Source organism: Loxodonta africana, chromosome 15 (assembly GCF_030014295.1).
Source record: "Loxodonta africana isolate mLoxAfr1 chromosome 15, mLoxAfr1.hap2, whole genome shotgun sequence".
NCBI lineage: Eukaryota > Metazoa > Chordata > Mammalia > Proboscidea > Elephantidae > Loxodonta > Loxodonta africana.
In genome coordinates this window covers 47262641-47384536 of record NC_087356.1, presented here as the reverse complement: position 1 = coordinate 47384536, position 121896 = coordinate 47262641, and the positions used below count along the sequence as shown (strand labels likewise).

At 40.8% G+C, this 121896-nt stretch overlaps 1 protein-coding gene across 1 annotated transcript; it reads left to right on the top strand.

Moving 5' to 3' along the window:
* Positions 1-3087: 3087 nt before the first annotated feature.
* ZC3H6 (zinc finger CCCH-type containing 6) lies at positions 3088-76383 on the top strand. Its single transcript, XM_064268834.1, has 12 exons — positions 3088-3791; positions 30142-30322; positions 46240-46362; positions 51364-51616; positions 54972-55105; positions 58256-58372; positions 59010-59123; positions 63977-64084; positions 67404-67657; positions 69278-69783; positions 70298-70528; positions 73105-76383. The coding sequence occupies exons 1-12, from the start codon at positions 3760-3762 to the stop codon at positions 74583-74585; spliced, it is 3534 nt and encodes a 1177-aa protein (XP_064124904.1). The 5' UTR covers positions 3088-3759; the 3' UTR covers positions 74586-76383.
* Positions 76384-121896: the final 45513 nt, after the last annotated feature.

Genomic DNA, 121896 nt, shown 5'->3' with positions numbered 1-121896 from the left:
ATTCCAGGTTCTGATTATTAATGGATGTTTGCAGCTGTTTCTTCTCATTTTGAGTCGTGCCACATCAGCAAATTAAGGTCCTGAAAGCTTTACTCCATCCACGTCATTAGGGCCACTCTACTTTGAGGAGGCAGCTCTTCCCCAGTCATCTTTTGAATGCCTTCCAACCTGGGGGGCTCATCTTCCAGCACTATATCAGACAATGTTCTGCTGCTATTCATAAGGTTTTCACTGGCTAATGCTTTTCAGAAGTAGACTGCTGGGTCCTGCTTCCTAGAGTGTCTTATAATTTTGCAAGACCAACGACTTCTTCATTGCAAATACCTTTTTTCACCAACATAAACAGCAACTATACACAGGGACCTCACCAGATGGAACACACAGAAATCAAATTGACTACATCTGTGGAAAGAGATGATGGAAAAGCTCAATATCTTCAGTCAGAACAAGGCCAGGGGCCGACTGTGGAACAGACCATCAATTGCTCATATGCAAGTTCAAGCTGAAACTGAAGAAAATCAGAGCAAGTCCATGAGAGCCAAAATATGACCTTGAGTATATTCCACCTGAATTTAGAGACCATCTGAAGAATAGATTTGACGCATTGAACACTAGTGACCGAAGTCCAGATGAGTTGTGGAATGACATCAAGGATATCATACATGAAGAAAGCAAGAGGTCACTGAGAAGACAGGAAAGAAAGAAAAGACCGGAAAGAAAGAAAAGACCAAGATGGATGTCAGAGGAGACTCTGGAACTTGCTCTGGAGCACTGAGCAGCTAAAGCAAAAGGAAGAATTGATGAAGTAGAAGAACCGAACAGAATATTTCAAAGGGCCTCTTGAGAAGACAAAGTAAAATATTATAATGACATGTGCAAGGAGCTGGAGATGGAAAACCAAAAGGGAAGAACCCACTTGGCGTTTCTCAAGCTGAAAGAGCTGAAGAAAAAATTCAAGCCTCGAGTTGCAATAGTGAAGGATTCCATGGGGAAAATATTAAACAACTCAGGAAGCATCAAAAGAAGATGGAAGGAATACAGAGAGTCATTATACCAAAAAGAATTAGTCGATATTCAACCATTTCAAGAGGTGGCATATGATTCGGAACTGATGGTACTGGAGGAAGAACTCCAAGCTGCTCTGAAGGCATTGGCGAAAAACAAGGCTCCAGAAATTGATGGAATATCAATTGAGATGTTTCAACAAACAGATGCAGTGATGGAGGTGCTCACTTGTCTATGCCAAGAAATATGGAAGACAGCTTCCTGGCCAGCTGACTGGAAGAGATCCATATTTATGCCTATTCCCAAGAAAGGTGATCCAACTAAATGTGGAAATTATAGAACAATATCATTAACATCACACACAAGCAAAATTTTGCTGAAGATCATTCAAAAACGGCTGCAGCAGTATATCAACAGGGAACTGCCAGAAATTCAGGCTGGTTTCAGAAGAGGACATGGAACCAGGGATATCATTGCTGATGTCAGACGGATCCTGGCTAAAAGCAGAGAATACCAGAAGGATGTTTACCTGTGTTTCATTGACTATGCAAAGGCATTCGACTGTGTGGATCATAACAAACTATGGATAACATTGCGAAGAATGGGAATTCCATTACACAGATTAACAGGTAGTTGTTCGGACAGAACAAGGGGATACTGATTGGTTTAAAGTCATGAAAGGTGTGCGTCAGGGTTGTATTGTTTCACCATACCTATTTAATCTGTATGCTGAACAAATAATCCAAGAAGCTGGACTATATGAAGAAGAACGGGGCATCAGGATTAGAGGAAGACTCATTAACAACCTGCGTTATGCAGATGACACAACTTTGCTTGCTGAAAGTGAAGAGGACTCCAGGCACTTACTAATGAAGATCAAAGACCACAGCCTTCAGTATGGGCAGCACCTCAACATGAAAACAAAAATCCTCACAACTGGACCAATGAGCAACATCATGATAAATGGAGAAAAGACTGAAATTGTCAAGGATTTCATTTTACTTGGATCCACAATCAACAGCCATGGAAGCAGCAGCCAAGAAATCAAAAGATGCATTGCATTGGGTAAATCTGCAAAGGACCTCTTCAAAGTGTTGAAGAGTAAAGATGTCACCCTGAAGGCTGAGGTGCGCCTGACCCAAGCCATGGTATTTTCAATAGCATCATATGCATGCAAAAGCTGGACAATAAGGAAGACTGAAGAAGAGTTGATGCCTTTGAATTGTGGTGTTAGCAGAGAATATTGAATATACCATGGACTGCCAAAGGACAAACAAACCTGTCTTGGAAGAAGTGCAGCCAGAATGCTCCTCAGAGGCAAGGATGGCGAGACTGCGTCTTACATACTTTGGACATGTTGTCAGGAGGGGTCAGTCCCTGGAGGACATCATGCTTGGCAGAGTACAGCGTCAGCGGAAAAGAGGAAGACCCTCAACGAGGTGGATTGACACAGTGGCTGCAACAATGAGCTCAAGCATAACAACGATTTTTAGGATGGCACAGGACCAGGCAGTGTTTCCTTCTGTTGTCCATAGGGTCCTGTGAGTTGGAACCCACAAACAACATACAGCCAGAGTGTTCCTCAGAAGCAATGATGGCAGGTCTTTTCTCACATGCTTTTGGACATGTTATCAGGAGGGACCACTCCCTGGAGGACAAGTTCCTCAAGGAGTCAACACAGTGGCTTCAACAATGGGCTCACAACATAACAATTGTCAGGATGGTGCAGGACGGCGCAGTGTTTCCTCTTTTGGACAACTCTATGGCACCTGACTACAATGCGAGCGTTTTTACAAAATGATTTAAATAGTTAATGTATGTATTACTGTTTTTATTAACTAATACTTGTGTACACAAATTTAATACTAAAATATCAGGAAGTTGTATGTAAATTTATCGTTTTCCATAAAAAGCAACACTGAGCACTAAACAACACAGAGATACTCGCCAACCTAAAATTTCCCGATTTAAAAAACAAAAGATTTTTTTGAAAAAATGATAACTCAACAGCTGTGTGTTCTTTACTATCCCACTCTCCAGTGTTTTAGGGGGCTTTTGTTTCTGTGGGTCTCGGGCCCCTAGCAGCGAAAACTCCTGGACCCGGGGGTGCTGACGACCGGCGTTGAGTCCGGTGGGCCCCCTTCCCCGCATGAGGCCACCAAGGCACCCCTGCCCGCCATCGGGAAGCCACCTCCGCCGCTTCACAAAGAAGGGTGAAGACCCGCCCCTTGAGGTGATTGACGGACAGTCTCCTCCAATGTGTAGCGCGCTCGGCCCCAGCGGGCTGAGCAAGGGCCGCGGGACGCGGAGGAATCTCTTCTGCCCTTTAGTCCCGGGCGAAGTGTTGCGGCCGGCGCCATTTTACTGAGTCGCTTGTCTCGGGTGCCGCCATGTTGGTGAGGAGAAATCACCGTTACGGCCACTGTCCAAATCCCCGCGTCGCTGCATGCCGCCCGCCCGCTCGCTCCCAAGCCTCAGCCACCGGCGGCGAATAGAGACTAAAGCGGCAGCGCCGGCAGCGCGGGGCCGTTGCCCAGTGTTTGCAGTTAGAGTCCCATCTCTCTGGCGTGGTTGTTAATAGACTGGAAAGTCTGTGTCTGTGTCGCTCACTAGTAACCGTGAGTTTTTACCACTTCGTCACCTCTCGGCGGCGGCCGGGAGCAGGTGCCCGCAGGCGGCGCAGGGTCCTCCCCGCGCCCGCCGCCGCCGGCCTCGCAGACCTGCCCTCCAGCCCCGCCCCGTTCTTGACCAAACATGACAGACTCTGAACATGCAGGGCACGACAGGTCGGGAACCCTTCTTGTCTGTCTTTCTGTCGGATGAGAGGAGGGGTCTGGGGCGGCGGGAGTGGGCCGGGGCCGGGCGCCTCCTGCATGACTTAGACGTCTGTGTGTGGCTCCATCTCTTCAGGACGTGCACCCTCCCGTAAACCCCGATCGCGGCCGCGGGGGAGGGCAGCCTGGCCGCGCCCGCCTCCCCGATCGGGGTCGTTCCCTGTCGGCCCCGCCCCCGGCCGGGCACGTGCGAGCCCCCCGCCCCCGCCGGCTGCGTCTGCGCGCGGACGGCCGCGCGTCCTCCGCTGGCTGCGGTCCGGCCCGGGCTTAAAGGGAAAGGTCTCCTGGCGGAGGGGCCGGGCTCGCCGTCAGCTCCGTGCAGCCGGAAGTGTCAGTCAGTGCTGTTGTAGTATCTGTCTGCTGCCCTGGTGCACTACTGAAAATAAATGTGTGCTTTTTAGGGACAGTTTAAGTAACCCCAAAGGCCATGTCTTATACAGTCTTGACGCTTGGAATTTGAAATTGCAAGTTTCAAGTTAAAAATCTCAACACAAAATACTTAAATGCGTTGCAAACCTTTGTGCAGCAGTTTTTCCTAAAGTAAAAACCATGGGATTAGTTAATGTAGCCCGGTTTTCAAAATAGTGTATATCACTTGAATATTTAACTGAGATTTTTATTATTTTGTTTATTTTTTGGTGTGTCTTAAGAGGCACACTTATTTAAGCCATATTTTAGTGTGAATAGCGCACTCAAGTTTTGTTAGATGTCTGCTTCACATTCATATCTAACTTAATCAGTAAAATGGCAGGGCTTTCATCCGTTAAGGGAGCTCTGGGTGCCGAAAACAGGTTTGCGATCGAACTCACGCAGTGGCATCTTGAAGTACAGACCAGGCTATCTACTTCTCAGAGGTCACAGCCTTGAAAGCCCTTTGGAGCAGTTCTAGTCTGCACACGTGGGGTTGCCATGACTTGGAATCGACTACACGAAAACTTTTTGTTGTTGTTGTTCATTAAAATTACCGGAAAAAAAATGCATTGTACCGTATTCTCACTTAAATATTAATCTCAAAATCTAGAACCTTAAAATTGCTTGTTCATGAAGTAATCAAAATCGTACACTGCACTCGAGTCTAGACTGTGTACAAATTGCTAAAGTTTTATTTCTGGAGTACAGGCAATGCCTGGATTACTAAGGAGTTCCATTCCTAAATCTGTCTTAAATCGAATTTGTACGTATGGGAACAGTAGGTACAGTTCATATCTAAGGTCAGTTAGTCAGACGTTCATCTCAGTATGTAGTACACGGTGTACCTTTCTCTGCATAAATAACGTTAAAGAAACACTTCCAGATACACTGAAACATCTTTAACATGGTAATACAGTAATGATAGTTATGATGTTTTGTACACCACAAAGAAGCGCCAGTTTGTTATTGTGAACCATTGAATGTACCTTGAATTTTTATTGTAATAGGTTTTATGGGGTTGGTTTATAACTATGGGTGGTAAGTGTGACGTTTGTAACCCAAGGACTGCCTGTAATGTGACCTGTTTTTGATACAGCGGTCCACTTTTTTTTTTTTTAAACCCAGAAGCAGAAATCACAAACATCACTGAAGTTTGAAATATTTAAGTGTCTGGCAACCTTCAAAAGGATGGAAATGATATTTCAACACCTTCAGCACTGAAATAATAAAAGTAGACCCTCAAAAGGCTGGTCATAATTTTTAGAAAGTAAAATCCACTCTTAAAGAATTATGGATACATAAGATTGTACTTCACACATTTTTCATGATTTTTAAAAAATATCTTGTTATTAAAATAAGAATATTCTTGGAATGGGTTAACTAATAGTACCTCAAGAAGTTTCCCACTCAGAGTATCTGTGGAAAAACCAGATGTGAGTTTTGGCAATGCAGCCTAAAATGCATTCTTTTGTGTGGAAGAAGAGAATCAGTTCTCCCCTGTTAGCTCACAGAGCACCAGTATTCTACACGAGGAAGAAAGCGTTGTCACCAATTTTTAGGTATCAAAATAATTGTACTAGTAAGAGACTGATGCCAGCCTTTAAGAGAATGAGAATTTTAACATACGGATTTGGAGCTTAAAAAGAAAACTTATCTTTTAAAAAAAAATCGTAAAATAGATTAGTAGCTTAGTAGCAGGGACTTTAAAGGAGTAGCAATATTTAGTCTTTTGTGTCTTTTGTGTTATATTAGGACTAAAAATATTTTCTACCTATTTCTGAAACACAAAAGGTTAGCTCAGTTTTAATTTATCCAATTGTTAATTGGCAGTGTTATTGTGAGGCAGAAAGATGGTTTATCTTTATCACACTTTATTGTCAACCCACATGAGAAAGAAACAACTGTACTAGGAGTCAGGAGAAATGGTTCTACCTCCAACTTTGCAACCACTTTTTTTTTTTTATGTGTGCAATCCTAGTTTCTTAATTGTTAACAGGGTTCTACAAGAAATTTTCAAGTTCTACAAGAGTTCCCAAATGGTTCTCAACCTTCTCTGTGGAGCATTAAAAAAAAAATACTGATGTCATTTCCATTCATCTGGGCTGAAGCTTGGGCTTTAAGATTTTTAAAAGCTTCCCTGGTAATTCTAATATGTGCCTAATTGAGAACCGCTGTACTAGATTCGGTGTTTCCCATTCCCAGTCTTCGCTAATCATCAGAATCGCTTTGAGGAATAAAGATTTTGTCCATCCCAGAGCAACTGAATGGGAATCTCTAGGGGAGAGTCCCGGTGGTTTGTGTATTTTAGCAGACTCTCTGCGCAAATCTTTTTTAAAAAATTTGGGGGAAAATGGAGCAATCTGTGGAATCCTCAAGTATACTTGGCTTCCATATTATATTACTTTGTACTGTAATAAAAGTTTCTGTGAATTAGGTAGAGAGGAATATATGAATTCCGGTATTTAGAGCTAGGCATTGTCTGAAGGATATTCTTTTTCTGAGAATTTTGAAAATTAAGGTATCTTGTGAGTATAGGAAGAAAGTGAAATCTGTGATTTATATTTACAACCTGCTTTAATTTTTTATAAATTAAAATATTACCATTATAATTTATATGAGAATGCAATTCCAAATATAAATGGGAATTCACAGAATGTGTATTTTTTTCTCCTTTTAAAAAATGTTTTCTCGTACGTTTTATATGGTGAACATTTTGCACTGAATTTGTTTGCCCAATGAAATTAGCTTTAAAAAAAAAAAAACCCATTGGATATACTTTAAATATTTTCATGCCTGGACCTAAAACATGTTATTATTATAAAATATTATTAATATAGAAATACCTGTAGGTAAATGGATATGTAGAAGGTTAGTAGAGGACTTTTGCATAGGCTTGGAGCATAGTTTGTAAAGGGCTTTAGAAATCAATGAGATGGAGAGGAAGGAGCTGGGGGAAAGTCAAGAAGACTGTTTTAGTCATCTAGTGCTGCTGTAACAGAAGTACAAGTGGATGGCTTTAACAAAGAGAAATTTATTTCCTCACAGTAAAGTAGGCTAAAAGTCCAAATTCAAGGCATCAGCTCCAGGGGATGGCTTTCTCTGTCAGCTCTGGAGGAAGGTCCTTGTCCTCAAGTCGAGGAGCTTCTCAGGCTCAGGGACCCCAGGGCCAAAGGACATGCTCTGCTCCTGGTGCTTTCTTGGTGGTATGAGGTCCCCAACCTCTCTGCTTGGTTCCCTTTCATCTCTTGAGAGAGAAACGGTGGTGCAGGCCACACCCCAGGGAAACTCTCTTTACCTTGGATCAGGAAGGTGACCTGAGTGAGGGTCGTGTTACAATCCCACCCTCTAATCCACTTAACATAAAATTACAATCACAAAATGGAGGACAGCCACTCGATACTGGGAATCATGACCTAAGCAAGTTGATACACACATTTTTTGAGGGACATAATTCAAGCCATGACAGAGAGATAGAACTCTTGTCTCTCTTCTTTCTCTTCCCAATCTCTGAGGCACAACTACAGCCACCTAGCTTTATATTTCAGCTGGGTGTTGATCCAGTTAAAACAATCCATAAACAACTCTTGAAGGCTAAGTACTATGAGCCCCTGCTTTGGACACTTTTATAGTAGAGTAAGAGAAAAAAAAAAAAAGAAGGATAAATACATATCCAAGTGTCTATTACAGAATTTTTGAAATACACTAAAGTTAGAAAATTTTACAGGCCTGCACTGTGGGGTGGGTGCTGGGAGGAATCGTTTTCACATGAACTACAGAAGAGGTGTCTCTGTCTCTCCAAGTATTTAATCCGTAGGCAGTGTGGATAGTACTTTCCTTTGGGAGTAGATTATGTTGTTTTCCTGTTAGAAACAACTTTCCACCTTCTTTCTTTCTCTGCCTCCTTTCCTTTCTCTCCCTTCTTTCCTTCCTACTGTAAAAGAATACAACAAAATTCCAAGTAGTCAGAATTGTACTGGTTTACACCCCGCCCCCCGTCTGAAGGGATGAGGTTGGAGGAGATGATTATATTTTCCATTGTAACAGAGCTTTCGTTTGATTCTCACATAAATCCCACGAGGTAGATAGTCAAGGTAGTATTATAAGGCTCAGTGATTTGTTTGAGATCCCACAGATAGAGCCTAGATAAGAACCCAGGTGTGTAAACTGTTGGAACCCCCGGGTGGTGCAAATGGTTGACTCTGTTGCTAACCAAAAGGTTGGAGGCTCGAGTCCACCCAGAGGTGCCTTGAAAGAAAGGCCTGGCAACCCCCTTCCCAAAACTCAACCCCTGAAAACCCTATGAAGCTTAGTTCTACTCTTGACAGACATGAGATTTCCATGAGTTGGAATCAGCTCCATGGCAACTGGTTATACAAATTCCCACTTGGAATATTATTTTCCTTCTTCATTAAGTTTGTGCAATGAAGTAATGGAATAAGTTCTAGCCTTGAGTAGTTTGGAATTTAATGTGGTGTTTTTGGAATTTAATGTGGTATTGTGAATAAGACTTGGCTTCTGATCCTGGCCTTCCCTCTAACTTGAACATTGTGTAAAATAAGGTGGTTGAACTAAATCATCTCCAATCTCTCTTCCTACTTTAAGAAAATCAATAATTTTAATTAAAATCTCATGTCAGAGTATACTTTATGCTTTACACAATATCTGGCTTGTAAATTAGTGTGTTTAGTGTAGTAAATGCCTTCCCTCGTTAGACCATTTATTTTTGATTCCTAAATACACTAACTGTTGTTAAAACTATCAAAACGAGTTTTTCTTTAGCAAATGCGAAACTCAAGTTACACATTGTGTTCAAATTTGATGTGGAACGTACTTTGACTCTTCGGAAGACATTTTCTTTCCCCAACCCTCGTGAACATATTATCTCATTCATGGAGGTAGGAACTGAGTGCAGTGCTGGCATAGCCGTGGGTTTGTAACCAAACACCTCTCGAGTTCTTGTCCTGCCCCTGTTAGGCGACTGAAATAAGATAGATGGACACCAGTTGCAAGGGAAACAGAAAGTGGCAAGTTTATTGTCTGTGCAGATAAAGAGCAACACAGGATCTAGTGACCAGAAGACCACGAGCTCCCTGAGCTGGGGACTTGGGGATCTTTTACAGGAGACTGGTTCTGGGCCTTACACCTCAGCACCCCCCTAGCCTGCCCATTCTTGGAATTCCCCTCCAGTGTCCAACTTTGGGAGTCCAGTTGTCGAGTCATCTTAGGCTAGATGTACTGGTGAATGGACCTCACTCCAGAATGGGCTCCAGGTACAACAGTGGGCTGTTAATTGTGCTCCCCTCTGGAGGTCGGAAACGACTCGATGGCACTAGTTTTTTTTTTTCTGGAGGAAGGAGGAAACCCTGGTGGAGTAGTGGGTAAGTGCTATGGCTGCTAACCAAAAGGTCAGCAGTTCAAATCCACCAAGTGCACCTTGGAAACTCTATGGGGCAGTTGTACTCTGACCTATAGGGTTGCTGTGAGTCAGAATTGACTCGATGGCATCAGGTTTGGTTTTTTTTTTTCTGGAGGAGGGAGGTTCTAAGGTCAGGTTCTGTGTAAGCGTGGGTGGCCGGTTGGAGCTGGTTCTCAAGGTGCAGCCTTCTGGCCTGAAAAATTTTACCGAGAAAATGTTAACGTACAGCATATCAATGGTTAGTCATGAAGAAAAGGGAATTAACGGATCTTGTATAACAATTCTATCTTGGGGTGCCTCTCAGGAGCCGTTGGTCTTGGGTGCCTCCCAGGAGCCTCTAGCTAGAGTTTCAATCCCTCCTGTAATAAAAAAAAAAAAACTGTTGTTGAGTTGATCTCATGGTGACCCTATAGGACAGTAGAACTGCCCCATGGAGTTTTCAGGGAGCACCTGGTAGGTTCAAACCGCAGCATTTTGGTTAGCAGCCATAGCACTTAACCACTATGTCACCAAGGTTTCCTTCCTCTAATAGGTTCCTTTTAATCCTAAAAGGGGAGAGGGCTGAAGGTCTCATCTTCTGTAACTTCTGGCTAGGGGCGAGGTCAGGGGCCTCTATGGAACCTTTGGACAGCTTCTTCCCAGGGGATTGGCTGAATCCTTGGGCCACCACCATTTGGAAATGGAACTTCATGAGCCTAGAAGATACAAATCTTCCGAAGAGTTTGAAAAGACAGGGACCAAAAAGTAGCAAAAGAAGAATATATACTAGAGGCCCCAGTAGGGGTAGGAACCTTGTCACAGAAGAATATTCTTGACAGTTTCCCAGATGCCCTCTGCTGTGCTGCTCTCTCCAAGGGTATGTAGCCACTCAGCTTCTTTATAAACCTTTTATAAATCTTTCTGACATTGAGTATAATTACAAAAGCTGATGTTGTTCATTCTAAATGTTACATTCCAGTTGTCACTCGGAATGTGTCTCTGTGTTATGAGGGAGGAGGCATTTCACTGGACGTCGGGATACCCGGGTCTAATAGTCTGATAATAGGCTTGAGTGATATTGAGCCCCATTAGAGCTACTTGACCCAATTCGATTTTAAAAACGTAAGAACACTCTCAGGTGTGAAGGGCTGGATCAAAGCCTGGGGAACACCTGAAGCGTTCCCTACGGGTAAGGCTGTTAAGGGGCTGTTACTGTTTTTTTTTCCCTGGTGGGCTGTGGCAGATCCAGCAGAGGAGAGATTTTCTCCTTGAGTAATGATTTGAGAGAAGTGTATGAGGGAGTTAGTATCCCAGTTACCTGCAACACTTTCTTGTGGTCTCTTTGGGTCCTGGGCAACCCTGAATGAGCATGGTGAGACGCACAGTAAGGACTACATAATGCCTGGCTAAGGCTCGCTTGAGTGAGAATGGATTATATGGAGCAAAGAAAATGGTTAAACCCCGCAGGGAGTAAACGCCAAGTCATACAAAACCAAAGAGTAATTATTAGCAAAGCCAGAATAATATACACAGCCACTGAAGGGTGACAGTTGACTGGCATGTTAAATCACTTATCTCTTAGGGGTTATTTCTCTTGAACAACCACTGGAGGTCTGGCTGTTCAGCTTTTCAGGGGGGGTCACTGAAGACTGCTTCTCTGTCTCCAGAAGTTTCAGCCTTGGCGACAGGTGAAGCCTTCTTTATCCGGGTGTAGTAGACCCAGGCCCTCACTCTTTTTAGTTTTGCAGAAGGGTGGGGGGTTAATAAAACAAGATAGGGCCCCCCCGCCATGTTTCCTGTAGGCGTGACCCATCTCTCAGTGTTTCAGCTGGACTTGGTCACCTGCTGGGGAGGGGGTTGTCAGAAGCGAAAGACAGGCCATCCTCAGTGTATTGGATTATTGATGACCAGGCTGTCTGCAAGGCTGTAGATAGGCACGGATCAAGGCCATTCGTTTTAAATGAGGGTCTTAACCTACACACCTGAGGAAGGGTCTCCCATGTAATATTGTGAAGGGCTCAGATGAAGCCTGCTTCTAGGAGCAGCCCTTATCCTCAGGAGACTCAGTGGTAGGGCCTTTACCCAGGGTAAGTGGATTCCTTGGCACAGTTTAGCGCTGGTGCTCTTCAAGGTATGATTCATCTTTTCTGCTTTTCCTGAAGACTGGGGCCTCCAGATAGCATGTAATCTCCACCCAATTCTTAGTGAAGAGGAGATGGACTGAGTTACTTCAGCTCCGAAGGCCACCCCATTATCTGATTGGACAGAAGCGGCGAGTCCAAACCTTGGGATGATTTGTTCTAACAAGGCTTTTGTCACCTCGCCAGCTTTCTCTGTCTTGCAGGGGAATGCTTTAATCCAGTCATCAGCATATTGGAACAAGACCCCGTCCTCTAATTGTAACTGTTGGAGATCTCTCCCCAGGATTTCTCCAAAAATGGTAGAGCTATTTTTGAACCCTTGGGGGAGCACTGTCCAACAATATTGGGATTTTTGTCCAGTTTTGTCTTGCCATTCAAATGTGAAGATCTTTTGTGAGCCTTTTTCATGGAGAATGTAGTAAAAGGCATCCTTTAAGTCTAAAACAGTGAACCATTTGCTGTTCTCAGGGAGCACAGACAGTAGGGTGTACGGGTTGGGGACCACGGGGTTGGATATCACTTACGATTTGGTTGATGGCTCTCAGGTCCTGCATGAACCGGTACTTTCCAGTCCACTTCTTTGCCGAAAGGATTGTGGTGTTACAGGGAGATTGTGTGGTCGGATCAATCCAAGCTGTAGAAGCTTGTTTACCACCCCTTGGAGCCTGTCTTTAGCTTCCTGCCTCAGAGGATACTGGTGTAGGTGGGGGAGTGGGAGCTCCATCTTTGAGCAAGGTCTTACTGGCTGGGGAGAGACTGCTAGTCCTGGTAGTCCATCGGCTCACACTCGGGGATCCACCAACTTTTCCCAGTCTCCCCTGGGGGGTGTTGGCTCCCATTTTGGGATTCTTGGGCACCAGCAAGGAGTGTTTGTAAAGCCAATGCTTGTTCTGGGGGTATGCTCACCTCAACTATTGGGGAGGCACATGTCAACTGGGCCCACAATTGAGTTAGGATATTTCGCCCAAGCAAGGGAATAGGGCATTCTGGGATATAGAGGAAGCTGTGCACTAAGTGGTGAGCCCCGGCTTTGCAGGTGAGGGGCTTCAGAAAGTTCCTTTTTTCTGGTCACCCTGTGCACCCCTACAACTTGAGTTGTTTCTCGAGATAAAGGAGCAGGGGCCTGATTCAGGACCGAGTGGGTGGCACCGGTGTCCAGTAAGAGCTCAGCTGTTTCTCCCCCCACTTGCAGGGTTCCCTGGGATTCTTTGGGGGAGATGTTTATTGACCCCTGAAGGGGTCAGCTGTATTTTCCAGGCCCTGTCGCTGCTGATATGGGTCTTGACTTACCATCTGGCGTTCCCCCTTCACATTCCCTTCATACCCTCTTTGCTGGGGGCATTTGCGTTTCAAGTGCCCTCCTGCTTATAGTATGCATACTGATTTGGGCCCAAAGGGGGTGGCCTTTCTACACCCTGGGCCTCCCTGGCCAAGCTCTCGGCTCTCTTCCTCAGCATCAGGAGGGTTGGGGCTGGCCTGCAGGCGAGGGCTGGGGTAGGGCAGCTTCCGAGAGTGTAGCCTGCCATCTCATTTTCCTGTCCTTCTGCTCGTGGCCCTGATCTCTGTTATTAAAAACCTGGAACTCAATTTCCACCAGTTGGAATATTGGCATGCCCAGCCCCCCTTCTACCTTTCGGAGCTTCTTCTTGATACCTGGAGCACTCTGCATGGTGAAAATCACATTAACCATCTGCTGATTCTCTTGTGCTTCCTGGTTTATATCTGTGTGCTGCCAGAAAGCCTGGAAAATTCTTTCAAGAAACTCAGAAGAATTTTCCTTAGGATTTTGTGCTACTTCATGTATCTTAGGTTTTGTTTTGTTTTGGAGCCCCTTCTTTCACACCTTTTAGCAGGCAGTGCTGGTAGTGCCTCAGCCTGTTCTGTCCTAGTTCCTGATTGGGATCCCAGTTGCCTCTTGCTTAACAGAGTCTTGCAGGATTTCGGTATGCTCTTGCTCTGCCTGTTGCCTGGCTTTCTCTAGTACCATCCTCTTCTCCTTGGCTGTGCAGAGATCCTCCATTAGGGCCTGACAGCCTGCCCAGGTGGGCTGATGAGTATTGAAAATGGAGGAGAACATGTGATGCCTCTTTTGAGAGTCCGTTCTGTGAGTGGGCAAGTCGTTCTTCCAATTAAACAGATCTGAGGTGGTGAAGGCTATGTGGATAAGTGTCCTCATGGCAGTCCATCTACTGTGCTCTTGACTGGTGTTTGCCTTAATGGAAATTGGTCCCCACTAGTCGAGGATATGGGTAGCCCCTCACCAAAAGATACCCCACAGCTAGTGTGAGAAGAGGAGACCATTCCCATGGCCTGAGCTCTACCCCTTGACTCTGGCCCCTGAACCCGAATCAGCAGGGGCTGTCTGGAGAACCTGGCAGTATATGGGTTGATATGCAGGAGGGGCTGAGAGTCTGAGACCAGGATTGTCTTCTGGCTGTGTTAAGATGAGGGGTCCCTTCCTTTCTTCATGTTTCTGCTTTCCCCCCCTTCTGAACCATAATCTTGTACTGCTTTTGTAGACCCTTGTTGCTGCAGAGAGCCATAGAGGTACACCCTTGTTGCTGTAGAGAGCCATAGAGGTCTGCACGTAGGGGATCTAATCTCACATTTTTTCCCTTTTGCAAAATAGGTCAGCAGTAAGATGGTACTGTAATCTTTAGATCCGTTTGCTGGGCCTTTTTTTTTTTTAATATGGAAACCCTGGTGGCATAGTGGTTAAGTGCTATGGCTGCTAATCAAAGGGTTGGCAGTTGAAATCTGCCAGGTGCTCCTTGGAAACTCTATGGGGCAGCTCTACTCTGTCCTATAGGGTCACTATGAGTCAGAATCGACTCAACGGCACTGGGTTTGGTTTTGGTTTTTGATTTGTTGGTACCGGGACCAGGCTGCATTACAAAAGAAAACTTCTTTGTTTCCTCAGATTTGAAGAAATCCCAGTTCTTTCTGACACACCCCACAGAGGAGTCATAAAGTGTTGAACTTTCATTCTCCATTTCCCCTAGCTATTTACCACTACTAGGTTTTAGTCTCTGGTGCCAATCAGGGGTTCAATGCCACAACCCCTGACCCAGATGAGGTTGGATTCTTTTTCGCACTGAAGCAGTGGCTCCCTAAAGTGTTGGTAGACTCTCCTGTATTTTGGAGGGCATTTCTTTTTCCCTTCTTGAAAGATCTTTAGGGCCTGGGAGAAACCCTCAAATCTGTCTTCTTGGTTTTCTCCCAATCGGAGGTTTACATTTATAGCCTGTTGCCAAGTCTGGTAACTCTTGGGATTACAGTCTACCCAGGGGTGAGAAGCCACCCTTTTATACTTAGAAAGAGAAAGAAAATAAAGGATGGAGTGCAGAAATAGAGCTGAGTGAATACCAAGGTGAGAAGAGTGTTCTGAAAGACTGTCACCGACAGGGCAACCATGGAGGGACTCGAACCCTCAAGTCACCAACAGAGTGAGGGCCCCTGAACTAGGCGAGAGTGGGTCCCAGAGGGCCATGACCCCTACTTCCGTTGTTATTATGGGGTCTGGTCTTAGGACTGCGCTTGCTCACCCTCTTTCTGCCTAGATACCTGCAACCAATGGAACAATCTGGTTGAACGTGCTTACCTGAATTTAGAGGCCTCTTGCATCTAGTTTCTGTTTCTGTGCTTGAATGGGGCCCGGTGGACCTCAGCCCAAGTGGGGACCACAGTGGCCACCTGAGACTCTTTAGTGATGGGACTGGGGCACACCTTAAGGGGTCACAGGGGTTCAGGTGCTCACCGCCCAGGTTTTAAAGTCCATGGGTCCTGGCAGAGTCACCAGAATTTGTAAACAGACACCTCTCAGGTTCTTATCCAGTCCTATTAGCTGAATGAAATAAGACAGACACCAGTTGCAAAGGAAACAAGTGGCAAGTTTATTATCTGTGCAGATAAAGTGCAACACAGGGTCTAGTGACCAGAAGATCGCGAGCTCCCTAAGCGGGGGACTTGGGGATCCTTTATGGGGAGACTGGTTCCGGTCTTACTCCTCAGTCCCCATTAGCCTGCCCATTCTTGGAATTCCCCTCCCCTGTCCAAGTTTGGGATTCCAGTTGTCAAGTCATGTACTGGTGGATGGACCTCTCTCCCCAGAATGGGCTCCGGGTACAATGGTGGGCTGTTAATTGTGCTCACCTCTGGAGGAGGGAAGTTCCGAGGTCAGGGTCTGTGCAAGTGTGGGTGATCGGTTGGAGCTGGTTTTCAAGGTGCAGCCTTCTGGTCTGAAAAATGGTACCAAGAAAATGTTGCCTAGAGCATATCAGTGGTTAGTGATGAAGAAAAGGGAGTTAATGGATCTTGTACAACAACTCTGTCTTATCTTGGGGTGCCTCACAGGAGCCTCTGGCTAGGGTTTCAGCTTCCAGGAGTCATCACAGACTAGTTAGGTCTGGAGGATCAATAAAGGTGGCCAAGCAGAGGCAGAAATATATGAAAAGCATGGAGAAGTAAAACAGTGCTTACCAGTAGGTTGAGAAATGATAAAAGTGTTAGTATGTGGAGAGTGTTCAGCATATTTTGGGAAATGAGGAAAAGGCTTAAATGAGATTGGGGCCAGACCCTGAAGGATTGGGAAGCCCATTACGGTTTTATAAGCAGGAGAATGACCAGATGCATTTTTTTTGTACATTACCTGGGGTCTAGAAGGAAGTGGACTACAGAAGGGGGAGATCAGTAGAAGGAAGACAAGTTAGGGGGCTTTTCGTTAAATATTAAGCACCTGATATTTAATAAGCATTGTTCTAGGCACGGGGAAAATAGCAGTAACGAAAGAAGTCCTTGTCCTAATGAAACATTTACTGAAAAACTAACATTTGAGTAAAGCCCTGAAGTAAGAGAGACATCCAGACCTAGGACGTTTGAGGGCAGAGCATTCTAGGTAAAGGCAACAGGAGGGACCTGGTGTAATTAAGGAAAAACAAGGAAGCAGTGTGGCTAGAGAAAAGAGGGAGCAAGGGGGAGAGCAGTAGGAGATGAAATTAGAGAGGTATCAGGGGTGGTTGTGTGGGGCCTTGTAAAGCATTGTAAGGACATAGGATTTTACTCCGAGTGAGATGAGAACCACCGGAAGGTTTGAACAGAAGAGGGACAGGACCATCCTGGCTCTTGTGCAAGGGTGGTAACCCAAACCAGACCAAATCCGTTTTGGTAGAGTCGATTCCAACTGATAAAGGGTGGTAAAGAGGAAGCTGCTGCAGTAATCTAACTGACACATAATGATGGTTAAGGTTGGGGGCAGGAGTGTAGGGGCTAAGAATGGTTAGATTTTGAATATGATTTGGGGGGTAGAACCAATAGGATTTGCTGATGGATGGATGTGGAGCATGAGAGAAAAGAATGAGGCAAAACTACTATTGTTGTGTGCTGTCGAGTTGATTCCAACTCATAGTGACCGTGTGTAAGAGTAGAACTGCTCCATAGGGGTTCCTAGGCTGAAATCTTTACAGAAGCAGATCACCAGGTCTTTTTTTCCATAGAGTGGCTGGTGGGTTCAAACCACAGACCTTTCGGTTAGCAGCCAAGTGCTTATCCGTTGTGCCATCAGGGCTCCTTAAAGCTACTATAAAACCCTACAGTTAGGATGATGAGAACCTAATCAAAGGCATTGACAACGAGGAAGCGGAAAAAAGGCAAAATTCATGAGATATTTGTTTAATAGAACTGGAGATGAAGCTCTGGAAATTTTTAGCAGAGGTGTTAGTTGATGAATTAGATCACTTGGGTGTCTATGTAGCAGACCATGAAAGAAGAGGATAGAAGATTTCTGGAAGCCAGAGAGAAAAAAGTTTTAAGAAAGTGGTGATCACAGAGCAAGTAAGGGGAAGTAAGTGTTGAAAATAGGCCATAAGATAATCATTCTGACTGAGAGCAACCTATAGGACAGAGTGGAACTGCCCCATAGGGTTTCCAAGGAGTAGATGGTAGATTTGAAATGCAGACGTTTTGGTTACCAGCCGAACGCTTAATCACTTTGCCCCCAGGGCTCTGAAAATAGGCCATAAAAAAAAATAGGATATACTAAATTAGGACATTTTAAAATGTGAATGAAAAGGTGCTGCAGTTTGCAAACTGGTGGCCCTCAGGCCTAAAATTTGCCCACACTCTTGTTTGCCCCACAGAATCTTTTATTATATTTGAATGCCATTAGGCTTGACTTGTGTTTTCCAGTTTCCACATCCCCCATCATCCATACTTCCTTGGCAAACTCAACACCTGAGGTCCTCTTCAGTCATTTAGATGGCTTGCCTGACCGCTGTAGGCATCTGAGTTTATGACCCCTTGTATGGTGACGCCAAGGAGAAAGGATAACCGTATAAGGCAGATAGATTCGAGTATCTGCTTGACAGGTGTCTTACGGAGATGGGAATATCACACAGAATTCAATGTCATTTAAATTTCTAGTCATTTATAACCAACTCCCTTGTTCTGATCCCACACTCCCCACGCTCTTGTTCATTAAACAACTCTTGATAATTTGGTTTTCCATATAGCATTTTACATGCAAGAATACATTCTTGAAGTAGACATCTAGTCGTCACTGTAGTGAATAGATTTGTATTCTGTGTATGTACGTTCGTGTGATGGGGATGTGTACCTCAGATGAAAGTGTGGGCTCTGGAGTCAGATTACTTGAGTTCACACTGCTTTACTCTGGGATGTTGGGAAATAATTCATGTATTTTGTTTAATCTTCACAACAACCCTAGTCCTCCTTTTTACAAATGAGGAAACAAACACTAAGAGGCTGGTAAGCGTCTCTGTAATACACCTGTGAAGCTGATGTTTGGCTCTGTCTGTATTACAGGATATTCTCTCGCCCGTGTACAGTGTCTGTGTTTGTCTCTCCACCTCTCCTGTCTCACTGCTTCCGTTGCTGACAGACCCCCCTTTATGATAGATAGTGTTCGTTTCATTGCATCTTAATGTCTGAAACTGTGTTACAGCCATCTTTTACTTAATTCTCTGTGCCCGATTTCCTAATCTCTGTTTTGGCTTATCTTTTGGTTTTGTAGTTGAACTTTTCGAGGACATTCTTATGTCCAGTATGTTTTTGGGGGTGAGTGAGTTCTGGGAGATGTTACTTGAATGCCAATGCCGGGTACAGTAGTCATTGGATGACTTCAGCAAGATCAGTTTCAGCAGATGATACTACTCCTGGCAAAGAGCAAGCTTTCTCTATTTTAGAATGATTTTATATTTATTTTCTTTTGCTTTGCTTTGTTTTTAGAGTTCATGGCTTAACACTAATACTTCAGATGAACTGTTTTAATACTTAAACTTTCATAAATTATACCCACATTCTTGAGTGGTGAATAAATGACCAAAGCAGTTCCCAAATGGTTTTTAAAGAGAGTTCTTATTATTAAAATTATCACATAACACCATATAAAAATCAATCACAATCAATTTGTAAAGTTGGTACCAAAATTTTAAAAACGTAGATTTGAAACTCTTATGTCACTCATTATTTTAAATTTATCACTGTTAATAATTCACATGTTATTTCATTTGGCCCATATAGACAGAGCAGGTATTAATATCTTCATTTTACAGATTAGGAAACAGATTCAGAGGGTAAAAGCTTGCCTAAGATGACTAAGCATCTGAATGAGAAGCGCAGCCTGTCCTTAGAGCATTCAGTTTCAGCACTCTTTCCATTGCCTCGTAATGATAGCTCATCTGGTATTAAGTGCTCATCTGGTTTTGGGGCACTTGCAAAGGGTCCTTTCTGGATATTACTGGATTACAGGCAGTTTTACCCTAGTTCATTATGAATTCATCTTATACAGCAAAGGTTTTTCTAGATCTTGAAATATCAAAAAGTGAGTTTATAAAAATACTTTTATATTTTTAGAGACTATGAAATCAGTTAAATCTAGCTAATATAGATATGTAAATTTTTAACTGTAGAAAACAGGGATTTTTCTTTGTGTGCAAATTTCAACCTGTTAAAGGAATTTCTTGAGAATGCATAGATACCAGAAGAATGGACACGTCTTTTGCTTGGATTTTTCTCGATCATTGGCATTTGACAATAAAATGTTAGATCACTGGTGCTTGTGTGTGGGGTTGAGTTCTTTATAGTCTCTCCTTTTAGACCCATAAAGGTGATCGTGGGCTCATTTCTACATCCTCAAAGTACCTAAGATTCTGTTTAAAATTATGTTTTGTGTTAGGAAATAAAAATGGAAACAAACGAGAAATACCTGTGTGTTCTGGCTATACATACATTGTACCAAATATACGTTTTTTTCCCCTAATGATCATACAATCTTGTTATTCTCCAAGTTATTACAATATTTTATTAGAAATGTTGATGGTCTCCTGTCATCACTGTAATACACATTATAACCATTACCAGTTGCCATGGAGTTAATTCTGACCCACGGCAAACCCTTGTGTGTCAGAGTAGAACAATGCTCCGTAGGGTTTTCAGTGGCCGAGTTTTTAGAAGTAGATCACCAGGTCTTTCTTCCAAGGTGCTTCTGAGTGGACCTGAGTCTCCAGCCTTTTGGTTAGCAGCCAAGAGTGTTAACCATTGTACTACCCAGGGACTCAAGTGCAAGTCATAGATCACTGTAGTATACATTATAGAGGGCTGCTTTCAGCTGAGCTTAGTGGAATAGGAAGACAGTTGAGGAGAACTTTTGTCTCAAACATTTTCTTTTTTATTTTCTCCTTTTATGTCTGGAGCAAAGGTAATTGATATGTTGTGTGTAACTTTGGGTTTTTTTTTTCCCTTGTGAAATTTTGAGGTGATAAGGTTAACATCCTATTTTTGATTCATCAATAAAATATGTGAAGAATTCCCAAATAGGATTTTTCCTTTAAAGATTCATAGGATTTAATAAATAAAAATTAAACATGGTCCTTAGAAGTTATTTTGTTTAATTCTATGAATAGTAGTCTGCCAAAGAATTGAATAAAGTTAGACTTATGATATATAATCTCTACTATTCTGCTTGGTATTTTTCATTTAAGTTTTATAATCATTTGTCAGCTCAAAGAGGATATAGTAGTCTCCCCAAGTCATAGTTAACGCCTCTCTCTTAATATTACTATTCTGTTGTTATATTTGTAAAGAACCCTGGTGGCACTGGTTAAAACACTGGGCTGCAAACCGAAAGGTCAGCAGTTAGAACGTACCAGCTGCTTTGCAGAAGAAAGATGTGGCAATCTGCTCCTGTAAAGATTACAGCCTTGGCTACAACCGAAGACTGCCCTCACAGGGAACACAGCAGAGAACCCCTGAAGGAGCAGGAGAGCAGTGGGATGCAGACCCCAAATTCTCATAAAAACATCAGACTTAATGGTCTGACTGAAACTAGAAGGACTCCAGAGGTCATGGTCCCCAGACCTTCTGTTAGCCCAAGACAGGAATCATTCCCAAAGCCAACTCTTCAGACCAGGATTGGACTGGACTATGGGATAGGAAATCATACTGGGGAAGAATGAACTTCTTGGACCAAGTAAACACATGAGACTATGTTGGCATCCCCTGTCTGATGGGGAGATGACAGGGTAGAGGGGGTCAGAAGCTGGCTGAATGGACACTAAAAGAGAGAGTGGAGGGAAGGAGTGTGCTGTTTCATTAGGGGGAGAGCAATTAGGAGTATATAGCAAGGTGTTTATAAATTTTTGTATGAGAGTCCGATTTAATTTGTAAACTTTCACTTAAAGCACAATAAAAATTAAAAAAAAAATTACAGCCTTGGAAACTTCATGGGGAGTTCTGTCCTGTCCTATAGGGTCACTATGAGTTGAAATTGACTCGATAACAGTGGGTTTTTGGGTTTTTTTTTAATTATCACGTTTGACTAAAAATTCTTAATTTCTTTTGTACATAAAAACAATAGCATTTGTAATCATCAATTGCAATATTCTTATCTTGCAATAATAAATGTACACGTATACTTCACGTAATTGATAACATTTTACCATCAAAGTGCAAAAGATTTTCATTCTAAATTGTACCTAAAACCCCTTAACTTGGAAAATGAATAGCAGATACTAACAATAAATCCAAATGACATAGTTGTTTTAAATACGACCTTGCTACACTTATTAGATATGATGGTAACCTAGTGATCATACAATCTCTCATCATGCCATGTTCAGGGATACCAGAAATGACTGGAAGGAGCCCAACACAGAATCAAGGAAGCATATTTTAGCTGAATACTTAGGCCAAAGCCTAACTTTGGAACATCTTGGAAAAAAAATTAGCTCCTACCAGATCCCGAAATCCTGGAGTGCCACTACCCTATAATGATAGTTAGAGTGGTGTCAGACGCTGGCCTGGAATATCCGACACTTACATAACAAGTGTCCTTTAAGTATATTGCTGGATCACAGGCGATTTTACCCCGTTTCATTGTTATTTCATCCAACAAACATTCCTAGAGAACTGCTATATTAATAGTATTATGGAAAGCATTGTGTATTTGAGTGCGGAGTGTCTACTAAACGAATTTCCATGTGTGTTCCATTCTTATTTTGGACTATTGATGGATTATTGCAGTGGTATCTTTACTGCTTTCCTTTTATCTGTTTTGTTTCCCTCTAGATGTTTTTCACTCTCAAACAAAGTTAAATTTCAGAATGCAAATCTAATCACATCACCTCTTTTCCTGAAAACACAATGCTTTCTCAGTTCTCTTAGGATAAAGTCAAACATGGTCTTCTAATCCCTGTATGATGTAGCACTACTCATTACGTAAGCATCATTTTCAGCCAGCCCCTTTTTTCTTTATGATCCGGTGACATTGGCCTTGACCCAGTTCTTGTAATGTGTTTTCTTCTACCACAGAAATTTTGTACATTCTGTTTCCTCTGTTTGCCAGAGGTCCCTCCCCCATTCCCTACCTCTCAGGCTGATTCTTCATCACAATTCAACCATGACTTCCTCAGGGAAAGCTTTCCAGACTTCTCTGACAAATGAATTTCCTCACTGGGTGTTCCCATAGCACTTTTTACCTCTTAGATATTCTAGGTATGGTTATTACATTTGTGTGGTTCTTTCATTGATGTCTGTATCACCCACCACTAAATTGAAAACTTAATGAGAGAAGAAACCAAGTCTCTTTTGTTGTTTTTCACCATCATATTTCCACTTAGAAGATGGTGAGTAAATATGTTGAATGAATGAATGAATGAATTTTGTTGCTGGGGGAACAGAAAATTATTGTATAACATATAGTTTTTGAGAATTGCTGCTCTAGATGTTTCACATTTCATCCTTGGGTCAAGTCAGAACATCAGATGGTTGTGTACTTGGACAATATTACCTTGTTTCCTGATATTTTACTCAATTGAACTTTGACATCATGCGCTTGGCTCAAATTGAGGAAACTGCAAGGAGTAAACTGTCATAATGGTTGTATGGATACTAATGAGGACAATGTTGTGTCAAGTAACATTCATTGTATCAGGTAATATTCTCTTTATCAGGACTCAGAAGAGAATTTCTCACTGGTCTCACTCCAAGAAAAAAAAAAAAGTGTGCTTAAGCAACTGGTCTATTTTTGTCTTGGAAGCATTATTTTGTACTTAATCCTTATTTCCTTCTTTGCTTTGGACACTTGGAAACTCAGAGCCAAATTTGAAGCTCACATCTAAAAATTAGGAATTTCTGGCATACCTGTATGCAAGCTAATCTCAGCCTTAGCTTCATCTTAATCTTTAGGACTTTGTGATTTATTTACTTATTTTATAGCTTGTCCAAAAAATGGAACCTATAGATAGCAATCAAAGAAAAATATAAACTTCACCAGAGTTAAAAAAAAAAATAAAAAGCTAAGTTTATCTGCTTGTTGTGTAAGAAACAAGTTGAATACATCTCTCCACTCTGAAAGTGGAAGAGATAGATGAAGAGGAAAAAAAAATAGATTGGGAGGGATTCTAGGTATTAAGTTCTTATTGGTTCATTTGGAGATTAGAAATTCCGCCTTTTGATTTCATTCTTCTTAGGCCACAAAAGCACAGGAATTGTTTACAAAAAGGTCTAAGGCAGGATATAAAAGGGTCTGTTAGACTCAGGGCCATACAGTCAGCACTGTCATATACATATACACATTTTGGCAACGTGGCAAAGTTTTAACAGAATTGCAGATTACATGTTCACTGTTCTATGTGTTATGATATTTTTCAAAGAGTTCTGACTAAAGGCCTTGGAATTTAGCCGGACTGATTATCAGAGTCACTTTTTTCAGTTACAAAATAAATTTTTGTACCATATAATGAAATACAGCTGTATTGCAGCAAATATAACTCTGGAGACCAGGCGCTGGAAGATTATCAGACAAACAAAAATAACCTTGACTATTTATAAGGAAGGCATTTTGGAGTTAGGACCAAAGATTTTCTCGCTTTAATCAGGAGATGAGATCACAGGGTCCTCCTAAGTTTACTTTTGAGAGCCAAATTACTTTTTCTTTTAGTTTGAATGTAGATTGGTCAGCATTTCCTGTGGTATTACTCCATGTGTAGCAAGAAATGTTAGCAGTATTTCACTCCCCCCCCCACCCAGAAATGTGGGCGATACGGTTATCCATAACCACTTGAATCAATGACATTAGAGTACTTCTAGGGTTTTGCTGTATTATCTTCTCAGTCAATCTTAGTAACAAATTTTTGATAACTTTTTTAAGTTATATGTTGAAAATAGGAGCTCTGCTGGTGCAGTGGGTAAGTATTTGGCTGCCAACCAAAAGGTTGGCAGTTGAAAATAGAGCCTTAATGATTCTAGCATAAAGGGACTATCAGTTTTTTTTTTTTTTCTTCCCCAAGGAGATCAGTGTCCCTTGAGGTACTCCGTGAAAGGAATGGTCCCCTGAAGGAGATGAGGAAACACCTAAAATTGTCTAATTATATACTATTACATATAGTTTTTACCTTTATGTGCAAATTAGGTTTTGAAGAGGAAAATATCAGTAAACAGGTTGTTAAGTAAGTATAGATCAGGAGGGCCACATATAGTTTCAAAAACAAAAGAGAAATTGCTTGTAACAGAAGTGAGTAGGAAAGGAATTCTCATTTATGGGAGACAGACACCTTACACAGAGTTAAATAGAATTTGCAAAGATCGTCGTAGAACTATGAAGCACATTAATTAAAATTCATAATATTGCCCATAAATTTTTACCAAGTCCTGTTTCTGAGGAATTTGTATTTGGATTAAGGCTTTGACAATTTCTAAGACTTTGTCAGGATTGATAGCTGGAAAATATGGCTGTGGTGATAGAAATTCCACTGGAGATTGCATGATAGAATTTTGTAAGACCAATGACTTGTTCACTGGAAGTATATTTTTTCAACAACTAACGATGACTATACACGTGCATCTTGCCAGATAGAATACACAGCAAATCAAATTGACTACATCCATGGAAAGATATGATGAAGAAGCTCTATATCATCAGTCAGAACAAGGCCAGGGGCCAACTGTGTAACAGACTATCCATTGCTCATGTGCAAATTCAAGTTGAAGCTGAAGAAAATTAAAACAAATCCCTGAAAGCCAAAGTACAACCTTGAGTGTATCCCACCTGAATTTAGAGACCATCTGAAGAATAGCATTGAACACTAATGACTGAAGACCAGATAAGTTGTGGGATGACATCAAGGACATTATATATGAAGAAAGCAAATGGTCATTAAAAAGACAGGTGTCATGGATTGAATTGTGTCCCCCAGAAATATGTGTCAACCTGGCTAGGCTATGATTCTCAGTGTTGTGTGGTTGTCCTCGATTTTGTGATCTGATGTAATTGTATGTTTTATAAATTGTTTCATATGCATGCAAAAGCTGGACAATGAATAAGGAAGACCAAGGAAGAATTGATGCCTTTGAATTACAGTGTTACAGAACAATATTGAATATATCATGGACTGCTAGAAGAAGGAACAAATCTGCCTTGGAAGAAGTAAAGCCAGCATGCTCATTAGAAGCAAGAATGGTGAGACTTAATCTCACATACTTTGGATATTTTATCAAGAGGGACCAGTCCCTGGAGAAGCACATCATGCTTGGTAAAGTAGAGGGTCAGTGAAAAAGAGGAAGAGCGTTAACGAGATGGATTGACACGATGGCTGCAACAATGGGCTCAAGCACAACAATGATTGTGAAGATGGTGTAGGACCAGGCAGTGTTTCATTCTGTTGTTCCAGGGTTGCTATGAGTTGGAACTGACATGATATGATACCTAACATCAATGACAACAACTGTCTGTAATATCATCCAATAGGAATGCTTGTATAGTCTTTTATTGAGGCTTTTGTATTTCTTCCAGAAGACTGTTTCTGATCTGTAGCTTGTAACATGAGTCTTTAGGCAGGCATAAAGAAAAAAACAAACTACCTGTGAATGTAAGACTGAATGGTTCAGGTTAATTTATTTTAACAGCCTGCAATATCAAATGGAGGAAAGCAGAAGCCTTTCTGGAGGTATAAAACAATCAGTTAATAAGGATTTAGTGAATAATTACCTCAGAATAAGAACAGATAAGAGACAATGTCTTAGTTTGGATTCTCTGGAGAAACAAAAGCAGTGAAGCATATATATGTATATATGTATATATATATGTATGTATGTAGAGATATTTATCTGAAGGAAATAGCTCTTGCAGTTATGGAGACTGACAAGTCCCAAATCTGTGGGTCAGGTGTCAGGCTGGAGGCTTCCCCTGACTCACATGTTTGCAGGGTCTGATGAACCCACAATCAGCAGGTCAGGCGGAAGTCTGCTGGCTCACAGGGTTGCAGGAACTGACGAATCCCAAGATGTGCAGGTCAGGGAGAAGGCTACTGACTCATGGGGTTGTGAGAGCTGATGAATCCCAAGATCTGTAGGTCAGGTGGCAGTCTGCTGACTCACATCCCAAAAACAGGAGGTCAGAGAATGACGAGTCAGATGGAGGATCCAGAGCACACGACCTTTGCCAACACACCCATATATATTGGATGCAGGTCACACCCTCAAGGAACTCTCTTTTCAATTGATTTAACTGCTCACATCAGATCACAAATGGAGGATCATTGTATAACTGCCAAATTACATCATTATATAACTGCCAAAACACTGAGACTCATGGCCCAGCCAAGTTGACACAGAACCTTAACCATCCCAGTGAGGGCACTAACCAATTTCAGAGCCTTTAATTTATGCCATAGTGTGTTCTGATTTTCTCCAGTTGACTCCAATGTAGATATTTAAAACTAGAGATAAACTCTTTTAACTTTGTTATTTTTTTAAATAATAGCTTTATTGAGATAAAATTCACTCCTTTAAAGTGTACAGTGCACTGGTTTTTAGTATATTCAGTTTTGCAATTATCACCCCTATCTAATTTCAGAACCAGGAATGGAGTACCCCAAAAGTGAGGTATGCACGGGTTTACTTGTGCATACTTAGTAATCTGTAGTGCACAATTTCACCTGTTTTTTACCACATCAAAGACTCGCCTGCTTTTCACCACATCAAAAATTGTGCACTACAGATTATTAAATAAGCCCAAGCAAACTCACGCGTACCTGGCTTAATGTAAGTCCGTGCGTGCGTATCTTGCTTATTGGTTAATCCACACCTGTTCAGGACGTTTCATCTCTCCAAAAAGAAACCCTGTGTCCATTCCCAGTCACTCCCCATTCCTCCGTCTAATCCACCCAGCAACCACTGATCTGCTTTCAGTCTCTGTGGATTTGTCTAAGACATAAAATATTTTAAAAAATAAATTTGCTTGTTAACTGGACAGTTACTGTACCAGTCTTTAGTGCATGAACATAAATAAATATCCTGAAAAGTACATAATCGTTCCGTTATTTTTGTATTAATAATAAGTCATGCCTATACAGTTAACTTAGAAGCTTCTCTTTTTGATTTATCAAGTTAAAAAAAATCTTAGTAAACAAAATAGCTTTCATAAATAGTGTTGAGCTAATCAAAAACCTAGAGAATGCTAAACTCTTAATTACTTCTGTTTTTTTTTCCTTAAGGTCACAGAGCTATATTCATATCTGATACGTTAGTAGGTGCTCACTCAAGAAAATTTTATTTTGGTGACAGCTTAAATTAAAATCCAGCTTTCCTCACCATTAAGTCATTTTTCTTTCCATTATGTCACGGATATGCTTTTCACATGTGCCTGAAGTTGATTTTTTTCAATATTTGGAAGCTATTCATAGACGTATGGATTGTTGCTCTTTATTTACTCTTTCTTGCCCTTCCATTTTTTGTAACCAAACATAAATTCATAAATTTAAGCCTGTTGTATAAATGCTGAAATGATAAATAAGGGCAAAGAAAGAAAAAACTTAGAGTTTTATGTCTAATAACAAATGTAAGTGCCCTGTATTTCACACTTAAAGAATTTATGTAAAGTAGGACATAAATTCATACACAGCATTTATGTATTTAAATAGCTGTTGTCAAAAATGATAAATATGAATTGGTGATATTCAGAACAAATTTTTTTATGCTCTAAGGAGCTCAGGTTGGGGAGGAAAGGAGGTAAAGGAGGATAAAGGTTCATAGGGTTTTTTGTTTGTATTTTAAATTTATTGTGGTATAAATTGTATAGACAGTAAAGTGCACAATTCTTAAATGTACATCTTGATGATTTTTTTACACAAGTATATGTAATAGATAGCATAACCACCACGCAGATCAATATATAGAATATGTGAACACCCTAAAAGACTTTTCAGTATTTCTTTTTAGTGAGTTACATCACTCTGAGAGGTAATCACTATTCTGATTTCTGTCACAATAGATGTGTTTTGCCTGTTCTTGAAATGCATATAAATGGAATGCTACAGTACTAGCATCTTCTGTCTGGCTTCTTTCACTCATCATTATGTCTAAAATTAGGCTCTATTGTGTGTAGTAGCAGTAGTTAATTCTTTTTTGTTTTCTTCAGTATTTCATTATGTGATATACCACAATTTATCAGTTCACCTGTTAATAGAGATTTGGGTTGTTTCCAATTTTTTACTTTTATGACTAAAGTTGCTACTCTTGTCTTTTTGTGAATATATGCACCATGTCTCTTGGGTCATACAGTTTTGTAGTTCTATAAAAGTTCAGAGCTTTTCACTAAGATAGTTGTTGAAACTGTGGTATGTGTATATGAGGATTTATTCTACTATTCTCTTTCCATGTGTTGGTTTTGACTCACAGCAACCCTATGTACAACAGAACGAAACACTGTCTGGTCCTACACCATCCTCACAGTGTTGCTATGTTTGATCTCATTGTTGCAGCCACTGTGTCAGTCCATTTTATTGAGGGTCTTCCTCTTTTTCGCTGACCCTCTACTAAGCATGATGTCCTTCTCCAGGGCCTGGTCATGATTTGGACATGATAACATGTCCAAAGTATGCAAGACAAATTCTCACCATCCACCCTTCTAAGGAGCATTATGGCTGTACTTCTTTCAAGACAGATTTGTTTATTCTTCTGGCAGTTCTTGGTGTATTCAGTATTCCTTTCCAACACCATAGTTCAAAGGCATCAGTTCGTCTTCAGTCTCCCTTGTTCATTGTCTGGTTTTTGCATACATACGAGGGGATTGAAAATATGGCTTGGGTCAGGTGCACTTTAGTCTTCAAAGTGACACCTTTGCATTTTAGCGCTTTAAAGGTCTTTTGCAGCACATTTGCTTAATGCAATATGTTGTTTGAGTTTTTGACTGCTGCTTCCATGGAAGAAGCCCTGGCGGTGCAGTGGTTTAGAGCTCAGCTGCTTACTGAAAGGTTGGAAGCTCGAATGCACCAGCCACTCCATGGGAGAAAGGTGTGGCAGTCTGCTTTTGTTAAGATTTATAGCCTTGGAAACCCTATGGAGCAGTTCTACTCTGTCCTGTAGCGTTGCTATGAGTCATAATCAACTCCATGCAATGGGGTTTTTTTTTTTTTGAGTGGGGCTTCCATGGACATTGATTGTGAATCCAAGTAAAATGAAATCCGTGACAACTTCAATATTTTCTCCGTTGATCATGATATTGCTTATTGGTCCTTTGGGATAACACTGTATTCATTCATTCATTCATTTTGTGAGAGTCAGTGATTTTAATGTAAATCAGAATTTGGCAAATTTTGGCTGTGAAGAATCGTTCTTGCATTTCCAGAGGGTTATAAAAAGAAAAGAAAGAGTTTCCAATAGAAGCTATATGTGGTCTACAAACAGAATATTTACCATCTGGCCCTTTACAGAAGTTTGCCAGCCCCTGGTTTAACTATATGTAACAAATTATTGGCACAAGCTTTTTCTTTTGAAAATATTTCTGTTAGGTTTGTTTTATAATTGGCATTTGAAAAATTAAAATTTTCATTTTCTTCTACAGAGAAGATGGTGAATTAGAAGATGGTGAAATAGATGATGCAGGATTTGAAGAAACACAAGAACAGGAAGCAAAAGAGGATGAAAAGCAGAAAAGTGAGAAAGGCTACAAAAAATCAAGAAAAAAACACAAGAAAGAAAGAGAGAAGAAAAAGTCCAAAAGGAGAAAACATGAGAAACACAAGGTTGGTTAGAATCTACTTTATATATTTTTTGTAAATTCTGTGAAATATACTGAAAATTACAAGTATAAATCATTGCCTAGTTTCTTAAAAATATTAATTATATCTTCTTATTTATGTGATTAGTACATCTTTGTGAACATGAAGATTAAATGAATTATCTTAAAATGAAGATTTAAAAAATAACCCAAAACCAAAAAAAAAAAAACCCATTACTGTCAAGTTGATTCCAACTCAGAGTGACCCTGTAGGACAGAGTAGACCTGCCCCACAGGGTTTCCAAAGAGCGGCTGGTGGAGTTAAACTGCCAGCCTTTTGGTTAGCGGCCATAGCCCTTAACCGCTGAGCAATTAGGGCTCCAAAAAAAAAATGTAACCTTTAATGCAAATTAAAATAAATCTTTTTATTTTATGAAATATTGTGTGCAAGGATATTGAGAAGTTAAGGAAAATTTTATTCTCTGTAGATCTGGATTAGCAGCATTCTCCATTCATGCATTCATTTATTCATCATTCATTCGTTTGTATTGTGAGTTCTTGCTGTGGAAGCCTCTGTGCTAGATGCTGGGAGTTATAGTGGTGAGTGAAACGACGTCTCTGCTTTAACAGAGATTACACTGAAATGCATTTATCTCACACAGTTTCTGTGAGTCAGATGAATTCGAACTGCCAGATTTCACAAACATTTTATAGGGTTCATACAAAAAAACAGAGCTTACGGTATTTTTTTTCTTTAATTGTGCTTTAAGTGAAATTTAGTTTCTCATATAAAAATTTATACACACATTGTTATGAGACCTTAATTGCTCTCCTTGTAAGGGTTTACAGTATTTTGCCTGGTTAGTCTTTGGTTGAGGTTACGAGAAGGATGGGCTAGGAGGCAGGGTAATAGACTTCTTTTGGGTACATGTATACAAAGGGACTACATGTTGGTACAGGGATAATTTACATAAATTGAGGAGGGTACAGAGATTACAAATCATAGTTACAGAATGCTTACTATACACTTTCCTAGAGTAAGATTTTATTTTATTTAGATGAAGGTTTACAGAGCAAATCAGTTTCTCATTAAACATATAATGCACGTATTGTTTTGTGACCTCGGTTGTCACCCCCTTGATGAGTCAGCACTCTCCCCTTCTTGACCTTGGGATCCCCATTTCCATTGTCCAGCTTTATGTCCACTCCTGCCTCCTCATCCTTACCCCTGGGCTGGTGTGCCCTTTTAGTCTTGTATACATGCTTGAGCTACGTGTATTATTGTTTGTTTTATGGGCCTGTCTAATCTTTGGCTGAAGGGTGAACCTCATGAGTAACTTCAGTGCTGAGATAAAAGGCTGTCTGGGGGCCATACTTTTGGGGTTTCTCCAGTCTTTCAGACCAGTAAGTCTGGTCTTCATTTGTGAGTTAGAATTTTATTGTACATTTTTCTCCAGCTCTGTCTGGACCCTCTATTGTGATCCCTGTCAGAGTAGTCAGTGGTGGTAGCCAGACATCATCTAGTTGTGCTGGACTCAGTCTGGTAGAGGCTGTGGTAGTTGTAATCTATTATTCCTTTGGACTAATCTTTCCCTTGTGTCTTTGGTTTTCTTCATTCTTCCTTGCTCCAGATGGAGTGGGACCAGTGGAGCATCTTAGATGGCTGCACACAAGCTTTTAAGACCCCAGACGCTACTCACCAAAGTAGGATGTAGAACATTTTCTTTATAAACTATGTTATGCCAATTGAGCTAGATATCCCTGAGACTGTGGTCCCCAGCTTTCAGCCCAGTAATTTGGTCTCTCAGGGAGTTTGGATGTGTCTATGAAGTTTCTATGATTTTGCCTTGGTCCAGCTGTGCTGACTACCCCAGTATTGTGTACTGTCTTATCCTTCACTACAGTTATCACTTACGTATTGTCTTGTTAGTGGTTTTCCCTCCCTATCCTTCCCCTCTCTTGTAACCATCAAAGAATATTTCTTTCTGCGTGTAAACTTTTTCATGAGTTTTCATAATAGTGGTCTTACACTTATCCTTTTGTGATTGATTTATTTCAGTCAGCATAATGCCCTCCAGATTCATCCAAGTTGTGAGATGTTTCACAGATTGATCATTGTTCTTTCTCTTTGCATAGTATTCCATTGTGTGTATGTACCGTAATTTATCCATTCATCTGCTGATGGTCACCTAGGTTGTTTCCATCTTTTGCTATTGTGAATAATGCTGTAGTGAACATGGGTGTGCATGTCTATTCATATGATGGATCTTATATCACTAAAAAAAAATATATTCCAAGGAGTGGGATTGCTGGATCATATGATATTTGTATTTCCAGCTTTTTGAGGAGGCACCATATTGCTTTCCATAGTGGTTGTACCATTTTGCATTCCCACCAGCAGTGCATAAGAGTTCCAATCTCCCTGCAGCCTCTCCAACATTTGTTATTTTCTGTATTTTTTGATTTGTGCCAGTAATGCATTTCTCTTATGGCTGGTGATTACGAGCATTTCCTCATGTGTCTGTTAGCCACTGGAATGTCTTCTTTGGTGAAGTGTCTGTTCATATCATTTGCCCAATAATTAATTGGATTGTTTACCTTTTAGTTCTAGAGGTATTGGATTTTCCTATAAACTTTAGAGATTAGACTTTTGTCAGATACATTACAGCCAAAAGTTTTTTTTTTCCCAGTCTGTAGGTTCTCTTTTTACTCTTCTGGTGAAGTCTTTTGATGAGCATAAGTATTTAATTTTTAGAAGATCCTAGTTATCTACTTTATCTTCTGGTGTTTGTGTATTGTTAGTTATGGTTTGTATTCTATTTATGCCGTGAATTAGGGTCTTTAGCATTGACCCTATTTTTTTTTTTTTTTTTATATAGTTTTTGGTTTTATATTTAGGTCCTTGATCCATCTTGAATTAGTTTTTGTGTGAGCTTTGGGTCCTGTTTCATTTTTTTTTTTTTACAGATGGACATCCAGTTTTGCCAAGCACCATTTGTTAAAAAGACTGTCTTTTCCCTTTCACTGGACTTTGGGGCTTTGTTGAAGATCAGGTGACTGTAGGTAGATGAATTTACACCTGGGTTCTTGATTCTGTTCCATTGGTCAGTGTGTCTGTCATTGTACCAGTGCCAGGCTGTTTTGACTACCATAGCGGTATAGTAGATTCTGAGCTCAGGTAGTGTGAGGCCTCCTACAGTATTCTTTTTCTTCAGTAGTCTTTGTTTACTCGAGGCCTCTTTCCTTTCCATATAAAGTTAATGATTAGTTTTTTCATCTCGTTAAAGAATGCCATTGTTATTTGTATAAGGATTGTATTTGTAGATTGCTCTGGGTTTTTTTTTTTTTTTTTGGGTAGAAGTGACAGTTTTGTAATGTTGAGTCTACTTATCCATGAGCATCGTATGTTTTTCCATTTATGCAGCTCTCTTTTGGTTTCTTGCAGTAGTATTTTGTAGCTTTCTTTGTATAGGACTTTTACATCCCTGGTTAGATTTATTCCTAAGTATTTTATTTTTTTAGGGGCTATTATGTGTGGTAGTATATAATACCTGAAAAAAATAGGGGCTGTTATACTGCCACATATAGTAGCCCCTAAAAAAAATAAAATATTTAGGAATAAATCTAACCAAGGACATAAAAGATCTATATATATTAGAATGCTGGTGGCCTGATGGTTAAGAGCTTGGCTGCCAGCCAAAAGGTTGGCAGTTTGGATCCACTAGCTTCTCCTTGGAAACTATGAGGCAGTTCTACTCCATCCTATAGGGCCGCTTTGAGTCGAAATCGAGAAGGGGTGAGGTCAGTGCATGGTGTTAGGTAGGTGAGAGAAAGGGAAAGAAGGAAAGGAGAGAGAAAGAGAAGAAACAGAAAAAAAAGAACAAAGCAAACAAATTTAAAAAATGTGACACTGAGGGAGCTGGTCAGCATGGGAAGTGCAGACATGGGGATTTCGTATGCCAGTGGCTCTCTAGCCAAGCAGTATAGTACAGCCCTTTGAGAAGGGACAGGGATGGCATATCAGGATAGGTTGGCAGGAGACAGGACAGGAAGGAAGGGAAAGAGGGAGAAGAAACAAACAAAAAACCCCAAAACAAACAAAAAATAATAATATGAAGCCGCCTGGTGGGGGTGGCATGGACCTAAGGAGGCCATGGGCCAGTAACTCTCAAGCTGAGCGGTGCAACATAGCCTGTCAAGAAGAGGGGGGCAGTGCGTAGGGCTAGGTGGTGGGAGAAAGGAAAGGACGGGAGAGAGAGAAGAAACAACAACAAAACAAAAAAGAAAGAAGAAAAATAATAAAAATAAAATAATATGGTGCTGAAGGAGCTGGCTGGTGGGGATGGCATGGACCCAGGGAGGCTGTGTGCCAGTGCCTCGCTAGCCAAGTGGTACAACACAGTCTGTCAAGAAGGGGTGAGGGCAGCACATGGGCTAGGTGGGTGGGAGAAAGGAAGGAAGGAATAGGGAAGAAACAAAAAACCAAAACACAATATGGTGCTGAAGGAGCTGACCAGTGGGGCAGTGTGGACCTGGGGAGGCTGTGTGCTGGAGGCTCTCTATCCAAGTGGTATGGCACAACCTGTTGAAGAGGGACGGGGATGGCAACGGGGCAAGGTAGGTGGGAGAAAGGAGAGAGAAAAGAAGGGAGCTAGAGAAAAGAAACAGAAAAGTAAAAAAGAAAAAAAAAATGGCACTGAGGGAGCCAGCAGTGGGGACAGCATGGAACTGGGGATGCCATGCCATTGGCTCCCTGGCCCAGCAGTGCAGCACAGCCCATGGAGAAGGAGTGGAGATGGTGACAGGGCTAGTTGGGTGGGAGGAAGGAAAGGAGAGAGAAAAGAAACAAAAAAAAAAGCCAAAAATAAAAAAAATTAAAAAATGACGGTGGGAGAACCAGCTGTTGGTGATGGGGCAGACCTGGGTGGCAGTGAGCTGGTGTCTCTCCCATGGCACATTGGAAAGTGGCAGAGGCTGCATACAGGGAAGAAAGTTGGGAGATGGAAAAGTGTGTATCCTTGGTTAGCAGGTGCTCTGCCTCCTCTTGGGAACTCCATGAAGTTGCCTTCCGGTACACCCTTTGGAGGTCCTTGGTGGCTGAGGCCCAAGATGGATAATCTGTGCCACATTATCTGGTAGGGGACCTCCACTCCATAGCTCACCTTGTTCTCTGTCAGTTTCTTGTTTCATTTGGTGTTTAATTGAGTTCTTTATCCCTTCATTTGACGCTTAGGGTTCCAGGATTGGTGTTTATATCTGTTTTACTTAGTTTTCTGGGTCTTTGCTGAGAGGGACAGCATGGTCTTTCTATCTATACCACCATGTTGGTTCCTCAACTCAGAGTAAGTTTCAGAAGTGTCTGATTTGAAGTAGAAAATGCCTTGGGGCTGTCTTTTTTTTTTCTGTTATTGTATTTTACGTGTAAGTTTACAGCTCAAGTTAATTTCTCATACAAAAATTTATACACATATTGTTATGTGACATCAGTTGCAATCCTTACAATGTGACAGCACACTCCCCCTTTCCACCCCAGGTTTTTTGTGTCCATTCAACCAGTTTCTGTCCCTTCCTGCCTTCTCATCCTCCCTCCAGACAGGAGCCACCCATTTGGTCTCGTGTATCTGCTTGAACTAAGAAGCACACTCTTCATGAATATTATTTTATGTTTTATATAAAAAAAAAAAAAATCATGAATATTATTTTATGTTTTATAGTCCAGTCTAATCCTAGTCTGAAGAGTATGTATCATGAATTGGATTGTGTCCCCCCAAAATATGTGTCAACTTGGTTAGGCCATGATTCCCAGTATTGTGTGGTTGTCCTCCATTTTGTGATTAATATAATTTTCCTGTGTTGTAAATCCTTATCTCTGTCTGTGGTTAATGAGGCAAGATTAGATCATGTTACACCCTAGCTCAGATCACATCCTTGATCCAGGGTAAAGGAAATTTCCCTGGGGTGTAGTCTGTACCACCTTTTATCTTACAAGAGAAGAAGAGGAAGCGAGCACAGAAGGGGGAACGTTATACCACCAAGAAAGCAGCACAGGGAGCAGTGCACGTCCTTTTTTCCCGGGACTCCTGCACAGAGAAGCTCCTAGTCCAGGGGAAAATTGATGAGAAGGACAGAGAAAGAAAGCCCTCCCCTGGAACTCATGCCCTAATTTGGACTTGCAGCTGACTAGACTGTGAGAAAATAAACTTCTCTTTGTTAAACCCATCCACTTGTGATATTTCTGTTACAGCAGCACTAGATAACTAAGACAGTGGGCTTCGTGAGTGGTTTTAGTTCTGGATTAACAGAGTGTCTGGGGCAGTGGCTTTGGGGGTTCCTCCAGTCAGACCATTAAGTTTGGTCTTTTTATGTGAATTCGAGTGCTCCGCACTTATCTCTCATTCTGTCTGAAATGCTCTGTTGGGTTCCCCGTCACGGCAGTCAATGGTGTTAGCCGGGCACCATCTAGTTTTTCTGGTCTCAGGCTGATGGAATCTGTGGTTTATATGGACCTTTTGTCTCTTGGGGTAATATTTTCCTGGTGTCTTTGGTGTTCTTCATTTTCCTTTGCTCCAGGTGGGTTGGGACCAATGGCCACCCACAAGCTTTTAAGACCCAAGATGCCACTCACCAAAGTGGGATACAGATCATTTTCTTAATAAACTTTGTTAGGCCAGTTGACCTAGATGTCCCCCAAAGCCATGGTCCCTAGGCCCCAGCCACAGCTACTCTATCCTGCGAAGTGTTTGGTCTTGTTCAGAAACTTCTTAGGTGTTTGCTTTGGTCTAGTTGTGCTGACTTCTGCTGTACTGTGTGTTGTCCTTCCCTTCACCTAAGATGATTCTTGTCTACTATCTAGTTAGTAAATTCCCCTGTCCCTCCCTCCCCACTTTCATAACCATCAAGGGATGTTTTCTTCTGTGTTTAAACCTTTTCTTGAGTTCTTATAATACTGGTCTCATACAATATTTGCTGTTCACTCAGCATAATGCTAATTTCACTCAGCATAATGCCTTCCGGGATCATCCATGTTGTGAGACGTTTCACAGATTCCTCATTGTTCTTTATCATTGGTGTGGTATTCCATTTTGTGTATGTACCATAATTTGTTTATCCATTCATCTGTTGATGGGCACCTAGGTTGTTTCCATCTTTTTGCAATTGAACAGTACAGCAATGAACATGTGTGTGCACATATCTATTTGTGTGATGGCTCTTATTTCTCTAGGATATATTCCAAAGAGTGGGATCACTGGATCGTATGGCACTTCTCTTTCTAGCTTTTTTAAGGAAGGGCCAAATCGTTTTTGTAGTTGAGTTTTTGCAGTAACATGTAGATGTTAGAGATCAGACACTAATCAGAAATGTCACAGCTAAAAACATTTTCCCAGTCTGTAGGTAATCTTTTTACTCTTTTGGTGAAGTCTTTGGATGAGCATAGGTGTTTGATTCTTAGGAGGTCCCAGTTATCTGGTTTCTCTTCTGCGTTGTCAGTAATGTTTTGTGTACTGTTTATGCCATGTATTAGGGCTCGTACTGTTGTCCCTATTTTTTCTTCCATGATCTTTATCATTTTCGATTTTATATTTAGTTCTTTGATCCATTTTGAGCTAGTTTTTGTGCATGATGTGAGGTATGGGTCTTGTTTCATGTTTTTGCAGGTGGATGTCCAGTTTTGCCAGTACCATTTGTTAAAAAGACACCCTTTTCCTCATTTGATTGACTTTGGGCCTTTGTGACATATCAGCTGCTCATATGTGGATGGATTTATGTCTGGATTCTCAATTCTGTTTCATTGGTCTATGTATCTGTTGTTGTACCAGTACCAGGCTGTTTTAAATACTGTGGCAGCATAATAGGTTCTAAAATCAGGTGGAGCGAGGCTTCCCACTTTGCTCTTCTTTTTCAGTAATGCTTTACTTATCCGGGGCGTCTTTCCCTTCCATGTGAAGTTGGTGATTTGTTTCTCCATCTTATTAAAAAATGTCATTGGAATTTGGATCGGAATTGCATTGTATCTATAGATCGCTTTTGGTAGAATAGACATTTTTACAATATTAAGGTCTTCCTATCCATGAGCATGGTATGTTTTTCCACTTATGTAGGTCTTTTTTTGGTTTCTTACAGTAGTGTCTTGTAGTTTTTTATGTATAGGTTTTTTACATCTCTGGTAAGATTTATTTCTAAGCATTTTATCTTCTTGGGAGCTACTGTAAATGGTATTGATTTGGTGATTTCCTCTCCGATGATCTTTTTGTTGGTGTAGAGGAATCCAACTAGTTTTTGTATGTTTATCTTGTATCCTGATGCTCTGCTGAACTCTTCTATGAGTTTCAGTAGCTTTTTTGAGAATTCTGTAGGGTTTTCTGTGTATAACATCATATCGTCTGCAAATAGAGATAACTTTACTTCTTCCTTACCAATCTGGACGCTCTTTATTTCTTTATCTAGCCTAATTGCTCTGGTTAGGACCTCTAGCACAGTGTTGAATAAGAGTGGTGATAAAGGGCATCCCTGTCTGGTTCCCGATCTCAATGGGAATGCTTTCAGGCTCTCTCTATTTAGGATGATGTTGGCTATAGGCTTGGTATAAATGCCCCTTATTATGTTGAGGTATTTTCCTTCATTCTTATTTTGCTGAGAGTTTTTATCATGAATGGGTGTTGAACTTTGTCAAATGCCTTCTCTGCATCGGTTGATAAAATCATGTGATTATTGTCTTTTGTTTTATTTATATGATGGATTACATTAATTGTTTTTCTAATGTTGAACCACCCCTGCATACCTGGTATGAATCCCACTCTTCATGGTGAATTATTTTTTTGATATGTTGATGAATTCTCTTGGCTAGAATTTTGTTGAGGATTTTTGCATCTAAGTTCACGAGGGATATATGTCTGTCATTTTCTTTTTTTGTGGTGTCTTTACCTGGTTTTGGAATCAGGGATATGCTGGCTTCATAGAATGAGTTTGGGAACAATCCATCCTTTTCTATGTCCTGAAATACCTTTAGTAGTAGTGGTTTTAATTCTCTGAAAGTTTGGTAGAACTCTGCAGTGAAGCTGTCTGGGCCAGGGTTTTTTTTGGGGGGCAGGGGGATTTTCTGATTACTTTTTCAATCTCTTCTTTTGTTATGGGTGTATTTAATTGTTTTACCTCTGTGTTAGTTTAGGTAGGTAGTGTGTTTCTAGGAATTCATTCATTTCTTCTACGTTTTCAAATTTGTTTGAGTACAATTTTTCGTAGTAATCTGATTCATTTAATTTCAGTTGGGTCTGTTGTAATATCGCCCATCTCATTTCTTATTCAGGTTATTTGCTTCCTTTCCTGTTTTTCTTTTGTCAGTTTGGCCAATGGTTTATCAGTTTTGTTAAGTGTTTCAAAGAACCAGGTTTTGGTCTTGTTAACTCTTTGAATTGTTTTTCTGTTCTCTATTTCATTTAGTTCTGATCTAATTTTTATTATTTCCCCTCTTCTAGTGCCTGAAGTTTCCTTTTGTTGCCCTCTATTTGTTCAAGTTTTAGGGATAATTCTTTGATTTTGGCCCTTTCTTCTTTTTGGATGTGTGCATTTTTGATATAAATTGACCTCTGAGCACTGCTTTCGCTGTATCCCAAAGGTTCTGATAGGAAGTGTTTTCATTGTCATTGGATTGTATGACTTTCTTTATTCCATCCTTAATGTCTTCTATAACTCGGTCTTTTTTGAGCAGGGTATTGTTCAGTTTCCAGGTGTTTGATTTCTTTTTCCTGCTTTTTTGTTATTGATTTCTACTTTTATAGCCTTATGGTCAGAGCAAGTGCTTTGTAATATTTTGAGGTTTCCGATTCTGCTAAAGCTTGCTCTATGATCTAATATGCGGTCTATTCTAGAGAAAGTTCCATGTGCACTAGAAAAGAAAGTATACTTGGCTGCTGTTGGGTGGAGTGTTCTGTATATGTCTATAAGGTCGAGTTGGTTGATTGTGGCATTTAGATCTTTCATGTCTTTATTGAGCTTCTTTCTGGATGGTCTGTCCTCTTCACCAAAAGTGGTGTGTTCAAGTCTCCTACTATTATTGTGGAGCTGTCTGTCTCATTTTTCAACGCTGTTAGAGTTTGTTTTATGTATATTGCAGCCTTGTCATTGGGTGCATAAATATTTAATATGGTTACATTGTCCTTGTATATTGTCCCTTTAATCATTATAAAGTGTCCTGCCTTATCCTTTGTGGGGATTTAACTTTAAAGTCTATTTTGACAGAAATTAATATTGCCACTCATACTCTTTTTTGATTGTTGTTTGCTTGATACATATTTTTTTCCATCCTTTGAGTTTTAGTTTGTATCTCTAAGATGTGTCTCTTGTAGGCAGCATATAGACTGATCGTGTTTTTTATCCATTCTGCCACTGTCTGTCTCTTTATTTGTGCAATTAGTCCATTTCCATTCAGTGTAATTATGGATAGGTATGAGTTTAGTGCTGTCATGTTGATGTCTTTTTTTTGTGTGTTGTTGACAGTTTCTTTTTCCCACTTAATTCTTTGTGCTGAGTAGTTTATATATTATCTTTTTCTTTTATTCATTGTTGTTGATTTTGTTTCCGTTGAGTCTCTATTTTTTTCTTATATTTTATTTTGATGAGTAGGATAGTTAGTCTCCTTTGTGGTTAACTTAATATTTACCCCTATTTTCTAAGTTTAAACCTTACTTTTTTTTCTTTATATCGCCTTGTCTCCCTCTCCATATGAAAGATCTATGACTACATTTCATAGTCCCTCTTTTTTGTTTTAATGTTGTCTTCTTTTCCATAATGAGATCGCTGTTGCCCTGTTTTGAGTGTTTTTTTTTTTTTCTTGATTTACTTTTGTGATTTCTCTAAGAGGGTTGACATCTGATTACACTGTCCAGTGTTCCAGTCTTGGGTTGATATCTGATAGTATTGATTTGCTAAGCAAAGAACTCCCTTTATCATTTCTTGTAGTTTTGGTTTGGTTTTTACGAATTCCCTAACCTCGTTTATTGGGAAATGTCCTAATTTCACCTTTATATTTGAGAGACAGTTTTGCTGGATATATGATTCTTTGCTGGCAATTTTTTTTCCTTCAGTGCTTTATGTAAGTCATCCTATTTCCTTCTTGGCCTGAATGATTTCTGCCGAGGAGTCCAAGCTTATTCTTTTTTATTATTATTTTATTGTGCTTTAAGTGAAAGTTTACAAATCAAGTCAGTCTCTCACACAAAAACCCATATACACCTTGCTACACACTCCCAATTACTCTCCCCCTAATGAGACAGTCTGCTCTTTCCCTCCACTCTCTCTTTTCGTGCCCATTTCACCAGCTTCTAGCCCCCTCCACCCTCTCTTCTCCCTTGCAGGCAGGAGATGCCAACATAGTCTCAAGTGTCCACCTGATCCAAGAAGCTCACTCCTCACCAGCATCCGTCTCTAACCCATTGTCCAGTCCAATCCATGTCTGAAGAGTTGGCTTTGGGAATGGTTACTGTCCTGGGCCAACAGAAGGTCTGGGGGCCATGACCAAAGGGGTTCTAATATCAGTCAGACCATTAAGTCTGGTCTTATGAGAATTTGTGGTCTGCATCCCACTGCTCTCCTGCTCGCTCAGGGGTTCTCTGTTGTGTTCCCTATCAGGGCAGTCATCAGTTGTAGCCGGGCACCATCTAGTTCTTCTGGTCTCAGGATGATGTAGTCTGTGGTTCATGTGGCCCTTTCTGTCTCTTGGCCGAGCTTATTCCTATTGATTATCCTTTGTAGGTGACTCTTTGTTTATCCCTAGCTGCTCTTAAAATTCTCTCTTTATCTTTGGTTTTGGCAAGTTTGATTATAGTATGTCTTGGTGACTTTCTTTTAAGATCTACTTTATGTGGAGTTCGATGAGCATCTTGGATAGATATCTTCTTATCTCTCATGATATCAGGGAAGTTTTTCACCAACAAATCTTCAATAATTCTTTCTATTTCCTGTTATCCCTCCCTGCTCTGGTACTCCAATCACTCGTAGGTTATTTCTCTTGATAGAGTCCCACATGATTCTTATGGTTTCTTCGTTTTTTTAATTCTTTTATCTGATTTTTCTTCAAATGTATCAGTGCCAAGTGCTTTATCTTCAGTCTTACCAATTTTGCTTTCCACTTGCTCAGTCCTACTCCTCTGACTTTCTATTGAGTTGTCTAATTCTTTAATTTTATTGTTAATCTTCTGAATTTCTGGTTGCTGTCTCCCTGTGGATTCTTGTAGCTTATTAAATTTTTCATTATGTTCTTAAATAACCTTTTTAATTTCTTCAACTGCTTTATCTTTGTATTGCCTGATCTCTTTCCTGATCTCGTTCCTGATATGTTGAAGAGTTCTGTATATTAATATTTTGTATTCCGCATCCAGCAATTCCAGGAAGGCACCTTCATCCAGAAGGTCCCCTGATTCTTTTTTTTTTTGAGAGTTTGTTGAAGCGATCATGGTCTCCTTCTTTATGTGATTTGATATTGACTGTTGTCTCCGAGCCATCTATAAGTTATGGTGTTATTGTTTTTTTGATTGCTTACTGTATCCTAGCTTCTCACTTTGTTTTGTTTTAGTGTGCCCAAATAGGTTGCTTGAGTGATCTAGCTTGATTATTTCCCCCTTTGAAGCTGTAACGTCCTGTCACCAGGTGGCTAGACCTATTATCAGGTATGTCAGCCTAGGAATCCATTCACTTTTCCTGTATGGATTCAGCCAAGGCGACCAGGTAGTTGGTCATCAAGGGTGTGATCCAGGCTCTGTACTACAGTCTTAGAGGGGCAGGGGTGATTGTTGTAGGTACTGGTATCTGGTTGCAGCAGGGGGTCACGCTCTGAACAGGGCAGGGGTTGACAACTGTCCCCCGAGTGTCTGTGAGTAAAGTGCATCTCTGTTCCCTAGGGTGTACAGGTGGGTGGGTTCTGCAGACGGACCATGGGCACCCAATGCTTTTGGTTGTAAGGACTGGGAGGTACCAGTTATCCTTGGGCACTTGTCTAGGGTGGCTGGGTGACCTGAGTGGAGCCATCAGTCCTCAGGCCCCTGATGTGGGTAGGTGAGGACCCTGCTTAGTAGGCAATGCGGTGTCAAGAGTCAAACTCCCACCTCTCCACCACACAGCTGAAACAGTTGCAGTCTGCCAACAGGGCCTATTCTCCTAAAATAGGCCCATACAGGTCCATGCAGGGGGGAAAGGTATTCAAAGTCCATGGAGCGTTTATGCCTGGACAGAAGCTGTTTCTGTTCTGAGCTCCCCAGGTTAGTGGTGATGGCAAATTATCTTTTCCCCCAATTGTGATTTCATTCCTTCTCCAAGGGTAGGAGAATGGCTCAGGATGCTCAGCAGAACCTATCTCAGGCCCAGGGAAATCAACAGACAGTGAAGCTGTCTGGGGGTTGGCGAGCACGGTAAAATATATGCAGGTACTTAGCTTTTGCTGAGAGTGCCGTTCTTCTCTGGTTCCGGAGGTGTGAGTAGGCTGTGCAGCTGGCTGTTTCTCCCTGAGGAAACTGCAGCAGAATTCTACTACCAGCCCACCACTGTCACTCCCAGGAATGGTGCCTGGGGGATCCCAATGATTCAGACCCAGCAGCTCTTCTCCACTTCTGAACTGTCTCTCTCTCCCCCGCCACTCAGTCTTTTTTTAAACTTTGCCTTTGATGTTTAGGTCTCCTAGCTTGTCAGTATAATTGTTTCACTTGTTTTTCGGGTCTTTGTTCTAAGAGGGATTACAGGAAGCGTCTGGCTAGTCTGCCATCTTGGCTCCGCCTCTCTTTTTTTTAATTGAACTTTAGGTGAAGGTTTACAGAACAAACTAGTTTCTCATCATCAAACAATATACACATTGTTGTATGACATTGGTTAACAACCCCACAACATGTCAACATTCTCCCTTCTTAATCCTGGATTCTCTATTACCAGCTTTCCTGTTCCCTCCTGTCTTCCAGTCCCTGCCCCAGGGCTGGTGTGCCCCTCTTGTCCTGTTTTGTTCCAAGTGCCTGTTCAATCTTTGGCTGAGGGTGAACCTCAGGAGTGGTCCCATTACTGAGCTGAAAGGGTGTCCGGAGGCCATACTCTCAGGGTTTCTCCAGTCTCTGTCAGTCCAGCAAGTCTGATCTTTCTTTTTGAGTTACTATTTTTTCTACATTTTTCTCCAGCTCTTTCTGGGCCTCTCTATTGTGATCCCTGTCAGAGCAATCAGTGGTGGTAGCCAGGCACCATCTCGTTGTACGGGACTCAGTCTGGTGGAGGCCATGGTAGATGTGGTCCATTAGGCCTTTGGACTAATCTTTTCCTTAGTCTTTAGTTTTCTTCATTATTCCTTGCACCCAAAGGGGTGAGACCAGTGGAGTATCCTAGATGGCTACTCACAGGCTTTTAAGACCCCAGACACTACTCGCAAAGTAAAATGTAGAACTTATTCTTTATAAACTTTGTATAGTAATTGAGCTAGAGGTTCCCTGAGACCATGGTCTCCACAGCCCTCAACCCTGCAATTTGGTCACTCAGGTCCATGTGTGTATGGAGCTACCGTGGTCTTGCCTTGTACAGGTTGTGCTGGGTTCCCCAGTATTGTGTACTGTCCTACCCTTCACCAGAGTTACCACTTATCTATTGTCTGTTAAGTGTTTTTCCATCCCCAGCCCTCCCCTGCCTTGTACCTATCAAATATTGTTTCTTTTTGTATGTAAACCTGAAAAAGTTCACTCTTGATATTTGTCAATCTATCAATTACTTACAGTTTTAGTTTCACTTTTGTTCAATTCTGTGGATTGTATTTCTTATTGTAATTTGAAATGTTTTGATATCTGTCATGGATTGAATTACGTCCCCCAAAAAATGTGTGCATCAACTTGGCTAGGGCATGAGTCCCAGTATTGTATGGTTGTCCTCCATTTTGTGATCGTAATTTTATGTTGAGAGGATTAGGGTGGGATTTTAACACCACTCTCACTCAGGTCACCTTCCTGATCCAAGGTAAAGGGAGTTTCCCTGGGGTGTGGCCTAAACCACCTTTTATCTCTCAAGAGATAAAAGGAAGGGAAGCAAGCAGAGAGTTGGGGACCTCATACCACCAAGAAAGCAGCACCAGGAAAAGAGTGCATCCTTTGGACATGGGGTCCCTGTGCCTGAGAAGGTCCTTGACCAGGGGAAGCCTTCCTCCAGAGCTGACAGAGAAAGCCTTCCCCTGGACCCAACACTCTGAATTTGGACTTTTAAGCTACTAGACTGTGAGAAAATAAATTTCTCTTTGTTAAAACCATCCACTTGTGGTATTTCTGTTATGGCAGCACTAGATGACTAAGACAGTACCTTTTAGCTTTAGGGAGGCTATGAAATTAAATCAGATATCTAAAGCAATTTTTGGTAAAAATAAACTAATATATACTCTGCTCATGTTCTAGGATCATTTCTGGTGAGAGGTAGTCAGTTTTTACTTCCTTTGAGATTAACTTAAATCTAATTTAGAGCACCTAAAAACCAAAAAAATCAAACCCATTGCTTTTGAGTCAATTCCAACTCATAGTGACCCTACAGGACATAGTAGAACTGCCCCATAGGGTAATCTTTATGGAAGCAGACTGCCACATCTTTCTCCCATGGACCGGTTTGTGGGTTTGAACCACCAACCTTTCTATTAGCAGCTGAGTGCTTAAGCACTGCACCACCAGGGCTCCTATTTAGAACATAGGGTTGCAATATGTCTGTTTGAAGTCCTTTGGCCAAAGGGATGATGAGGAAAATGAGGACATCAAGTCCCTGAGCAGAGGCGAAGATAGACTTTTCCCCAGAAAACCTTAGGGAAGTTGGTGTGATGATGGCCTTTGGAGCAAGAATTTAATAATCTGTTATAATCTAGTTGGCACCCCTGATAGAAACAAGCCTATCTAGTTACTAGTTGAATGTTTTTCCTTTTGTAAATGTAACGTATTTGCTTTTTCCCTTTAGCATAATTCTCCATCTAGTGATGATAGTTCAGACGTCAGCCTTGCTTCAGATGTTGAACGTACGGAAATTTCCCGTAAAAAAGGAACTGGTTTCTACAGGGATTATGACATTCCATTTCCTCAGGTATTGTTTTTTAAAGAGAAAATTGAAGCTTTCAGTTTTATACCTTTGCTTTCTGGTATTTTGAAAATAATGTTTTATAAGACATATGCTAGAAATTTTAAATCTTGGAAAATGAAGGATACATAACAGCACTGTCCAGAACTATTAGGAAATGAGATAGTATTGAATTTTGAAAAAAGGTGACATTTAGCTCTTTAAGTGCAAAAACTATTTCAAGTGTTTTGAAAAATAATTTTAAAACAACATGATACACTTTGTCTTTCTTAAATATATTACATTGTATGAACAAAGTCCTCATTGTGAGTGTTAATTATTTTCTCTGCTAGAAAAATATTAATGCTCTGAAGAGCCCTGGGGAGTGTTCAGATCAATGTGCACCTTTTTGAAATGATTTTTTGAGCTCTGGTTTCTGCCAGTCTGTCACTGTGCCTCTACCAGTTTGTTTGCCTATTCCTTTTACAAATTTGATGTTTCTAATCTCTTGAGAGGAAACCGTGGTGGCGTAGTGGTTAAGTGCTGCAGCTGCTAACCTAAAGGTTGGCAGTTCAAATCCACCGGGCACTCCTTGGAAACTCTACAGGGCAGTTCTACTCTGTCCTATAGGGTCACTATGAGTCGGAATCGACTCGATGGCAACGGGTTTTTTTTTTTCTTTTTCCTGGTAATCTCTTGAAAATTTAGAAACCAAATTACTGTGTTCGTTACAGTTAGTTCTAAATTCTGACTTGGTGTTTTTTTCTTTATACTTGAGGTTGTTCAGTAAGTGACCACTGAATAAATGAAGTTTTATTAAAATGTCTTCTTTTAAAAATTGAAAAGGAATTATAGTCTTGTTAATAATTTTATCAAGTTCAGTAAATATTAGAATCTATATATATTCAATGTGGGGTCAATGGTACTGCCATTTTTCAGAACATTTTTATAACTATTCATTAGAATTATTTTCAAATCAGATCAATTCAGCAAGCATTAATCTGGTTCATAAATTTCATCATTTGCAGTTGGGTTTATTTGTTTAGAAATAGTCAAAAATTATTTGGGGACTCTTTCAACGGATTAAAAGATGTTCAAATGGGTATTTCTATTCCAGATAACAAGGCATTTGAAAATATCAAGTAGTTAGATTTATAAGTTCTTGATTCAAAGCTGTCACTGAAAGAACTCCAAAAATTTTTTTGGTCCACATTTCATTTCCAGTGCTCTTCATTCTTTCCTGTAGATCTGAGTTTCAGTCTGGTATCTATCGATCTTTTTCTTCCTTCCGCCTCTCTCCCACTTCCCTCCCTCCTCCCTCCTTCCCTCCTTCCCTCCTGCCTCTCACCCTCTTCCCTCCTACCCTTCCTCCCTCCCACCCATCTCCTTCCCACCTTGCTCCCTCATCTCCTCCTCCCCTTCCTCTTTTTTTTTTCTTCTCTCTCTCTTTCATTCCTGGTGTTTTCTTCTCATATGCCCATTTTGAGTGTGTGTGTATATCTGCACATGTGTGCACTGAGCATTGTATTCCAAAATATAATACATTTTGTACAAATAATTCAAGGCCTAGGATGATACTTGCTTGCTCTTGAGGGGATCTTCACTTGATCCCACAGATGCCTGGGGACCAAATTTTTTTTTTTTTTTAATTTTTATTGAGCTTCAAGTGAACGTTTACAAATCAAGTCAGACTGTCACATATAAGTTTATATACACCTTACTGCATACTCCCACTTGCTCTCCCCCTAATGAGTCAGCCCTTCCAGTCTCTCCTTTCGTGACAATTTTGCCAGCTTCCAACCCTCTCTACCCTCCCATCCCCCCTCCAGACAGGAGATGCCAACACAGTCTCAAGTGTCCACCTGATACAAATAGCTCACTCTTCATCAGCATCTCTCTCCTACCCACTGTCCAGTCCCTTCCATGTCTGATGAGTTGTCTTCGGGAATGGTTCCTGTCCTGTGCCAACAGAAGGTTTGGGGACCATGACCGCCGGGATTCCTCTAGTCTCAGTCAGACCATTAAGTATGGTCTTTTTGTGAGAATTTGGGGTCTGCATCCCACTGATCTCCTGCTCCCTCACGGGTTCTCTGTTGTGCTCCCTGTCAGGGCAGTCATCGGTTGTGGCCGGGCACCAAATAGTTCTTTTGGTCTCAGGATGATGTAAGGCTTTGGTTCATGTGGCCCTTTCTGTCTCTTGGGCTCATAGTTATCGTGTGACCTTGGTGTTCTTCATTCTCCTTTGCTCCAGGTGGGTTGAGACCAATTGATGCATCTTAGATGGCCGCTTGTTAGCATTTAAGACCCCAGATGCCACATTTCAAAGTGAGATGCAGAATGTTTTCATAATAGAATTATTTTGCCAATTGACCATGGTCCTGGGGACCAAATTTTATTACAGTTTCAGGATTTGAGACTTCTGGACCACCCCAGATTAGACTATGAACCTAAAACTGGGCTGCAGCCCCTGATTCATGCTTTGAGATTCCCCCAAAATTGAGGGATGGAGGTTACTAGGGCTTCCAGTCCTACCAGACTCTGGCCTCCGCCTTTTGTTTCTGTAGGTTGAAGGGATAGTCAAAAGTGCTGTTCACCTTTTCAGCTGATTCTTCATGATGGGCTGATACTCTCAGAGCAAAAGCATCTCCAGATGCTGCTCACTTCTCGGGATTTGCGTCTGCTTGGTGGATATGGGGCCAGTAATCCTGCACTAATTTGTTATCTCTCTGATGTCTTAAAGCGGATTTTTAAAAATATTTTTTCTATCTTTTCTGCTTTTCTAGGGGTAAGTTTGAATTACCTTGACTACCATTATGAGAAGAGAAAGTTCAGTACTGTTTCCTCCATGTATATTTTAGAGTGGACTCACTGAGAATTAGAAAATCCCTAAAAAACCAAAAACCAAACCTACTGCCATCGAGCCAATTCAAGTACATCCAAAAATTTACATTTTCTTGGATAATAAGAATCCATTAAATAACTTACACAATTCCAGACCAAAGGTAGAAGATAGAATTAAAACCTAGCAGTTAAATTAGAGGACTTAATATAATTCCCTTTTCCTCATCATGGTCAGGGCCTCCTGTTTCTGTATTTCATATTTTCCCTTAATTACCAGGGGGCCAATTTCTGTTTTACAGAAACCAGATCTGCCCTCATAGACATCCTAGCAGTGTACCTGGCCTAATAATCATTCAGCGAGACAATCGGAGAAATTATATCTTCTGGTAGAATTTACAGTCTTTTTTATTTCTTTTATGTCCTCTCAATAGGGCTTGAAAAAAATACTTGTTAGACCCTTATTGATGAGTGCGTTTTGTTAACTCCAACGCTGAGCAAGTAGAATGTAGGAGGTGTTCTCCTGGAGCACTGGGGCTCGCCCCTACCCCTACATCCATCCACTCAGTGCTTCCTGGACAGTAGCCCTTTCAGCCCAGATGGTCCTGCTCTCAGCACACAGGCAGGTGGCACTCCGATCCTTATGCCAAAGTCTCCGGAAGATTTTTTTCCTGAGGAGTCCTGGGATGGAATGCTTACCTATCTCAGGAGGCTACTGGGAATATTTTCAGCTTGGGGAAGCTAAGGAGGAGATACATTGAAAGTTTAAGGGTAAATCTATTTTAAAAGGTAGGAATATGGAGTTTTTTTTGTAAAGGCTGTGGGAAATTAATATGGAGGATTAAAAACTTTTATGACAAGCATCTAAATCGCCAGAGACAAATTTAAACTTGCCCATTAACAGAGTAATTTTTAATCATAGAGCATTGAAATATAACATGAAGCAATAATATAATAACATTTTTATAACATAATGGAGATGTAAGCACCATTTTACTATTTTAGTTAATAATTAAATTAATCTAAGCAATTTTTTTGTTTTGTTTTACTTTAATAGTAGCTTTTAAGAAATATCAGAAATACAGCCTTTTGGCTACAATTGTAAATCTCCTTCTTCAGAATTTTTGAAGTGCTAGACAACAAATAAGAGCTTATAAACCTTAAACAGTTCTGCTTAGAACAAGTCAGAAAAGAGACAGTGTCTTTAAAATTTACAATTGATAGGCTAATTGATTTTCTTGACAGTTTATGTATTTTTTTCTGTATTTCATAATTCATAAAGATCTGAATATCTTTCTGTATTTTATTAAACACAGTCTCAGGGAGATATTTTTCCAGGGCAGTATTATTATATCACACTTAAAATGCAGTAAACTGAAATGAGTCATGGTCTGAGCTGTTCTAGATCCTCAACTTGTAATTATGTGCAATTTTTTCTTACTTTATTATAAAAGAAATGACAGAGGACATGATAGAACTAATAAAAATATTTTAGTAAATAGAGATAGACCTGAATACTGTCATTCAGTCAACTTCTAGGACTAAAGTGTATTTTTTTGTTGTTGTTTTCATATTCTTTAGTACAGAAGCAATAAAATTAATAATGTATATTGTATTAAACAGTTTCTAATGAGCAATCTATTCACCTGATGTTTTTCACTGTTAGGTTAAGCTCTACTTTTTCTGTTAGACTTCATATGTAAACATTTTCTTTTTACAAAATTTTCCACATATATAGTTTTTTTAATTAAACATAATTTGCTTAAACGTTTTATTTTGAAATCTTCAAGGTTTAGGAGAACATATATAGTTTTCTACCCCACCACCCCCAAAGCTATTCTGCTGTCTTTTCTTTACTTTCAAAAGGCCTTTTTATTATCGTGCAGAAGGAATTCACACATGATTATGTGGATTTTTAAGTATTATTATGTGTAATGTATAGATGCTGACATGCAACATAGAAAAGCTAAAGCATGAACATTAAAATATTTAATAATGTCAGAGAAGCATTTAGGTTTTGAACCCAGTTTTAATAGTGTTGTAGATAAATACTAATGGAGAGGCAGAACTAATAACTAGCTTTTTGCCCTTCTTTCTTCCAACTTTCTGGGCCAAAAAGATGCCCTGTGTTACTATCGACTGCTATATGTAAGTGAAAAGTCCTGATAATGATTGTCCATTTTCACTTAGAGTGGACATATATCAGGAAGCTACATGACATCACAGAAAGGTCAACATAATAAAAAATATAAAAATAAAGACTATGATGAATACAGTACCTACAGTGATGACAACTTCGGTAACTACAATCAGGAAACAGAGGAAGATTTTGTTAAGCAACTGAAACAATACAGACAAGCTAAAGAAATCTCAAGTACTGCTTTAGGATCATCATTTTCTAAAGAAACAGGAAAAAAACAGAGAATGAAAGGATTCCAGCAAGGTAAGTTTGAAGTCAGCAGTCGATTTTAGATTATGAGACCCTTAGTAAAACAGGTAGCTATGGAGAAAAAGTTTAGAGCCTTATTAGCCCATTCTCAAAATCAGCTTATTTTTGTGATACCTGAATTTGTTTTCCTTTATTTTGCAGACCTTGAGGACAAAAGTCTACAAATATTTCCATCTTCACAATAGCTTAGTATTTTAATTAGAAAGATATACTAATATTTTAAAAGTATATCAAACTATAATATATCTTTCCTGTTTATGTTTTTTCCTTCCCTATTCTGTAGGGTTGCTATAAGTTGGAATTGACTCAACGGCAATGAGTTTTTTTGTTTTTTTTTTTTTATCCTATGATGTCAGCATCCTGGAAAACAACTTTTCTTTTGCAGTTGTCTCTGTTACTCTATGCATTACTTTATATGTTATATCTATAAGGACAAAATTCTGGGGAGCCATTCTTCTGTTAGGTTTTAAATATGGCGATTATCTTTGCTATAGAAACGTACATAGGACTAGGAACAATTGGAAATAAGAATATAATTTCAAGGAATTTCTGGAGCAATCACCTATTCACCTGCCATATTGAGACATACGGTCCCTGGAGACAACAGGGCAAGATGCTAGCTGGTGACAAGAGTGAAGAAGCTGTAGAGCATGTAAGGCTCAAATCAGCCTTAAGAATTGGCTACTCAGTATGTCTACACCAAGCAAATGGAGCCACGGTGAGGCCGAGGTGAAATACTGAGCAGCCACACTCTTACGTAACTGTTGTTTAATTATCTTTGAATAAAGGAACCAGTTATGAATAAACTGTTATTTCTATGGCTTTATTTGTTTTTTCTTGATTTCTTAGCAAAACTCTTTTGAAAAATGTGAACCTAGTCTTAGCTAAACTAAGGGAAAGTAAATTTATCTATCTACACGTTATGCTGTAGTAATCAGTGGGTTTGTTCCTGGAGTCTAGATGTGGTGGTGTCCAGGATCATCCGTGTGTAGAGAGGACCAGCTCACCCCTTCTCACTGGAAGCTTTTCCTTTCAAGCACTTCCTTGTTTGTTCCTTTAAAGGATTGCATATCATATTTTATTTTCACATTTGTTTTTTTCCCTGAATTATGGAAGTAATACATGGGTCAATGCAGAAAACTGGCGGGGGGAGGAGGGAGCAAAAAACAGATAATTGGAATCCCTACAACTCAGAAATAATTACTGTTAATATGTTTGGCTTACCTTCTTCTTGAATTTTTCTGATCATTATTTTTAACAAAAAAACTGTATGTACTGTTATAATTTATTTTCCTATTGATTCTGAATTATAGCTCAGTCATTCTTAAGTTAATGAATAGTTTCTAATATCTCCATTGTATTAGGTTAAATAGATATACCATAATTTGTCTAACAAATTGTTGGGCTTGTTGGTTGTAATTATTTGACATTTACGTTACCCATAGTTTGTTTTAATTGTATAATTAACCTTGGAATAAACATCTTTATAAATATCTCAGAAGACATCCTGGAATACATTTTTCCTTAAGAATAAATTCTGAAGAGTAGAATTGCTGGATCAAAAGACATAGCCACATATGGTTTTTGATCCATATACCAAGTTGATACGCAAAAAGGTGATATACCAGTTCACCCCACCATTATATGAAAATGCCAGTTTCTCCAAATCTGCCTAACACAGAGCTTTATTATTATTTGAAGGGGAGAACTGGTATATTATTTTTTAAAACTGTAATTACTTTGAAACATTTTTTCCTTTGTTTATTGGCTGTTTATATTTCTCTTTTTTAAGTTGCCTCTTTATTTCAGTTGCCTTTGCTGGTACTTTTGCTCTCGTATTTCTTCATCTTCTTTCTAGTTGAAACAGAATTCTTTCTTTTTGTGTATGTATGTATGTTTAATTAGTTGAGTGTAAGCTGTCAAAGCAATTCTCCCTTGACCAGTGATTCTCTAACTTTAGTGTGCATGAGAATCAACTGGAGAGCTTGTTAAGACACAGATTGCTGGACATACCCCCGGAGTTTCTGATTCTGGTCGAGGCAGGGACCAATAATTTTCATTTCTAACAAGGTCCTAGGTGATGTTGATGCTGTTCTAGATTGTTTAAAGTCTCAATCTTTTATAAAATATTTTTCAGCTGAAGAATGCTATCAAGTTTACTTTTATTTGTTTAATAAAAAATGATCCAAGAAAGTTCTCCATCAATGAGAGTATATAGTCATATGAGATCCTAACCAGTGAGCCTCATCAAATCAATTTTAGTCCATAAGTGAAATTCTGTCACTCTTATTTTGGGATAATTTACTCCTTCCTATTTCCCCCAAAAAAGAGCTCTGGTGGCACAGTGGTTAAGTATTCAGCTGCTAACTAGAAGGTTGGCAGTTTGAGCCTGCCAGCTGCTTCCTGGGAGGAAGATGTGGCGGTCTGCTTCCATAAAGATTTATAGCCTTGGAAACCCAGTGGGGCAGTTTTACTCTGTCCTATAGGGTCACTATGAGTTGGAATCGACGCAATGGCAAAAGGTTTGGGTTTTTTTTGGTATTTTCCCCAAACATTTCTCCATATAGTTATAACCATACTAAATCAATTTAAGCATCTTAGAATAAAAATATAGATTGACTTTTATCAACAGTTTTTAAAGTTAAAGAACACAGTACAGATTGGCCTTTCTTTACATAGTAGTGTAACCCAGGAAAGTTTTGGGTCAGTCAAGTTTGACAAGTTTTAAGGGCATTAGAAAACTTACTAGTTCAATATAACTTTGGTAAATGAAAAAAACAAATTGTACTGTAACTTACTGCCCTAATGTAATTTTTGTAACTTGGTATCTTCTTAGATGCTTTTAAATACCAAGTTTTTCAGAAGCTAAAGATGAATACAATTTTTACTTGGAGATATGTATGTGTATATTTTCAATAGGAACTTGATTTGCTGCAGATTAACCACTAATACCTATAATGTCTTCCTTAAAAATGAATACGATATGTAATTCTCTTAAAAACAGGAAACCTTTGGGACCTAATCAGTGATCTTATTCTAAGGAAAATTGAAAAGAATGAAACTAGGAGATTTGACTTCTTTAGCCGTGTGTATACTTGTTTTGTTTTTGCTTTCCTTGTGTTGTTTGCATCCCTTAATAAACAGAGGGACAAGAAGCAATAACCCAGTAAGTGAAATGTAAAGATTTAATTAATTTTTTTCATTGAATCTAGTGGAAAAAAGGAATGCACTGTAAATTTTTTTTTTTTTTACATTATAGACTAATTAAAATAAGCTGTTCTTGTAAACTAATAGATTGAAGGTGTGCTGTTTTTCTATAATATTTCAAGCATATTTTAACTTTTTTTAGGGATCGAACAGAGGGTTAAAAGTTATGCCGTTGGTTGTGGACGTGGTTTGCAGAAGAAAATCAAACGCAAAGACCGTGGGGGAAGATCTAATAAAGGCCCTAATGTTTTTTCAGGAGTGGATGACTTTCAAGAGGTACCGAGGAAAAGAGGAGCTTTTCCATCTTTTAATCTATTTGGTTGCAAAGAAGGCATTGAAATGAAAAATTTCTGTCTCAGATTAAATGAGTATAGAATTAAAATTTTTATTTTAATTGGTCACGATACTAGTACCCAGGTGTAAATTTAGGCTATCTCAAAATAAAATAGATATTTTTAAAAGCAAAAATATATGCTCTACTAGTTCTTGGCTGTGTTTTTCTTTTCCAGGCGTCATCTTCCCCAGGTGCAAATGGCAGTAAAACCTAACAGCTCAATAAGGGGGCCGAGAAGGGAGGTGGTGGTCGATTAAAAAAAAAAAGCTTAGTTATTAGAACTGAAAGCATTGAAAGAGAAGAAAAGTGGATATAAATGGTTGGAAAGATGAACTCAGATGCCATGCATGTAGTAGATATTGAATAAATATGTGCTGAATTGAATTGAATTCTGAACATAGACATTTCAAACTTGCAGCGACTCTCCAGAGTAGTCCAATGCCTGCATTCTGCCGCTGTTCCGGTAGGGTTTGATCTGATTACACAGAGCAAGCCCGTGTTAGAAGTTGCAACCTTGAGTGAAACCTGTACTATTATTTGAAAATTCTTGTTTCTCTGGTCTCTGAGTTTAAAGATTATAGGCAAAGATCTCTTAATGTGTATTGCTTAGTATACTGTTTAGGAAGATGTTAATACGCGTGACCTAAAAAATTTATTTCAAGCCCCAGTATATTTGTGAAACCCAGCACGTGTTAATCTGCTCTTGGGGATTCTCAGTTGACATTAACATATTAAAGGTGCTGAGAAGGTTAGGCATAAACAAACCTATTTTGCTTTATTTGTTCCATCATTTTCCAAACTTATTTGTCTGTGAACTCTTTTTTTGCCAACATAACCTATAAACATTCACTGAGCCACTCACTCTTCCATGGAAGAGCAGCTTTAGAAACATTGACTTGGAATTTCTGGGTGGTTATATCCTTCCTCTCCATCTTTTTAGACACCAGTAGACCTCTAGAATGTTCTGCTTTCCCTAGACCATTCTAATAGGAACACTTTCTAAGTAAGCCTTCTCCTATACCCAATACTTAGCTGAAAAAACTAGCTTCCAAGAAAGCATGACTTTGAGGAAGTTACTATTTGTCTCTGAGTTTCAATTCCTTAATCTGTAAAATGAGGGCATAGTGAAAATGACTTAAACGGCCTCTCAAAGCACTAACGCTTTAGATGTCTGCAAATCTCAGGTGCAACGAAAAGATTCTTTATCATGTAATAGAAAATCAGATAAAACTGTCTTTTGCATTCATCAGATTTAGAATATTTTTCCTTTTGTTTATCATGATTAAAATATATTATGAACTGTGTCAGTTTACTAGTTGTCAGGAGAGGTATTGCTTCTTATGATTCCAGAAAAAACCAGGAGAGCGCCAGAGCAACTCATGTTCAGGAGTGGTCTGGAGGAAGCGCATCCAGAGTAGAGTGAGCATGCGGTCCACACTAGAATGGCCAACATGTATCCATTTCCACCCTAGACCTTTCAGAGTCTATGTTGTTGTTATTGCCATCGAGTTGACCCCATGTGGTACAGAGTGGAACTGCCCCATAGTATTCTTGGCTATAATCTTTGCAGAAGCAGATCACCAGGCCTTTTCTTCCCTTGTACAGCTGGGTGGGTTCAAACCACCAACCTTTAAGTTAGCAGTCAAATGCAAAACCTTGGGCCGCCTAGGGACCTTTCAGGGACTGTTAGATCCCCCAAACGCCAAGTAAGTCCAGGGATACCTTCACGTCCATGCTAATTTTCTTGAAAACTCAAATGTAGTCACAGAACAAAAAAACTTGTGCTGGATTTTAAATACTTATACATTCTATTGGCCACAAAACTCTTAAATTTCTTCAATCTTTATAGTAGCTATTAAATTTTCTGTAAATGTATATTCTTTTCCTGTTGTTGTTGTTGTTAGGTGCCTTTGAGTCGGTTCTGACTCATAGCAACCCTGTGCACAACAGAACAAAACACTGCCCGGTCCTGCACCATCCTTATAATCGTTGTTACGCTTGAGCTCATTGTTGCAGCCACTGTGTCAATCCACCTAGTTGAGGGTCTTCCTCTTTTCCGCTGACCTTGTACTCTGCCAAGCATGATGTCCTTCTACAGGGACTGATCCTTCCTGACAACATGTCCAAAGTATGTAAGACGCAGTCTCGCCATCCTTGCCTCTAAGGAGCATTCTGGCCTCACTTCTTCCAAGACAGATTTGTTTGTTCTTTTGACAGTCCATGGTATATTCAATATTCTCCGCCAACACCACAATTCAAAGGTGTCAACTCTTCTTCGGTCTTCCTTATTCATTGTCCAGCTTTCACATGCATATGATGCAATTGAAAATACCATGGCTTGGGTCAGGCACACCTTAGTCTTCAAGGTGACATCTTTGCTCTTCAACATTTTCAAGAGGTCCTTTGCAGCAGATTTACCCAACGCAACGCGTCTTTTGATTTCTTGACTGCTGCTTCCATGGCTGTTGATTGTGGATCCAAGTAAAATGAAATCCTCGACAACTTCAGTCTTTTCTCCGTTTATCATGAAGCTGCTCATTGGTCCAGTTGTGAGGATTCTGACTCATAGCGACCCCGTAGGACAGAGTAGAACTGCCCCATAGAGCTTCCCAGGAGCACCTGGCAGATTTGAACTGCTGACCTCTTGGTTAGCAGCCATAGCACTTAACCACTATGCCACCCTTCATTTCCTCTTCCTTATATATTTTAAAATATTTGTTTTTCACATAGTAACATATTGTTAACATTTTCTTATGTTCCAAAATAGTCGTTTCACCACATGCTATTTTAATGAGTGCATAATATTCTACCACCTAAATATTTCATAGTGTTTTTGACCAACCTTTGGTTTTTAGATGTGTAGAATATTATGCATCTCCATTAAAATAGAAAGAAGTAGGGTTCTTTGCAGTCACTAATAGCAATAAGCAGATTACTAAAAGTATATCTCTCTCCAGATAAGAGGATCAAAGTGTCTAGTCTTGATCACTTTTAATATTCACTTTGTATTACTTTCAAGATCCATATGCATATAAATCTTAATACCTATTAATATTTCCTATGTAGCATTCAAATGAATGTTTTTCTTACAGAATAGTAAACCAGGGAAAAAATGGAAGGTTATGACACAGGAATTTATTAATCAGCATACAGTGGAACACAAAGGAAAACAAATCTGCAAATACTTTCTGGAGGGGAGATGTATTAAGGTAAACTTATTGGAGTAGCAAATGATTTTAATTTTCAAAATACTCATTAAAATTTGAAATCTTATTTGGGGGATTAATTTTTTTGTGTCTCATAGTTTCAAAGAAACTGGTTCTTCAAAATGTATCTTGCATGGAAATACTGTACATTGGGCTCAGTTATTTTATTCTTATATTCTGGGACAATGATAAAATTTGTTGAAATCAGATTTTATTTGACAGATATATAATGCTGACTGTATGGCAGATATTATAAGTGGATCATTAATATTAAATGATTCAATCCTTGCAGCAACGCTATGAAGTAGTTGCTGTTGTTATCCCCATTTGACATGAAACACCAAGGTTAAATAATGTTCCCACAGAATGTCATCTAGAAATGATGAGTGCTGGTGGAACACAGGCAGTGTCTTCTAGGCCATGCCCTTCACCGCCGCACCATGCTGCCTCTGCGCATGGGCCCTCAGCCAGATCCACTGTCCTGGGTGAGAATTCTAAGGGATGGTTGAATTGCTAACTCGATACTGAAAGACTGGAGATATGACAGTGTTCTGCTGTGACACACCAGGGAGAAGATTCAATTTGATTGTTTTTCTTTTTTCTTTGTTTCTTTATTTCTTTCCTTTTCTTCTGTGAACAGGGAGATCAATGTAAATTTGATCATGATGCCGAGTTGGAGAAGAGAAAAGAGGTCTGCAAATTTTATTTACAAGGATATTGTACCAAAGGAGAAAACTGCATTTATATGCATAATATCCTTTATTAAAATATATGTTTCCAGAATATTGAGTATTGATGTTTTTTAAACATCATTGAGGTTTTAAAAAATCATAAATACTATCTAGAAAGCCTAGTTTGGTTTTAAATTTAAAATACCGTATTATATAAACCCAGCCTAAAAAATCTTGTACTTCAAAAGGGCAAACTGAATTTTATTCTATAGGGAAAATGAAGTAACTTCCCTTTGGGGAAAAAAAAAATTATAAGAAGTAAGGGTACTTTATATTTAATATAATTAGCTTAAAATATTTCAAGAGGCTGTGCTTCCTGAGGGAAGACTTGGCAAAATACTTACTCTGTGACTTATTTTACGTAGCTTCATAGGTAATAAATGATCATTGTTGAAAATTATAAAATCAAAGTCTCGTCAGATCTTACCACTCAATGATAAACACCATATATTCTTCCTTACTTTTCCCCTCGGAAATCTATACATTTAAATTGTACCCCTGCCCCCACCCAAAATTGCAATTTCATTATATCTGTTGTTGTGGTGCTGTTATTATTTTGTTTTTAAATAATATATTCTGAATCTTTCTATGTTAATTTCCCCCCAGATATCTCGCTGGTTTACTCACTACCATTTCTGAATAATGGAGCCTTTCCCCATGCATTTGAAATTCTATCTTATCATACACAGCACAGAGTGTTTATGTATATGGCTCCCCGTACCCTAGGCTTTCTGTTTGACTCCGTGGATCTACTTGCCCTCGTGTCTGTGTTGCTTTGCTTTAATTGTTTCTACCTCAACAGTACAGTGGTATCTGGTAGAGCAGCTTTGCTCACTAGTCTTTTTTTTTAATTTCCTGTAATTTCTCTTGTGTTTTTCCAGATAAATTTTGAAATAATTTTGTCACCTTTACAACAATTCTTTTTTTAAGGAACTAAATATCATAGAAAGTGAAAAATCTGTTATCATAGGACTAAGTGTAAAAAATTTGGAGAGCTGGTGGTGCAGTGGTTAATTAGACCATGCAGATACCAGAGAGATGTGTGAATGAATTTCCTTATAACTCAGGAAACTGGAACACTTTCCTAACTATGGCTCAAAATCCAGAAGCAATAAGGGAAGAGACTGAAAATTTGATTGCATAAATTTGTAATTTGCATAACAAAAAATATGACTTAAGCAAAGTAAAAATATAAATATTAAAGTGAAGACAATTGTTCTCAACTTATATAACTTACACAGACAGGTAATATCCTAAATACATGAGTTCCTAAATATTGAGAAAAAAAATAGAGCAAGAGATATAGTTTATAGAAAAAGAAATGAAAATGTCCCAGAAACATATGAAAAGATGATCACATTCATAAGAGGAAAGTGGATTAAGCTACACTGAGATGCCATTTGCAGCTATCAGACTTAACGAAAAAAACTGACAGTAAAGTTTGTTGACAACGCTGTGGGAAAATAGACATCCTCATACCTCATTGGTGGGATTGCAAAAATGATATACCGTGATGGAGGGAAATTTGGCTGTGTCTTGCAAAATTACACATGTATTTACCCTTTGACCTAATAGCCCCACCATTTTGCAAACTCTACTTAATGGATCTAGGCAGTGATTGTTGATGGCTGCTAAAATCACTAAGTGAAAAGTTGAGGAGGAACCTTACAATGGGTGGATTAGGCCTGCTAGACCTGAACCAACTGATCTGCCTTAACATCACTGAAAGAGGAACCAAAAAACCCAAACTTGTTGCCATCGAGTCAATTCTGACTCACAGCGATCCTATGGGACAGAATAGAACTGCCTCATAGAATTTCCAAGGACCAGCTGGTGGATTTGAACTACCAACCTTTTGATTAGCAGCTGATCTCTTAAATAGTGTGCCACTCAAGCTCTGAAAGGGAAGCAAGCAGACATTAAGTGCCTCCTGATATGATGCAATTGGGAGTATGTCAACACCATCTATGAAGTAGTATTAACAGAAATGGGAATTTGAATCTGACCAAACTTCTAGATCTGATTACCAGAATATAGGAGATACAGGCGATAAAACAACACAACAAAACAAAACCCTTTGCAGTAGAGTCAGTTCAGCTCATGGTGACCCCATGCATTAGAGTAGAACTGCACTCCATAGGGTCTTCTTGGCTGTAATTTTGTGGAAGCAGATTTCGGGCCTTTCTTCTGTGGCACCACTGGGTGTGTTTGAACTGCCAACCTTGTCATTAATAAAGTCCAGTGCAAACCATTTGCCCCACCCGGGGACCTAACAGGATATATAGAACATCATAAAAAAATTACAGGAGATACAGGATATCACAGAGGTACGGTTAACCAAATTCCAGTCAAGAGAGCAAATGATGTGTTTTCTTTAACAAATGATACAAAAATAAAGGGGGGGGGGAAGCTTCTAGAGAGAGATAAAAGAAACCTGTGAGATATATTAACTACCTTATTTTTATGCAAATAACACATGCCTTTTACGTTTGTTTGCCAACGGCAGCCTCCCTGGGTGAGGTGTTCCTTAAGTGCCGCCATGCCAATTTTTGTACATGTTGCTGTAAAAAAATTAGCATAGTGAGCTTACGAACATACCTTGTGGGAAGAGGATGTGGTTGGCAAACATAGAAGGCGTGTATTATTTGTGTAAAAATGTAGTAGACACAATCTGTGGATCATGTTTGGATCCTGATTTGAATAAAGCAATCATAAAAGGACATTTTTTAAAAATAGCCTGAAAATTTGTATGTTGGTGGATATTAGATTAAATTAGTTCATTGATTATGTTAGATTTTTAATAAGGTTGTTAAAAAATATATTCTTTGTTTGAAATAGAATCTTAAATATTTACAGATAAAATATATTTGAAATACGCTTAAAACACTCCAGTGTTTGGAGGGAGACTCATGAAGGAAGTATAGGAGTGTAGATTTCACAGAATTGCCTAAATGATGAAGATTGTTGAACCTACATGGTCAGCATGAGGGAGTTCATTTTATTATTCTCTCTACTTTGAAGATTACTTTTTTTTTTTTTGAATCCTAAGTAATCCCATCCTCCAGGGATGAGTTATGCTAATAATAAGGCATAAAGTCTTTCATACTGTTCTCTGTGCTAAGGTATGCATTTGAATGGATGTATATATGTGTATGGAGCCATGGTGGCGCAGTGGTTAAGAGCTTGGCTGCTAACCAAAAGGTCAGCAGTTCGAATCCACCAATCGCTCCTTAGAAACCCTATGGGGTAGTTCTACTCTGTCCTGTAGGGTTGCTATGAGTCAAAATGACTTGAAGGCAATGGGTTTGGTTTTTGGTTTTGATTATGTATGTGTATATACTTATATACATAATTTTTTTAATGATCTCTAATGATTGTGAAGCTTGTATTTTTTTACTTAACATTTGTATCTTTAATTCATATGGGTTCTATTTTACTGTATAATGTGCAGTAAGGGTCTTATTTTCCAAATGGTTAACTCATTGTCTCATCATCACTGATTTAAGATGCTGCCTTTATGAGAGCCTGACTTTTCCTGTATGCACAGTTCTGCTTTTGTGCTGCTGTTGTCTGCCGTGCCGTGTGGCTGGTCCCCTCTCTCGTGGTGTGTTTGCTGTCAGGAGGGCAAGGGCAAATATGCCTTCCTTCTTTTTTCACATTCCCACCCCACCCCCTGAGGAATCTTATAATAATTTTGACCTACTCGAGAAAAATAAAAACTTTTGCAGGTTTAGCTGTATTTCTTTGGAAACTAGGCACCTTACTGAACTTGCTGAACTCTGTTTCTAAAAGCTTTTAAGTCTATTCTTACGTTTTTTTTTTTTTTTTTCTGCGTGGTCATGCCATTAACAGATAGTGATAATTTTTATTTAATTCACAATATTTATACCTTCTACTTAATTTTAATTGTATTGGTTACATTTCCAGGATAACGTTAAATAACAGCCATTGTGGTAAACATAAAACGTCTTTTAATGATAGTGCCCCTTTGGCTTTAGCTTGTGATTGTACTTTCAAGATAGATTGTCTTTAAACATCCAGTTAAGGAAATACAGTGACCTGTGAGAGCCGGAACTTGACGGGACTGCCTTGTTTTTCTGGGTCTCGCAAGTTTTCCGCCTTTGACAGGGTGCAGTCTTATCATTGTCCTGTTGCTCGTTTTGGTGGAAAATATTTGAATTTTGCTTCTCTAACAGGTTTCTGCCTTACACAGGCTCTGACTCTCGCAGCTTTCAATGTATTATATTCTTCATTTTACCAAGTTTTTTAAAATCAGAAAAGGATTTTTAATTTTATCAGTTGCCTTTTGCATATGCCAAGATGATCATGTGATTTTCTGCCCTTTATCTTATCAGTATTATAACTATACTAATAAATTTCCTAAAACCACCCATCTGAGCAAAAACCACCTAAGAATGGTGTTTTTCACTATACTTCTCAATATTTCCTTTAGATGTTTGTCTCAAAAAATCTTTAGTGTAATTGATCTGTAATTTTCTTTTTTTTTTATATTTAACTTTAACATGGCATATCAGACCCCTTTATTTTCTTCATAGAAATGAGCTCTTGCAAAAATGTATTTGTTCTCCATGATATTTTATTGTGGAAAGTAAAAGCTTGCATAATTAAAATACTGTAGTATTTGCCATAACCCTATAAATATTTTTTATTTTCAAAGATAGTTTTCTAGTTTTAATCGAGTGAGATAGATTTTTAAAACTTTTTGGAGTGTTTTGCTGCATAATTACAATATATATTCTTAATAAAATTAAAAAATAATTTTATCTAATATGATTATAAAAAATTCAATACTAATACAGTCTTATCAATTCAGCACAGTTATTTTTGGCCTGTTCCTTAATGTTTTTATTTACATGAATTTCCATGCAAGTTCTATCATACTGGAGCAAAATGTTACCAAGGAGACAACTGTAAATTTTCTCATGATGATCTGACTAAAGAAACAAAGAAACTTTTGGACAAAGTGAGTAACGTTTTTATACCTTGGTTATTAGTTAGCTCTCTGCACAGATTCATTTGACTTGAACAGCTATGTCTGCAACATTAGCGCATAATTGGACATATCATATCTTACAAAACCCTACTGAGAAATTGAGGAATTATTTTGTTTTATTCTGCTAATATAGTGTGCTGGAAAAGCAGAACTATTGCACTAGGGCATTAGGAATCTTTTTTCTTATCCTCATTCTGCCATTTAATAAGCTAATTTACTTTGGGCAATAGTCTTACAACTTTGAACCTCATTCTCTTTGTCAAAAGTGAGGAATTAGCTATCTATGATCCATTCAATTTTGATATTATATTTTTCTAGTTTACTACAAGTCTTCCCTATACTGAAGTCTTCACAGTTTTAAATGTGAGGAAGAGAGGTTGTTGAAAAACAGTAATCTTTTTTTTCCCACATGTTTTATTTAGGTATTCATAAGTAATCAGACATTAGCTGTCTATTTGATAATTAAAAAAAAAATTTTATTGTGGTAAAATATATATAGCAGAAAACTTGCCCTTTTAATCATTTTTATGTGTACAAATTCAGTGGTATTAATTATATTCACAGTGTCATGCAGCCATCACCAGTCTTTATTTCTAAAAATTTTTCATCACTCCAAACGGAAACTCCGTACCCATTAAGAAATAATTCACCGTCCCTCCTCTCCCCAGCCCCTTGGTAACCACTGTCTACTTTCTATCTCTATGCACTTGCCTATTCTAGATATTTCCTATAAATGAAACCCCACAATATCTGCCCTTTTGTGTCTGACTTATTTAACTCAACATAATGTTTTCAGGGTTCATCTATGTTGTACCATGTGTCAGAATTTTATTTCTTCTTATAGATGAATATTCCACTCAGAATTTTTTTTTAATTCATGAGTACCTCCTACTAATTACAGGGAATGGGGCAGAGACAGCAGGGTGAATCTCTTCCTAAATCTATTCTCCTTCCTGTGGATAGTACCACTGTCACAGTGGATGGCACCGCCGTCACAGGGATGGCACTGCCGTCACAGCGATGGCACCACCGTCACAGTGATGATGGCACCACCGTCACAGGGATGGCACTGCCGTCACAGCGATGGCACCACCATCACAGTGATGATGGCACCGCTGTCACAGGGATGGAACTGCTGTCACAGCAATGGCACCACCGTCATGGTGGATGGCACCGCCGTCACAGGGATGGCACCACTGTCACAGGGATGGTACTGCCATCACAGTGGATGGTACCACTGTCAAACCACCATCACAGCGGATGGCACTGCCGTCACAGTGGATGGCATCACCATCACAATGATGGCACTGCCGTCACAATGGATGGTACCACCAGTCTTCCAGGCCCTCAAACCAGAAACCCACATCTCCATAGCTCTGCATGATAGGCCCTGCCCACCTTTCCTCCATCTTTTGTCTTTTTTTTTTTTTTTTAACAAACTTAATGGTGTACCTAGTTTGAAATGAACTATAATGAAAAAAAGCAGATCCTCACCCCACTCTTGATTTCTGATCCTTAAAGGTAACCACTTTATCAGTTTTATTTTCAGTTATTTATTTTGATATTTCTAAATAATTCTTAGGCCACTATGTTTCCCTTTTTAAATATCATCAACTTAAATCTTCCTGAAGAAAGTATGGAGCCCTGGTGGCACAGTGGTTAAGAGCTACAGCTGCTAACCAAAAGGTTGGCAGTTCAAATCCACCAGTTGTCTCTTGGAAACCCTATGGGGCAGTTCTACTCTGCCCTATAGGGCCACTATGAGTTGGAATCGACGGAAATGAGTTTAGATTTCTTTTCATGGAAAGTATGGATTTAGTTCATAAATCTTACTTTCTATATAGATTGCCCCCATAAACATACACACTTCACCTTCCCACTCATCTTCCCAAAACTTTTTGGCCAAAATTACTTTCAGAACTTATGAAGTGAATATGCAAATATTCTTCACATTTGAGCCATTAGTACACCATGATTTTATATTCTTCCTTGTACAAATTTGTTTTATCTAGAATTGTCCTTTTTTTTCCCATATGCTTAGTTTTCTACACACTAACAATGACTTTATTTCCAAACTGTGGCTGAATCTGACAGCTCCCTTCCAGACAGTTAAATAAGTAGATATCCTGTCAATTCCTTTCCTCCTGCTCCAGCCTACCCTGGTTGCTTTCTAATTCCTATTCAGCAATATCACTTTGCAAATTGCCTTCACCTACTTCCTAAACTGGATTCCCCTTTTCCTGCCTCTTTTTTACTTCCTCCTTTTGGTGGAGAGTATCCTTCAGACCCTTCTGGTAAACAAAGCATGGATGGAAAACTTTGAGACTTTGAGTGACAGACACTGCTAGTTGCCTGCCCAACACCTGTTCCAGACTTCTCCCTGATTTTGCTAATTTTAAATATCAGGGATAGAATAATTCAGTACTAGAGCTGGACGAGAGCTTAGCGCCATGGTTTTCAAAGTTGGCTACACACTGGGTCACCTGGGGAGCTTCAAAAATACTGAGGCCAAGGCCCCACCCTGAGAGATTCTGGCCTGATTGGTATGGGTGCAGCCTGGGCAAGGGGAGTTTTAAAAAGTTCCCCAAGTGAGTCTAATGTGCAAGCAACTTTGACAACCTCAACCTTAGGGGTTATTTGTTCCCACCTCGTCTTGGTACCCTGAGGTTGTAACTTGCTCACAAAAATCCAGTTTTACTGACTGCCTTGTTCAATGGTCCTTCTTGGTGCCTGAATTGATATTTCTTTTTTTTGTTTTGGTTTTTAATTGTGCTTTAGATGAAGGTTTACAGAGCAAATGAGTTTCTCATTAAACAGTTAATACACATATTGTTTTGCGACCTTTGTTGCCAACGACACGACATGTCAACGCTCTCGCCTCCTCAGCCTTGGTTCACTATTACCAGCCTTCATGTCCCCTCCTGCCTTCTTGTCCTTGCCCCTGGGCTGGTGTGCCCCTTTAGTTTCATTTTGTTTTATGGGCCTGTCTAATCTTTGGCTGAAGAGTGAGCCTCAGGACTTCAGTACTGAGTTAAAAGTGTGTCCGGGGCCATACTTTTGGGGTTTTTCCAGTCTCTGTCAGACCAGTAAGTGTGGGTTTTTTTCTGTGAGTTAGAATTTTGTTCTACATTTTTCTCCAGCTCTGTCTGGGACCCTCTGTTGTGATCCCTGTCAGAGCAGTTGGTGGTGGTAGCCAGGTACCATCTGGTTGTGCTGGACTCAGTCTGGTGGAGGCTGTGGTAATTGTGGTCCATTAGTTGAAACAGCAATCTTTGCCAACTATTTTTAGGTGTTGAATACTGATGAAGAACCCACAAATGAAGATGAAAGAGAATTAGAAGAACTGAGAAAACGTGGCATAACTCCTCTGCCCAAACCACCTCCAGGAGTTGGGCTTCTGCCAACCCCACCAGAGCATTTTTCTTTTTCTGAACCTGAAGATGATTTTCCGACAGACCTTTCTGATGATTTCAAGAAAATCCCATCTCTTTTTGAAATAGTTGTAAAACCTACTGTGGATTTGGCACACAAGATTGGGAAGAAGTAAGTTAAATTTTTAAAAAATGGCAGCAGTTTTTTTTTCTAAAAATTCTCATTTAAAAAATGACTTGCATTCCACAACCATGTACTCAGACTCAGGCAGCGATGGCAGATACCAGCAGGTACACAGATGGCTGCTTCCCCTTTCTCTTTGATCCCACCCTCTGCTGCCTGCATCAGTGTTTTTATCTTGGGAATTCTTACACAGCTTCAGAACCCTCTCTGTACGGGAATCCTGAAGGGCATTCCCATGGGGATGGGACTGTCATTCCTGCCACCTGGTTAGGAATTTCTTCTAATTGTCCCATTGCCATCGGGTCAATTCTGACTCATAGTGATCCTATAGGACAAAGTAGAACTGTCTCATAGGGTTTCCAAGGAGCAGCTGGTGGATTCGAACTGCTGACCTTTTGGTTAGCAGCCTGAGCTCTTAACCACTATGCCACCAGGGCTCTATTTCTTCTAATAGTGGGTTAATATGTCTCCAGCATATCTCATTTTTTTAGAGTAGTGTTTCCTTATGCTATTGGAGGAAAACTTCCTGGTAAGTTTTCCAGGATCCAGATAATAGCATTTTCTAACAACATAATTCCCAGGGTCTGTGCAGTTGGGCCTAAAGTCCCATTGTTGACATTTCTTATAACCCTGAACACTCAGGGAAGTAGTGGGTCTCAGCAAATGAGAAACAAGAAATCCACAGCAAATATCACAACTAACATGAACCATTGAAAGTATTTCTGTTAAAGTCAGGAAGGAGACAGGTATGTCCACTATTTTGCTAATATTGTTTATTAGATCCTAGTCAGTGCAATGAGAGAAAGATAGAAAAGGTATGAGAATTAGAAATGGAAAGGCAGACTCATTATTTCATCAGTTTGCCTCAGTAAATCCAAAAGAACCAACTGACAAAACAACTAGAAATAATCACCGATTTAGCAAGATGCCCAGAAAGAAGAGCAGCATTCAAAGCCTAAAAGCCTTTTTGTATGCCAGCAATAACCAATTTCAAATTGTAAAAAAATAAATAAAGTTGTATGTTTATATAAACCAGTCGCCATTGAGTTGATTCCTATTCATGACATCCCCATATGTATCAGAGGAGGACTGCTTCACAGGGTTTTCAGTGGCTGATTTTTTGGAAGTAGATCTCCAGGCCTTTCTTCTGAGGTACCCCTGGGTGGACTCAAACCTGCAAGCTTTCAGTTAGCAGCCGAATGCGTAGGTTTATATAGTGTGATTCTAACGATTGTTAAAAAGTCTGCATATGTCTAGAAAAAGGGCTACAAGAGAACCAATAAAAAAATGTATCTCTGGGTGGTGGAATTAGAGGTGATTCTTATTTATCATTATACTCTTATATATTTTTCACGATATCTGTAATAAGTACATTTTAGAACAGCTAATAGCAAGCAGCCAATTAAGAAAACTGTGGACTAAAATGAAGGCAAGGCCCATGTGCAGTGTTTCCATCTATATAGGTGATATGGAGTAAATTGCTTCTTAAAAACATATTATTCTATTCTGATATAGAAAAAATACTTAACAAATATCTATTTAGAAATGTAACACTCTTTTTAAATCTCTTTTCTTTGGACTAAGAAATATTATTCTTTCTGTCTACAGAACACCAGCATTTTATAACAGCGCCTCACCACCAGGACCACAATTTCAGGGAAGCAGCCCACACCCTCAGCATGCCTATAGTCCTGGGTCAAGTCCTGGGCCTCATATGTCTCAGGGACACAATAGTCCTGTGATGCACCCAGGCTCCCCTGGACATCACCCATGTGCAGGACCTCCTGGTCTACCAATGTCACAGAGCCCACCTTTGCCACCTGGCCCACCTGGCGTTGTAGGCCCTCACAGTCAAGCTGGAATACTTGTTCAAGCAGGTCCACCTCTGATACCACCTAGTATGAGTGGTGCTTACCATTCTCCAGGCTTTCAAGGACACACGATGAATGTACCTCGAGAAAACCACTCTTCTCCAGGTTCATCACACCAGCAAAGTCCTGCTGAAATGCAATTCGACACCAATTATGAGTCCTTGCAAAACCCAGCTGAGTTCTATGATAGTTACTACTCACATCATGCCGTCCATAGTTTTCAGCTTCCCAGTAACTCTGGTGGTAAGTGTACACTTTAAAATAACTCATTTCATCAAAGGAAAAAATAGTAGGAATGTATGCTTTAAATAAAACTAGGTAAGATGTTATAAAGTTGAAACCTTCAAATAGGCTTTCAATTTAACCAAACTTTTGAAATAATAGAACTTTCGATAACTTTTTAAAAATATTTAAAATTTTGTTATAAATTGATAATAAAATGTGATTTTTATTAGAGCTTCAATTTCCTGTAACTGACGGTAGTACTGTCAAGTAGAATTGGTAGTGGAATTTAGTACTTTGTATTTAGTAATCTGTAGTGCTAAATCAGAGCTCTGGTGGTGCCATGTGTAAGTGATAACAGCTGCAAACCAAAAAGTCAGCAGTTCAAATCCACCAGCTGCTCCTTGGAAACCCTACGGGTCAGTTCTACTCTGTCCTGTAGGTCACTATGAGTTGGAATTGACTTGATGGCCACGAGTTTGGTTTGCTTTTGGTGCTAAGTCAGCGTGTGTCTCTTTCTGTGTTACGGATGTAGATGAGCTCTGGCAGGGTGAATTTGCCCACCATCAGCCTCCCGTTGTTCAGGACTCGCAGGACCACAGGAGCGAGTGTGACGGCAGCAGCCTGACAGTCCACAGCCCTCTGACTGCACCAGGGCTCCTCCCTGCAGTGCAGAGGGCACTTTTTGTGAGACTTACTCAGAAATACCAAGAAGATGAAGAACCAAGCAGCACTGAGCCTCACAGGGTACCAAGCAAGGAAGAAGGTGTGTCAGGTGTTACGATAGCGTCCATCTTACCTGTTTGCTTCACTTAGATTCTGAAATGGTCTTGAATAGGTAAAATCTGATGTATGAGTTCCTCTGAACTCTCTATTTCCAATTTACTTTGTAGTCTTTATCCACTTGGGATTAATTGTGGTTTCTAGGTCCATTAATGCATTAATAATGAATTGCAGAAGGTTTGACTTGAAGCAGTGAATAGATCTAAAACTAGAGTGCTAGGCCTGGGCCAGCAGACTTGCTGTTGAATCTCTTCATTTTTCTAGGAAGAAAACAACACAGGACAAGAACAGAACACCTTCCAGTTCAGGGATTTTGAGTTTTCACCTAAGTTCAAAATTGTTCAGTTATTGGAGAAAATTTTATGGGCATAGGCTGTATACTTAAGGTTATATGTTAGTTAAATGTTATTATTTTAATATAAAAAGATTATGTAGAGTGAGCTTAACTTAGTATTTTTGATATTGACACATTAATTCATAATTGATTAGTTAATTCAGTTAAGCTTGAGAAAAGTTTTAAGCATCCAGTTCTTTTTCTGAATTACAAAATTGATAATGTTTGGCTGCTCTTAAACATGAAACTGATGAACAACTAGCTAAAACCAGATAACACTAGGTAGCTACAAACTATTATATAAACCTTATTTGTTATATGTTAAAAGAAGGTAACATTAACACTTCATTTATCTAGTATCACAAGAGAATGAATTCTTGCTAATAAAAGTAATTTAAATTTACTCCTTTAAATGATAAAACTTAATTAAAAACATTGTATGGTGATCTTCCTATAAATTCTTACAGTCTTATGTTTTCATAAACAAAACTAAAACTTTTCTAGATGATATAAAATTTTATACTGTAATATTATACAATTGATTTTCTATGAGGGTTTGCTCTGTATTCAGAAGCAATCTTGTACAGTTGTTTTGTGTGTGTGTTTGTGCTTACTTATATAAGTCTTAATGCTTTATGAACTTTATTTCCCACTGATGAAAAGCCATCAACTGTCATTTCCTATCTAGTATCTGTTTTCCTCTGGCCTATCTTTGCTGTTCTACTTTCTTTCTTTTAATACATTCACTCTCGTTCCAAAGAGGATTTCAGACTCTTTACAAAAGAGATTGATATGAAAATGAAAAGAAAATAAAAGATGAGGAGTGAAATTACCGTGCAGACATATTTGAGATAACTGCAGTAGGTCCTAGAGGCCAAAGAGAAGAGAAGAGCTGGTTTTCTAGAGGTGGTTTATTTAGACAGCAAGGTCTGAGTAAAACTTTCTGGCCTTGTGATACAGCATATGCTATTTTAAACCACACCCGCACCTTAAAATACCAATGCTTGGTTTGTAAGCACCGCTCTGTTCAAACTCAACGCGTAACACCAAAGATCCAGGTAGTAGAAACATACTTGTGAGCAGTGAAATTAGGTAAAAACTAGAATATCTAGTCTATTCTACTGATAGAAGGTATTCTGGGGGACCTCTCTCTCTCTCTCTGTCTTCCCCTCCCCCTCCTAAAGTTGTATGTTCTGACGACAATGTGAAGAGTAAATACCCTGTGGTCGATTTAGAGCAAATCTATGTGTGTTTTAATGGAGAGCAAGGAGAATCACCCTCCTGAAGCCTCCGTTTATGAGCTCTACTACTATTCTAGAGAAGAACCCTGGTAGCTAAACTTTGTAAAATTGTCTAACATACTAGGGTTAAACAGGCTTTAGGAGTAAGACCCAAAGTGTCTTCATAAAGCATATAAATTTTATTTGTTATTTTTTTAATTTTAATGTTCAAATAGTTAATATATTCACATAGGTCAAACATCTAAAAGTATAATAAAGTACAAATGAAAAGTCCCCATCCCTGTCCCTTGTTTGCTCAGTTCCCCTTATTCCCTTAACCATCATTATTACTGTTTTGCTTTCTTTCCAGATTTTTTTTTTTTTTTTTTTACATCTTTTCCTTGTTATCCTGGTAATGCTAGAGCTATGAAGTTTAAGGATTTCTTGAATTAAAGAGATCCAAAACATTTAGGATTCCTTTCCAAGAGTCTTCCCCTTCTCCCCACATGCACCCCACACTTTTGAGTTCCCTTCTGCCTGCTGGAGTGAGGGGATGTCACACGTGTCCGCATCGGACCTATTCCTTTGTAGAGTATAATAACTGAAGTGATCATTGTCACACCACATCTTAATCTTGTACCATTGTGGAAACCCAGGCATCTCTGTCATGCAGTTACTTGAAGTTGTGTGCTGTTGAGTCGATTCCGACTTACAACAACCATACAGCAACCCTACAGGACAGAGCAGAACTACCCCATAGGGTTTCCTAGGCTGTAATCTTTAAGAGAGCAGATCACCAGGTCTTCCCTCCCACAGAGCCACTGGTGGGTTCACACTGCCGACCTTTCAGTTAGCAAGCTGAGTGCTTAAACATTGTGCCACCAGGCCTCCTTTACTTGAACCTGGACTATACTTTTTTCAGAAATGGTATGTGGTTTTTTTCATCTTGAATAAGGCCAAATATAAATGCTTCATTCTTTATACTAACTTTTTATCTGCATTTAGATGATACTGTTAACTGGTATTCCAGCAGTGAAGAGGAGGAAGGAAGTAGTGTCAAGTCAATACTGAAAACATTACAGAAACAAACAGAAACTTTAAGGAATCAGCAACAACCCCCAGCAGAACTCAGCATTCCGACTGATCCAAGACTTGCTAAGGAGAAAAACAAAGTACACCAAGTGGTTGACCCTAGACTCAGGACTATCCCAGGTCAAGGCATTAGAAAACCTATTGACTCTGCCCCACTGGATCTCAGACTTGTGTGGGATCCCAGGAAATTTAGAGGGAATGGAAGTGGCCGTGTAGGCTCTTCTGTTGGTGAAGCCAAGTGTGATTTACGTCATGCGAATGCTAGCACTAATGTCAAACACACAAGAGGAGATGACGATGAGAAGGCAGGAAGAGAACTGAGAGAAAAAGCTTTCTTGATACCTTTGGATCTTTCACCTGGTATAATACTCCAGGATCCAAGGTCACAACTGAGACAGTTCAGTCATATTAAAATGGATATTATCCTAACAAAACCAAACTTTGCAAAACACATCGTGTGGGCTCCAGAAGACTTACTTCCAGTACCTTTACCTAAACCTGACCCAGTGTCTTCAATCAACTTACCTCTACCCCCTCTTATAGCTGATCAGAGGCTCAGTAGGTTACGGGAGGCAAAAAGTGATCTTCATCAAAACACAGTGCCCGTTGACCTAAAATTAGCAGCCAAAGCCAAAAATAATACAACAAACAGAGAAGGCTACCTAGAGCAATTGGGAGACTTACAGAGTTCAAGAAGTAAATTAGGAGATCCCAGGAGGCAAAAAAGTTTTGATCCTAGACTTCACAGACTCCCCAATCCAGAGTTGCATCAGGTGGTTACAAAGGATTCACATACATCTAAGGGTACCCCTCGTTTAGCGAGATCAAACCCTGGTTCAGCACAGCCCTCAGGGGCAGTAACTAGCAGCTCTGGGCCCGGGGCTCTGCCTCCATACGCCCCTAAACTGTCATCTTCAACTGGTCTTCCGCTGGGAACTCCAAGTTCAGTTCTTAGTGGCATTAGTTTGTATGGTCCTAGGGAGCATGGTTCTTTATCTACATCTGAGCTAGCAACAGTTTCTTTAGGAGAAAATGCAGAAAACCAGAAAAAAAGTGGTGGTTTAAAAAGTAGTGGCAAAAATGAGCCTTCTCCTGCAGAACCGATCCTGCCGCAGAAAACCACTCCAAATATGGAAGTCACTGTTGATGGGCCAGCTGAGCCCCAGGCAGATCTTCTCAGGAGTTCTGGTAAGATCCAGGCCCCAGCAGTGCACAGTCTTCCTATCCCGGCATTAACAGGCTTAATTAGACCCCAGTACAACGATCCCAGGCAGGCCAGGCAGCCTGGACAGGTGAGCCCAGCCCCAGATAATGACCCCAATAAAGAAGCAGATGACAAATCTCTGAAAGAGGTTTTCAAAACTTTTGATCCAACTGCTTCCCCATTTTGTTAGCTGTTGTGTGATTAAGCAATTCTTTTCACTCCTGTGACTGTCGCAGTCCTCTGCGGTTTTGTAACTGGTTTACCTCTATAGTTTATTTATTTTTAAATTCTAAACACTTTTCAGCTGCTAGTATTAGAACCACATGAAGTTATATCCTCTAAATCCTGTGGTATTTTATATAATATTTTTATAAAGTCATTGACATAGAAACCTATGTATCATGTTAGCGTCAGTAAAAGTACATTTATTGTAAATAAACCATCATGAACTCAATACTCTGCCTGAATATATGCCAGTTGTCTTTTATAATTAATGTTTAGATAGATGATTACCACTTTTATATGGTTGTTTAGTTTCAAGCAATATGATATACATTACTTTTGAGAAACATTATTTTGACTAGGATCCTCTCTACTTGTCAGCACAGAACTGATTCATTTGTAATGCTAACTGCTAACTAAAATAGAAAATGAAGTCGAGAAAAGACTTTAAAATCATGATTAGCAGAACAGTTCACATTAAGGGCATCACTTTTATTAGTATTGGCAATAGTATTTGTGTACATGAAGCATTCGAATGTTATCTTTTACAAGTGTTTTATTGTTTTCTGTATAATAGAAGTTGAAAGTATATAAATAGAATGTTTGCTAAAGTGAAAAATTCCCAAGTTCTCTAACATAATTTTTTAATTTAATTTTCATATTAAATAGTTATGAGCTTCTGCTGTGTTACATTGTAATGTTCATGTATTTCAATGTATTTTTGTCTTTAGCAGCATAATTTATATTTTTCAAGTAATGTAGCTGTAATAATTGTATTCATTATGACTTTGGCAAATTTTAACAAAATTTTAGAAGATCTAGTGACAGTCTGTAGTGATTATTACACTGATAATGTTTTAAATGCCCAGGTACCGTATTTTTACTTAAACAGCAAGAAAACACGGAGACTGCAGGTGTAGTCACTGGTATATGGCTACCAAGAAAGAATCTCTTCCAGACCTCGCCCAACTGGTATTCTGTAGCAGAGGCGACTACCTGGTGTTTTAAGTATTTAATGTCCTCATAGTTTGTAAATCTCATAACTTGATTGGAAATTGTATTTTTATGAAAAAAACTCATATTCATTTCTGTGTATTTATTGAGGTATGTAAATAATAGCAGCCCTCTTTGTTTCATACATGTATCATTTTTAAAAAAAAATTTTTATTGTGCTTTAAGTGAAAGTTACATGTATTATCTATAACTGGGACTAAATATTACACTCCTTCTCCCATCTTGAACTGGAGGTCTACATACAACAGTGATTGCTGCTAACAACTCCAGCAAGTAACTTGAAAAGGAGCATAACATTATAAAGGATAATGAAAGGAAAGTTAAGGTTTTTAACTTAGCTCGATCAGTTCTGAAGTGAAAACAACCGCTCTTCAGAGGAGATTTTAAAAACACACAGCAAAATATGTCTTTGAGACCCTAATGCTCAACAGCATATGTCCTCTGTGTTCACTTCTTCACTTTTTGTTACTTTTGTTTTTTGCTCGGACTCCGTGCTAAAATGCGGTTGTAGTTCAGTGAACAAAAACTCTGCCTACATAAGAGGTGCTTTTTTGTTAAGTGGCAGGGCACTATTCAGGGCATGTGTATTCCTACTGCTATATTTTGCTTACTTTGTTGCCCAAGAAGGCCCTGGATGGCATTTTGGGGTTTAAAAATGCATGTTGTAAGCCACCATAGAAAATGTTTCCTGGTTTACTCTCTGAACAGAGTAAGTCAATAAAATGGATAACCGGACAGGAAAAAAAAAAAAAGAGACCCATAAATATGCTGTATACTCCAAGGTATAGTTTACTCTTTTACCAGGATAAAATGACAAAATTGCTGAATTTTAGTGATTAGAAATTTTTAACAAATCTTTAATTCATTCTTGTATTTTATGATCTCTTTTTTTTGTGTTAAGTAATGCAGTCCACATTTTAAATACCATTCGGAGAAGATAATTTGGCTTACTAGAGATCAAAATGGAATCCAGACTCTTAGAGATCTGTTTTCTACTAAAGGAAATTTTAAAGGATTAATTAAAAAGTAAGGTTTAAGTCATTAATGAAAATTATGTGATGTACATTTATTCACTATTCTTGAGCCCCTATTATATCAGTACTATCCTAGATTCTATTTTACAATAAAAGTTTGAACTTGCATTCAAATTTAAGAATATATTTTATATGAAAATGGCTTAAGTTTAAAATAATAATTGCTATTTATATAGATAACACTTTTTAATTAGATAACTTTAGGAAATACTCTGTTACATCCTGTCAACAAATTATTTTAATATTCTTTTTTCCTACTTCTCACCAAAATTTAGCAAGTAACCACTTTCCCCAATGAATAAACTTCTCTTTAAGGTAAGTTGGTATTCTTAGAATTCATGTAATTTGATCTATACCAGTACAAGTAAGTTAGGTTCCTAGTCTTAGAAGCCACACTCTTTGAGATACCAGAATTAACTTGTGTCTTTAAAGAGTCTGGATTAAACTCATCAATCAAGATGTAATTTATTCATATTGGTTCATGACACAAGTTTTGTATCTGTTCCCTTTGATGTTGAATGGAGTGAGATATGTCAGGGTGTTCAATTGGGACACCCATATAACTATAATTTAGATTGAACAGCTATTTTCCCACATCTTGTTTAGTTTTTGCTCCAGACTCCTGCCAGTTAGGCCCTCATTCTGAACCTTGAAAACGAATCAAATGTTGGAGTAATTTCAGAACCTGTCTTGGGAATAAGGTCTGTTTCTCTGTGGACCCTCTGCGCTACCCAGCTTTATGTTTCAAATGCCAGAATCACACTGCAACAAAAGCAGTCTAATTATGAAATGATGTTTAAGTTTCTATTTGTCTTTTAACTTGCCAAACCAAAACCAAACCAAGCCTGTTGCTGTCAAGTCAATTCTGACTCATGGCGACTCCATGTGTTACAGAGTAGGACTGCTCCATAGGATTTTCTTGGCTTTCTTTTGTGGCGCTCATGGGTGGGTCCAAACCACTAATCTTTAGATTAGTGTAGTCCAATACAATCCATTTGCGCTGCCCGGGGGCTTCCTTTTAACTAACCATAAAACCCACTGCTGTCGAGTCAATTCCAACTCATAGCGACCCTATAGGACAGAGTAGAACTGCCCCGTAGAGTTTCCAAGGAGCACCTGGCAGATTCGAACTCTCGACCTTTTGGTTAGCAGCCCTAGCACTTAACCACTACGCCACCACGGTTTCCTTAATTAACCATAGGACTTTAGTTTTTCTTGCTACTTCTACCTATTGTAGGAGTGGAAGAACAATTGATTAGTAAAAAACATCCTGTATGAACCGTCATGTGAGCCGTTTGCGGAATTAACTAGACAGAGATGAAGGAAAGGAGAATTTATGAGATCTGGAAGTTTAAAGGCAGTAAATTCATATTCTGAATTGATTTATAGGCAGTTTAGCTAAATGTCTAGTTCCTCTTCTGTGAAATGGGAATGATTTTGACTGCTCACTGATTTGATGTAAAGAGTGGATGAATTAATTATTGTAAAGTGTTTGTAAATATAAAATTGCTTTATAAATTTCATGGACATAGCCGTTACACTCCCATTAAAGTAAATTAATTGTACAAATTCAAAAAAAAAAAAAAAACATGGTTTGTGTGGTTCACCAATTTTATGACGTTTCAGATGATGTGCACTGAAGATAATAGAATGCCTGAGAAGTTGTTGTGGAGAATATTGACCCATCAGGTTAACAATTTTCTTAAATATTTTGTGTGTCAGGAAGATAGAGGGCTTTCCTCTTTTAGAGCTGTATCGACTTTTAGTGTCTATTCTAGAACTGACCTCTCTGCCATTTCATACAAGTTGGATATTGACAGAGGGTTAAACATGCTACAAAAGTCCATGTTGCATGGCATGCTTGCTTTAAGTCATGGCACATGGGGGCAAAATGACCAACTCATTCATTGTAAGAGCTGTTGGCTCCTTCCCTTTACTATATATTCTGCAGACATGTGACATGAAAGTCATTTCTGAGTGACCATTTGCTTAATAAAGGTATCATTTCCTTTGATTAATGTCAACAAAATACATTAATTGCTTACAAGTTTGGAAGTTCCTAGGGACTTAGCTGTGAAGTCTTGGAGTGACTGTTAAAATCTTCCATCTGTGTGACACAGAGGCTTGCGGTAGAGATGTTTCCCTCAGCCCACCCTTCTGGGCTGAAGGCTGCACCTCGGAGGGGTGGTCTGCAGTCAAGCAGTCCATTGACTGGCCCCTGCCACCTCAATAATTGGCTTTCTGTGAATTTCTAAGGGGAGAGCCTGTAATTATCTTTTCACATGTAGTTTGGAAGCACTTGATAATACCATATTCCAAATTAAGTCCAGTAGATACGTAAGTCATTAATAAAGTACAACTACGTAGTTGAAATAAGACTTATTTTAGGAAATCTAAGCTTTGACAAAATGTAACAACTGAACAGGGCTTCAGTGTTTGAAGCTGTTTTCACTTAATGTGTCATAATTTACCATTTATATAATGCCTTTTCTCCATGTACCTTAGTGTGATTGGCAGAACCAGTTTTGGTGGATACCAGTCCTATATTGGTGGAGTTTCATGTTTGAGTGTGTTGTCAGCAATATCTGCTGGTTGTAACAAAGCCCAAATTAGCCTGCCTTTCTTAGAAGGGACACAAACCTAACAAAGGATTACAGGTTAACTTCGACATGGTACTTGTAATTTCTGATTTTTAAATAAGAAACACATTTTATGCTTTTGGAGGCAGGACCCATCTGTGTCTCCTTACTGTTATATTTCTCCATAGCAACAAGCCTGGCTCTAGGCACACTGTAGGTGCTTTGTTAACTGCTTGTTGGTTGTTTCCTGGCGTCCATCCAGGCATAGGTTGTACTGTGCCATCAACTATTAGAACAGGTGTGGTTGAGCCGTCTCATGATTGCAATGGACAATGTGCAGCTTATAAATTACACCTTTCTGTAGACACACACCTGCCTTCTTTCTCCCTGCTTCTACCGACCAAGCAATGTGAAGGTAGAGTTACGGCAGCTTTGTTGAGGAGTCAGGTTCTTCTATAATAACTCATAACTGTTAGAGTCCTCCAGACTTGTAAGATAACTTACTCTGTGGTGGAAGTTTGAATAGATCGATAACTTATCCCTACAGATCTGTGAAGTGTTCTTTCTGTAACAAGAAAAGGAATGCATAACTAGTCTTATATTTTTATTTTACAGTGTATTTCTCTAATTTTTCCTTTCCTGTTCTCCTCAAAATATCAGCTAAAGTTATGAAGGGAGGCTTAACCTAGTGAATTACCAACAGCGTTTAAAATTCCTTTTATCCTGACACCGTGAACTTACCCTTTCAAGTCATGATTGGACCCTTTTTGTGTCTGGTCTCCCTTCATTATTCTTTGGAGTAGAACAATCGTACTACAGTTAGCAAAATCGTGAGCATAAAGAAAAGCTATTTCTTAACTTTGAATGAGATTGTGAGTTCTTAGAATAATACTTTATAGTGTTGTTTTATCCTTGAATCTTGGTGTTTAAACTTAGACTTTATAGGAAAAAAAGTAAATATACAGCTTATTTTAGCATTTTAGAAAAAAATCAGCTCTGTGAGCTATCAGGCCCCTACTTCCTGGCTCAGCACCCTGCTTACTTTACTACACAACCACATGAAGACTGAGAGGAGAGGTGACACTTGCCTGTTCTGTCAGGGGCCCGGTATTGTAAAGGACTTAAATCTATAAAGGCCAATTTTCTTAAAACTAATCATGTTCCTAAACCTCCATTACCAGCAATATCTTGAATTTAGATTTCAATGACAGATAACATATTTTATATGCTTTTTTAAGTAGAGAGATTGAAGTACAATAAACTGATCATTATTACAAGTAAATATCACAAGGACATTTTATCCACCTCTATTTTACAAGTGTTTGCCTTCCAAATATTTAAGAGGGAAGTCAAATAAGGTAGAATATCTTTTCAGGAGGTGGAATGATATTTCCTTATAAGAGTGACAATCAAGAAATAGTCATTTGTATACTTACTTGCCAAAGTTTAAAATTTTTTTACACCTCTTAAGTTAAACCCTTACCCCACCTACCCAGAATTCAGAAAGGGCTCAGCAGAGATCCAGACTTCCAGGACCCAGGCCATTGTGTTTTTAGCTCTGTGCCTGCACACGGGAAGAGCATCAATGGCCCTTGTGTCCTGTGATGTGGTATGTCTGTGGAGGGGGAGAGGGGGCTGTATCCAGACTAAGATCTCCTGTTTTCTATCAGAGCAACAAGTGCCACCTGTGGACTGAAATGCAGGTTACATGTATTTAGTATGAGTTTTTTTTTTTTTTTTTTTTTAACTTCCTGATATTGTTATTTCAGTCCCCCAAGTTGTATGTCAAACGTTGAGGAAAAAATGCCTTGACTATTTCTCTTCAGAAGGTTTTAGTAGGTATCAAATTAGCAGATTAGCAGCTTTTTTCTGTTCAAAAGATACCATCAGGGGGTGTGCTTTGCTGGAATGCTAAGTTATTTTACTAAAGTACAAACAAATCACTTGGTAAAATCAGGAATATCTTTTTTGTTCTCTCCTCATTTACTAATAACTTTTCCAAGTTGCATTCTGTTCTGTTGCAAGTTTCTGAATTTTTTTTTCTGTGACACCTTTCTGACTTTAAATAAAGATATTTCTACTAACATCTGTCTGCCAGTGTGTTGCTTGCTTTAGTAAATATTCAGTGTTTAAAAACAGACTATAGGGAAGCCATGTACATATATAACAGCTTGCAAATGGAACCCATCCCAGGCCTTCTTGAAAGAAGGAGTGATGATACACTGTTTGCCCTTCAGTTTAGCCTTAATACACAGTGGTTGTGCTTCCTTTAACCCCATAAATTAATAGCAACTAAGGCCCTATTTCCTGACACCGTCTTTAGCCCGGGAAGCATCTCTTACGTTAGCTTAAATTAATTTTCTATTAAAAGATCTGAATCTGAGAGGTTGCTTAGAGCAGAGCAGGAACTCTTAGGATCAAAATAGAATCTCATAGCAGGAAAGTCTCTCAGGGATCAACTGGTCATGCTTATCCCAAAGGTTAGGAACCTTTTGCTGTACATGATTTAAAGATGCTGTGATGGTTAAGATTGTGTGTCAACTTGGCTAGGCCATGATTCTCAGTGTTTTCGCAGTTGTATAATGTGATCACTTCCCTGTTGAAATTTGATATGTGATCACCCCCCTGATGGAATCGGCTGAGAGGTACCAGCAGGGGCAGGCCCTGTGGTGGCTCACCACCCCCTCAGCCTTCATCTCTCAGCCCCCCACCACCTACTTCCTTCCTGCTTGCCTTTCTGGGGCTTTTGCTTGTTCTGGATCCTGCAGCTAGCTCCTGTTCATCTGACCTCGGTTCTTGGGACTTGAGCTAGCAGCTTACCAGCGGTCTTGCCTGCTAATCTTGGGATTTGCCGATCTTCACAGCCTGTGAGCAACAGCCCTGCTCTCCGGCCTGCCAGTCTTGGGTTCGCCAGCCCCTGCCACTACCTGAACCAGCAGAAGTCTTTAACAGTCCTGCTTTCTGGCCTACCAATCTTGATTTTGCCAGCACCTGTGGCTGAGTGAATCAGTAGGACTAACGCTATCTGATTTTAAGATTAATTATAGGACTGTAGGAATCAAGACAGTGTGGTATTTAAGAAGGAACAAACACATAGACCAATGGAACAGAATGAAGATTTCTGAAATAGACCTACACAAATACTATCGGTTGACTTTTGTCAAAGGTACAAATGCAATCAAATGCGAAAAAAAGATAGTCTTAGCAATAAATAGTGTTGTAACAATTGGATATCTATATCCAAAAAACAAACTTGACCTCTGCATACTTTAAACAAAAATTGATTCAAAATGCATTATAGATCTAAATGTAAAGTTAAAGACTCATTTTTTAGAAGAAGCCATGGGAGAAAGCCTTTGTGACACTGGGTTTGGCAAAGAGTTCTTAGGATACCAAAATTATGATCCATAAATGAAAAATACTGATAAATTGTACTTTAAAAATTAAAGGACACTGTTAAGTGAATGTAAAGACAAGCTACAATCCAGAAGAAAATATTTGCTAGTCACTTATTTGACTATCCAGACTATATAAAGAAGTCTCAAAATTCAATAAAAAGAAAAATATTTGAAAAGACACTTTGCCAAGGAAGGTAAATAGATGGCAAGTAAGCCCATAAAAAGATGTTCCATGTCATTAGCCATTGTTGTTAGGTGCATTCCTGTCAGTTCTAACTCTTAGCGATCCTATGTACAACAGAACGAAACATTGCCAAGTAAAATGAAATCCTTGACAGCTATATTTTCTCCATTTATCACGTTGTTTATTGGTCCAGTTGTGGGGATTTTTGTTTTCTTTATGTTGAGGTGTAACCCATACTGAAGGCTGTAGTCTTTGACCTTCCTCAGTAAGTGCTTCGAGTCACCTTCCCTTTCAGCAAGCGAGGTTGTCATCTACATATCGCAGGTTGTTATTGAGTCTTCCTCCAATTTTGATATATAGTCTTTATGTAGTCCAGCTTCTCGGATTATTTGCTCAGCATGCAGATTGAATAAGTGTGGAGAAAGGATACAACCCTGACACACACCTTTTCTGACTTTAAGCCATGCAGCATTCCCTTGTTCTGCTTGAACAACTGCCTCTTAGTCTAGTACAGATTCCACATGAGCACAATTAAGTGTTCTAGAATTCCCAATCTTCACAATGTCATCCATAATTTGTTATGATCCACACAGCTGAATGCCTTTGTGTAGTCAGTACAACACAGGTAACCATCTTTCTGGAATTCTCTGCTTTCAGCCAAGATCCATCTGACATCAGCAACGATGTTCCTCGTTCCACGTCCTCTTCTGAATCCAGCTTGAATTTCTGGCTGTTCCCTGTGTGTGTATTGTTGCAACCGTTTTTGAATTATCTTCAGCAAAATTTTACTTGTGTGTGATATTAATGATATTGTTCAATAATTCCAGCATTCCATTGGGTCTTCTTTCTTTGGAATGGGGATGTATATCTATCTCTTCCAGCCTGTTGGCCAGGTAGCTGTCTTTCTAATTTCTTGGTATAGATGAATGAGCACCTCCAGTGTTACACCTGTTTCTTGAAACATCTCAACTGAAAATTCTGTCAATTCCTGGAGCCTTGTTTTTGCCAATGCCTTCAGTGCAGCTTGGACTTTTTACTTCAGTACCATCAGTTCTTGATCATATGCTACCTGCTAAAATGGTTGGATCTTGACCAATTCTTTTTGGTACAGTGAGTCAGTTTATTCCTTACATGCTTCCTGTGTTCAATTTTTTCCATTGGAATCCTTCAATATTGCAATTCGAGGTTCGAATTTTTTTTTTCAGTTCTTTCACTTTGAGAAATGCTGAGCATGTTCTTCCCTTTTGGCTTTGTAACTCCAGGTCTTTGCACATTTCACTATAATACTTTGTCTTCTCGAGCTGCCGTTTGAAATCTTCTACTCAGCTCCTTTACTTTATCATTTCTTCTGTTCACTTTAGCTTCTCTACGTTCAAGAGCAAGTTTGAGTCTCTTCTGACATCCATTTTGGTCTTTACTTCCTTTCCTGTCTTTTTAATGACCTATTGCTTTCTTCATGTATGATGTCCTTAATATCATCCCACAACTCATCTGGTTTTTGGTCATTAGTATTCAATGTATCAAATCTATTCTTGAGATGGTCTCTAAATGCAGATAGAATATACTTGAGGTCATCATCATCTTTAGGTAACGCAAATTAAAACCAAAATAAGAACCGCTATTATAAAGAAACAGAAAAGATTTATACAAAGAAAAAACAAACCACAAACTTTCTTTGATGGTTACCAGGGATAGGAGGTGGGAGAGAAAATTATCAAATAGAAAACCAAAAAAGCCCGTTGCCGTCGAATCAATTCCGACTCATGGTGACCCTATAGGACAGAGTAGAACTGCCCCAAAGAATTTCAGAGGAGGACCTGGTGGGCTCAAACTGCCAACCTTTTCATTAGCAGCCGTAGCACTTAACCACTAGAAAAAAAAAAAAAAAGACACGTTAATTTTGTTGAAGGGAAAAGTGATACACAATATTGGGGAAGTCAGGCAAACATGACCAAGGCATGGGAGGACGCTGAGAGGAACGCAAGAACAAAGTGCAACAACAGTAATTCCTATAGCATAGAGAATCCTGCAACAAGAGTGTTAACAAACACTAATTTATGAATGGATACATAGCTAGATATGATAAGAGGTGTGGGAGCTTATTATCAAACACACCTGTCTGTGGATATAGGTCTAGTGGATATTTCTACATACATATTTGTAGATGATTATATATCAATATAAACAATAGCACACACACAAGGGCCACAGTCAAGGCAACATCTTAGAATAACCAAACACTTCGAGGGTTGAAGTTCCTAGGCTTGAAGGCGAAGGACCATAGACTCAGGAAACATCTACATCAATTGGCACAACATATTTCATAAAGACAAAGTTCTGCATCCTACTTTGTTAAGTTGCGTCTAGGGACTTATAAGATTGCAAGTGGCTATCTAAGATACGATTATTGGTCTCTTACCATCCGGAGCAAAAGAGAATTAAGAAAACCAAAAACCCAAAATAACAATTAGGCCAAAGGACTAATGGGTCACACGAGCCACAGTCTACCCATCGCCAAGACCAGAAGAACTAGATGGGCAACATTTGCCCAAAAGCAAAGATGAGAAGGCAGGAAAGGGGAAACAACTCAGGATGAAAGGAAATGGGGAATGTAGGATGGAAATGGGAGGAGGGCAGGCATATTGTGGGGGATGGAACCAATGTCATAGAACACTTTGTGTACAAACAACTGAATGGAAAACTAATTTGTATGTAAGCTTTCGTCTAATGTACAATAAAAAATCAAAAATAAATAAAACATTCTACTTTAAAAAAGAAAGAAAATCAACCCACGGACACACAACAACAAACAAAAATCAGCAGGGCCAATTTTAGAACCTATTATACCGCCACAGTAATCAAAACAGCCTGGTACTGGTACAACAACAGATACATGGACCAATGGAACAGAATTCAGAATCCAGACATAAATCCATCCACATATGAGCAGTTGATATTTGACAAAGGCCCCAAAACAGTTAAATGGGGAAAAGACAGTCTTTTTCACAAATGGTGCTGGCATAACTGGATATCCATCTGCAAAAAAATGAAACAAGACCCATACCTCACTCCATGCACAAAAACTAACTCAAAATGGATCAAAGACCTAAATATAAAACCTAAAACGATAAAGATCATGGAAGAAAAAATAGGGACAATGTTAGGAGTCCTAATGCGTGGCATAAACAGTATAGAAAACATTATAAAGAAAGTAGAAGAAAAACTAGATTACTGGGAGCTCCTAGAAATCAAACACGTATGCTCATACAAAGACTTCACCAAAAGAGTAAAAAGACTACCTACGGACTGGGAAAAAGTTTTTAGCTATGACATTTCCGACCAGTGCCTGATCTCTAAAATCTACATGATACTGCAAAAACTCAACTGCAAAAAGACAAATAACCCAATTAAAAAATGGGCAAAAGATATGAATAGACACTTCACTAAAGAAGACATTCAGGTAGCTAACAGATACATGAGGGAATGTTCACGATCATTAGCCATTAGAGAAATGCAGATGAAAACTACAATGAGATTTCATCTCACTCCAACAAGGCTGGCATTAATCCAAAAAACAGAAAATAATAAATGTTGGAGAGGCTGTGGAGAGACTGGAACACTTCTACACTGCTGGTGGGAATGTCAAATGGTATAACTACCTTGGAAATTGATTTGGCGCTTCCTTAAAATGTTAGAAGTACAACTACCATATGATCCAGCAATCCCACTCCTTGGAATATATCCTAGAAAAATAAGAGCCTTTACACAAACAGATATACACACACCCAAGTTTATCGCAGCACTGTTTACAATAGCAAAAAGATGGAAGCAACCAAGGTGCCCATCAACGGATGAATGGATAAATAAATTATGGTATATTCACACAGTGGAATACTATGCATTGATAAAGAACAGTGAGGAATTTGTGAAACATTTCATAACATGGAGGAACCTGGAAGGCATTATGCTGAGTGAAATTAGTCAGTTGCAAAAGGACAAATATTGTATAAGACCAGTACTATAAGAACTTGAGAAATAGTTTAAACTGAGAAGAAAACATTCTTTTGTGGCTACAAGAGGGGGGAGGGAGGGAGAGTGGGAAAGGGGTATTCACCAATTAGATAGTAGATAAGAACTACTTTAGGTGAAGGGAAAGACAGCACACAATACAGGGGAGGTCAGCACAATTGGGCTAAACCAAAAGCAAAGAAGTTTCCTGAATAAACTGAATGCTTCGAAGGCCAGCCTAGCAGGGGCAGGGGTCTGGGGACCATGGTTTCAGCGGACATCTAAATCCATTGGCATAATAAAATCTATTAAGAAAACATTCTGCATCCCACTTTGAAGAGTGGTGTCTGGGGTCTTAAACGCTACCAAGCAGCCATCTAAGATGCATCAATTGGTCTCAACCTACCTGGATCAAAGGAGAATGAAGAACACCAAGGGCACAAGGTGATTACGAGCCCAAGAGACAGAAAGGGCCACATGAACCAGGGACTACATCATCCTGAGATCAGAAGACCTAGATGGTGCCCGGCTACAACCAATGACTGCCCTGACAGGGAACACAACAGAGAACCCCTGAGGGAGCAGGAGAGCAGTGGGATGCAGACCCCAAATTCTCATAAGACCAGACTTAATGGTCTGACTGAAACTGGAAGAACCCTGGTGGTCATGGCCCCCAGACCTTCTGTTGGCCTAGGACAGGAACCATTCCCGAAGCCAACTCTTCAGACATGGATTGGACTGGACAATGTGTTGGAGAGGGATGCTGGTGAGGAGTGAACTTCTTGGATCAGGTGGACACATGAGACTATGTTGGCATCTCCTGCCTGGAGGGGAGATGAGAGGGTGGAGGGGGTTAGAAGCCGGTGAAAAGGATACGAAAAGAGAGAGTGAAGGGAGAGAGCAGGCTGTCTCACTAGGGGAAGAGTAACTGGGAGTGTGTAGCAAGGTGTATATGGGTTTTTGTGTTAGAGACTGACTTGATTTGTAAACTTTCACTTAAAGCACAATAAAAAATATTTTCAAAAAAATCAGCAGGGCCTAATGCAATATGGTATCTTGAAACAGAAAATTAGTGGAAAAAATTTTAAACCCAAATAAAGTCTATTTCTTCATTTTAATAACTGTACCATGATTATGTAAGATGTTAACAAGGGAAGCTGGGTGGAAGCTATGCATGAACCCTCTGTACTATGTTTGCAACTCTTTGTAAATCTAGAGTTCTTTCAAAGTAAAAAGTTTTTTAAAATAGCAAAAGAAAACACAATGAAATACTACTGCCCACCTGTTACAATGACTAAAACTAAAAAGACTGACAATATCAAGTGTTGGTGAGAATGTGGAGGAACTGGAACTCCCATACATTGCTGATGGAAATGTTAGATGGTACAGCCACTCTAGAAAGCAATTTGGCAGTTTCTTTGAAAGTATTCAGTATACTTCCATCTAGCTATTTCAGTCCTAGATGTTTTCCTGAAGAAATGGAAGGACTTGTACATTAATGTTCATAGCAGCTTTGTTACCAGCCTCAAACTGTTCATCAACAGGCAAATAGATGATCAAATTGTGGTATACCTATACAATGGAAATACTACTAGGAAATGAAAAGGAACAAAGTAGTGATACATGCAATAACATGGATGAATCTCAAATATACCAATGAAAGAAGCTGAGGGGGTGAGGATAACCAATCTGATTCCATATATAAATCCTAGAAAATGCAAACATCATTAAGCAAAAAAGCAGATCACTTGTTCTAGGGACTGGACAAAGGCAGAGAGGGGAGGAGTGTGTCTTGGTGGGCATTGTAGGCTCCTCTCCCACTCCAAGCCCCTTCCCCACTCCTGTCCACCCCCAGCCCCTATCTCCTCACTCCCTCCCAGTCCATATCCACTGGCCAGGACTTAGTCCTCCACTTCTGGCCTGCAAGGTTCAGCCCCTGCCGGTGAAGGGTCACTGATCACCTTGCTTTCCTTTTCCTCCTTCATTTACCAAATAGATTTTGTGGAAGATGCTGAAAAATTCCTCCCAACTCAGCCAAGACCTTAGTTCCCAATTGTTCCTCTACACCTCAAATGCTAAACCCATATTAGCCAAGTAATAGTTCATGTCTTAGGCGGGGTTCTCTACAGAAGCAAAACCAGTGAAGTGTATACACACACACACACACACACATATATATATATATATACACAGAGAGAGAGAGGTTTCTCTCAAGGAAATGGCTCATGTAGTTGTAGAGGCTGGTAAGTGCCAAGTTCGTGGGTCAGGTGTCACGCTGGAGGTGTCTCCTGGTTCATGTAGCTGCAGGGGCTGATGAGCCCAAGATCGGCAGGTAAGACGGTAGGCTGCTGGTTCACAGGCTGCAGAGGCTGATGGATATTAAGATCAGCAGGCAATAGGGCAGGCCACTAGCTCAAGTCCCAAGAACTGGAGGTCAAATGACAATGAGCCAGTTGCAGGATCCAGAGTGAGCAAAAGCCAGCAAGTTTTGCCAGAATATCCATACATATCGGATGCAGACCACATCTGCAAGGAAATTCCCCTTAGAACTGATCAGATCACATCATGGATGTAATTACATTATATCACAAAATGGAGGATAACTACATCATTACATAACTGCCAAATGAGAATCATGGCCCAGCCAAGTTGACACACAACCTTACCCATGACAGCTCAGTTGCTCCAGACCTGCAGCCCATACATCCTATTCCATAACTGATGCAACCTCAGTTTCCCCACAGCTTCCAAGAATTTGAACAAGATGAACCCCGACTGACCTCCCTCCTATAAATCTTTCAGCTCTTTCCTCCTTGCAGCACACTCATCTGAGATTGCCCCAAGGTTGCAACATTTTAATAAAGGAGTGAGTTAGTGGCTTTGGATGCTTTTTCCTCCTTCCACAGTTCATACATGATGTTACTTCTAAGCCCAGAAACATGGTATCCCACTTCCAAGGAGGAAATCAGTCTCCCAGTGGCCCAGGGGCATCTCCCTAGCCTGAAACATTGTTAGGGGGACTCTGCCCAAGGCCCAGCTGTGGTCACACTGCACCCACCCAGCCTACAGTGTCCCCCTGTGGTCCCCACAGGCTGATTCAACCTAAAAGACACTTTCTATCAGTGGCCAGAGTCTCTATAGGCAAAGTACAGGTCAACAGAAATTTGACGTGTAGAATATTTTTCAAATTTTATAACACTTCTTCCACCAAGGCTGACAATGTAGGGGCCTTATTTGTGCCTGTTTTCCGCAGGCCCAGCTCATCACAGTCCAGGTTCGAGGTTTCTTGAAGTCTGTGCCTCAGCAGTTTTCTTCTCCACTGCATACATAAGGCAGCAACTTCTAATTCCTCTGGGTCTGGGGAAGGCTGTCTCAAACCCTGCAGGAGAGAAAGAAAATTAAGTACTGGGTGATGCTGTGCACACTTTCCCAGTGTTGGCTGACTGGAAATGTGCCTTATGGGATTCCTTCAAGTGGAGTTGGGGCTGGTTTTCTGACATTCTAGTCTAAATTTACAGACGTCGAGGAATAGTGGCTTGGGGTTGGAACCCATTCACTCTGAAAGGAGAAGCAAAGGAAGATCTGTTGTGGAATCTTTTGCTTGTCACAATACAATCTTCTGACAGTGTACCCAATTTGTGTGTGTGTGTGTGTGTGTGTGTGTGTATTATTTTGAAAAATTTTTAAGGTAAAAATATTAAGAACACATTTTCTTTTTTTGTATTTTTATTTATTTATCAATTTTACTGTGCTTTACATGAAAGGATAAAGCTCAGTTTCTCATTCAAAAATTTATACACATATTATTTTGTGACATTCGTTACAATACCTGCAATGTGACAATACTATCCCCCTTCCCACCCTGGGTTCCCCATGTCCATTTGTCCAGTTTTCCTGTCCCTTCCTGCCTTCTCATCTTGCTTTTGAGCAGGAGTTGCCCATTTGGTCTCGTATATTTGATTGAACTAAGAAGCACGTTCCTCAAGTGTGTTATTATTTGTTTTATAGGACTGTCTAATCTTTGCCTAAAAAGTGGACTTCAGGAGTGGTTTCAGTTCTGAGTTAGCAGTGTGTCCAGGGGCCACAGTCTTGGGGGTTCCTTCAGTCTCTGTCAGACCAGTAATTCTGGCCTTTTTCGTGAATTTGAATTTTGTTTTACATTTTCCTCCTTCTATTGTGATCCCTGTCAGAGTGGTCGGTGGTAGTAGCCAGGCATCATCTAGTTTTTCTGGGCTCAGACTGGTGGAGGCTGTGGTTCACGTAGTCCTTTAGTCCTTTGGGCTAATATTTTCCTGTGTCTTTGGTTATCTTCATTCTCCTTTGCTCTGGATGGTAAGAGACTGATAATTTTATCTTAGATGGCCATTCACAAGCTTTTAAGACCCCAGATGTTACTCACCAAATTAGGATGTACAACATTTTCTTTATGAACTGTGTTAAGCCAATTGACCTAGAAGTCCCCAGAGATTATGGTCCCCAGCCTTCAGCCCCAACAAGTCTTTCCCTCAAGGTGTTTGGATGTGTCTAGGAAACTTCTATGAGTTTGCCTTGGCCAAGTTGTGCTGACTTCCACTATATTATGTGTTGTCTTTTCCTCAAAGTTGACACTTGTCTATTATCTAGTGAGTGATTTCTCCTCCCCCGCCCTCCCCATCAAAGAATGTTTTTTCTGTGTATAAACTTTGTCTTGAGTTTTTATAATACTGTTCCCATATAATATTTGTTCTTTTGTGATTGACTTATTTCACTCATCATAATGCCCTCCAGATTCACCCGTGTTATCAGATGTTTTGCAGATTTGCCATTGTTCTTTATCATTGCATAGTATTCTGCTGTGCCCTAATTTCTTTATCTGTTCATCTATTGATGGTCACTTAGCTTGTTTCCATATTTTTGCTATTGTGAATAGTGCTGCCATGAAGATGGGTGTGCATATGTCTACTTGTGTGATGGCTCTTATTTCTCTAGAATATATTCCTAGGAGTGGGATTGCTGGATCGTATGGTATTTCCATATCTAGCTTTTTAAGGAGGCGTGAAATCGTTTTCCAAAATGGTTGTACCATTTTACATTCCCACCATCAGTGCATAAGAGTTCCAATCTCTTCGCAACCTCTCCAACATTTATCATTTACCTTTTTTTTTTAAATTAGTGCCAGTGTTTTCGGGGTGAGATGATATCTCATTGTAGTTTTGATTTTCTTTTCTCCAAAGGTTAATGATTACGAGCATTTCTTCATGTGTCTACTAGCTGCCTGAATGTCTTCTTTGGTGAAGTGTCTGTTTATATCCTTTCGCCCATTTTTTAAGTGGGTTTTGGATTTTCTTATAGATGTTAGAGATTAGACCCTTTTCAGGTATATCGTAGCCAAAAATATTTTCCCAGTCTGTAGGTTTTCTTTTTACTCTTTTGGTGAAGTCTTCTGGTGAGCGTAAGTGTTTAATTTTTAAGAGCTCCCATTATCTAGTTTCTCTTCTGGTGTTTGTGCACTGTTATTTATGGTTTGTATACTATTTATGCCATGTATTAGGGACCATAGCATTGTCCCTATTTTTTCTTCCATGATCTTCATTGTTTTGGGTTTTATGTTTAGGTTTTTGATCCATTTTGAATTTGTTTTTGTGTATGCTGTGAAGTATGGATCTTTTTTCATTTTTTTATAGATGGACAACCAGTTATGCCAGCACTGCTTGTTAAAGAGACTGTTTTTCCCTCATTTAATAGACTTTGGCCCTGTGTCAAATATCTGCTGCCCACAGGTGGATGGATTTAAGTCTGGGTTCCCAATTCTGTTCCATTGGTCTACGTGTCTGTTGTTGTGCCAATACCAGGCTGTTCTGACTACCGTGGCTGTATAATAGGTTCTAAAATCAGGTAGTCTGAGGCCTCCCACTTTGTTCTTCCTCAGTGATGCTTTACTCATCCAGGGCCTCTTCCCTTTGCATATAAAATTGGTGATTAGTTTCTCCATCTACTTAAAGAACACTGTTGGATTTCATTACATTTGTACATCTCTTTGGGTAGAATTGACATTTTCACAATGTTGAGTCTTCCTATCCATGAGCATGGTAAGTTTTTCCACTTATGTAGGTCTCTTTTGGTTTCACACAGTAGCATTTTATAGTTTTCTTTGTATAGGTCTTTTACGTCCCTGGTTAGATTTATTCCCAAGTATTTTATCTTTTAGGGGGGGCTATTTTTATTGTAGATGGTATTGATTTCCTGATTTCCTTTTCAAAGTTCTCTGTTTTGGTGTAGAGGAATCCAACTGATTTTTTATGTTAATCTTGTATCCTGCTACTTTGCTGAAACCTTCTATTAGTTCCAGTATCTTTCTTGTGGGTACTTTGCAGTTTTCTACGCATAGGATTATATCATATGTGAATAGGGATAGTTTTATCTCTCCCTTACCAATTTGGATGCCCTTTATTTCTTTTTCTAGCCTTATTGCTTTTTAGCTAGTATTTCCAGCACAATGTTGAATAAAAGAGGTGATAAAGAGCATCCTTGACTGGTTCCCATTTCAAGGGGAATGCTTTCAGTCTCTCTCCATTGAGGATGATGTTGGCTGTTGCTTTTGTATAAAAGGCTTTTATTATGTCAAGAAATTTCCCTTCTATTCCTATTTTGCTAAGGGTTTTTATCAGAAATGGGTATTGGACTTTGTCAAACGACTTTTCTGTGTCGATTGAGATGATCATGTGATTCTTTTCTTTTGTTTTATTTATGTGGTGGATTATGTTGATTGATTTTCTAATATTAACCCATCCTTGCATACCTGGTATGAATCCCACTTGGTCATAATGTATGATTTTTTTGATACGCTGTTGAATTCTATTGGCTAGAATTTCGTTGAGAATTTTTACATCTATATTCATGAGGGATATTGTTCTGTAATTTTCTTTTTTTTTTTTTTGTGGTGTCTTTGCCTAGCTTTGGTATTATGGTTATGCTGGCTTCCCAGAATGAATTTGAGAGTATTCATTCATTTTCTATGGTAAAGAACACAACACTTTCTAATTCAGCATTTTTACATGCACAATTCAATAAAACCAATTACTTCAATCATGTTGTGAAACCACTACCAATATCCACTGCTAAATTTTCCATCCCCGCAAACAAAAGTTCTGTGCTACTGAAACAATAATTCCCCCTTTCCCCTTTCCTTCGGCCCCTGGTAACCACTATTAAACTCTAATCTGTATACCTTTGCCTATTCTTGGTACTTCATATTAGTAAAAAATTCTCTCCACTCCAAATTCTGCCTCCTTTTGGATCTTGCTTTATTAATTTTACTTTATGGAAACTATCCAGGTCTTTAGGACAATGATCTAAGCAAAGCTAGGCACTTAGGCTAGCTTTGGGCTCTCCTGCACATGACTGGCCTGTAGACAGTTGGTGCTACAGGATCAGCAGAAGGCTGTGGGCTTTGCCATGAGACCAAAAGAAGTAGATTTTGCCTGGCTACCATTACTGAATGATTTGCTCAAAAATTCTATATAAGAATTCTGATCAAAAGGGAGAAACTGTGCAACAGAATTACAAATTCCATGGACTCCAGACTTTCCAGAGCCATTGAGACTGGATAATCCCCCCAAAACCATTGCACTCAGTAAATTTTTTAAACCTTAAACCAAAACTATCCCCTGAAGTCATCTTTAAAGCAATCAATCAAACCAAACCAAACCTGTTGCTGTAGAGTTGATTCCAATTCATAGCGACCCTATAGGACAGAGTACAACTGCCCCATAGAGTTTCCAAGGAGCACCTGGTGGATTCAAACCGCTGACCCTTTGGTTAGTAGCTGTAGCACTTAACCACTATGCCACCAGGGTTTCCAAGCAATCAATAGCTTAGCTTAATTAGAAAAGAATGTCTGCCTTGAGCATTGTGTTCTTTCAAAGAATTATCTACATGAGATCAGATTAAGAACAGCAACTTGAAAGGTCATATATGAAGCTCGGGAGAGTGAGTGTGTGTTGATGGAAGTGAGACAAATCAGAAATAGGTATGGAGAAAGGTGGCACAACTTGAAGAATGTAACCAATGTCATTGAATTGCACTTGTAGGAATTGTTGAACTGATGAATGTTTTGCTGTGTATATCTTCACCAAAAAAAAAAGAAATCACCACACACACAAAGAAGGCTATGGGCTGTGGGAGTAACACTGCTCTATAGGGGTGAGGGCACATGTGTTTGATGCAGTTTTTTTCCTAACTGATTTTTTGTCCTGATTACTAGGTTTCTATAACAGCAGGACCTGACATTTTCCCATTTGCACTGTGGTTTGTCTGGACCAGGATACACAGGAATCCACTGAGGCCCAGAGACTGTTACGACTTGCCCAAGATCACGGGTAGAGGTGGTACTAGAATCCAAGTCCCCTGACTCCTGGTGTGGGTACTATCTACCACCACTCCTCAGAAACCCAGTGTTCCTTGGTTCACAGAGGTATCCTAGAACTGTGCTTGCCCCCGGCTCTGTTGCCCAGGGTGCCCAGAGCTGCTGTTCCTGGGTCTGCAACATGGTGCCCCTAACACAGCAGGCAGGGGTCAGGTTGTGGGCTTCTTCGGAAAGTGAAAGGATGGTATCATCTGGGGCCCCATCTGAGTCCCCCATGCCTCATCATACCTTTATACAAAACCTCAAAATTCAGAAAGGAAAATTTTATTTTATTTCTATGCCTACACCTCTTGGCTATTTTGTAGCTTTTGACTTGTGACTCTTATTAATGGTAGCCATCCACTTGATTGAATTCTTTTGTTCTTATGGGCAAATATAACTTCAGTTGTGTCATAAATAGACCAATACACTTTTAAAAAGTGATAATAACATGTATCAGGATAGCAGAATTAGTAAAATGGACAGAATTTTTTTTCCAGGTCTAGGTCTTTGAGAAAACACAATTGAGAGAGTGCAGCCCTCCTTGTAGGCTGCCTTCTGCTAATGGTGTTGTCACAGATTCTGCTGTGATCGGAGCCACTTTGGAAAATAGTTTGGCAGTTTTTTTATAATGTTAAACATACATCTCCCTCAAGACCCACAGCAATGCCCCTCATAGGTAGTTACACAAATGAAACAAAATGCATGTTCACACAAAAACCCACATGCAAATGTTTATAATGCCTCTATTCACAATCTCCTAAAACAGAAACAACCCAAATATCCCTCAACTGCTGAATGAATAAACAACCTGTAGTATATCTATACAACAGAATATTAGTTGGCAATAAAAAGGAAGGATTTTGGTGAGTGGTGTCTGGAGTCTTAAAAGCTAGCAAGCTGCCACCTAAGATGCATCAATTGGTCTCATCCCACCTGGGACAAAGGAGAATGAAGAACACCAAAGACACAAGGAAAATAAGAACCCAAGAGACACACAGGGTCACATAAACCAGAGACTCCATCAACCTGAGACTGGAAGAACTAGATGGTACCCAGCTAGCACCAATGACTGCCCTGACAGGGAACACAACAGAGAATCCCCGATGGAGAAGGAGAAAAGTGGGATACAGATCTCAAACTCTAGTAAAAAGACCAGATTTAATAGTCTGACTGAGACTGGAGGGACCCAAGAGGATACGGCCCCCAAACACTCTGTTAGCCCAAAACTAAAACCCAAAGCCAACTCTTCAGACAAAGATTAGACTGCATTATAAGACATAAAATTATACTAGTGAGCAGTGTGCTTCTTAGTTCAAGTGGACACATGAAACTATGTGGGCAGCTCCTGCCTGGAGGTGAGGTGAGAAGGCAGAGGGGGACAGGAGCTGGTTGAATGGACACAGGAAATACAAGGTGGACAGGGGGAGTGTGCTGTCACATTGCAGGGAGAGCATCTAGGGTCACAGGACGTATATGTTTTTGTATGAGAAACTGACTTGAATTGTAAACTTTCACTTAAAGCATAATAAAAAAAAAGAGAGAGAGAGAAAAGGAAGTACTGATACACATAACAACCTGGATGAATTTCAAATGTATGACGCTAATTGTTAAGAAGTCAGACTTAATAGGTTATACAGTGTTATGATTCACACGACATTATGAAGTAGGCAAACTGTGGAGACAGAAAAATGATCGGTGGTTGCCAGAGGTAGGGGCGCCAGGGGAGGGTTTGACTACAAAATGACTAGAGGGAAATTTAGAAGGTCACAGAAAAATTCTATATCTCAATTGTTGTTGTGGTTACATGACTGTACTCATTTCTTAAAACTCATAGAATTGTACACCAAAAGAAGGGTATTTACTGTAGGTAAATTAGAACACAAAGAAATGTCCCACACAGTTCTCTCCCATTCACACCATATTCCACAAATGAGGGTAGGGAGAGTGGGCTGCCTCCATGCTGGGCTGTTCTGACAATTATTCAAGAATGCTTATTGAGCAGAGAGGCCCCCAGGCTCAGGTTGTCACTCTTCGCCTTGACTAGCTGCCTTTGGACTGCTGCATTTCACAAGTCTAAGGCTTCCATCCAGAGATGGACTTGGGAGATAAAAGGAGAGGACCCACCAATCCTGAGCCTTGTCAGAAACTCTGGTGACAGAAGTGAGGAAGAAATGAAATTGAATTTAATAGCCAAAAAGAACATAGAGTGTCCCTGTGGAGGGCTGCAATTTACCATGTTGCTCTCTCAGCCTGTGACCCAGACTTGGTACCATGCACATCATCTGCTCTGTGCCAGGGTCCACTCTTGGGGTCAACACTCACCCGGAGACTTGCGGCTTCTGCAGCCCTTACAGTCTTGGAGACAGCCCGGAGGAGCTGCTGTGCATTTTCTACCAGGAGCTCTTCAGAGGACTTGCTTCTTGCCAGGGAGGCCTTTACACTTCGGAGTTTACAGGAGGAAAGCGGATAACATTATGCCAGGTAAGAGATGCAATCTCAAGCAGATCGTCAAATACCTGAAAGAGCTGTAATACAAGCCTTTCCCAGAAAGCTGGATGCCTTTACAGGGATTACTCAGAGAAAGAATATTTTAAAGGCCTACGGAAAGATTTACAGCTCTTCAAGGTAAGCGCAGAGTTGAGAAGTAAGATTTAGCTCATAGGCAGAGGAAAGCACTTTAATTCTTTCAGTCAATCCAATATAACACTTGCTTAATACCAACCATAAAACCCAAACCCAAACCTGTTGCCATCAAGTCAATTCCAACTCATAGTAACCCCATAAAAAGGACAGAGTATAATTGCCCCATAGGGTTTCTAAGGCTGAAATCTTCAGGGGTAGTATGGGGTAGCTCTACCCTGTCCTATACGGTCGCTATGAGTCAGAATTGACTTGACAGCAATGGGTTAATCTTTAGGGAGGCAGACTGCCACATCTTTCTCCCATGGAGCAGCTGGTGGGTTTGAACCACCAACCTCCTGGTTAGCAGCGAAGCACTTTAATCCACGTGCAACCAGGCCTCCATGTGTTTCTTTAATAAAGATTTACCCAGTACCTCCTGTGTGTGAGGGTCTGGGCTGGGTGTTGGAGAATGCTGCAAAGAAAATCCTGGTCTCCAGAGCTTTTAATCAAGTCAAAACAACAGTCATAAAGATTACCAGCAATAAAAGTTCTCTAATTGTTTTCTGAGACTGTCCTACTAGACAGTAAATGCTTTTTCTCTTTTAATTCCCTTTATTAAATGGGGAGAACTTCAATTCAGAAGGGTGCATAGGACTCACCTAAAGGCCCCCTTCCAAGAATGAGTTTACAAGACAGGAGCTCCGAGCCCCCCACCCCCCCAATTGAGAACAGAAACCAACCAGACACTTGAAAATCTGATAAAAGATGCCTTCTCAATAAGGATAGTAATTGTGGTGAGCTGAAACACAGTATGTTTAGAGCTGTGTGTTCACAATAATATTAAAAACCCAAACTACTTGGTCACCGTCAAAGGATAATAAAGAACCAAGTCTGCATTTTGAAAATTGGTAAAGGGAAAGAATCAAACAATGAAAAAATAAGGGAAAATAGAATTACAGGCAGACCAGGAATGAACTTTTGTCCAAGATCTTCCCGTTGAAGAGCTGCAAAGAATATGCCTTGTCTATGCGTGCATTTTCAGTGCCCAGCACAACGCCTGATACACAGCAGAAAATTACCCCACTAGGTTGAGATGAATAGTTGGGAGATCTCTTAAAAAAAAAAAAAAACCACAGTTGCTGTCTTGTCAGTTCTGACTCATGGCAACCCTATATGTGTCAGAGTAGAACTGTGCTCCATAGAGTTTTCGGTGTCTGATTTTTTAGAAGCAGATCACCAGGTCTTTCTTCAAAGGTGCGTCTGGGTGGACTTGAACCTCCAATCTTTCAATTAGCAGCTTGACTGCATTAACTATGTGCACCATCCAGGGCTCTAAGGCTCAATATAAGGCCATCTAATTCTTCCAGAGAACTGTACTTCTGTGGAGAGAGGCCCAAGAGGGAAGGCTGCACAGTGGAGACATTCAGAAGTTGCCTCAGCTATTGCTTGGCCTTCAGACTCTGGCCTAGCGATTTCCTATGCAGCAGAGAGAGGCCCAGTCAAGGCCAGGTAGCAGAGGGGTTTTTCTTGTCCTTGCCAATGGTCTAGATCCCTTGGGCCCAAAAGGATTTTTTAAGCAGTTGACTTATTAAAAGTCCATTTGCAGGCAAGCTGGATGTTGCCCTTGTTAAAGCATTTGCCTGTGAGAATTGCTGTGGCAGAGAAATGAGTTTCAAAAGAGGTGGCAAACAAAGGATCTAGAAAGATGACAAAAGACCTGGGAGCCAAAATTCCTGAATTATGGACTCATAAACTCTCTTTGAGATCTTTAGGTGCCTGGCCCCAGGGCCTTGAGAACCCAGGATGCTCACCAGCCACGGTCTGACTGCTGAAGCCTGCCCATGCTGGGCTCCATACCTCGGACTCCCCTTACACTCCTCTACTCGCGCTGAGGTCCTCACGTCTCTAACAAGCTGTAACGCTCTCTTCTCGCTTCCTCACCCCTGTGCTAGTCATTTACCTACTGTCTCTCAACTCCAAGACTCCCCTTCTCTGCTCTGCTCTGTGATGCTGGAGCTGAGACCCTGAGAGCCACATTTCCAGACTCACTTGCCCCCTGCCTTCTTCTTAGGGTTATACACAAGGCCCTTGAAGGAGACTGGTTGGGGAAGGAGGAGAGACAGGATGTTCTTTCTATTTCCGTTCCTGACAAAGTTGCTCCAACCACTGAAGACAGCTGTAGGGCTAGGCTTCAGCCTCTTCTGGCTCTAACAGCACTCACTAGCTGCACGGTCCTCCTTAGGGATCTGAGCTCCTAGGGTCTGGTAACCCCATCTCTTTTTCCACCAGCCCTAAGCGGTGGCAATGACTTGTTGCAATTACTAAATCTGGGTTACCTCAGCACCTGCTTTTGCTCCTTCAACCTTCCAATGTCTTTGTAACTAATCCCCTGTGCTACATCTCCTCTGTTCCACATACAGGTAGTCCCCCACTTACAACGGGGTTTCTTTCTGTTGACTCTGTCTGAAGTTGGTTCTGACATAAGCTGAATACCTCATTTTTTTTATTATTGACTTTTTTTGTCATTATCTTTATAAACCAGATCTCTATTTGTCTTTGGGGGTTGGAAATATTGCATATAAGCTTACAAATATAACCACAGCAAAATAGATGCCACAACATTGTATGGAGTACATATTACTAATGATAAGATATAAAAAAAAAACAGACCGTCATAAGTACGGTTCGTTGTAACTTGAATATGCTGTAAGTCAGGGGGTACCTTACTGCAATTTCCACTTTCCATTCCAGGTTTTGACCAACACATCTCTTTATTAGAAGGGCTTTTGGCACAGGTCACCTCTCTCAGGAATATCTACTCTTCAGGTCTGTCTCTAATGTAGGAGGAACAGAATTCTTTCAATCAGTTAAAAGGAGAAGCATTTTGTCCTGGACCTGAAGTGGCCTCTGTAAGCATCCACAAGTCTATTCCTAAACCAGAAGGGTTAAAGGGTATAAAAAGTACTTTGAAAAATGAATTGATCCTTTGAATAATAACTAATAACTGTCTGATGACCGGCAAGGCCATGTGGTGAGATCAAATGGCTGGACTGGAAAAGGTTCTCATACAGCAGTCAAATTCTTTAATTAAAAAAAATTTACAGATGCCTAGTTGAAAAAAAAAATTCAAGCCCCAAGCTTATGCTTCGAAAGGGCCTGACAGACAAGATGGAACTCATCTTGGACCTCTATGAAATCAGTGCCTGCACTTCTGTGACATAAACCAGAGCAAGGACCAACCTCAAAGGAGGTTTTACAGTCCTCCTCTTAACCGATTAAAGTACACCTTGTTTGAGCAAACCTTCCTCTTTTTACCCCACATTTAGCTCCTCTATTCCCCTCCCCACCCTTTTTTAATTGTACTTCAGATGAAGGTTTACAGAACAAACTAGTTTCTCATCAAACAGTTAATACGCACATTGTTGTATGACACTGGTTAACAACCCCACGACATGTCAACACTCTCCCTCCACAACCCTGGGTTCTCTATTACCAGCTTACCTGTTCCCTCCTACATTCCAGTCCCCACCCCAGGGCTGGTGCACCTCTTTAGTCTTGTTTTGTTCCATGGGCCTGTTCAATCTTTGGCTGAAGGGTGGCCCTCAGGAGTGGCCTCATTACTGAGCTGAAAGGGTGTCCAGGGTCCATACTCTCAGGGTTCCAGTCTCTGTCAGGTCAGCAAGTCTGGTCTTTCTTTTTGAGTTAGAATTTTGTTCTACATTTTTCTCCAGCTCTATCTGGGACTCTTTGTTGTGATCCCTCTCAGAGCAGTCAGCGGTGGTAGCCAGGCACCATCTCATTGTACTGGACTCAGTCTGGTGGAGGCCGTGGTAGATTTGGTCCATTAGTCCTTTGGACTAATCTTTCCCTTGTGTTTTTAGTTTTCTTCATTCTGCCCTGCCCCCGAAAGGGTAAGACCAATAGAGTGTCCTAGATGGCCGCTCACAGTCTTTTAAGACCCCAGACTCTACTCACCGAAGTAGAATGTAGAACATTTTCTTTATAAACTATGTTATGCCAGTTGAGCTAGATGTTCCCTGAGACCATGGTCCCCACAGCCCTCAGCCCAGCAATTTGGTTCCTCAGGGAGTTTGGATGTGTCTATGGAGCTACCATGGCCCTGCCTTGTAAGGCTGTGCTGGCTTCCCCGGTATAGTGTACTGTCTTACCCTTCACCAAAGTTACTGCTTATCTATTGTCTATTATGTGTTCTTCTACCCCCACCCCTCCCCTCCCTCATAACCATCAAAGATTGTTTCTTTTTGTATGTAAACCTTTTCATGAGTTTTTATAGTAGTGGTCTCATACAATATTTGTCCTTTTGTGGTTGACTTATTTCACTCAGCATAATGTCCTCTAGATGCATCCATGTTACTTGATGCTTCACAGATTCATCGTTGTTCTTTAGCGTTGCATAATACTCCATTGTGTGTATGTACCACAGTTTGTTTATCCATTCACCTGTTCATAGTATCTAGGTTGTTTCCCTCTTGTTGCTACTGTGATCAATGCTGCAATGAACATGGGTATACATATATCTATTTGTGTGATGACCCTTAGCCCCTCTATTTTTAATCAGGGAGACCCATTCACCTTGTTCCAGAGGTGAGGTATATTGCTCCTGCCTGTCACGCAGAGCCCATCAGCTTTGTTGCTCTGGGTTCTGGGGGTCTTCCTGTTTTGACACTAGAACATGCATGGCCTTTTGGTGGGCTCCTTGGAGGATGCAGTGAGGAATGGATAGTTTGGTCAAAGGGCACACTCAAGTAGACTCTGCAAGCCGGAGAGACACCGGCAGGCAAAGAGCTGTGGGGTCAGAGAAGAAGAGGCCACTGCCATCTTAGGTGGCTACTGGGGAAGGCCATGGGGCAAAGTAAGAAGTCATTCCTGTACCAAGGGGGTGAATGGAGGGAGTGGGGTAACGTAGATCAGGGCCAGAGGAGCTTTCCTGAATGGGCAGAGCAGCCACCACGGGAAAGTCCATGAGGAGCTTTCCTGAATTGGCCGAACGGTCACCATAGAAGGATCAGTGAGGAGCTCCTGAATGGGCAGAGCAGTCACCACAGAAGGTCAATGGGGAGCTTTCCTGAATGGGAAGAACAGTCACCACAGAAGGGTCAGTGAGGAGTTCCTGAATGGGCAGAGCAGTCACCACAGAAGGTCAGTGGGGAGCTTTCCTGAATGGGCAGAGCAGTCATGACAGAAGGTCAGTGAGGAGCTCCTGAATGGGCAGAGCAGTCACTACAGAAGGTCAGTGGGGAGCTTTCCTGAATGGGCAGAGCAGTCACGACACAAGGTCAGTGAGGAGCTCCTGAATGGGCAGAGCAGTCACCACAGAAGGTCAATGGGGAGCTTTCCTGAATGGGCAAAGCAGTCACCACAGAAAGGTCAGCAAGGAGTTCCTCAGTAGGCAGAGCAGCCACCACAAAGTATCTGTGATGAGGAGTAGAATGCATGGAGGAGGGAAGAGCAGACGGTGTCTGGGGAAGATCACACCGTTCCTCTTGACTTGAGAGAAGGGTGTGTAAAGATGAGCAGTGGGGGATAAATTTGGGAAGAGGTCCTGGGGCCACACGTGGCTGAGCCTGGTGAGAGGCAGATTCAACCACTACCCTCAGAAAAGCTGGGCAGGAACCGTTATTTTGAGCTTGGACCTAAAAATGATTAATTCCTCATTGTCAAATAAATCAATATGTGAAATCACTGTTTAGGAAGCACTGAGTTTCTGTTTATGGTGGTAGAAAATTTGTCAATGGATACTGGTAATGTTTGCACAACATGATTAATGTAATTGGTGTCACTGAATTGTATACCTGAAAATTTTTGAGTTTCAAATGTTCTATTATCTATATTTTTACAACAATCAAAAAGGAAAAAACAAAAAAACATGAACCAAACTTTCCCATAATAGAAAATTTGTGTTGTCCTTTTGTAGAACTATTCATATTTCTCTTGCACTTGCCCATGGAAATTATTAAATATTATGTTTTTAAACTTGAAAATACATGTCTTAGCTCTGATACTTGGAGAACTACCTGAACTATCATAAGACTTGTAAGACTTGATTGTAAACATCTTTAGATGGACTTCTTATATGACTTTGCAACCAAATATAAATAAAAAAACAAAGAAACAACCAACCAAATATAAATAAAAAAACAAATAAATAAGCCAGACGTGGTTCAAGAAACAGTGAGGCAAGAAAGCAAGCAAGTAGAAAACCTCAAATTTTCAGTGCCTATTAAAATTTTTCAGAAACCCTGGTGGCGTAGTGGTTAAGAGCTACAACTGCTAACCAAAAGGTCAGCAGTTCGAATCCACCACCACCCCTTGGAAACTATGGGGCAGTTCTACTCTGTCCCATAGGATTGCTATGAGTCGGAATCGACTCCACAGCAACGGGTTTTATAGGGGTTTATTATTATTATTATTAAAAGTTTTAGGGAGAGGAACGTGAAACAGAACTCAAAATCTTAAAAGTCCTGACTTACTGGACCAGTTGAAACCAGAGGACTCCCTGAGACTATCGCCCTGTGATACTCTTTACATCTTTAACCAAAACTATTCCCTGAGGTCACCTTTGGCACACAAAATAAAGGATATTATCTGTGAGTATGATACTCCATTAAAAAACCATCTATATGAGACCAAAAGGTCAAAAACTACTCTAAAGCAAAGATGAGAAGATAAGGGGGCAGGGAAACTGGAGTACTGGAAGTGGAACAACCCGAACACAATGAAAGAGAATGCTGATACATTGTGAAAAATGTAACTAATGTCACTGAACAATTTGTACAGAAATTGCCAAACGGGAACCTAATTTACTGTGTAAACTTTCACCAAACAGACAATAAAATATCATTAATTTTTTTTTTCAGGGGGTACATCGACTTTATAAGAACCACAGATCCTTGTGGAAAGCCTAAGGCAGTGAGCATTTCCTGGAGCACAGGCTATGGGATGAGTATAAAACAGAAACATCTGCCAGTCACTACGTCATTAACACAATTAAGGACAATATATCTGTGCCCGGAATTGCTAATGGAACATCAGAAGCTTAAAGGAAGCAGAAAGTATTTGGCAAATTACTGGACAAATGGTGGGCTGCTTGCAAGAGGACTCTTAGCAAACCTGGCGATGCCTGCTTTTAATTAGATCCCAGTGAAATGCCCCTACAGCTGGGAAGACACTGCTCCTGAGCTCAGCGTTTTTATCAATATGTAATAGACATGATGGAAAAGATAACTTCAGGCAGGAAAAGGCATTTGGTACTCTCTGGAGTCATCGGCAGTGCTAGATTACCTTACAGACCACCATGGCATATCACTAGACTTTCTAAAGTATTTTAATTTATTCTATACCTTCGTACAAGATTACATCTTTGTTTTGACTGAAATCACTGGCTCCCAAAATCATTCCTGGACCCTAAACTCAGAGACTGTAATTCAGTAAATCCAGGATGGATCTACTTTCTGAAGATTCCCAGGTGGCTCAGATGCTGGCCACCTGGAACCAGACAGGGACACACAGCTCCGGATTCTATGATGGAGTGAATGAGAATGGAGTTTGCTGCCTCATTTTTCCTAAAGGAATCATTTAACATTTTTAGATAAAACCTTTTATTTTAATACCAAGAAAGTATGACTCATGCAGTATCTACAAATTAACAAGAAGTGTGTTTTGATGAACATAACTGCAAAGAAGTAGCAGAACACATGCGAACATCCATATATAACGAAAGGGAGCAAAAAAATTTTCTATAGAATTGCATTCAAGACTTAGATTGAAAGTTAAATTGAAAATCAGACTGGTAGTTCCTAATTGAATTATGGACCTCAATAGTATTTGTTTTAAATTGTATGTAACTGGATTTAATTATGCAAGTTGTTTTCTACTATTTAAAACTATTTAACTCTTCAAGTGAATTAAACTTTGGTAAAATTTCAGGACTTCCAGATCCTTTAGAAGATTGAGAGCTTGATAAACATACCCATATTTGAAATGCTAAAGTTAATTGCAGTCCCTATATCTTTTTTTTTCAGTCTGCCACATGTTTTTATTTATTTTTGTTTTAAAAGGCTTAACATTTAAAATTTATTTTCTTTAATTGTGTTTTAGAGAAAGGTTTACACAGCAAATTAGTTTATCACTAAACAATTAATATGCACATTATTTTGTGACATTGGTTGCCAACCCTGAAACTTGTCAACACTCTCCCCTTCGTGACCTTGGGTTCCATACTTCCATTTGTCCAGCTTTCCTGTCCCCTCCTGCCTTCTTGTCCTTGCCCCTGGGCTGGTGTGCTCATTTAGTCTCATGTATGTGGTGAGCTATGTGTATTATTGTTTGTTTTACAGGCCTAATCTTTGGCTGAAGAAGCGACTTCAGTACTGGGCTAAAAGGATGTCTGGGAGCTATACTCTCAGGGTTTCTCCAGTCTCTGTCAGATCAGTAAGCCTGGTCTTTTTTTGTGAGTTAGAATTTTGTTCTACATTTTTCTCCAGCTCTGTCCAGGACTCTCTATTGTGACCCCTGTCAGAGTAGTTGGTAGTAGTAGCTGGGCACCATCTAGTTGTGATAGACTCAGTCTGGTGGAGGCTGTGGTAGTTGTGGTCCATTAGTCCTTTGGACTAACCTTTCCCTTGTGTTTTTGGTTTTCTTCATTCTCCCTTGCTCCAGACAAAGTGGGACATTTCCTATATCTGAAGTGGAAAAATTTTGGTAGCTGATCTTGAGGTAATTTTGTACATGAAATATTATTTCCTAGAGAACAATAGCCAGGTTTTATTTTTAATTTAAAAACAATCTATATACCCGGTTTTGGTGATGTTATTTTTATTTTATGCATCACAACAATGATAATAGTTTTTGTTTGTTTGTTTGCTTTTACTGTGCTTTAAGTGAAAGTTTACAAATCAAGCCAGTCTCTCATACAAAAATTTACACACACCTTGCTATGTAACCCTGGCTGCTCTCCCCCTAATGCGACAGCACACTCCTCCTCTCCACCCTGTGTTCTGTATTTCGCCTTCTGCCTTCTCATCTTGCTTCCAGACAGGAGCTGCCTGCATAGTCTCATGTGTCTACCTGAGCCAAGAAGCTCACTCCTCACCAGCATCAGTTACTGTCTTATAGGCCAGTCCAATCCCTGTTTGAATAGTTGGCTTTGGAAGTGGTTCCAGTCTTGGGCTAACAGAGGGTCCAGGGGCCATGACCTCTAGGGTCCCTCCAGTTTCAGTCAGACTATTTAAATCTGGTCTTTTTATGAGAAATTTGAAGTCTGCATCCCACTGTTCTCCTGCTCCATAGGGATTTTCTGTTGTGTTCCCTGTAAGGGCAGTCATCGGTGGTAGCCAGGCACCATCTAGTTCTCCTGGTCTCAGGCCGATGTAGTCTCTGGGTTATGTGGGCCTTTCTGTCTCATGGGCTTATATTTACCTTGTCAATGATAATAGTTTTAACTATCAAGTTTTTCCACAATATGGGAATATTACTAACTGAATCTTGTTACTGGTAAATGTGCCATTACAGGTATTAAGGAGCTCAGGTTGAAATTAAACCATTCCCTAATTATATTATGATGTTGCTCTGTATTACCAACACAAAAGGTGGGGGGGAGAGTCAATTATCTAAAGCTACTTAATTCCAGAGTTTGGGCATATTAAAAGAAATAATCTTAACATAAATTCTGTGCTGCCATAGATTTTTTTAGGCAAATACATTCACAGTGCTTTCATTTTTAAATTAATGTATTTTTAAAGATAACTAATTTTTTACTGGAAACAGTGATGGTTCAGTGGTAGAATTCTCGCCTTCCATGTGGGAGAATGGGGTTTGATTCCTGGCCAATGCAGCCACTACCCATCTGTCAGTGAAGTCTTGCGTGTTGCTATGATACTGAGCAGGTTTCAGTGGAGTTTCCAGACTAAGACAGACTAGGAAGAAAAGCCCGGTGACCTACTTCTGAAAATCAGCCAGTGAAAACCCTATGGATCACAATGGCCTGATCCAGTTGTGCATGGGGTCATCATGAGTCGGGGGCCAACTGGATGGCAGCCAACAACAATTTTTTTCATTAGATATGGTTAGTGTATACACAAATATCAAGATCATGGTCAACATTCAGACATGATGATAAAGGAGATCAGTGGTTGGTGTCTGTAAATCAACCCTGAAGCTAACTGTGCCAGTTGTACACTTGTGAACACAGCAGCATTATCTCAGTGAGTGCACGTGTTCTGAAGGGAGGAGGCACCAACGTTGAAAGGTAACATGAGTTCTAACATGTCTGATTACTTAAAAATCCTATGACCACTTTACGTTCACACCTACTCAGGAGTGAGTTTTCCGTATTACATCTTTCTTATGTGTACTATGAGGTGTCATCTATTTGTGATAAAACGAGGCATGGCACTGGCTTAAATGTGCTTTTTTTGCTCTATAATAATTCTCTATATTTTCAGCATTTATTTAATATTCCTTAAAAAATATATAGACTTTGGGGAGATAGAAAAATTTTTTTAAAGTACACAAAAAACCAATAACAAACATTCCAGCCTCTCCCTCTGGGCCTTGAGAAAGCAGAGCTCTGCAGTTCCTAGCAAAGGTGCTTCCTACCTGGAGATGATGTGGAGTTGGTTGCTCATTGTTTGGATCTGTTCAACCTCACACAAAAGCTCCTGGGAACATCTTCGATCTATGCAGTTCTTAGCAATGATATGGATAAGTCTGGCAAAATGTTGTCCAAAAGTCGCGATTTTTCTAGTAGAAGCAATGAGCTGATCTTTGGTCTACATCAAAAGAAATGAGGAAGTCAAAAAGGAGAATTACCATATGATATAGCAATTCCTCCCTTACGTATATACCCCAAAAAATGGAAATCAGGGATACAAAAAGATCCTTGGACAACAATGTTGATTGCAGCACTACTCATAACAACCAGAAGATGGAAACAGCATAAATGTCCATCAACAGATGAATGGGTAAGCAAAATGTGGCATATGTATATATATAAAATAGAATATTACTCGGCCATAAAGAGAAATGAAGTCCTGATATATGCCACAACATGGGTGAACCTTGAAAACATTATGCTGAGTGAAGAAAGTCAATCACAAAAGGATAGCTATTGTATGATCCCACTTACATGAAATATCTAGAAGAGGTAAGTGTATGGAGATCAAGGTTTATTAGTAGTTACCAGGGGCAGTCAGGAGGGAGGGGGAAAGGAAGACACAATGCTTAGGAAGCACTGAATTTCTGTCAAAAGTGATGAAAAAATTCTGGGACAGTTGATGGTGATGGTTGAAAGATACATAATTAATGTCATGGAACCATACATGAGAAGATCGCTGAAATGGTATATGTTTTGTTACCTATAGTTTTACCACAATAAAAAAAAAAAAAGAAGAAAGGACTAAGAGTGTTAGAAAGGAGCCCTGGTGGGTGCAGTGGTTAAAGCATTCAGCTGTTAAGCAAAAGGTTGGTGGTTCGAACCCACCAGCTACCCCTTGGAAGAAAGATGTGGTGGCAGTCTGCTACCATAACGATTACAGCCTTGGAAACCAGATGGGGCAATTCTATGCTGTCTATCGGGTTGCTACAAGTCTGAATCAACTCGACAGCAACTGGTTTGGTTTTTTGGTTTTATACAGTATCCTCAAGAAATCAGTGGCAAACTCTAAAGCCTCCAAAGCTTGTTTGGCACAACTTATTCCAGCCCAGAATGAATATAAGGCCATTTACTCACAGGTTAGTAAGAAGATCCATCTCCTGAAAACCAGCAGAGGAAGGTGGCCAGTGGCCATACAGCTGTACAGGGCTGGAAGGAAGACAGCCCATTCTCCACAAGAAGCCGCGGCCTGCATGGGCTCAGGCCAACTTTCAACAAGCCTAGGACAGAGCTGAGGCTCTCAAGGAGGGCCAGATGTGGGAATGCCCAGGCCAGAGGAAGTTTTGGCTAGAGCAAAGGTACAAGGACTACAGCCACGTGTGAGCTCCCCAGCTTGGAAATGATAATTGAAGGGTTGGTTACAGAGACACTCATTAGTAAGCTGATTTGAATTTTTTAACTTCCTGGGCCTTACCTGGAAACCCTGGTGGTGTAGTGGTTAAGTGCTACGGCTGCTAACCAAAAGGTTGGCAGTTTGAATCCACCAGGTGCTCCTTGGAATCTCTATGGGGCAGTTCTACTCTGTCCTATAGGGTCACTATGAGTCGAATCAACTCGATGGCAAAGGGGTTTGGTTTTGGTTTGGGCCTTACTTTCTTCATTTGAAAAAAGGAATTTAGACTAAATCAGTTTCCATTCCTTTCCTTTTCTTTCTTTTAAATTTTTTAAACAACAGAGCACTTTATTAAAAAAAAAAAAATCAAACATAATCGTGAAGATTGAGACAATTAACACAGGCTAAAAATTGGTGGCTGTAGCTCATGTAGAGCCTGGACCAAACCTCATCCGCTTGTCTCGGATGAGGAGGTGAGTGGCCCTTTAGTGGGCTGTAGGAAAAGAAGATGAGGGTTGGAAGATGAAAACCAAAGAAATCCATGATTCTTGCTGTTGTAGCCACGCCCATATACAGGATGGATTCTTCCACCCAAAACTGAGTTCAGGTGTTGAGACTGATGGCCACACATACAAACCAAATGGCATTAAAAGATTTATCGCTCACAGAGTGAGTCTCTGGGGAGAGCAGGCAGGCTTCCAGGCAGATGTGAAAATGCCTTGAATGAACAAGGAGAGGAGACAGCCTGGGGCTGTTAGAGGGTCAGGCCAGGCCAAGGGTTTCTGTGTGTGGGCCAGAGCTTGTGTGGTCTGAACTTCTCACCAGCACCAAAGGATGGAATGACCGGTCTTTCTTATAGGCTTTTTCTGATGTGGGGCAAGAAGGGAAGAGGAAGGGGTCGAGCTTGAAAGCACAGCCATCAAAAATGGAGTCAGACTCTATTCTACCTGCCCTGTTGAGAGTGGGCACTAGGGATTATCTGGGAGAACTTACACTTGGCTTGTGCCATACTTTTTGTGACAGCTGGCCCTGGTGGGGAGATTTCAGACTGATAGTCTGGTTTCTCTCCTCTATTATCATGCTGCCCTGACTTCTCCAGTCAGGAAGAGCTCAGTCCTAACAAGCCTGATACTGTTGTTATTGGCTGTCTTAGAATCCAGGTGATCTGCCTCAGGAAATTCTAAATCCATGGCTCCCCTGAAGCCAGTTGTCCCCTTACTTGCCATCCTTAACTCGTTTCTTTTGTTGTTGTTGTTTTACTCAAGAGCACTGGGCACTTTGGTTGTTAAAATCTGGTCAGTAGTAAGATCGGGATTTGGGGAGAATTCTGCATAACCGCCCCATCCTAATAAATGGGCCTTTGTTTTCCTCTTGCCATTTCCTGTATGTGAATATTTTCCCAGGAGCTTCATGAAGTGGAAAGATGATTCACAGTTCAGGGTTTGCTTATTCCTGGGCCTCAGCCACCCACTACTGCCAGCATCCAAATCCTGAGTTAACTAGGATGTCTGAGAAAACTGGAAAGAAAACAGGAGTCAGCCATGGAGAAGAAACTGTTCACACTGCTGATCTGACGACCTTGTGGTAACTGATCCAGGAAGAAACTGGCTGGCTCTGGTAGATAGGGCTGGGAATGGGACGACACAATGAAACATCTGAGCCTTGGATGTGGTCAGTAGCTGCTGACTTTGGCTTTGGCTTTACAGTCATGGGATGCCCAGAATCTACTCTTTTGTTCTGCAACTCCCCCCAGGATGGGAACGTGGAGTCCATGCAGCCCAGCCATGGATTTTGGAGTCATTAGTACCTGAGGCATTGGCAAAAAACAAGACCCCAGGAATTAATGGAATATCAATTGAGATGTTTCAACAAACAGATGCAGTGCTGGAGGTGCCCACTCATCTATGCCAAGAAATATGGAAGACAGCTTCCTGACCAACTGACTGGAAAAGATCCATATTTATGCCTATTCCCAAGAAAGGTGATCCAACCGAATGGAAATATTAGAACAATATCATTAATATCACATGCAAGCAAAATTCTGCTGAAGATCATACAAAAACGGCTGCGGCAGTATAGCGACAGGGAACTGCCAGAAATTCAGGCTGGTTTCAGAAGAGGGCGTGGAACCAGGGATATCATCACCGATGTCAGATGGATCCTGGCTGAAAACAGAGAATACCAAAAGGATATTTACCTGTGTTTTATTGACTATGCAAAGGCATTTGACTGTATGGATCATAACAAATTGTGGATAATGTTGTGAAGAATGGGAATTCCAGAACACTTAATTGTGCTCATGAGGAACCTTTACATAGATCAGGAGGCAGTTGTTCAGACAGAACAAGGGGATACTGATTGGTTTAAAGTCAGGAAAGGTGTGCGTTAGGGTTGTATTCTTTCACCATACCTGTTTAATCTGTATGCTGAGCAAATAATCCGAGAAGCTGGACTATATGAAGAAGAACAGGGCATCAGGATTGGAGGAAGACTCATTAACAACCTGCGTTATGCAGATGACACAACCTTTTTTGCTTGCTGAAAGTGAAGTGGACTTGTAGCACTTACTAATGAAGATCAAAGGCCACAGCCTTCAGTATGGATTGCACCTCAACATAAAGAAAACAAAAATCCTCACAACTGGACCAATGAGCAACGTTATGATAAATGGAGAAAAGACTGAAGTTGTCAAGGATTTCATTTTACTTGGATCCACAATCAACAGCCATGGAAGCAGCAGTCAAGAAATCAAAAGACGCATTGCATTGGGTAAATCTGCTGCAAAGGACCTCTTCAAAGTGTTGAAGAGCAAAGATGTCACCTTGAAGACTAAGATGTGCCTGACCCAAGCCATAGTATTTCCAATCGCATCATATGCATGTGAAAGCTGGACAATGAATAAGGAAGACCGAAGAAGAACTGAAGCCTTTGAATTGTGGTGTTGGTGAAGAATATTGAATATAACATGGACTGCCAAAAGAATGAACAAATCTGTCTTAGAAGAAGTACAGCCAGAATGCTCCTTAGAGACAAGGATAGCGAGACTGCATCTTACATACTTTGGACATGTTGTCAGGAGGGATCAGTCCCTGTAGAAGGACATCATGCTTGGCAGAGTACAGGGTCACCGGAAAAGAGGAAGACCCTCAACAAGGTGGATTGACACAGTGGCTGCAACAATAAGCTCAAGTATAACAACAATTGTAAGGATGGCGCAGGACTGGGCAGTGTTTCGTTCTGTTATGCATAGGGTCGCTATGAGCCAGAACTGACTCGACGGCACTGAACAACAACAACAACGGTACCTGGCAGACACACACTGTAAGGAGTTAGTGCTATTCTCTCTCTTTCACACATTCAGTAAATGGGCTTGTTTTATTCTCAATGTTGGCGCATTGATTTAAACAATGCTTGGTTTTTTTTTTTTTTTTTTCTTGACTAGATTTAATCAGGGAGAGGGCTAAAGAGAATCAGAACAGGCCAAGAATGATGAAAGTTGGCCCCAAAACAGCCACTGGGCAGCGGCTCCCTCCTCCTCAGGCTGTGCTGGCCCTGGAGGGCCATCCTTCAGGAGAGCACAGCCCTTGTTGTCTCTATTTGGGTTGAATTTTTTAAAGGGTGAACGGTTCCCAGTCTATCCTTCTGGGATATGAATGAGTCCTTGAGTTACTTGGTTGGAACTTCTCTTAAATTACTTTCCCTGGTGAAATAAAGTCTTACTAATTGAGCCCAAAAGAGGAGGGAAGACAGAAGTGAGGTGGACTTAATGACATATATATCCAGATAGACAATGAGCCCAACATGTAACAGTGCTGAGTACCCGGCAGCCCCTGAGCCTGGCCCTTGCTGCCGCGGAGCTGCTCAGGCTGTCTGGCTCATGCAGGGCAGCACTGGGAAGGCCCCTGCTCCCACATGGTACCCAGTCATCCCATCACCAAGGCCTGCCTAATCACAAGTACCAGGACGTGTCCTCTCCTCCTCAAGCTCTGAGCCATCAGGAACACCTCCTTGGCCATCTCTCGGGTGATCCGGGTGATTCTGTTCCCACTGTCGGCACTGCTGTCCTTCTGTGGAGGCTGGTCTGGCTCAGCATGCAGCCTGGTTGGACAGCTGAGGGAGCCGGAAGGGGCGCCGCTGAGCTGCTGCTACCGGAAAAGACAGGGTTAGAACTAATGACATTCCTGAAGCCCGTGCCTTTAAACTAGAGTTGGGGTGCTACTATTATTATCATCTTTAAAAGAAGAGTGGGAGTCAGGAGGGCTTTTTGATCCCCCCATCCTAGCAAAAAAAACCCACCGCCATTGAGTCGATTTTGACTCATAGTGACCCAATAGGACAGAGTAGAACTGCCCCATAGAGTTTCCAAGGAGTGCCTGGTGGATTCAAACTGCCAACATTTTCGTTAGCAGCCACAGCACTTAACCACTATGCCACCAGGGTTTTCCCTGTCCTAGCAACTCTCAGCAAACTTCTCTAAATATACAGAAAAACAGTGAGAGGAGGAAAGATAACGAATCCATGTTAATCTGTGCTCCTCATATCTGGAAGTTGCATAAACAGAAACCTGATATACTCAGATCCCAACATAATTAAAATATCAAATTTTCCTTTCCTCTGTTAATTTTCAGGTCTCACCTGGGAGAAGGGACAATTGGTAGCCTCTTGAAAAATTTCAAAAATCCTTGAATGCTCCGACTTTGTGAACCTAAACATTTGCACATCATTAGTCTATATAAAAGGACTTTGCAATTGTAGTGTGAATAATTATAATTTTTTCCCATTAACTTGGCTGTTGTAACTTTCTATTGAGAATGAAAAAAAAAAAAAGAGCAGCCCCTGACATCTAAAAGCGGGCTTTTATACTCATGGCTAAGTCATGTTTTTCTGACATTCAACCCTTAGTGGAGCCTCTCCTGGGCCTTTTGCAGTCTCCAGGATCAGGGCAAGTTGTACTGTACTTTGAGGTAAATCCTATAAAAAGGAGTCAAGAACCTGGCCTTTGTGGCTCTTTGCCTTGCCAGTTAGATCCTGAGCTGTGCTCAAGGTGTAGGTGGGAATATGGATGGGAGCAACTAATGGCCGACTTCTATCCCTACACCTTCCCAAATACCTTAATGCAGCATGCCAGTGCCTCAGAAAGGAAAAAAAAAAAGTCTTGGAAAAGCAAAAGATCACAAACATGATATCCAAAAAAAAATCAAACCCATTGCTGTCGAGTCAATTCCGACTTATAGCAACCCTGTTGGACAGAGTAGAACTGCACATAGGGTTTCCAAGGAGCACCTGGTAGATTTGAACTGCTGACCTTTTGATTAGCAACCATAGCACTTAACCTAAACTGGAGGATATATGTTCACGATTCTATTTGGTCAGATGCTGGTAAACCTAGCAAATATTTCACCAAGAAACCAGTTACCATGGAGTCAATTCCAAGTCACAGTGACCCCATGCGTATCAGGGTAGAACTGTACTCCATAGGGTGTACTCCACAGGGACTCTATTTCACCAAGAGAGGAGCAGAAATCAAAGGTGAACCATGCAGCCCCTTGTGGAGAGACCTGCCATGGGCACTGTGTCCTTCTCACTTCCCCTGGTTAGTCAGCCATGTCAAGTTCAGTCATCCTCCAAGCACACACAAAGGGACCCACTGCTAACTCTGTGGAATCCAGAGACTAAGCCCATTGTCATCAGCATATGTGAAACCCGTGCTTCCTTTAAGGCTGAACTCGAGACTCCCTTCCTCTTAGAAGATATCAAGAGCATCCACTCCATCCCTCCATGATCGTTTTGGCCCAAATTTAAATCGCCTCTGCACCTCTAGACTGTCTTTAGCATCCTATCAAGACTCAAGTCTGGGATCTTAAACGCTAGCAAGCTACCATCTAAGATGCATCAATTGGTCTCAACCCACCTGGAACAAAGGAGAATGAAGAACACCAAGGACACAAGGCAATTGCAAGCCCACGAGACAGAAAGGGACACATAAACCAGAGACTACATCAGCCTGAGGCCAGAAGGACCAGATGGTGCCCAGCTACAACCGATAGTGCCCTGACAGGGAACACAATAGAGAACCCCTGAGGGAGCAGGAGAGCAGTGGGATGCAGACCTCAGATTCTCGTAAAAAGACCAGACTTAATGGCCTGACTGAGGCTAGAAGGACCCCAGTGGTCATGGCCCCCAGACCTTCTGTTGGCCCAGGACAGGAACCATTCCCAAAGCCAACTCTTCAGACAGGGATTGGACTGGACAATGGGATGGAGAGGGATGCTGGTGAAGAGTGAGCTTCTTGGATCAGGTGGACACGTGAGACTATGTTGGCATCTCCTGCCTGGAGGGGAGATGAGAGGTTGGAGGGAGTTAGAAGCTGGCAAAATGGACACGAAAACAGAGAGTGGAAGGATGTAGCTTGCTACCTCATTAGAGCGAGAGCAATTGGGAGTATGTAGCAAGGTGTATATAAGTTTTTGTGTGACAGACTGACTTGATTTGTAAACTTTCACTGAAAACACAATAAAAATTAAAAAAACAAAGACTCAAAATCACTTACGGTGCACCTGCAATGCGTCGGACACTGTGCTTGGAATGAGGACTCTAAAGACAAGTGAGATGGCTTAGCCCTTCTGTGCTAGTGCATACTGAGAATCATCTGGCTTTGCTATTATTTTTGTGTTGCCTCCTTCAATTAAATTGTTACCACTTTCTGAAAACCTGTGGTGTCTACTTCATTGGCCCTGTTTTAGTCAGGTTGAGATGTCCTCTGAAATCTGGGGTGCGTGAGTTGAAGCTTTTTTTGGAGTAGAATTAAATTACACTGAGGGCCAGAAGGCCACCCACATGTAGGCCCAGGAGTAGGTGAAGATAAGGGGAGAGAACTCAGCTGAAAAGGAAAGGAGAAAATGGCAAATATGTGATTTGGTGACCCAGGGGTTAGGAGACTAGGAAATACTTTCAACACGTGTCCCATATTTAACTGTCAAGGACCTTAAGCATCCAAAGCTAGAATTTGTCTCCAGGTTTTTTAATAATGAAAGGGGCCTAGGACTGTGTGTTGGAGACCCCATAGAATTTGTCTCCAGGTTTTTTAATAATGAAGGGGACCTAGGACTGTGTGCTGGAGACACAGGTTATGACTTACAAGTGTTCAGAAGATGCTCAAGCCCTTTCCCAAACCCATGTCCTCCCTCGGCAGGCTCTGACAGATACTACTGTTGAAGGCGCTGGTCTGGTTTGCATGGACGGTGTGTCTCCACCCTCCAGAAGCCACAGCGAGTGGGAGGGTGAAACAGACACAGCAATCTGATGGTGATCCTCCCTTTTCTGAGTTCCCTAACATTCAAGGGCCAGCCCTCGAGGCAAAGTCATCTCCCTCTTATCTTTCAAACTGGAACTGCGTGAAGGACAGGGCTTCTTGGTGTAGAAACCTTGGGTGGTAAGCCCTTGTTCTTCACCCAGAGAAAACCAGCCTACAATAGGAGAGATGACATTCCTTGATGGAGAGGTGATGAGGGCTGAACGAGCCTGCTGTTCTCTGGGATTCTGGATGCCAGCTGACCTGAGCAACCAGCCTTGCCCTGCCCTTTGGGCAGTTATGTGAGATACTCTTGTCAGGAGGTTTGGATGAGAATGTTGGATAAGGAGGGATGTATCAGGTTAAGTTGACAGAAACGGAATGTGTTAAGTTAGTAAATTCAGAGGCATGAAGTGTTAGAAGGATCCCATAGACAAACAGATAAGGAAAGCATGGTATCTGAATTCACAATACCAGAAGGTATGGAGCAAGATGAGACAGAAGATTGTTGGCTACTAAACAAAGAAGACTCAGGTTCCAGGGAAGAGGAAACTGTCCCTGCCCCACTCCCAGCTACTTTGGCACTGGGGTCCCTTTTCAGGATAATGAGATTTTAATGAGAAAAATGAAGAGTGATGGAGTGGAGAAACACATGGTTTGGCAGGCTTCATCTTACGAGAGGGCCAAGGGAAGCGTTTGGGAGGATCTGTGCAGTCAAACATGAGGTCATGAAGAGGATAGACAAGGATGTGCATAAAACACTGATGGGTCATTTCTGCTTAGGAACTTCCAAGGCACTGTCAACCTATTGTCACAGTTGATGTAAGTAAATCAAATGTTTGGGGTCCACAATGCCTAAGCTGTCCTGTCTGGTGCCTTGGAAGAAAACAGCTGTGAATGGAAGGTGTTCTACAGACCCAGTATCCTTCCAATACATCCTCTTTTTGCCTAAGACGATTCAAGTTGGATTTCTGCCACTTGTGAAAAAAAAGTCCTGACTGGAACAGGGAGGTAACATCTGCAGAGACTGAGGTCACAAGGGGGGCAGCGTGATCCAGAAGAGGAGTGCTGTCAGTCACAGCAAAGGGATCACTTCCAGCTGGAGTGATCAGGGAAGATAATCTTCAGGAAGGCAGTAATAATTACAATACCGTATATAGGATGCTTGAGTCCCTGAGTGGCACAAACAGTAAAGTGCTCAGCTGCTAACTGAAAGGTTGGCAGTTCGTGTCTACCCAGAGGTGCATCAGAAGAAAGGCCTGGTGATCTACTTCTGAAAAATCAGCTATTGAAAACCCTCAGGCGCACAGTCCTACCCTGATCCACGTGGGGTCACCGTAAGTCGGGATCAACTTGACGGCAATTGGTTTGTACAGGATGCTTGGTATGTGCCAGGCAGGTACACATATTTAAATCAAGGCTTTCATTAATCTTCTATCAGGTAGGTATCAAAGGTCCCATTTTCTAGATTAGGATATTGAAGATCAAAATGGTTAAGACGCTTTTCTGAGCTTTCCGAGCTGGGAATAAGTAGAGCCAGGTGCAGCCCAGATAGTCTGATGCCTGAGCTCGGGCCTCCTGGATGTGAATTGCACACATGGACACAAAGAGCTTTTTCTGGAACTTAGGAAGTTTTGGTTACTAGGAAGAGGGCCGAATAAGCAGGATTGGAAGAAAGATGCTGACTGTCTTACCATGTCTAGGTTCTCCGTGGCTGCTGGTATCCTGGTGCTGGCTGGCTCAGCAGTACAGGTCCCCACTGAGCTAACTGGGGTGTCTGCTGGGGCTGCACCCTGAGCATCCACACTGCCTGCTACAGTGGCTCCTGCTGCATCCTCCTCACAGCAGAGCTGGGCCTGGACAGGGTCTTGTTCTGTGGCCTTTCCCAGCTCATCACTGGGCTTCAAGCACTGGGCCAGGAGTCTCCAGGCCTTGCTGTGACCACCTTTCCAGGCCTGGAGCTGGGCCACAGTATGGTGGGCCTTGGCTGCCCACTCCCACTGAAGCCAGTCCAGGATGTGCAGGCCCCTCTGCTCTGGCTGTTCTCGGAGCACAGGGACCCTCTGGGCTATCTCCTTGGTGAGGACAAGAATACTCTCCAAAGCCACAAGAAGGCCTTCCCGGCAGGGCCCAGACTCTTGATCTTCTGCCACAATTTCCTGTACAGTTTGTATACCAGACACCATTGTTTCCAGGGAGCCCTCTAGCTTGGTCTGGGGGTCCTTGCAGGCAGACAGCCTTGGGCAGATGGCATCTTGGAGGACACGCTCATAGTCTGCATTGATGCTGCTGAGGTGGCCAGTCAGGGCCTTGGCTCGAAGGGTGAGCTCCCAGCAGAGAAGCTCAAAGCGCACGGACAGGCTGGGAGATGGTTTGGGGGAGGAGGCCAGGATCTGGGCCACATCCAGCAGAGCATCAGTGAGTACATGTACCTCCATGCATAGAAACCTGACCTCACCCTTCACCCGCTCATCCCCACACAGCAGGCTAGACAGCCTGGCTGCTTCCTGCACCCTCCGAGAAACATCTTCTGTCTGAACCAACCCTTCTTGCAGCCCCTGTGGGTCCTTCACGGCCTGTCGTAGGCACAACAGGAATAGGCCTTGTCTCCCACTGAGCCTCTCCAGGCACTGCAGCAGGTCTTGGACAGCCAGTGACCACAGAAGGCACACATCCTCAATGCTCTCCTCCTGTGACTTGGGGGCCTGGAGCCCATCGGAGGCTCCAACCTTGTCCAGCAGCTCTTTACCATGAGTCTCCACTTCTGCCAGTTTGCTTTGCATTTGTATCAGCGCTTCTAAATGCCCGGTTGAGTCACGGACCTCATTATCCAAATCTTTGGGTCCACTTTTGGCTGCTAGTTGAACCATTGTGGCTAAATTCTGCTGAAGCTCCGCGAACACTGCCCTGCTCTCTAGAAGATCAGCTGCTGGGATGTGATGAAACAGCTGTTGACAGAGAGGATACCAATCACCAGCCATGGCTACCAAAGCCTGTCCGTTTTTTCTGGTCCTGCCACACAGCTGGAAAGCCACTCCTGGAAGCCTGTCATTTCTGGAAGGTATGCAATACGCTACCTCCTTTACTAGGTCAATAATAGGAGGTGCCAGTGCTGGGGTTCCCTGGGGTCCAGTCGTTCTCTCTGACCCCAGGGGTTTCTCCTCAGCCAGGGCACCCTGAGGTATATCCATAGCCACATCCTGCTCCAGGTGGTTGGTGCAAGCTGAGGTCCCTACCAGGTGGTCACGGTGCCCTACAGCAAGGATGGCTTCACCGATAGGGAGCAGAGAGGGCATCCTCTCTGGAAGGATGCCAGGAATCAAAGAACTGGAAGGATGGTCTGCTGGCTGATAGAGGGTGCCTAAGTCACTTTTCCCTAACCCAGGCCCCCACTGCTGTTTCAATTCAGGAGCCACATAGTCCTGGAGGCCTGGGAGAATGAAATAATGTTGTCCCTTAGCAACGTCAAACCTTTGAACCTGGTTCCGAAGGGGGCTGAGAATATCTGGATGGTTGGTTCCATCCAGGCCTTCTCGGACACCCTGAGCTGAATCAACCAGATGTTTTGCCATCGTTAAAACTGTATCTTTGTCCTGAAGGCTGTGCCCATCACCTGTACAGTGCTCAGCAGCTCCTCTCAGGACCAGGGAAGATTGCTCCAGCTGCTGAATCAAGACCCACAGGCCGTTCCGGAAAATGGGATCTCGATCTTGGTCCACATATCTGCTTATTACCTGCACTATGTGTGTGGCTCGACCCTGTAAATATGCCAAGTGTCGAGAAAACTCTCGGGAATCTCCCTTCTTCAAAGCCCACGTGGAGAAGTCCAAGTGCTCTGTCATGTCCTGAAGGGACACAGTCAGGAACTCAGGAATATTGAGAACATCATCAAAACATGCCAACAAGCCTTCAGATACCCTGGCCCAGGCCTGAAGAAGGGCCGGCGGGGTCTCAGGGCTCCAGTTCAGACCAGAACCTTGGTGGCTTGGGGAAAGGAGTTGCTGCACTCGGGCCACAAGCCCCCACAGGCCTGCCATGGCGGCCTCCATGTCTTTGCCAGTTTCTTGTCGGGGGCAGCAAACCAAGACCAAGTGAGCCACTCTGAACATCTGCTTGGCGTGATCATGGAAAGCAGCAAGGAAGAGCTGAAGGCTGTTTTGCAAGCCCTCATCATTGTACAAGGGAGTTCCCAAGGCAGCGTGTAGCAGCCTCTGGAGGGGGCCTTGCGTGTCCGTGAACGTGTCCAGGATCTGGCGCAGTAACCCCGTTTGGACTGCTTGGGAGAGGGCCTCCACCGCAGCCCACAGCGCTGCGCACTTGGTTCGCAGCTCCGGGCTCCTCTCGCCGGTCCCCGGGAGCCCATCGACCCTGCCCGGACGCACGACAGCGCTCCGCAGGTCCAGCAGCCGGCTGCAGCAGGCCACCAGGCGCAGCCTCTCCGGCGGGGCAGAGCAGGCGGCCAGCTGCATGCTGTGCCAGACCACTGCTGCCAGCAGTGCGTCCAGCGAGCCACCCAGCAGGCGCTCGGGCCCCGGCCCCGCCAGCAGCTTGTGAAGCTGCCTCAGGCGCCAGGCGAGGGCGCCATTTCGCGCCCGGGCCTCCGGGGCCGCGGCGCTGGGCTCCAGCTGCGCCAGGAACTCGCCGAGGGTCTTCCTGGTCAGAGCGAAAATGTGGCGCCGGGAGGTCGCCAGCTGCGGGTCGCATGGGCGCCGGAGGTGGCCGCTTGCTGCCGCGAGCAGCGCAGGGACGCAGCTCCGC

What these genes read in the sequence shown, in the direction of transcription:
- ZC3H6 (XM_064268834.1), top strand. Translation starts at nt 3,760, where the DNA reads ATGACAGACTCTGAACATGCAGGGCACGACAG. An exon ending in GAAAACATGAGAAACACAAG is followed by an intron (nt 30,323 to 46,239) that starts GTTGGTTAGAAT and finishes TTTTCCCTTTAG; the next exon opens with CATAATTCTCCATCTAGTGA. An exon ending in ACTGCATTTATATGCATAAT is followed by an intron (nt 59,124 to 63,976) that starts ATCCTTTATTAA and finishes TTTTATTTACAT; the next exon opens with GAATTTCCATGCAAGTTCTA.